This window comes from Platalea leucorodia (assembly GCF_965183815.1).
Source record: "Platalea leucorodia genome assembly, chromosome: 2".
Taxonomy (NCBI): Eukaryota; Metazoa; Chordata; class Aves; order Pelecaniformes; family Threskiornithidae; genus Platalea; species Platalea leucorodia.
In genome coordinates, this window is record NC_138824.1 from 102,850,606 (window position 1) to 102,994,784 (window position 144,179).

The 144,179-nt window shown below is 39.4% G+C and overlaps 4 protein-coding genes across 17 annotated transcripts; 2 read left to right on the plus strand and 2 right to left on the minus strand.

Annotated features, from left to right (window-relative positions):
• Window positions 1-582: 582 nt before the first annotated feature.
• USP16 (ubiquitin specific peptidase 16) lies at window positions 583-21,578 on the minus strand. 9 transcript variants are annotated; one of them, XM_082304360.1, is made up of 18 exons: window positions 21,479-21,578; window positions 19,379-19,477; window positions 16,642-16,820; window positions 15,887-15,990; window positions 13,342-13,445; window positions 11,505-11,683; window positions 10,420-10,512; window positions 9,614-9,744; window positions 9,155-9,242; window positions 8,169-8,247; window positions 7,203-7,294; window positions 6,326-6,382; window positions 4,534-4,701; window positions 3,243-3,918; window positions 2,594-2,688; window positions 1,302-1,388; window positions 839-995; window positions 583-724 (listed from the first exon to the last, which is right to left on the minus strand). In XM_082304360.1, exons 2-18 carry the CDS (start codon window positions 19,437-19,439, stop codon window positions 600-602), a joined length of 2,475 nt encoding a protein of 824 aa, XP_082160486.1. In that variant the 5' UTR covers window positions 19,440-19,477; window positions 21,479-21,578; the 3' UTR covers window positions 583-599. The 9 variants fall into 9 exon arrangements, with proteins under 9 accessions (XP_082160486.1, XP_082160483.1, XP_082160484.1 ...); XM_082304357.1 differs by having other exon boundaries at window positions 11,505-11,686; XM_082304358.1 differs by lacking the exon at window positions 21,479-21,578 and adding an exon at window positions 21,154-21,253 and having other exon boundaries at window positions 11,505-11,686.
• On the plus strand, window positions 21,336-24,570 carry RWDD2B (RWD domain containing 2B). 2 transcript variants are annotated; one of them, XM_082304373.1, is made up of 5 exons: window positions 21,336-21,433; window positions 21,769-21,987; window positions 22,085-22,152; window positions 22,863-23,228; window positions 23,938-24,570. In XM_082304373.1, the coding sequence occupies exons 2-5, from the start codon at window positions 21,781-21,783 to the stop codon at window positions 24,173-24,175; spliced, it is 879 nt and encodes a 292-aa protein (XP_082160499.1). In that variant the 5' UTR covers window positions 21,336-21,433; window positions 21,769-21,780; the 3' UTR covers window positions 24,176-24,570. The 2 variants fall into 2 exon arrangements, with proteins under 2 accessions (XP_082160499.1, XP_082160500.1); XM_082304374.1 differs by lacking the exon at window positions 21,336-21,433 and adding an exon at window positions 21,497-21,572.
• A 1,043-nt stretch (window positions 24,571-25,613) lies between these two features.
• On the plus strand, window positions 25,614-57,522 carry LTN1 (listerin E3 ubiquitin protein ligase 1). Of its 4 annotated transcripts, XM_082304829.1 has the most exons (31): window positions 25,614-25,711; window positions 27,236-27,439; window positions 27,777-27,875; window positions 28,282-28,512; window positions 29,288-29,340; window positions 29,785-29,965; window positions 30,649-30,822; window positions 31,928-32,118; window positions 33,422-33,569; window positions 33,946-34,731; window positions 35,234-35,275; window positions 36,293-36,485; window positions 38,874-39,113; window positions 40,090-40,243; window positions 40,527-40,677; window positions 41,412-41,613; window positions 42,576-42,735; window positions 42,909-43,013; window positions 43,273-43,415; window positions 45,864-45,999; window positions 46,919-47,063; window positions 48,931-49,144; window positions 49,433-49,670; window positions 50,560-50,634; window positions 51,553-51,739; window positions 52,190-52,361; window positions 53,522-53,742; window positions 54,351-54,545; window positions 55,301-55,377; window positions 56,150-56,273; window positions 57,450-57,522. In XM_082304829.1, the coding sequence occupies exons 1-30, from the start codon at window positions 25,670-25,672 to the stop codon at window positions 56,238-56,240; spliced, it is 5,250 nt and encodes a 1,749-aa protein (XP_082160955.1). In that variant the 5' UTR covers window positions 25,614-25,669; the 3' UTR covers window positions 56,241-56,273; window positions 57,450-57,522. The 4 variants fall into 4 exon arrangements, with proteins under 4 accessions (XP_082160955.1, XP_082160953.1, XP_082160954.1 ...); XM_082304827.1 differs by lacking the exon at window positions 57,450-57,522 and having other exon boundaries at window positions 55,210-55,377; window positions 56,150-56,749; XM_082304828.1 differs by lacking the exon at window positions 57,450-57,522 and having other exon boundaries at window positions 56,150-56,749.
• Window positions 57,523-58,568: 1,046 nt separating this feature from the next.
• On the minus strand, window positions 58,569-63,850 carry HEMK2 (HemK methyltransferase 2, ETF1 glutamine and histone H4 lysine). Of its 2 annotated transcripts, XM_082304831.1 has the most exons (6): window positions 63,677-63,850; window positions 62,607-62,696; window positions 61,884-61,974; window positions 60,888-60,971; window positions 60,067-60,208; window positions 58,569-59,036 (listed from the first exon to the last, which is right to left on the minus strand). In XM_082304831.1, exons 1-6 carry the CDS (start codon window positions 63,817-63,819, stop codon window positions 58,930-58,932), a joined length of 657 nt encoding a protein of 218 aa, XP_082160957.1. In that variant the 5' UTR covers window positions 63,820-63,850; the 3' UTR covers window positions 58,569-58,929. The 2 variants fall into 2 exon arrangements, with proteins under 2 accessions (XP_082160957.1, XP_082160958.1); XM_082304832.1 differs by lacking the exon at window positions 60,888-60,971.
• Window positions 63,851-144,179: the final 80,329 nt, after the last annotated feature.

The window sequence follows — 144,179 nt, forward strand, 5'->3', positions numbered from 1 at the left end:
TAAGCCGGAGTGCCCGTAGCAAAGAGGAGAGAGATCTGGGCTCTGAGCCTTGCCAAAACACCAGCATAAGGTTCCCATGCAAAAGAATTCCTAGAGAGGTTACAAACTGAGGGCTCCTCTGTTGGACAAACACCAACAGTGGAAAAAGAGCTGATGCTGAATTTGTCTCAGCTCTAAGATGTGTAGGAAGAAACAGCTTCTTATGCTTGGAACCCAGTCCTAAAATATACACAGAACAGATGATAGCCGACATAACCGTAGTTCAAAATTATAACTGGTCCCTGTAAAGTGAAAGAGTTGCTGACTAAGATGTATAGCACTTGCAGAAAACTAAAAGTAGCAGTTGCTTGTCTGTGCCAACTCCCAAATTACTCAATAGAAGCTCAAAGCTCTAATTCTGAAAAAAAGTTTTATTTAAAAGTAGTGAAAACACTGGAAAAGTATAAGTTAACCATTTGTCAGTGTGTCTAAGAAGCATAAAGTATATTCCTGCAGTTGTATACAGTAGCTCCAACACTTAACAACATGATTTGCAAGTCTCTGCCTTCTTTCAGACCACTTGAAGATGGCGGCGCATAGAAGAAGGCTTCTCAGATGAGTTACAGCAGTCGCTCATAGAACAGGAGATAGGCTTGCGAGCTCAGCACTTTCGATGTGGGCACAGCTTGTACGTGGGTATCGCTGATGTGGAACCACTGTCCTTTTACTGGTTCAGTTTCTAAAGCTGCCAAAGGAAGAATTTAGGACTAAAGGTTATTACAAAGAATTGAAGCAATCAATCAACCCTGTTACTGTTCTGCAGCAAGGAATAATTTGTAAAATATTTCTAATTACTTACCTTGAGGAGATTGTCCTCGAAGGACAAGATCGGAGAGATGGTTGTTCATACTTCTCATTTTCGCATAAGCAGTGTAGTGCCCAGACCTCATTGTTCCACTATGTTCAACAACTCCATAGAGAGAGTACAGTACTTTTGTATTCCCTTCAGCCACGTTCTATGGAAGCAAAAGTTTAGGTATGATGTCAGCCAGCTACTGGGTTTTAAACAAGGCTAGAATGTAAACGCTTCACTTCTGATTTGTTTGCTGACGAAAGGGAAGCTGGTCATTACGGATTCATGCGAGCACTACAGCCATGATCAGGGGAAGCACACTGACTCAAGCACAAGTTGCACTTCCTAAGTTATCCTGTATTATCACACAAAATAACTGAAGCTTGACAAGCGTTCTACAAAGACTCTGCTAAGCAGCTTAATTGTGAAAGCACATGGGAAAGGAGAATCTGACTGTTTTCCCACTTACTTTGCATTTAACTGTACAGAAAGGAGCCAAGTCTATCACTTCTGGAAACTTGATATGCCTGTTTACCTTCCGTAGATTAAATCCAGCCTTAAACAGACAAAGCAGAGGAAAACCCCATAATGTTAAAATGTAGCATATTAAAGCCATGCTTAGTTACTAACTGTTTCAGGTTAAAGTTTCAACAATAAAAAATTAGTTTTACATTACAGAAAATTGGGAAAAAGCATCTTTTTTTTTTTCCTCCAATGCCCAAGGTTTTCCAGCACTACCTCCTTGCCCCCACATGCTGCACTGGAGCACAAGTTACGACAACTCTTCAATTCACTCTTATGGTAACTTAATGGTACCAAAAGTGGAAACAGAATCAGCTCTAATCTACTTATGTAACTACGAGGACATCTGTTGCTTCTCAGATACTGTAGTATGCCTGAGGATCTGATTTTACATCGTCAAAACTGATGTAACTTCTACTCCCACCTTATTCAAATAATCTTCCAGTATCAAACTGGAAAAACAAAATGAGAAGATAACAAATGTTATTTCCTTAATCATGTTACAGTCTCTTGGAATAGGCTACACATGTCCATTTTCTCTGTGGAATTGCTTTTCATCTACTTAAAGTCACCTCCCTGATTTTTCAAGTATTTTGACCAAAATACTGAACAGCTTTAAATTTAGAAGATGCAATACTGTCTCCCATCCCCATTCCTTTCCTGTTTCTTTCTTGAAAAGCTAAAGCCCTAAATTAAAAATTTTCCTACAACTTGGAAAAAAAGTAAGCCATTTCACTTCAGTGTCTATTTTCCATTCATCCCTTTTCTTTTTTTTCTCTTTCCCTCAGTAAGGCTCGGAATGCTCTCTTTTCCAATTCTACTGACCTATTCGTTACATTCATTTAGTATGGGATCCTATTCTATCTGTTCTGAAACATAAGAGACCATGAACTTCTGTAGTAGCAGGAAACAATTAATGCTAAGATACTGCTTAATACAGTAAGCAATAACAATAGTGAGGGAATATATTGCAAATAAGCTCACAAAACAGTGTTTTCCAGGTAGCTAATGGAATATTCTTTCAGGAAAACACACCCCAAGTCCTCAAAGACCACAAAAAACCAACGCTGCACACCAATGCCTTCCAAACCTTGGGAAAAATCCTAAACCAAAACAATCTTACAGGAAATGAAAATATGCTAACATTAGTTTCAAGTTAAGCTAGTACTATGTGCATGTATACATATTAAACTGATACTGTGTACATACACATTTTTGTAGTATCAGCCTGCTACTTACCTGTTGAAACCTCTTTAAGTGAAGAGTTAAAATTGGAGGAGCAAGAGAGATTAGCATCTGCTTTTTGGCATTAGTATAAACATGCTTCTTTTCACCTGCAGAAAAGAAAAACCATCAATGATTAACATCTAAACAAATGTTACAGCAAGAACTTCTTTATTTTCACTGTTTCTTGCTCATTCTCTACAACTCTTATAATCAGAAATTGCAGGCGGCTTTTATTGGCCTTTTGAGCAAACACCAACATGATTTCCCTACCACTGTCAGAGCAGAACTTTCACATTTGAGGAAAGAAAAGTCAGTTGCTAAATAGCTACTCCCTACATTCATCCACGTAATGAATTTTTAGATTGAAATGCCCTTTCCCTCCCCTCAAAGCCAAACCCACTCTTCTTTGCTCACTCTTCTTTTTCAGTCCTGCAGTATTCTGTACCCAAGCTTGTGAGCCTACTGTTCCGGCTCAATTAAGAACTCACTTGTATTAATCTGTGTGACAGAGGCTCTCACAACCTACCCACTGAACACTAGTTCAACTTATCCAACTTAAAAGTTATGCAAATACCACTTTAGGGACATTCCCCCCCTTACCCACCCAAGCAGCAGAAAGGGACATATTTAAAGTTTTCTTTTAAAAGAAAATTTGTCATACTTTTTATGTTCTTCTTTGGTCCACAACGTCTTTGCGTACATACGTCACAGAGTAGTTTATTGGTCTCAGTAAGTTTTTCATTACGGGTAAATTGATATAAACAGTGATAGATTGAACCTTCTTCTGGGTTCAGATCTTCCCTGTTGGCAAGAGTACAAAAAGCTGTTTCTGGATCTTCAGTCAATACTTCACCCATCTTGACAGGAACAGTTTCAAGGTCATCTAAGATACTCATATCAGATTCAGCACTGGCACCCAAGTGTAGTTTTGAAAAGTCGGTAGCAAGCTCTTCCTCCTCGTCTTCATTTTCATCGTCCTTATCTTTCAAAGATAGGTCGTCAAGGCCATTGACAAACTTTATAGGAGAATCTAAGCCTTCCATAGGGAGATCCATGAGAGACTCATTTTCTACACACTCTTGTTCTGGCTTTCCTGTATTTTCATGCATGCTCTGAACTTCTGTACTGTTTCCCTGTATACTCAAGTCTTTTTGAGTTAAGCAGTGATCTTTGCAATCATTTGATGATTCCTCTTCTTGCTTCGTATCAGGAGTTTCAGAGTTAATTTCTGCCTCTGATTCTTGGTTATATTCGACATCTTTTTCTGACTGTTCAGTTGCACAGATATCTGTCAAGTGAAGCACCTTTCCTTGAAGTTTTTGCTGGCGGCGCTGGCTCTGCAAATTGGAATACATAGAACGTAAGAATACAAAAAAAAACCCAGAGCAAGTTTAAATTATATTTAGCATTCCTTACCATTTCTTTACCAAAATTTTTGTAGCATGGCATAGCTGCAAAGGGTGGGAAGGGAGGTAATAATCTATGATTTAATGATCAGAGATGATCAATTCAACCAATACTGAGTTTATCCTCACTCAGATATAGTTCCCACTGCTCCTTGTTACACAGTATCTTCAAAATACAACTAATGATTCCCTTTATATCTTCCCGATCCTTTCTCATGTCTGTATGCTGAAGTTTTGTGAATATTCTGGCAATCAATGACTGGAGCACAGCTGCCCGACACAAATTAATGCTACTTCAGACAGGCAACATAAATTCCACATTCCTCTGGATATTAGCTTATTCCTAGCACAGCACCTCTTAACAGAACACGTAACTTCTTAATAGCAAAGACGTAGATACAATTAGTCTTTTCAGTTGTGCATTTGAGCGAGGAGAAATTCTAAGCTGTCTCCTCCTCCACTGAAATGGAGGAAGCAAAGAGAAGTTGCTTTACCAGAAGTTGCAAGCACTTCATTAATAAAAGGGAAATACTTATCAAAACCAACCTTGGCTTGTTTTTTGGCCTGTTTCTTTGCTTTTTTCTGAAGGTGCTTACTTGTACCAGGGGGCTCGTCTCTCTGCTTAAGATAACAGTCATTGGTTTTATCCTCTTCATCTTCAGATTCCTTTTCTTTGTTTTTTTTAACGTTTCTCTCATTTGTGATTTTTACTTTCTACAAAAAGAAAAATCCACAAAACAACCACAGAAGTAGATATGTTACTGTCCTGAATAACAAAAATAGTATTCCAAAGAAAACTGTAGGGATGAGATGTTATCTGAGTTTTCAGCTCAAGATACAACATTTTAGTGACTATAACATACAACTAACTCATTTATGCCACCCTAATGTTTACAAAAGAGGTGCCTCACTCCAGAGGGAGTCCATGTGAAACTGACTTGCAGAATGGAACAGTATGAAAAAGTAAGACTATCAAGGGCCAAATTCTGAACCTGTAAAGGGGCAACATTACCTTGGGCTCTAACAGATGTAAATCTCATTAAATTCACTGAAGAGTAACATTTTACACAAGCAGAGACATCTTCAGTTGAACTGCCTGCCACAGAATTTGTTTGCTTCTGTTAAAATGAAATTTGTTTGTTGCAGAAGACATGTGATCCCTTTGGCTGAGGGGGTTTCATTTCGATATTTACTCATTAGCTTTTATGTGAGCAGTGCTACATAATAAATCTGAAATATTACATATACAGATTATCTATATGAAACACAAAGCAAATCAAGTATTTTGAGTGTCTAGAGATCGATCAAATCAATCAGTATTGATCAACTAAGTATTCACGTACTATCCTACCAATGTTTCTTAACTTTATTCAGTAACCTGAATATTATGAGAAGTATTCTTGGACTCAGTGCAGAAAAATGGATAAAGTAAAAAAAACCCAAACCACCAAAGCATTCAAGCACCCACTAGGCACCCATCACTGTCATGCAATTTAGTTCAGTTTTACAACCGTGAAGATGAATTGGGAAACATTGTTCTTTGCAACTCAGTCTTCTACAATAGTGAGACAACATTGGAACATACTAGATCGTTCCCTAAGCCAATCTCTACATCAGAAACTGGCAAAGCAGCAAGATCACCAACAGACTATCTGTGATTTTCCAGAGTCAATTTATGAGCCCCTTCGGCTGGGGCTGCACGGCTAGAAGGCGCGTCCCCTGGGTGGTGGATAGGGGATCCCTCTCTGGAGGGTGCACCGGATAAAATTGAAGAAGGTGCCGCGAACCAACGCAGCCTAAGGGAAGGCCACCCTGACAGGAAAACCACTGGCCCTCCAAGTCATGGGGGTTGGGCAGGAGGCCAACTACCTCCTCCCGGGGGAAAAAAAAAAAGAAAAAAAAAAAAAGAAAAAAAAAGTTGCAGAAACGACGAGCATCAACTCGGAGATGGAGAAAATCGGTAACGAAGCGAGGAGGAGGAGATGGAACTGGATCGGTCATGTTTTGAGGAAAAAACCAACAGAAGACTGCGCTGTGGCCCTCGGGACTCCAGAGCACGCAGCCGCAGACCGATCGAAGTGGAAGAACGATGTTCGTGCCTTGTGTGCCTCCTGGCACTGAGAGAATTCAGATCAGATAATTTATGAGCCGCAACTTAGAAGAACAACTCTCATGAAAATCTTATTCTCTGTCTTTCTGGGCAAATTTATAATTTTAACTTTCAAAAGAAACATTTAGAAAGATGCATAAATTCATTCCCTAATGATTATATAACAAAGGTGTTTTCATATGAGCAAACAAAAACTAAGCCAAAAAGCAAGCATGTACAATTTCTTACCTGATCATCTAGCACAGGAAGCGACAAATCAAGGAAAGGCTCATGGACCAAGGATACCTTTAAATGAATATTTAAGAGCCCAATTTAATTTTGCTTGGAAGTGGCTGGCTTACTGTCAATAGGCTTATTTGCATGTAGCCTTGTTCGCATTCAATGCATGCTTTCACTTGTGCGTACAAACATAAAACACAGCTAATCTACCTTCACAAACAGCTATCCATGACCAAAATCTAGCAGTCATATTACCACAGAAATAAGCAAGAAATACTTTTACAAATTTCAGTTTTCTAGCGGCCTAGAATGTGAGAACCCAATTTGGGGCCTATGAGATTGATATCTGCAATCTGTCATGACGTTCACCTAGCCCACTCACCAATACCCTGTATTACTTCATTCTCAGGATGCACTATCCCAATAGTGCCTTCTTGCTTAGCTGTCCTCCTGGCAATCCCACAGTCGTTCCAGTGTGGGAAAGGGAGAGACCTAATCATCTGATGAAAAAGGAAAGGGCCCTGGCAGCATACTGCTGGTAGCAGAACAATTCATCCACTCTACAATTTGTACCACTGGAAGGTGTTTACCAGGAATCCGAGAGTGAATTCTTCTGGCAGAGGCAGCTTGCTGTTGCCGACCTCTTTTTCTGGAAGTCTTTTGAAAGGGACTGAAAGATTAGCTTCGTAACATAAGTGAAGAAAGACTCCAGCCAAACCATGCCCCTCTTTGACTAGCTGCATGCTTTTCAGCTCAACTCTTAGAACTGTATTAACTGAAGCAAACCTCTCCAATTCACTTATTCCTACATATAATTACTTTGGGGTTCTCCTGCAGATTACATAAAATTATACTCCAGGCTATTCAAAGCAAGCAGTTTACTTACAGTTCTGCATTCTTCACACATAATTGTACTGGTTAATTCTCCGCCAAAGATTCGATCTACAAAACTTTGTATTCCCTTTTTCTTTTCATATTCTGAGAATTGACAAGGTATATAATAAAGTTAATAATATTACATATAATATACTAGCAACCAATTTAGTTATGACATACCAAATACAAAAAAGAGAATACAGTATGCAAGATGTATGATGGAACATGTTAGCCTGTTCTAGTTTCCTCAGGAAGTACAGCAAGATTCTTAAATTACGATCCTTTCATGTACCAAAGGAATGGGGACAAAATCACATTTGCAGAAGACAGTCTGACTGAACCAACACCTTTACCACTTTCTCAACTCAAATTTTCCCTATTTTCTCAGAAGTACCGCATCCCAGTAAGAGTTCCTGTTTTCTCTCAGGATTACTGCCTGAACCTAAAAAACAAGCACCAACTTTTGTCTGTATAGGTGCCATACAAACAAAACCAATTTCCTCAAGTTATATTTTCAGTGTAGCACATAGTCTGAATTTAAACTTTCTCTTCATCTTCTAACCTAAGTCATGTCGAAAAGTTTGAAAACTCTTCTGTTCACTGTTTGGTTTTTTTTTTATACCACTGTTAAGTAACAATGGACTATTAGGACTGAATAAATTATTACATTCATGTGCTAATATTTTAATTTCTTACACAATATTTGAATATTAAATACTACCTAAACATATTTTAATGTCTATAGAATCAACTCTCTCTCACACTGTTAAGAAGGAAACACCACCAAGTTCAGTAAGGCATTTAAACAGACTAACACTATTGAGCCTTATATTCTAGATACACACATATTCAAGAGATGACATAAAGTTGTACAATTAAACATGTATCTTTTAGCTGATACTATTAGTGTTACTTTGTGTACTTCAATGAAACAGAAGATTTTAAATTATCACAACAGCAGTAACATCTATTTTACCTTTAATTTTCTTTTTAAGTTCTTCTTCATTTTGTTTGTTAGAGTCAGTCAGCGCCTTCAGTATTCCAACACTTACTTGCTGAAATTTTCAAAACAAATACACACTGTAAAATTTCCTAAACTAATTCAGTTAAAGAGTTCATTTTACAAAATGTTTCAGATGGAGGAAAAAGTTTAATAATCACCAATTAAGAAAATCAATACAAATAACACAACTGCCTGTAGAGACACAAAATAGTTCCTGTGGATATTAAAACACATAATCAACCAAGAAACAAGCCTGCAACCATAACATTGCAATTAGACTGATTTTCTTACATACTAAGAACGAAATACTTTCGCAAATTAAAACTGGCAACCCCCCCCCCCCAAAAAAAACCCAAACCAAACCAAAACATGGAATTTCCACAAGTGAATTTCCAGGCATTTCAGAAATTAAGACAAAAGGACATTCTTTAGGGTGACTACACATACTCCAAACCCACTTTTTCTGCAGAAGTTCTGGACAAGTCAATTTATTTCTGAAGGACAACAGACATTTATATTAGAAGTGTTGAATTAACAAAAGACCTTTAGAGCAAGCAAAACTGAACCTTTCTACTTGATTTTATTAGAAGAGCATAGAGAATAACCAGTACACTGCTTTCCAAAAAGGCAGAAATTATCATTACCTTAGAAACCTAGATAATGTGTGCAATATATGTAAGAGATATAGGCCACAAACTTACTTCTTTCTTTGAATTGTTTTGTTAAATGAAAACAGTAATACCCGTGGCTGCTCCTTCATAACTCCACTGCTTAGAGGCTGCCCAGTTATACAGCTCTGCTGCTCATCTGCTTCAAGTAAGTGCTATGGGCAGCACAAACCACTCTACAGAGCTTGACTTATCTCCAAAAGAACGTTCTTTTGCCCGTCAGCACAGGAGAAAGCCTTGGTCTGGGGTATGAAGAAGAAAGGTATGCACGAGTATGAAATAAGCACTCACTTGGATTTCTTCTGCTCTCATTCCATCCAGTAAGTAACGAAGCAATTCATGACTGTCTTGCTGCTGATAACCTTTAAATCGTATTGCTCTGTTAAATAAAACAATAATTGTCAAGTTTAACTGAACTTGGAGATAGACAAAGTAAAAACAATTCATACCAGACACAAGAGGACAAAGTTTCAAGCACGTATGTATATAAAAGCAACAAGTGTCTACATAAGGCATTTTCTAAAAATATGAAGCTAGCTAATCAGAATATGTCACTGAATATCTTTCATTTTACTTCTACTCATTTTTATTTTGCTCTTTATCATTTTCTTTCAAAACTTGTAAGTATTATACAAATTTTATATGCTGTGATGTGAGCTGAAGGAATAAAAGGGAGAAAACTGACCTTCTTTTTAAACAACTAACAAACTTTTCATACTCACTATGACGTGCAATTGTACAGATACTCACTTTTTACAAACCTGAGCAAAAAGTTCCTTAGGAGTGACTACCCCTTTTTTTGTCTCTTGCATTTCTGTCAGGAACTGATACATGGCTAATGTCAAAGGACCTGGCTGATCTAGTTTTATCAGCTGAGGTTCCTGTTTTAAACAAAAGCAACAAAATTGTTTTGCCTTAATTTGGTGACAGATTCTTCTGGAGTAAGTTTTTCCTTACCTAAACACTTCAGATCTTGAAAACATTATTACAAAATAGAATACACAAAATTCCAAAGTGGCAGTAAATTAATCTGACAAAAACAATCAACACATGGTTTCTCACGAGATGATACCAAAACACTGGGCTAAGAATCATTAATTATTTATTGCTTAGTTGCAACTCCAGATTTCTTGCTTTTATTAGGAAAAAAATACAGTTTCTTAAAACGCACAACCCTTCTTTCCCATCCAAATCCCTAACTGTAATGACAGGTGTGTTATTTAAGTTAGCGCTGCAGACATCCTCTAGTTTCCTATTTTGCATTTAGACAAGTGACACTATAGCAAAAGTTACGCGCTTTCATCCTTTAAGTAACTTAATCATAATGCAAGCACTCCAGAGTATTGAATCACTGATCTTTCACTTTGAATGAGAGACCTCCGCTGACTTCAGAAGCAGCTTTATGGAAGTCAATAGTGCAGTTCCCACTGATTTTACATCTTAATCTTGTTAGTATTTAGCTGAACCAGCTTTAAAATCCAGAGATGAATATTGCCTCTTTCTTTAACAGATTGGAAGGGTGGGGAGAAACACGGTGGAGGTAAAAGCATATATACCATGGATAACTCGGGTGACTCAATTTTAACTGTTGCACCAGGCATTTTAGCTTCTTTAAGCAGCTCCCTCAGGACTGGAGTTTGTGATAAATTCTGCAGAACATAAAAGGAAGAAAAACATTGGTAACCGGGGAACAAGAGGAAGGGCAACAGAGTTCCACTGGTCGTGGAATTTGTAGCAACCAGATTAGCAGCAATTTATTTTTCTCAAGCACAGAACTAGAGTGGTAACCACCACTCTGGAAATTCTAACAGCGTTTAACAGTTAAAGGTACATTCCGTAGAGCTAATGAGACTTCCAAGTGTCCTCTCCACATATTACTTTAGATTGCAGAAACCCTAAATGTACTATTCTTCTACAGACTGATCTTTTGACAGTCTATTTACCAGTGTCTGTTTCTAAAATCAAAAGGTAAAATGCAGTGTGCATATTTGCTTGGTTTAAAACATGTTTTTTAAAAAAAAAAAAAAAAAAATCAAACTTTTACTAAAACCTGCAAGTACAGTGGGAATTTTGTTTGAGTAAAGCTTCAGCACCAAGAGCCAAAGAGCACAAGGTTGCATGAAAGGGCAAGTTTATTCTATTCAAACACTTCTTAGCTGAGCAAGACACACAAGACGGCAATACAATATGCTCATCCTGTTAGTATTTACTTTTATTTGATTTCCTGTTGCTGAGAAAGACATTTTTGTTCAGTAAACACCCACGGTCTTTGGGTATTAATCTCTTGTATTCTACAAGGTCAGCAAAGGTGATGTGCCAGACTATTTTTTTTTTTTACTAAACTAGGAAGTTGGCATGCTTAATCTATATCAGTGAAAGATGCTGTCCCTCAAAGACAGGGCAGTTTGTTATAACTTCCCTCAGAGCAAGTCTGAACCTGCAGCTCCATTTCTTTTTATTTCTCTGGGCCAATGCGCTGTTTTTAGAATGAACCCATCATTCTTGGTAGATAAAAAAACACATTCTAATTGTGTTATTGTACAATACTGGGGATGAGGTTGTTGTGGGTTGTTTTTTTTTTTTTTTTTTTTTTTTCTCTTGCAATTCAAATTTTTTTTAAAAGCAGCAGTAACTACCATACCTGCATCACTGCGTTAAAGAAACACGTATTCCCCAAGTTACTAAGTCCTTTCACAGTCACTTCCAAGTTAGTACTTGAATGCGAATTCTCTTCTTTAAGTGAGACTTCTTTTTCTTGCTCATTTTTGCTGTCTTTTTCTACTTTTTTATTTCCGAATTCTTTGTTCTCTTGTTGTTTTTCTACTGAAAAAAAAAAAAAAACATACCACATATTAACCAAGTAACAGAGAATGGGCTAGGAAAATGTTATTACAGGCAGCAGCAATCTACACTGTTTAAAACTTAAACATATGATAATTAATTCAGTAATTGTATAAACGTAACACTACTGTTTTAGGTTCTTAAAGTGTTTAGGTAACAGGAGTTAAAAAAGAAACAAACGAAACCAACAAACAAACAACAACAACAAAATCAAAAAAACCCTGAAATGCCATTTCAGATCAGCAGACAATTTAAACATGCCACTTGGCCTACAAGCCATTCATGGCAACAATCTCTTGAACTCTACATGTGTTATGTGAAATTTCATTCCTGTTGCAAAATCACCTACGTTAGGGCTTTATACACATCCAGCAAGATGGCATCTGAGATAATATCCCTTTTGACATGGCATATTGTCTGAAATGAAATGCACAGGCCTCCCACTGTCAAAGCATTCTCATGTTCATTTCATGAACCTGAACAGATGAAACTGCAAGGTTTATATTTTTCAAGACACATTAAAGATATTTTCCCCAAAATTACTTTGGTGTATAGCTCAAAATTTCAATGACCTGTTTAATAAAACAATAAGGGAATTACAGGTAATTTTCAGAATAACACCCACACTGGTTCTGCCAGTTTGGCAGTCTACTATCGATAAGGTTTCTCATAAATAGGGCTGCGAGCCAAGATTAACTGTAAAGTAATGCCAGCTCAGAGAAAGCATGGAAACCAGGCAATATAAGAAACAGATGGATGGACAAGAACAGATGGAACACCTGAAACAGACAACTGCACCCAGATATTCATCCGTTTTCCAGTTCAAACCTGAGAAGAAAATTCTGGCAACCAATGTGAAGTTCAAATATTAGACGTAGAGAAATTACGTGTCTGGGAAGACTGACCAAAACCACTCAAAGATTCTGGTCCTTGTGGGAAAATCTCAGCTGCTTCCTGAACAAATACTCAGAGACAGCCACGTGGCACTGCTGGATGGTTGTGAGTTACTTTCTGAGTATGATTTCACCCAAGTGTAGGACAGCATTGGAATTTTTGATAGTCATGAATTATAGCATTTATTTTGATATGCAAAGTCTTCCAAGTTTTCTAGTGGAAATGCCTTGTACAAAACCTGTTTTGCCATTGTACAAACTGGAGTGTTTTAAATACCCATGTTTGCAGATAGACTGCAGGCTGAACACGCAATTTTAGAGAGTTCTGAATGCACTGCAGCTACCTATACTAAATGTACAGACCTAGCAGACAAATCCTCTTGTATACTCCTTCCATTAGGAAATGCGCTGCAACAGCTGGAGACTTAGTCATTCCAGCTGATACATTCACAAATACCTACAAAACTACTTTTAAAAAAATCAGATCAAATTATCCTTAAGCAATGACAATTTTCCTTCAGATCTCAAGACAGACTGAGCAATACTGATGAATAAACACAGAACTTCTAAATACTGAAAGTCAATTCCTTACTCACAGAACAATCAAACATCATATTTAAAAAAAAAAGTCACAGTAAAATTGCATTTGTTTCCTTCTATTCCTATATTTCTGGTCTGTAAAAGTACTGTCTCCTACTTTTAAGGGACTTTCTGATTTACTGTATGTACATAATAGTTACTTACCTGTACGTGATGAGTCAGTACAAACTTGTTTTCTAACATAATCCACGGTCTGACCCAATCGGGTTGAAGTATTATATAGGACTTCGTTATCGCATATGTAGCACCTGTCTCGCCCCCCCAAAAGAAAAACAATTAATCCTATTTTTTGTTATTGTTTAAAAAACCTAAACTATTTATTTGTTTGATGCAGTTCATTACACGAAGTTATAAAATTACAAGATCTATTTTAAGATTTAGAAGTCTTAGAGAACAGTTCAATCAATTTCTGATCAAGAAAATAACAAGGTTAAAAATTATCTTTACTAAATTATTTCAGTGACCGGAGGTTGCAATTTACAAATATAAATTAGACCCTTAAAATATCTGCTTAGAAACCTAGTCTGCAAGAAAAATAAATGCAGGGAAAATTTTGCCAAAATCAAGAAACTACGATATCAGGCCCTAAAGGAAAGGACTTAAGAATGTTATGGCATGTAAAAATATTCTGAGTATTCTAGCCAAGCAAGTACTTCATTATATTTAAATTGGATAAGGAAAAAAAATCAGTGTCCTCCATTAGTCCTGCACGCTTTTATTTGCTCTTCCGTTGCGGATATAAATCTATTTGTCTCTTTATGAGCAAAGAAGCCTTTCGTTATGCCACTAATCTGTTTTAAACAAAATTGTGAGAGAAGCTGCAGTGACAAAGGCTCGAGTAAAATTCTGCCAGAACACATACAGCTGAAGGAGAGTTGTATGTACCGATTTCGTAGTTCTGCCCAATCAGCTCTTTGAAGAGGTGACAAAAGGTATTGAAGGGAATGCAAATACTTCTGCACTTTGAAACATACCAATTACAGTTCTTAGGCACAAATGCATTTAGCAGATTTCAGGATTACCATAAATCAGACTCTATTTTCTGATACTAAAAGCAGTAGAAGTCTGCAGCAAAGTGCTTCCCTAAATCTCTAGCATCCCTGGAATTAGCTGCAATTTTCACATTTCTTCATGTCTCATTGAAAAAACTGGCTCAGCCTTTGGATCCCTGAGTGTGTATTTACTGTCTGTTTGGTTAATTATAAAAATAGGCATTCTCACTCCTGGAATAACAAATGAGAGTTACTTCCATGGGCAATTTTTAACATCATAACTTTTCATCCATCAAAAATTTTGATCAAAGCCTTGAAGGAATCAAGGGATTGGAAAGTATTTTTTTCAACAATGGCTGTTTGACCAGTGGAGCAAAAACATTAAGTAGATCCAACTGGTAAGTCATACCAGTACTGAAAATACATACAATAACACTTGTTGTAACCCCAGAACAGCAGAACTTAATGAATTACTAGAACTCTCCTCTTTCTCTCCATGTTCAAAACCTTTTCTTTTAACCAATCACAGGTACTGCTCAAGTCCAATTTCAACCACATATGCATGCACAGTATAGAGAGATTTATTCATTCATTCACAGCATTAATAAACTCCGATCAAAAAAGCTTTTGGCTTTTGCTTTTATGTACTAAGTCCACTGTGAAATACAGTTCTTGATTGTGGGTTTGAGTTATAACAATAATTTATACCCAATATATCAATCTCTGAATAATTTCTTGTGCAAGTTTGTATAACCAAGAAATTCTAGGAGGAAGCAAAATATCTTGCTTAGACAACTTCACCTCATTCACAAGTATTTTGTTAAAAACTATAGAAGTTTTACGGCAGAGAAAATAAAGCCCTTTAAAATAACAGTTTTAAAACTTATTTAAATTCACAAAAATCAGTTCACTAGTTCATTAGTAGTGTATGTTATTAATGTCCATTTCCATTCCAGAGTTCAATAAAAATTCTGATCATTGCATATAAGAGTGCTAAATATGACCAAGTAAAGAGATGTTATCTAAAATTACCATAATGACAAATAGTAAGTTTAAAAAAGGTTATAGAGCAAAATGAAAACTCTTTATGTAAGGCACAGTATTTCTGTATGGTACAGTTTGGAAAATTAAGATTCCCCCTTATATAGTAACGTGCTATTCCTTTTAAGGATATTCCTTTCAGAAGAATTCCTTTTAAGAGAAGGAAATACTATCAGAGAGATGGAATTTGTATTGATTGATCCAGTAGCATCTTTTAATTCTACAGTTCTGCTTCTTAACTATACATATGGTATTAAGAAGTCATATTTATTGGGAAAATAGAAGTCAGTAAGTTTGTCACTAACTGTGCATCAGAAAGTAGTTTCTCCCAAGGCTGAAAATTAAGATTTAGAGCTACATAACACCACATGTTTCTACATGTCAGTATTACGACCATGTAAAAGCAGTAAAATATGAAGTCAACAGAATTTACTAGTTGGTCAATTTCAACTTCAATTATGAAAGTTTTCTAGTTACAAATTTTACAATTTATTCAGCAAATCTCAGCAAAGACTGCTGGGAATTCTGTGTGTGGAAATGCTTTATAAATTTCTAGAGATAAGTCCTAGAAATCATAAAGAAAAGAAAACACAAATTATATCCCAGCCGCTGTTGCACTCTAGCTATGTCTTATAACTGTTGCCTGACAAACTCACCACACACTCCAGTTGTCCAAACTGAGAACCAAACAATGGGGATCTGATCTCGGCGTTGTATAATGCTTTAAAGCATGCTGTTCTTGAGAATTTCTGCCACAGCCCTATAATGTTGATAACCAGAAGTGTCACAAAATCCAGTTGACTATCAATGAAACATACATAAAGTCAGACCATAAACAAAGGATTAAAACGAAAACTGATTAATTATGTTAGACTAATTAGGATGACCAGAGGGGTCTCTATTTCAAGACACTTATTTCTGCAGAGAGAGAAGTAACTTACTGGGTGAAGAATAACTATCAAGTTGCTCAGGGACCAAACATCTAATTTACAAATTCCAGTTTGAACAGCTCGAAGAAGGAAACAGAACAAAACAAAAAACCTCTTCAGCATGCATAATTCTAACTTTAATAAACTAAAGTTAGCACAAGATCTTATTGTAAAAATCACAAATTAGGAGCATTAACAGAAATTTTTTTTCTTAGCAAAATAATTTGGACTTTATAGCAAAGTCCTCAAGATGGTGTTTTAGCCTTAAGTCTGCTAAATGCCTTTGTGCCAAGCTTTTAAGTATCTCATTTTCAATTCAGAGCAGACATTTTTCATCACACTAAAGTATATCAAATCATTTATATAGCACCCCATTTAAAATAAAAAAAAAGAGAGAATATAAGAGTTTAATTAGAAGCTCCCTTTTTCCACTATATTATGAGGCACTGAAAGATATTAACTAACAACAAAACAAGATATACCCTATGGCCACATTTTAGACATAACCATATGGAAGGGCTTTCGTCAGTCTCCTCCTCAGATTTCTCTTGTGTCTTGTTGTCCGCCTTGCAGTCCTGACAAACATGCCATTCCACATTCAGCAGTGCCTTTTTCAGATGACCTTGTTCCAGTCCTTTACGAATATGCTTGCACACAGGTTCTACAAAATAAAAAGCACAAGAAGGATGTAGGTACCATAACAAATGCAAATGTCTCTAAGCTTCAAAGACACAGACAGCAATCCAGAAGCTAGGATAGCCTTTCTAGAGTTGAAGAAACATTGACAACTTAGCAGACGTATCAGAAAGAAACCCTTTGTGACCCCCACTCACAATCAGGGGATATTGTTGCTGCATCCTAAACTACTGCGTTACTTTAAAAAAAAAAAAAAAAAAAAAAAAAAAAAAAAAAAAAGCATCACTCAAATCTACATCTAGTCAGAGGAGCTGACAAAACCTTTTGATACAGACCTACCTACGTGCCAGGCTGTGGGCTTCTATTATTGTGGCGTTATGATTCCCACACCTCCCAGGGAGCAGCCACAGCCCACTGCCACAGTTCCCAGTCACCAAAGCAGCACCTGGCTGGCCTATAAAAGTGGAGATTATGGAGGTTATACTTCCAGCTGAGCTGCCTCAGTGAAATTATGCAGACTATAGTAAAAAAAAAGAATGGCAGAGTCATTCTACCTATACCATTGTCACTTTGCACTACAACACTACACCCTACTTGGAGCTACACCTTCTGGGCCTGGTGTGAACTCCATCTATTTAACCAAACTCCGCTAAGAATGGTTACACCGAGAACAGGCACCTGTCGCTAACAGCTACTATCAGGAGTTTTAATTATCTTATTTCTTTTTTGTTTAATTTTTAAGGTTGTTGCTGTCTGTAAGCCCAAGTCATGTACAGAGAAATTGCAATTGACAGACAATATATATGGAAACTGATTCAAGTTCTTCCAAATAAAAAATGAGGAACATATTTTAATTTCCTTTTTATTCTTTTTTTTTTTTTACAGTGTAGGTTTTAAGACATTTAGCATCATTAGCCTACAATTCTTCACTATTTGCAGTTACACGTTTAAATTTGGAAATACAGTCAAATATCTGACAGCACAAAGAGTTACCTCGAAAGTCAAAAAGCACAGAGTAAACAAAAACATGCTAAAGGAAAAATGCTGTATGTACTCAATATGTTAGAAAAAAATCACATTTTTATGAAACTATTATTGAGAAGAATTACATAGCCGTTTACAAAATTCAACTGTCTTAAGTTGTTTGCTACAGAGGTATTTTTATTGCTCAGATAGCATAACAGCTCTCAATCTATCTTTGTTGAGGACCATATGCAAGATTACAGCCTTAAGACAGCAAACTTTTCTTGGCATGAGCTGGAACTCGTGAAAAGTTTTGTACCTACAGTTCTGTTTCTGTCCAAGATTATAGGATTTTACCACGGTACAAATGCTAGCCAATATGAACCGATTACAGATGTTTAGATGCATTCTTTAAGCCTTTTTAAAAAACACAAGGTTAATCTACCACTTAAAAATTTTATTTTTTAAACAAACCTTTTGTATATTGGCCACTACTATACAGTGGAATTATTCACAATGATCAGTCTTAGCCTACATCTGTGGCTTTACAGGACTTTGTCAGGGTAAGCTAGCCTATTTTTAGCCAAAGAAGTGAGATGCCATCAGCAATTGCACCATAACTGAATTTTTTTTTTGCTGGAAAAAAATGAGGAACAGTCATAGCAGACATTGATCTTGACTCCAGAGGGGAGGGAAAAAAAAGGGACATAAGAAGCTAAAAAGCCATAGGAGACAGAAGCTACCACAAGACCAGGACAACCAGGAAACGAAAGTAGAGTAGACTTGAATTTAAAATAAACAGGCCATCACACTGAGCCGCTTGGCTAAAACTCTAAGGGCTCTCTCTCCCAGCTAAATTAGCACGGCTCAACTTGTTTCCCCCAGTTGGGATCACCAAAAAAAATGGGCAAGACACAATCTGTGACCTCGTAGACAAGATGGTAGAAGAGAACGCTACACAGCACAAGCAAAACCAAGAGCTAGAATAACCAGGGTAAACAAAATAACAAATAAAATTTCAACAGAGGGGCAAGATCCAGGTAGAAGGATAACATTAACAATTTGGGATTTTCTCTAAAGGAACAGAAGGCAAGGAAGAGAAAGGTTTAAATAAAAAAACACTATGACTAGACAGCTGAGCTGTCCAGGGCCAGTACTAAGTTAGTTGCTAGTGTAAAGAGAAATGGTTTCACAGAAATATTTTACTCACAATCTTCTTTGCTGAAGCGAGAATCTTCTGCAACAAAATCTTCATTAGGAAAATGCTACTTCAACATATCGTGACAAGCTTAGCAGCTGACTCTACAAACCCGTCATATTCTGAGGAACTTTACACAATTCAATACAATCTGTGTACCAGTAAAGAACAGTGTCTCTGAGTTTCTTGAAAATCAGAAAATAATCCTGGTTTTCAATACAGGATTATTATTTTCTAGCATAGTTAGAAAAGTAGCAACACTAAGGTTTCTTGGTAGACTTCAATTATACAAACCCACACTTTGTAAATGAGACTTCAAAGCCAGTGACTAGTGTAAAGGTCTTCTAATATTAATGAGTTTTCAAGCCCTCTTTGAGGTTAAAACAAACATTAGGACCACAGACTTCTCTGAGGAAACATACCCAGCGTATCCAGAGAGTCATCAGACGGTGCAGTTTTGCCTTTGATCCGTTTCTTTCCCATATTTGCAGTCTGTAATTTTTCTTACATGGAACAGTGACCTAGCAAAGAGAAACAGTAAATTAGAAACTAGGTTTTGGTTTTACTTGTTCATTGCTAAACAATAAACTATTTCTATGGCCAAGATGCCCCTTGAGGTGAATTAACTTGTTTCAATTTGACATTTTCAAAAGAAAACAAATTAATTATACTTTAACATGAAACAATTGTAACTGGTGTAGAGGCAAGATCACAGTGTGAATTATAAAAACTAAATGATTTAAAACCTTAAATAAAAACCATTGCACAAAAGAACACGATGGGAAACTTTAGTATCAAAAATCCTATAAGCCTTTAGGACTTGTACTTTAACTAATAACACAGGGATTTTAGGAAAAAGAATTGGGTTTGTCCCAATTAAATCTTCAAGTTTTTTTGCAATTACAATCTTTCCATCGGCTTTACTGCAAATTTCTTGTACTTTTGATGAAGTCTGACACAGGCAAATACTCTAACATGTTTGAAAATATATAGACAAAGGGAGTTCTGATTTTTCAGTTTCTTCATTGAGGGAGATTTATCATCATCTTCCCAACATATCAAGCAAATAATTCAGATGGGGTCTGCTATTTGGTATGCCCATAAACCCTTCTAGACAAGGGTGATCTACCACTACAGAGTCCTAAGCCAAGTGCTTGCCTTCAAAAAGTTGGCTACTGCACATATGGTAGGACACTTCTAGGACAACTTCTAGGGTTGGCCTAACCCTGCTGTCCACCCTTCACGTAAACATGTTACTAGCACACCACTAAATCTGACTGGTAAGATCCATCCTCTCAAACCCATTTCTTAGCTCGTACCCAGCAGCACACCAGCCACAGAGAACAGCTGCCTGCTTGGAGCTGTCACAGCCGAAACACGAAGCCAGCCCAAGAGAATCAGAGAGAAACTAAGCCTCTGAAGAGTTTAGGCATGATCCCACTGAGGACTTTTTGTACAAAAAACCTTTCCAAAGCATGCTTTCAGGACAGATGACGCCGTTGTTAAATGACAGGTAGGCAGCCACCTCATCAGGAGTACAATTATCAACTTTTGCAATGGAGCATCCAGTTTGTTCAGAAAAAGAAATGCCAGTTCATCCAACAAACTCCCTCTATGGCACATTTTTCGGCAAAAAGCTACAACGTTTGATCCTATATGAACAACTAAATCATTAAAATCCTTTCCGAATTGACCTTGCTCCCGCCAGGAAGGCGGGACAGCGCGAACACATGTAGCTGTTAATTTAACTCTCGCTGTGTTTGGCCAGACTCGCCTGACAGGCTCTTCACCAGCCTTTTCCACCCAACAGCCCACACGAGGAAAAGCTAAAGCAATAAAACGACGTTTTTGGGGGGTTTTGGGGTTTTTTGGGGGTTTTTTTGTTTGTTTGTTTGTTTGTTTTTTCCCCAGTAAGAAAGAGCGGTCTGCAAATGGCCAAAACTGCACCTGCGTCGGACAGAGACCCGGGAAAAACGCCCACAGAGGCACACGCCGGGGAAACCACCGGGGCGCGGCGGGCGCCTGCCCCGGGCCGCAGGCCGGGCCCCAGAGGCTCCCCGCCGGGCACCTGTCGCCAGCGCGGAGCCGACACTCCCCCTCCCGAAGGCAGCGGCGGGGAGCAGCTGCGCCCGGGGACTGGGCGCTCGGCTGGGCGCCCGTCCCGTCCCCCCGCCGCCCCCCGGGCCGCCCCACTCACCCCGTCCCGCGGGCCGGGCCGGGCCGGGCCGGGCCAAGCCGGGCCGCGCCGCCCACGTGTGCCGCGGCCCCGCCGCGCACACTCGCCCCGCCGCCGCCGCCGCGCACCCCACGCCGCTGCACCGCCCCGCCTGCTTCCGATTGGTCCGCGCCCGCCTCCCGCGCCTTCACTGACAGGCGCCGCAGCCAATAGGGAAAGCCGACTCTCGCGGCCGGAGCGGAGGTTGCGGAGCGCCGGAGGAGCGAGTCCCGCGGCTCGGGGAAGGACGGCGGCCGCGGTGGTAGGAGCGCAACGGCAGGACCGGGGGGCGGCTTCCGTCCCTCACCTGCCGGTGCCGCGGGGCGAACGATTTGGTGGCGCATGGCTCCGTCTCGGGGCAGCCCGACAACTTCACCTCATCCCCGGGCGGTTGGGCGACGGTCAGCGGCTGCCATGCGCGCTTCCGGCGCGCTGCATTGTGGGGCCGTGAGGACACGGGGGGGGGGGGGCGCGGTGAGGGGGCCGGGGCCGGGGCCGCGCATGCGCGGGCGCCTGACGCGTGTACGTGGGGGTGGTTGATGAGCTTAGTCACATATTCAAGCCCTGTGTTTCTTCTCTAATTTCTTCTTTGCTTAGGAAACAGCAGACATGACTAACCGAGAAGAGGCCGAGGTACAAATTTCGGAATTAGACTTACTCGCCAGCATGTTTCCTTACGAGGAAGAGTTCACCGTGACTGACCAGCTGGCTGTAGCAGAACTAAAACACTATGTTGAAAATGAGTCTGCAGAGATGCCGTCTTCAAAAGTTCAGTTTATACTGAATGTAAAGCCAGAGGTCTCTAATGCCTCTATGGTATTGTAACCACCTTTTTTTTAATTTTTATTTTTATTTTGTGGGATTTTAGGGCTTACGTGAACTGAACATATGCTCATTTTTTTTTTTTTTTTAGGTGGAATTCTCTATGGCCTGTGCCTTACCACTTAAATATCCAACTGTTCTACCAGAAATTACTGTGAGGTATGGCATTAAAAGTACAGCTAATAAAAACACATAGAAGCTATGGTGTACTACATAAATACAGTTACAATAGGAAAAAGCAGTCCCTTTTTGATGGTTTACTGTCACATTAAGCCAGATGGACAACAATGTGGAAGAAAAACAAATCTCCAGGGTTTTGATTTCTTTGGTGTCCTCAGCAAATAAGTGAGAAAAATGGGAAAAGCGTGGAGGAGTCCCATCTTCTGTACAGAGGGGTTACATGTAGATACTGTTCATAGGCCTGATGCTCAAGAAGAGAGACTGTTGTCCATTTTGACAAGGCTTAACACTAACTAAAGGAGTGAAAAGTTAGTTAATGGTCTTATTCTTCCCTTGCCAAAATGCTGTTACTCCCAGGCTTCTGTTATTTTTTATTGGAACATTTATGTTTAAAGCAGCAGCCTGCATATTACAGGAAATTAGTTCAGCCACCATACTTACTTTTCAAGTACCTTTTCCTTGATTTTAATTTACAGATTGGTAGTACTATATGCAAACTCAAGAATTAGCACACCAGTTAAATACTAACTGAGAGCTTTTCATAGCTAATATGACTTCAGTATCAATAGCAAGTGTATACCATCTAAATATGGCCTGATTTTTTTTGGCAGCTTGAAGTAAAACTGTTTGAAAAACATGCTAAATTGTAAACCTATTACAACTGCATTTGTATTTTTCTTTTCCTTTAGGTCATCATTATTAAGTCGCTCTCAGCAGATTCACCTGAATTCTGATCTAAAAACGTATTTGATGCAAAACTGCAGTGGTGAGCCCTGCATGTTGAGTGCAAGGGAATGGGTTAAAGACCACGCCGCTGCTTACGTTGACAAAGAGCTTTCGTCTTCCTCAGTGACAACGTCAAATGCCATGCAGTCAGAAGACATCACATTCACTCGATTGTGGATCTATAGTCATCACATTTACAACAAGCAAAAAAGAAAGAATATTATTGACTGGGCCAAGGAGCTCTCTCTGTCAGGGTTTTGCATGCCGGGGAAACCAGGTGTTGTTTGTGTAGAAGGTCTACAAAGTAGTTGTGAAGAGTTCTGGTCAAGGTTAGTTTTCCTTTGTGCTTAAATGCCATTAGTAGTTAGAACATTACATGTTTCATGGTGTATATGTGGCAACAAGGTGGGAAATCCAACCGCCTTCCAACCTATAAAAGTCTGCAAAGTATTTGTGTTTATCATACTGTATTTACAGCTCTGAATATCCACTGTACTGTTGGTTACAGCAATCAAAGCTACGAGTACTGCATGGTGCACGTTTATTTCTGTTTTACCTTCCTCTGTATTTCAGTTGTATAGTGATGGACTGCAGTACCCCAGTCGTGTTAGATATGTATGCTGTTATATCGCTTTACATTTGTGTTTTATTCTGCTCCCATCATTTATATTTCTGGGTGATGCAGGCTAAATGAACATCGTTGTTTGATTATAACAGCTAAGAGAGTAGGAGAATATGAGAATTCTTAGCACAGGCAAGGCAGAAGTGAACACTGAAATTGAAACCACATCTTCATCAATTATTTTGTGAGGAATAACATTAAGGTTTTTGAATCCTGGGGAGATATAAAGAAACAAGCTCCTACTTATAGGAGTGTTTTTGTGTGAGTAGTGTTTCTATGACCAGCTAGGGAACCATTATTTCCGTCAACATATATGTACAAATGGAATTTATTGACTTCTGTGAAAATAGCTATTTCATAGTATTTTCTAAAACAGCCTTTATTTTATAGATTCATATTTCTCCAATTGCTTTCAGAGTAAGAAGATTAACGTGGAAAAGAATTCTCATTCGGCACAGAGAAGATGTTTCTTTGGAAGGTGGGGGACATGCTGAGATTCAGAAACAAAGGAAGTTCTCCACTCTGGAAGAAAAATGCTTTGATGCACATGGTGCCAGAGGAAATCATATGGATTTGGGGCAGCTATATCATTTTTTAGAAGAAAAAGGATGTGCTGACATTTTTCAAATGTACTTTGGGGTTGAAGGGCATTGAAGGGGTTGAAGATCACCACAGGCCCAAGTGGGGATCTTTGGAAGTTAATCCTCGTCACAGATTCCTTAGCTGTTCTGCAACAGTTGATCAGAGAGGGAATTAATGATTTGTGGTTTATATGATGAATCCAGTTTTCAATGAAAACAAATATTCAGTGAAATCCTGAATAATGAAAATGACTAAATGAATGCTTTATTACACTTTCTGGTTTTAAGGACATTCAGGGCACATACCTAATTACAATGAAAGAAAGTATGTTCGATGACCTACTGGGCAGTTAGAGAATTATAGATGAATGAATAGATGGAATTATGGTGAATGTGTACATGAATAAGAAGGGACAAAAATGAAGTGTGTATATCTATCTCAGGAGAGGAAATGTGATGTTTACATTATTTGTTACTGTTTACATACACTACATGAAGACTTTTTTTGTAACAATCTTTTCTTCTACTTTCTACCTGAAAGCAGATTAAGCCATGAGATTAATGTTTTATATTTAAAAAAAAATAAAAAAAAATGAGGGAGCAAGTTCACAAAAGCCTTCTTGATGCTAACAGGATGAGCTAGGACACCTACTGTAAGGTGTAAGAATTTTCCATAGGTGAAATTGTGTGTGTGGGTAAGAGAGATACTGTGGTGGCTCCACGACATCTGAGGCTGAGGAGTCCAGGCTGTTTACTTGTGGAAAAGCAGAAGCTTGCCAAGGATCGGGCTGTCTTACAGCACCCTCCAAACCAGTAAAACAATCCTTACCCTGCTGAGTCCCCAAGTCTGCAGTCCACTAATTTGAAGTGCATTATGCTGCGGATGTTTTTGAGCCTGGTTTCAACAAAGTTGTGTCAATGAAAATGACTACATGAATGCTGATTTGTTTCTTTGCTTATGGATTCTGTATCTAAATGACGCACACGTCATAAAAAGCGGACATTCGTTGCTTCTGATGTTGATTAATTATTTCTGCGTGGATCCCGTCGAATTCCTAACGTTCAGATCTCTGGCATGGACTGGGACACCCTTTGCAGCGATACTTGGCGGTGATTCCATTCGACAAGCGCAGATTTGCCTCTATTTGACACTTTGCCGAATCGTCAGTCCTTGTAAGCGTACCAGGCGGCCGCAGCTTAATGACGGACCCGGGATACACTTGAAGCCTCCGCGCGTTTGAGGTCCATCGATGGGTACAAAGCTTAAGGCCATTTCAACGAGATGACATCGTCACGTCTCACGACAACGCGTTGGCGATTACTACAACTGCTTGCCGTTCTCCTGTCGGCACCGGCTCGCCCGCTACAGACGCGCGGCGAGGAGGCGACCCCCGCCGCCTGCCCTTACCGCCAGCGGGCCCGGCAAGGCCGCCGCACCCACGCGCCTCCGCGGCTTGATGTGGGCGCCGCGCGCCTGGCCCCGCCCCCCGGAAGCGCCGCGCTCCCCCGCCTCCGCCGCGCGGCCCCTCGTTCCCGCCCGCCGCCCAGCGCCGCCGCCGCCGCCGCCATGGGGGGCAAGAACAAGCAGCGAACCAAGGGCAACCTGCGGGTGAGGGGGGACCGCCGCGCCCCGCCCCGCCCGTGGGCCCTGGGTACCGCGCCGCCGCCGCCCGTGGCTCCGGCGGGCCCTTCCCGCCCCGCCCCAGCGGGGCCGGCAGGCGGCCTGGCCGGGGAGGGCGGCGGGGCCCAGGCGGGCAGGTGAAGGCCGCCCTTCCCGGTGCCTTGGGAAGAGGGCTGTAGGCCGCCGAAGCCCGTCCCCCGCTGGGAGGCGGCGCTGCCGCCTTCGGGCCCGCTTGCAGTAGCCGGGGCCGGGGCCTCCGCCGGGCTTCAGGGGCGACTCCGGGCGCGGGCCTGTGCTTTGGGGGAGCGCGGCTGCAGCTGCCTGTGGCGTTTGTACGCGTTCTCCGGAGAGGGGCGGGGGTAGGGGTCTGTAACTGCAAAATTAGCGTGGGTGTGAGTTCAGGAAGGTACCGGTGGGTACATTTAGCGTGTTTTTCTGTGGAGAGGCTTAGGGTACGCCTGCCGTGGTGCCTCTGTCTTGCCACCGGGCCTGAAGTGGTGTGAGGTCTGTCATATGTGGCACTCGCTCAGGGTGCAAAAGCTGTGGGTGAAGCGTTGCGTTCACGTTATGTAATTCCTACAAATCTTCTCCCTCTCATGTGTTTAGAGAAGACTAGGAAACACAAAGAAGCATGTCCTTGTTGTTGAGATTTCACATGCAGAAAAAATGACTTAATCTGTAGATAGAGTAGTCAGGTAAAATGTGGCTTATGTACCTCAAGAAAATCAGAAAAGTACGATCAACTTCAGCAAATTGTCATTACTTAAAAAAAACCAAAACCAAACCAACAAACTCACAAAGCTGCAACTGTAATTAGGAAATAAAAGGTATTTGGACTATAAGGTATCACAGAGAACATTTAAGCATCAGTTGGTTTTGGGACAGTCTTTTTGAACAAGTGTGGCTGACATAAACATGAGCCACTGATACAATGAGCAAGGTGTTGACTTCACTGGGGCAAACTAGAAAAGGTGCTGAACTCCAAAACGCTCACTGTCATATATACCCTTTTGCTCCATTCCTCTAAATCCTTCTTGGCCCCATTGTTGCTGGTAGCATCCTTTGTTTCGTGTGTGTTCTCATTTTTCCTAATGATACGAAGAGCATTCCTTGGGAGCTGAATTGGTCCATATGCAGTAACATGAGAAGAACTAGTAAAAAAACAGGCGTGGTGAAGGAGGGTAAATGATTTCTTAATAAATTGTTCACTTAGAGTAAGACTTTCCTGTTATACTTTTTTGTATGTGTATAAAAACAACATAATTTTCCGTAAGTATTCATGGATTGAAATCACTATGAGAGAAGGGAATGCTGATTCTAAAGAGAAGAATAATTTTCTAGGTCAAACTTCTATGTTTAAATCATAGGTGGCCTTTTTTTGTGAGACTTTGTTTTAAATAGAAGGTTAATTATACAATATAAATAGGATTATTATTTCAAATGCATGCTGCATGCAAAATAAAATAAAATGACTGAAATAGATAACTGACTTCTGCCCCTGTTTTTTGTTAGCCTTCTAGCAGTGGCCGAGCTGCAGAGCTCCTCGCCAAAGAACGTGGAACAGTGCCTGGGTTTATTGGCTTTGGAACATCTCAGAGTGATCTAGGATATGTTCCTGCAGTTCAAGGAGCAGAGGAAATAGACAGCCTTGTGGATGCTGATTTTCGAATGGTGTTGCGAAAACTTTCTAAAAGGGATATTACAACAAAATTAAAAGTAGGTATATCGTTTGTCCGCCATATTTTTTTATTTTTTATCAGAAAACAATACATTTTTCTTAAGGATGGGAGAAGAATATATCAAGGTAGCTAATATTAATTTCATGCTGGTAGATTTGCTAGAACTGCAATGTAGAAGGTATCTTGGAGGACTTATAAAAAGGTCCATCACACCGTGCTGATGGAGCATTCATAAAATTAACTCTATAGGTGCTCAATTGCAAGAAAAGAGTTGATTTTTGAAAAAGAGAGTTGCAATGTCTGGTAGAAGCTGGTAAATTACAGAACATATATATCTGACCTCTTAAATCATGCTCTTGATGTCTTGATTTTAGGCTATGCAAGAGTTTGGGACAATGTGCAAGGAAAGAGAAACGGAAGTTGTTAAAGGTGTTCTTCCTTACTGGCCAAGAATTTATTGTAAAATCTCACTAGTAAGTATTAAAGTATCTAAATTAAAAACTTCTCTGGATACTTACTGTGAAAACCTCTAAGGCAGTCTTTACTGATATATCTAACTGTTGGAATTACAGACTTGTTCTAGAAAAAACATAAAGTTGAAGGAAAGTAGTGTTCTTTATTGTGGAGATGTTTCAGTAATGGCAGTGAGTGGAATCTTGAACTGTTGACGCCTGGGCTGTACTTGCTGGATGGAGATAGCTGTTTGTTAGACCTTTATGTTAAAAAGATGACAAGATATTTCTTCTCATGAAAAGTTCTTTTATGTGGATTCCGGAACGGCTAAAGAGAATGTACTGTTCAGTTAACATAATTGTAAATCTCTTTGCTCTAGGGGGTTAACTCTTTTTTTTTTTTCTTTTCTTATTTTTTCTTTATCAGGATCATGATCGCCGTGTGCGAGAAGCAACACAGCAGTCTTTTGAGCAGCTGATTCTTAAAGTAAAGAAACACTTAGCTCCTTACTTAAAAAGTATCATGGGATACTGGCTGATCGCTCAATGTGACACTTACTCCCCTGCTGCTTCTGCTGCAAAAATAGCTTTTGAAAAAGCTTTTCCTTCAAGCAAACAACCTGAAGCCTTAGCATTCTGTAAAGATGAAATTCTTAATGTGAGTTTATACTTAAGTATTTCTTTAAGGCTTTGTGTTGAGTATATGTCAACTTTTACTACAAGTTTAAAACTCATCCTGCCCCATCTGTTCTTCATGGTTAAATTTCGTTCTCACCTGAAACTTTGCTCCTGCTAATGGGAAGAGAAGACTGAGGCAAAGACACACCCTCTATTTTTTTCATTTGCGGTTAGAATGACTGGAACCAGAGGAATGAATATGAAGTGAATTTTCTTGCATGCATTTCTATGTAATGATGCTCAGTCATCACGTAATGTTGCTGACAGATGGAATAATGATGCTGGAGTAGTTTAGCTGCAGTGGTAGAGGATTAAAGAATGCTGAGCAGTGTTTCAGAGAGCCTCTACAAGTTTAGTTCTGACCAAGGTTAATGCTCTTCTGCCAGTCATATATGAAACTGAATTGACTGAATTTAAAAAGGTGAAATTTTGCATTGCTGGCCCATCATATACAAACTTAACCATTTTGTTTTGTCTCAGTTTGGCTTCTTTTTGCCAGAAGCCTGTTGTCATAGGACTGCAACTTACAAAGTATTATGAAGTCTTGATTCAAACAGTACCACAGCTACTATGTTCAGCAGGAGTCAATTAAATCATGTTCTTGTTTGCTAGCATGTCTAAAATGTGTTTAAAAGACTTAACTCAGAGGTTGTGAAGTTTTATTGTGAGCTGTTTCTGAATAATGTATAGACTATATTATTAACATATAAATATTAGATTTGCATGTGTATAGATGTATTTTTTTTTTCCCCTAGGTACTTCAAGATCACCTTCTGAAAGAAACACCTGATACACTCAGTGATCCCCAGTATGTTAGCCTGGTTTAATGCATATGGTTTAAGCTTGGTCTGTATTGGGTTCTGTGTTCCTGGAGGTAGTGGACTTCAGTTGTGTTTCAAGAGACAGAACAGTTATTTGGGTCCAGATCCCAGCAATTTTCTTTGGGACTAAAGTGTAAATGCATTTGAAAGTGTTATCAGTTGTCTAATTCTTGTTCCAGCTCTTTTAGGAGTAGCATTTTTGAATAGCTGGAAGATGAGACGACTTGAAACTCTTTTTCTAACACTTTATAATGTAATCTGGTAGCATTAGAACCTATGGAAAGTTTACATATTTACATTGCTGGCATCTGAAATCAAAAGAAGAACACAGAAAAACTGAAGACAGTTTAGTTTAGACAGTTTAGAAGATCTTGAGAAGCCTATTGATGTATTGATGGTTCATTTTAATTTGTTTTGTTTTGTTTTCTGAGAACTGTACCAGAGGAAGAAAGGGAAGCCAAATTTTTCCGGATTCTGACCTGTTCCTTGTTAGCTTTAAAAAAGTTGCTTAGCATGTTGCCAAAGAAAGAGATGCATTCATTGGAGGAAAAGTTAATGTCAGTTCTGTCCCAAAACAAATTTTGGAAATACGGCAAACACAGCATACCACAGGTGACTTTTATTTCTTTTTTTATTTTGGTTGGGTTTAGTTAAAGATAATACACTAAACCTAAGCAAGTATTAATTACTTGTATTCTACAAGAATGAACTTTGTACTTCACTGAATTATGTTTGAAACAGCCTTCAAATTTCTAGGCCTTAAATAGACAATATTGCTCTAAAATTTGCCCAGTAGGCTAATTTCTTATTTCCGTGTCACCATCATCTACTTCTTGGCAATCTGCCGTCATTTCAAATTCATGTAAAAGGTACAAACTGTGTCAGCTTACTGTGTGTGTTCTTAGTGCTTTTGGATTTCCATTTTTTTAAACCATTTTATTCGTCTTTGGTCTGCGAAGATGAACAGTGCATTGAGTGATGAATTGATTCTGGTAGTATTTTGTTAAAAAGTTTTAAGGTGCTTTTGGGAAAATGTGCTTTCTGAGAAGTATATTAAAATAAAATTTTTGGTAAGCATTTTATCACTAAACAAATTACTTGAAAATATTAAACGGGCTTACCAAATATTTTCTTTATTTTTCTTTATCTTTAATAGTATTTAAACCTTTGCTATTGTGATGAAATACAGGGACCGCATGTTATAAGTTATGGTGACTTTAAAAGGAATGTTATGACATGTAGTGACAAAGTGTTGTCATTTGACTAAAATTCTGTTTTTCCGTGGCCTGTGTCAGGTTCGCTCAGCTTTCTTTGAGCTGGCTTCTGCTTTTTGCCAGTACTTGCCTGAGCTGGTGAAAACTGAAGCATCAAGAGTTTGTCCTGCTGTTCTTCTCAGCATTGATGACAGTGATGTGGTGGTATGTCCTGCTCTTTGGGAAGCTGTACTTTATGCTATTGCCACTATTGAGGTAAGGTGGGAAACCTAAGGGGCAGATATTTTACTCGAATTTAACTTTTCACCAAGTGCCGTTGTTCTCTCTAGAATTAGGAAGAACAGCTTGACTGGGTTTTCTTTATGATTAATAACATGAACTTATCAATGCTATATGCTCCTTCTTCCTCCTTAGGGTTTCAGTGTAACTTTCAAATATATTGTGTGCAGCATGTCTGAAAATCAGAGTTGTTCTATAAGTTTTAATTAAATTAACCTGAATTCCTTTGATTAAAAATAGTTACTAATAAGCAAAATAATACTTAAAACCTTTTTCTTGGTTAAAAACCGTTAGAAAAATGACCTGCAGTGCATTTTTGCTTTGTTTGTTTCCCCTTCCAATTTAATGCTTGGTTCTGTAACTTTTTTCTTTTTTTTTTTTTTTTTTTTTTTTTCTTTCCTAAACTTTAAGTGAAATACCAGCTTTGAATTTATTAGCAGGATGAGTGGTGTTGCCATAGACTGGGATGCTTTGAGGGTTTAATGCTGTAGATTTCTTTTATAACTGCTGGTATAAACTTTGGGAATTTATGGGAAAAAATTTATGGGAAAAAAATTGTCTTTTTTCAGCTTGCTATAAATGTAGGTATCTGGAACTATGATAGATCAGGTGACAAAAAGCTTTGGGGTGTGGAGGGAAAGTGCCAAGGTATTTTGTAACCATCAGAAGATTTTTGAGGGGAGTTTTGAAGTTAGTGCTGCTTCTAAAGTTAGGATTTTGAAATCATTGCTTATTCTCGATAATAAGAACTCAGAATTAAATACTAGACCAGTTACAATAATGATTTTTATGAAGCGTCCTTAAAACATTATTAAAGAGAAGCCTTTAATTGCAGTTTGTTAACAAGGAAGGTCCATTGATTTGAAAACAATACAGAAACAGTTTTATCATGTTAACTTCTTAAATTCACAAGCTGAAATATGGAGAAAGTGATTTTTAAAAATACTGGCAAGTGAATTTATATTTTACAATAACTTGTTTCAGCTACAACATAGGGAGGTAGATTAAATGTCTAGCTCGGGAGTTCTTCCTAGGGAACATATTCTCATTTAATTGACAATAAGCGTATTTCCTTCTGTAGGACTGTTGGAGTCATGTAAATGCCAAAAAGGGAGTTCTACCAAAGCTATGGGCAGTGCTTCGAGAAGGTGGACGAGGATTGGCTACCGTTATATACCCAAATCTCTTGCCGTTCATTAGCAAGGTACCTCCTGGCATTGCAGAGCCAAAGCTGGAATATTTCAGAACTTTTTTCAGCTCTATAATTCAAGGGTATGAACCACAATTTTTTTTTTTTTTTTTTCTTAAAGCAGTCTCTCTTACATTTGGAAATAGGAGAACTAATCTTCTTTAAGCATTTAAAGATAAGTAACATATCATTTGGCTGAGGATATTTAAATATGCATTGATTGTTTATTTGAGAAAAGTCGGTCTTAACTCTGATATTTGAAAATCTTATTTTTAAAATACTGTTAAATATCTGAAACTAGAGTCAGTCCTTTGTGGCTGTCTCTGTCTTCTTAAACTTTCAGCTTTCTTTTTCATTTTATTACATCTTCCTTACCTAAAGCATTCTTATCTTTCCTTGTTAAAGCTTCGTGTTTATCCCATGGTAAGTTTTAAAATGGGAAACTAATTTAAAATTAAAAGTGGCTTTGAAGATATCAGGCTTTTCTCACCAGTGTGTAATTATTACAGAGTTTATTGGGGATTAGCATTGTGATTGTGAAATTTCCTATATGCCGGAACTTTAATTCTTGTGATACAGATTTTTAAAGGATTGAAACTGCTATCATTTTTTACCTTTAAAATAAATCAAACCCAGCTTCCTATCAAATCTAATTTAAATAGATGCATGTGCATTTTGTGCTCAAAAGCATATATAAGTTATTTTATGAAAGACTAAAATGTAACTTATAACAAAAATCAATTCTCAATTGATGTTGGCGTTGCCATTAGCAGAGCTCTTGGAGAAGAGACTTATGTATGGGTTGGTTTTGAAAAGTGTATGGAATTTTGTTCCAAGTAGTAAAATGGTTGTAATATTCATACGGTAATTTGTGTGGTCTAATGTTCATTAAAAAGCAAACACATCACAGTTGTTTGGACTCAAACTGGCTATGGTGAAACTGTCTTTTGGTGGCTTTTTGTTTTAGTTTTTTTTCTTTTTTTCTTTAATGTCAGAAAGTGACACCTTCTAAACCTCTGTGGTATGTGTAGAAAATTGCAAAGGAGTTTTGACAAACAGCTGAAACAGTACACAGTATGCTTGACTGGAAATGTTTCCTCTATTTACATAGCTGTTTTTTTTTTTTTTTTAATGAATGCTAAAAGTGGATGGAAAATAATATAAGTTATATTAAATGCCTGGATTTATTGTTTTGACTCTTTAAAATGTCCTATGGAATTTGTTTTGATCTGACTCTTATCAGTGGTTCTATGATTCTATATTCTCTTATTGGTGTTGTCTGGATGAGAACAACATAACCAAGGTTACATTCATTACATACATGCTGAGTTTCTCAGAAGCATGGATGACTGAGCGTGCCCTCCCTCTGATGTTGCCTTTCAATAGGTTGTCAAGTGAGCGAGCGATAGCCAGCCCTTCAGAAAGTTCAGCGATTATAACTGCATTTATGGAATGTCTGCGCTTTGCCATACTACAGAAGATAGATGAAGAAGATGACCAAAGACAAATTCATCAAATGCTTATATATGACCAGGTAGAAATACTTAATATTGTTGTGTGTACATTTGATAATTCAAAGTTAAAGAAAAACATAAGTTTCTGTGAGGATTTACTTCTCTGTTGAAAGTTTCACTAGATTTTATGGGAAAAAAAAAATCTTACTTAATTTAGTCAATTTTTTCCTTCCTATAGAATCATTCCTCTTACTGTGCACTTTAAATTATATTTAAAAAAAACAAACAACATCCCACCCTGTATATTTTTATTAAGTGTTTAAGCATGAGTAATTCTGATGCTTTCGGAATTGCTTCTGGAATGTTTTTCAAAATTATAGAATTTCCTGGTATTATAAAGAATAAAATGATCATCTAGTTGGATCACTGTTCTTTAATAATTTTTTTTCTTTATAGCTAATTCCTCTTACCAATGCTGTACTTAAGGAGCCCAGGTTGCAAAATGGACCATTATTTTATCAAATAGCAGAAATGCTGAGCTCCTGGGAAGCTAAAGCAGAACTCTCCAATGATGATGGCACAAATGAAGTCTTCCAGAAACTGTTGTCAAATTTTTGGGACCATCTTTTAAAAATGTGTGTACTTCATGTTGATACATTGGATGCTGATGAGAAATCATTGTTTGCCATATCTGGTATGCTAGAAATTCTTCAGAATCCAAAGAGTGCTACAAAACCAAACAACAGAAAGTCTCTAAAAATCAGATTTACAGATGAGGATGAATCTGAAAGAAACACAGAGAATGGAAAGCTCATGGAAGTGAGAAATAGTGACTCTGAAATACAGGCAGACTTGCAGCACAGTTCACTCCTAAGGAAAGAGCCTTTAGAGAATTTAGTCTGCAACCTTGCTGAACTGAGTCTTGTGTATGTCAATGAACAGATGTCAGAACAGCATTTGAAATTTCTCTCTGCCCTGCTCAACTCTTTTTCTTCAAACAGAGTTTTTCAGGTACTTTTAGAGCAGGGAAATGATGCAAGCTCTGCTCAAGCTGAATCCCAAAATGAAATTAAAGTTCATCATGAAAGTCCATCTGTACAGTTTCTGTATATGAATTTAATAACTTGGCTGAAAGAAGACTGGAGGAAAGACACCCATTTTCTGGTTGATATTTTGTACAGTGTGCTTAATTGTTGCAACAGTAATGAGGAAAGGAAAATCGTTCTTGATGATTTAACGAAGGTATGGCTTGTACATTTTGTTATTAGTTTTTATCAAAGTGACTACTATGTGGGCTGTGGTTGGTTAATCATTTTATTTTGGGGCTGTGGAATGGAAGATCTACATGAACTTGGATAACTTCAGCGTAAGGAAGGTAGATTTAGGAAAGGTTGACATCACAGTGTTGACGTGAAAGATTGATATATGTCTCTTTCTATATGGTATAAATCATTAAAAAAAAGTAACATCAGAATTTCTCTGTTCTTGCTTCTTTATACAGTGTGCTTTTCTACTTGTCATCGGTGGCCTTTCTTATAAATACAGTCCCTTATTGATCTGTGTGGTAGAGAAAGACTTGGAATCCAAAAATAATATAATCAATAACTTTGTTACTGAAAGTTAGCAACTTCTGCGTATCCCTTGCAGAAAATAAAATTGTAAAACAAACAGTGAGACTGGTATAAATGCTTCCTATTCAGCAAAAAATTTGTTAAATATTGTGGAATTTTGTTTTTCTTTTCAGATGGATCTGAAATGGATTATTTTTCTCCAGATAATTCAAAAGGTACCTCTTAAGACTTTTTTGTTCTTGTTCCACATAGTTTTGAATATTTCTCTGGTGTTACAGTTACATATGTTTGAATGACATTTTTTTTTTTCCCCCCTTCATTTAAGTAGTGATAATTTCCATAGTTTGAAAATCTTGTAGTAATAGTTTGAGTGTTGTTTATTTGAACTGCATTTAAATGTGGGGACAGTCTTAGAAATGAAGTGATGATACTGAAACAAAAACATCTTTGTCCCTTCTGTTTTTGGTTAGTTTGCTCTTTGAGCCAGGGGGATTCCTGATTTGTTTCTCATCATCCCTTCTAAGCTAGAGAGAATGGAGTTGGGTATTAGACCAGTAATTTAAATGATCATTTGTATCATCACCCTTACGTCATGCTTACAAGCAAAAGATAGTATACCATTTTTTCACATGGGATGTTGAGAGCCTGACATTTAAGTGATTGCCTGGGATGAAATGTGAAGTGTCTTACAAATTTTTAGACAAGAACTCATAGCACTTGATTTACAATCCAGTGCGTTGACCATAATATCGTTCCTCACAGATACTGTGTATTTTAGGAATCAACTTATAATGGCTTATCACCAAAATAATATTTTTCTGATTTGTGACCTTCCATTTCTTTTTAGAGAAGTTCAGATGCTGTAAATAGATTTTATGTTGTAAATAGATTTAATTTCAGCCAACCTGGTCATCCAAAAGTTATCTTTCTAACTCCAGTGTAGGCATTCCCTGGGCTCTATAGTTGGAGAAAAGGAAAAAGAAGAGCTTCCAGAAGGTGACTTGTTTCACTCTAAAACAGAGGTCTGACCTAGCCATAACTTGCTGTCTCTGACTAAAAAGAAAGCTGGAGGGGGATTGTTGCAGGTGTAAACACCTAAAGACTTACTGTTTATGGCAGATGATATGATTCCCACTCTGTGTGTGCAGGTTTAACATATTAATCTTATGCTTAGTTAGTAATAAAAGTTAATACCCTCAAAAGATTATTAGAATTATTTTTTTGTGATTCAGGCATGCACAAGCACAACAAAACTTTCCTTGGTCTCTGACTGGCTGAAAGGAGATACACTTGGAGAAAGACTTGTAATGCTGGCAGATGATCTGTGTCACCTGGGTTTAAAACCTACAGCAGCCTCATCAGAATCATCTTCTTCAGAAAGGTGGACTCTCCTGAGCTTAGTGTTGTCGCAGGATGTTAAAAATGGTAAGCATATTTATTGCTTGGAGTTTGTAAAGTGTAAATACTGCCCTTATGCTTTGTAGAAGGTTGAAAGGAATTTGAGATCTTCCAGAATATTTAATTTGTAACATTTAGGTTTTCTTCTGGGTTTTTTTTGCGTGCTTTTTTTTTTTACCATGTCCAGTTTAATTAACCATGTCCAGCTTAATTTCGTAAACACTAACTTGCGGCAGTGATGTTGCAATTTTTTTTGTCTGTGTTGCAAGACAAAAGTCAATGGTTAAAGAACGGATTCAGATTTGTGAGTCTGGAAGACTCAAGGAAATTTTAAGTAAGTTTGATTTATTAGTTGATGTGCTGTACAATAATATTAATTTTTAAACCATACTATCTGAAATTTACCTTCAGAACTAGAATATCAAAAATCAATGGTTATGGACCCATGCGTGCATTGGTACAGGACCTCTTGAGTTGCTTTGAGCCATTTTCAGTTAGATTCATGTATTTTAAAAACTGTGCATGTGCACTTACGCTTTGTATGTAATCTTTTTTATTAATAACATCCTATTTCATTTCTTCCTTGCGTTTTGTGGTATCTGTGATATAGACTTCTAGTGGAGTTCAATTTCCTTGATGTTTTCCATGTAAACTTGTCATTTGTGTTTTGTTAAGCTCAGCATTTGCTTTGATCCCTGAGGTAACATCAGTTTGAATGCTGGGCACATTTGTGGTGCTTTCAGGTTTCAAAGATGCACACAAGTTGACTGCAGTGGGTGTTCGTAGTGCATCCTGAAGGTCTTGTGAGATTGTTATTTCTGTTACTGGAACTTTTGATGTAGAGGAGCATCAGGAAAACCTGTTCCCTCTCTGCAGAGAGAGTTCAGCAAACTTGCTTTGTTGAATCAGTGGTGTCCTAGGGCTGATTGTCCAGTGACTTTGCTTTTTTGCTCTGGAGCTGGAGGTGTTGCTGAGCTCAGGTATTCATTTTGTGCTGGGTGCTGTGTGACCTGCTTTTAATGCGCGTCGGATGAGGTTTAAGAGACCTTCAGAAACTATGGTTCTTCTTGACTTAGTGATTTAGGCCGAAATAGAGTATGTGGGCTTTCAAAAAGATTTTTGATGAGATCTCTCATCCAAGTTTCTCAAGGGAAACTGTCACAGAGTAAATGGGAGGGCCCTTCATGGATCGGTAACCTATCAGATGATAGGAATTAAAGGGGAAAAAGGATAAATACTGAAAGGATGATACTTGAGAGTAATCAAAGCTGAAACTTCAGGGAGCTGTAGCAGTGTGTTGTGATACTGAATGATTAACTAGTATAATTACAAATTAATTTCAAAACCAATAAATATCAAAAGTATACATGGGAAGAACACAATTGTAACCGTATCTGTTCAATGATAGACTCTGAGCTGTTAAAACTCAGAAAACAGATCTTCAGTCATTGCGATGGTTCCCGGTACGTGGCAGGTTGGTGCTCAGCAGTAAAAAAGGAATACAGGTTATTAGGAGCTGCTGTGTAAAGAACAGATGACAAATGAAAATTTTTATACCATTGGTGTGTCAATATCTTGAATACTGCCTGTAGTTTTGGTCACTGCAATATTCTGGTTCACCTATATGCTTTTGAAAAAAGGTGTGGTAGAATTAGTGTGTGCCCAAAGAAAGACGATAGGGGTGGTTAGGGAAATGCAGTGGCCTCTGCTTGTAGAAGCAATAAAACAGACTAGAATTTTTCAGCTTGCAATGAAAGTGAGTGGGGATGGGGTTGTGGTAAAGACCCATAAAATCATAATTTGTATGGAAAAAGCAAATAGGAAGAAATTTTTCTTTGTTTCTTTAAATGGAGGAGTCTGAGGTTGCTTACAGATGTTTAGATATCAGGCTTGAGGAAAGAGAAAAGTATATGTCTTCATACAGTTCATAATTAAATAATGGAACTCATTGCCACAGGACACTGTGGCGTTTGAGGATAAGTGGGATTAGCCTACTTCAATCCAGTGAGAAAGAGACTAAGCAGATTCATGGAAGATTGGTCTGATTGGGTTAATTATATGCAATGGTCCAGGTGTGATCTCCAGCTCACAATTGATTACCAGGAGCTAGAAAAGTGTAAAAGGGGAAGGGATCACTCTGCACTTGCTCTATTTTATATATCTTTTGTCTAAGCTGCTCCAGCTGGTTTAGGGAAAGGATACTTGGCAACGTGAAACTTTGGCTAGGTGATCCTAGATGGCTGTGGAATAAGAAAGAGAGTTTAGGTATACATTAGACTGAAACTACTTTGCACTTCATTTTGCATTCAAAATTAGGAAATAAAAAACCAAATCAGGACACAGTAATATGATGCCTTTGAATTATCATGTTTATCAAGTAACCAAAGCATGCTGTCCTTTTGCTCTCCCCAATAGAATCTTTGATCGGTGAAACTTTTGTTGAAAGCATTGTTGATAAACTTCAAGCAGCTCTGTCTAAAGCTAAAGATCTTTCTGAAGCTGGAAATACTGGACCGTCAGTATCTTTCATCTGCGATGTAGCCTCAAGCTTTTTCAGCTCAGTTAAGGGGTGTTTACTGATGCCATCCTCAGAAGACTTGCTGCTCACCATCTTCCAATTGTGTGCTCAGAGGCAGGATGCTACGCACTTAACAGGTAATTTGGAAAAATAACTTCAGCCAAACTTTTGTAGTTGATTACATCTAAATTCTTCTTTTTCATGAAACAGATTCAAGTATATAATAAAATATTGAGTTCGCAGACACAGGCTTGCAGCTGTAACTGAAATGAAAATTTGTGCTTTAATTTACAATGCCAGTAGTTACTACTAAATACAAGTCCTGTACATCTTCACAAGGATTTTAAACTTGTTTCATGTTAGTATCCCTGTGCTTCAGCTATCTCTGAGGCTGTGATATTCCACACTTTCTGGAGTGTTACATAAGTTATTTAAGGTCTATGAAGTACAAAGATTAACCATTTTTTTGTTCATTCTGCAATGTGAGGTTCCTATGAAAAAAATATGTGCAATCAATTCATTAAAGATACATAAGTTTATTCTGAAACAATTTATATTGGTCAAGTTGCTCTGACAAATTGTGACCCATTTCTCTCTCCACCAGTGCCTCATTTTCAGACTGAGATCCTGATTTATAGTCTTTGAATGCAGAATTTGAGTGATAAATTGGTGTATGCATTTACTGACATAGATACAAAGGAGGAAACATTATAGTGTTGTTGTAGTGTTGTCCTACTTCACTTCTAACCTGAAAACCACTGCTACTTTGCAAATGAGTATTGATGTTATGAATGTTCAGTATTTCAGTATTTTAAAAAAGTCGACGGTTTTGAAGACCATATGAACGTATGTAGTAGAAAACAGGAACATCACTCTTATTTTCAAATGAAATATTACTTGTGTGTCAGAGTTAATTTAAAATTGCTCTACAAGAAGCGTGTATATTTGCCCTTGATAGTTATTGCCTGTAACCACATAGAAAAGATAATTCTTTCCTGCTCTAGGACCTTTAGACACATGATTGTTGCTGTATGCTGTGGGCTGTAATTTGAGTTTACGTGTTCATGGTGGTTTTGCTTGCCTGTTTGTTGTTTTTTCTTTTCCATACAATAGATTTACTTGTAAGTAAATTAAAACACACTTGGATGTCTGGTGTAAATTCACTTGTGCATCAACTTCGGAGTATGCAGAAACAGAGTACCTTTTTGCATAAATCTGCACTGTGGGTCAAGAATCAAATTCAGTCTTCCTCTTTGGATGCTAAAAGGTAATTGTGATGTACATGTCCATTTCATAATATGTTGTTCTCCAGAGCAAGCTAAGATCAGTGCTATGCTATTCTTTATTTAATTGGCATCTGTGTTACTGAGAGTTTTTTCAGACTGTCAGAGGTGAGAAGTGTGGCGTGGACCATTAACTTAAAATGTAGTTGGTATAGCATGTATATAGCATTGATACAATGTATATAACATTGTATCAATGTAAAATAAAGCAGCTTGCTTTTAGTGGGTAGTGCCAAACTTCTTTGCAGTGTTTTCTCCTTTTCTCAGCCTTCAGGTTTTGATCTCTGCAGTTAGTGATTTGCTGTCTAAGCTTATGGAAGCTGACGGACCGTCTGGATATCTTGTGGGAGCTTATGTTGAGCATGTCACGCCAAACAAAACTGAGTGGGGGAAATTGCATGAGTCTCTATCCACCGAGGTATGAAAATGATGATGGACTTGAATGTGGTAGTCAATCTTATCTCAAGTCTCTGTCCTTTAGGGTGATAAGGATTCTTTATTTTGACATAGCACTGCAGTTACAAATATGTTTATGTCTGTGTAAAGGTTCTTTTCAACCTCTGTCCATGACAGCGGACAAAATTTGTATGTTCATGGACCCGTCCAGTACTACTGGAGAAAGTTAAAAATCTGTGAAATTACCCTTTTCTGCATGGAACACCAGCAACTTACTTTACAATTCAGGAATTTTGTCTGACAGAATATACATCATGAAGATGTTCTTGTCTTTAAGTTAATTCTTTTGTAAGATTCATTTTGTGAAACACACCAATACCTGCAGAGGAACATGATATGCTGACCATCAACAAAATGCTGACATACATAGAGTGGAGAGTGGGGAAGGACATGGATTTCCTGTCCAAACATCAGTCTTCAGTAACCCTAGTATTTCTTGTAAACTATCTAGAGTTCTAAAGATACCTATTTATTTCTGAGGCAGCAATGCAGTTTCACGTTACTGCTGTACATTTAGGTTTTTTTTAATATGCTGGAGTGGGTCATCCTCACCATTGTGCTTTTGGTGTTAATTTGTATCTTTCACGGTTATTTTTTAATAATTATGAATTTTCAAGGTTAAACAGATCATAGCTCTTCTATGCATCATTAAAATGTCAATTATTTGTTCATACTCTTTTTATGCACATATTACAGTGGATGCACAAACCTCTTTTGGAAGGAAGGCTCAGTATGAATTGTGAACCTTTGGGACCATCTGCCAGGCTGTGTGGCATAACTAAACTTCCAGGCCATCTGTGTACTTCAGCCTTATTAAGCAAAATGGTGCTACTTGTATTGGAAAATGGTATAGTCCATGGAAATGATGATGCTGAAAGGAAGAAAATGGACAATATAAGTAAGTTACAAAGGTAAAACTTAAAGGAATTTGATTTTATAGTAGCTGTGAATTAACGTGAATTGATAATTAGAAAGTAATAGTTAAAGTTTGGCATATAGGTAGGAGAAATCATCCTTTTACCTTTTGTTGTTTTTTTTTTTTCTCTTTCGTTCTCCTTTAAAAGTATAAGTACGCACAAGCATAGTGTTTATATTTCTAGGAACTTTTGTGATTATATACATACTGTCTCAACAGAACTTTGAATTTGGAGAAGTTTGAATTAATGATGAACTTCAGAGTCATTCATTGCCAAAACACATCATGCGTTGGTGTGAGTGGGCAACAGGAACCGTATCCATGCCATCAGATAAATGCCTTGAGTGTTTAGCCATAATGTAAAGATATTTTGAGGCAGCAATTTTTCTTAATTCCACCAGGTGGAATCTTGTTTCTTTTTATTTATAGAATGCTCAAATTAGAGCCAGCATTATCAGATTAACAATTCTATCTCCAAAAGTCTCACCATGGTGAGAAGTGTAATTGTTCAGTGTGGGTCTTTGTAAGCTAATGAAGAAACCACGTGCTAACTATTAGCATCACGTTTGTTTTTTTTCTGGACTTATATCTTAATTGCCTTATCTGCAAGAAATATATAAATTTAAAAAAAAAAAAAAAAAAAAAGAGAGAAAGAATAGAGAGGAGTTAAAGTTCTTCTCACAGTTGATTTGCTTTAAAATTTCCTGAACATCTAGAATAGATTATTGTAGCCTTTTCTTCTCTTGTATTTTATGATGCAATGGCAAATATCTAGTTCATGCTCTGATGCACCTGAGACTGCATGTAAATGTCATCTTTTTAATGCATTAAAAACATACTTAAAAAGACCAACAAAACACAACAAAACCTTGACCTGAAACTTTTTGCTTATGCACTGAATGTATTCAGCAGTTGTTTGTAAACAGCAACCTTTGTTTAATTAGTTGCAGAGCTATTGTACTCGTTACAGTGGATTGAAGAATTGGAGAATCCTCCTTATCTGCTTGTGGAGTATCTTCAAATGTTAGAAGAAATGCACATCACGTATGAGAAGTTCAGTACACTTAGTAATACAGCTAGCCTTCAGCAAACAATATTTGATAGGTATGTAAGTACAAGTAAACCAACCCTTAACTCTCTCTTCATATTTTGCATTGTATAGAGTATTAAGTGCCACCATATTTCCTTACGTGTATTGATCCAGACTTCATCCAAATGCTTTTGTTGTGAACTGTGCATCTCTGTATATTAATCAGGATCTTTCTTCTTCTTTGAAGATCGGAGGAACATGGAAGACTCTGGTCCTTAACCATGGCTAAAGTGATTCATGCGGAAAACACTGTATCCTGTGAGATGAAACAACTTTTTAAGACAACAGAAGGGTACCTTAATACTGCTGTCTATAATCTTTTAGTTTATTGCAAATGTTGATAACGTTAAATGATACCGATTCTGATGAAAGACAACTGAAGACTGAAAATTTGGTAATATATGTGTATGGTATATAGGACTGAGACTCGGTTTAGTGTGTGGGATTAGTTACATCATAGGATATTAGATCACTATTAACCAATTGACATTTTGTTTACCAGTTAAATTTTCGGGTTTGTTTCATTCTTGATGTTTTGCTTGTATGAATAGGTTTCTGCCATTAACAGAGGGCAGGTTGCATACTCTTCAGTGTCTATCACCTTTTTTAATTGAGGAAGAAAAGAAAGAACTTGTCTTCCACTGTGTGGCCAAACTTATGACGTGCACACAGACAGAGCTTTCCAGCACTGATGGTGAGTATGTTCTTACCTTAGTCCACTTCATTAGAATTTAAGAACATTGCTTTGTAATAATGTTTGCTTTTAGATAAAACATGTTAACTATAATAATATTGTTTTTCCTAGAAAGAAATGTCTTCTCAGTTTGCATATTTCTTCTAGACTGGTGTAGTAGTTTTCTGCCTTATTAAGGAAGTACAAGCTATACTGCCTGGTACAAAATTAGAACTAAAGGATTTAGGCTGATATTGTTAAAAGAATTTTGATATTGCCGTACTTCTTGTTTGGTCTGTCTGATTTAAACACATCTGTTAATATCAAAGTTTTCAATTAGTCATTTAGGCTTTACACAGCATGCAAAAATATTACTGTTGTCAACTGGTGTCACGGTTTAACCTCAGCCAGCAACTAAGCACCACACAGCCACTCGCTCACTCCCCCCACAGTGGGATGAGGGAGAGAATTGGAAGGGTAAAAGTGAGAAAACTCATGGGTTGAGATAAGAACAGTTTAATAATTGAAGTAAAATAAAATAGAATAGTAGTAACAGTAGTAGTAATAATAATATAATATACAAAGCAAGTGATACACTATATACAATTGCTCACCACCTGCTTACCAATGCCCAGCTTGTCCCTGAGCAGCGATCGCTGCCCCCCCCGGCCAACTCCCCCAGTTGATATACTGAACATGATGTCATATGGTACGGAATAGCCCTTGGGCCAGTCTGGGTCAGCTGTCCTGGCTGTGCCCCCTCCCAGCTTCTTGTGCACTGGGCCCAGCATGGGAAGCTGAAAAGTCCTTGACCAGTGTAAGCACTGCTTAGCAACCACTAAAACATCAGCGTGCTATCAACATTATTCTCATCCTAAATCCAAAACACAGCACTATACCAGCTACTAGGAAGAAAATCAACTCTATCCCAGCTGAAACCAGGACAACTGGTAGTGTCATTAGATGCTTTAGCAAGAACCCTTTCACTGTTTATGTATAACTTTTGAGTAGTTCTTCCAGTGCATGGTGTGTAGTGTGCTGAGTCAGAACTGCTGTACATACGCTTTCAGCAGCTTTTGAAAAACTACTTAGAGGTGATTGAGGTGTGTTATAATATTGCTTTGAATATCCTTTAGAAAACCTTTATATTTTCACAAACTTGTTGCTTTTCAAGGAGATTCTTGGGAAATGCTCACACATAGTCATTCTACAGGTTTGTATTAGATGTCATTTAAAAGAACTTTCTCTTCTTTCTCAGTACTGCTTTTGTGCTTTCTTGTACATACTGTTATTGAGCAGTCTATATAAAAACTTGAAAGTTGATTTTGTATTTTTTAAGAGGACTGTGCTTACTTAAATTGAAAAAATTATCTTTGGTGACTTTAAACTGTGGACATCTGTCCTGTGGCAGTGTCCTCAGGTTTTCAGATGAGTTCTTCAAATGGATGGCCTCAAAGTGTGAAAATTTCCAGTGTTAGTGTCATGTAGCAACTGAGAGGAATCTTGAGTCTTTCTACTGTAGTACTTTCCCTAACTCTTACTCTTCGGACTTAGTTAAGCTTTCCTGGCTTTCTGAGTGAACTGGTGAACCAACCAAATGTGGCTGTGAAACTTTAAACAGAAATGGGAAAAAGAATCCTCACTCTTCCCCTGCTGTGGAGTGTTCTTGTTTGTAACACTGGTCTGCATTTTCCTTTCTGCTGCTTCCCGTTTTCCTAGGGATTCCTGAGCAGACAATATATACCCAAATTTTCCCATTAAGCGTGATGTAGGTTGTGGGCTTACCATTCAACTTCTAATTTTTTTTCAGATCAGGAAAGTGCTGGTAAAGTTCTTGTAAATCATTGCACTGGTGCTTAAGTGAAATGGGTTTTGGTTTGTTTGTTTTTGCTGTGCATAAATGGTACCTTGATTAACTCAGTTCTTTGTCATCGTGCTTGTAAGAAATGTTCTTGTTCTCCAAGAAATCTAGATACATGCAGTTTTCCTTAAAAATGGAGAACAGTACTAATGCAACAGTAGTATTGCACTCCGAAAGTAAAAATTAACACTCTTACAATTATATTGGAATTCACAACTCACAGTTACATTTACTTAATTATCTCTCCAAATTATTGCTTAGCATACTACATTTTTAGTAGCACAAATAGATTTAAATCTTAGCAGGTGTTTTTCCTTTTTGTTAATTGCATAAACCAACAATTAATCTTATAGGAGTTTTTGGTTGGTTTGAGGTTTTTGTTTTTGGTTTTGTTTTTTTAAGTTTGTGTTGGATATAGTATTTTTGAATTAACGATGGTATCTCTGGATTAAGTGTTCAAAGAAGAAAGCTTAGGTATTAGCCAAACTATCTTACGATATTAATGTTAAGTTCAAATAAAATGATCTAGTCAATTGACACACATTCTAATGTTTGTTTTGTCTTGATAATTAAGACCTATTGAGTATGATACTTTTATTACATTACAGGAGCATTTGGGTGTCTTTCCATTTTGAACTCCTGCTTGAATGATAGAAGTATTGATTGTGATCACCTACTACCTGGAATACTAAAAATCATAATGTCTTGGAAAAACGATAATGAGGACAGCTTTCTCTTTAGCTGGTGGGTGCAACTTTGAGATAGTTTGACTTTTTTTTTTCTAAAACAAGAGTTTAAAAATACAGTGTGGTTATTAACTCAAACAAAATCAACAAAATCAATTTGTAAGTTATAACCGCCATCCAGTGCTCTAATATTACATATTTAAACCTTTGTAGAGCTGCGTCACTCAGTTTAATATACCTGTCTTTAAGTATCTAATAACTCATACTGAAGAAAATTTCCTGGGTGGTTGAAGGCTGGGAAACTAAGAGCTTTTTTAATGCACCTAGATGTCAACTGTTTTCAAAAGCATACAGAACTGACCAACTTTTGTAGGTGTTGCTGGATATTTAGTTCCAAATTCTGCTTGCTTATTTAGGTAGCAAAAAGAAAACTTGGATACAAAACTTAGGTGTCTGTTTTTAAAAAAAATTCTGGACCTGAAAATGTAACTTGGAAAGCTTCCAGCAAGGAGTGAAAATATACTGAGGTTCATTTGTCTTGAATAGAGTCAGAAAAATCCAGGCAACAAAGTCTTGAAATAATGTACGCTATTTGGAAACTTGAAGGCTTATATTTTCTTTTTTAAAATTAATAACTTAAATGATTGTTTTTCTTGCATTATTTAGTTAAAATCGCTAAATTTCATAGTTTATGTAAGTATATTACTTGAGTGAATATTTAAATTGTACAGTTTTAGAAATCTGTATAACATGCAAATGAGCAAGTAACTCTGATAGACTATTTTGTACCTGTTGAGTGACTTATTTAGACTTGGCAGCTAATGTAGTATTCTAACTTTGAAAGACAGAGTATCAAAAGCACACAGGGCAGAGCCTAGTACAAGACTAATTTGTCCTAAGAGGAGTGAAGGCAAGAATACAAATACTCGTGTCTACAACATGAAGATATGTAAGCTTTAGTTGTATTTTTATTGCAGCAATCTGAAAGAAGCAAGTGCTCAGTTGCTTGGTTTCAACATAGAGATGATCCGTTACCTTCCCTTGTTGCTGGAGTATTCCACAGCTCCTTTGGCCGATAACGAATGGGACTTTATCATGTGCTCCATGCTGGCTTGGTTAGAGGTAATATGAAAGAGGCTATTACTAACCATTGCATTGCAGCTTTTAACAGGATCCTCCTGATGCCCTCTGAACCTACTGGACTGATGCAGGGGAGGGGGTTTTAAAAAAACAGACTATGAAATAACTAAATTTTTATAATCTTACTGGGCTGTCTGATCGACATTTCGTCCTAAGTGTTTGAAAGCGGTATGTTAAAAGTTCACCGATCTATTTACAAAGTGGAAAGTTGGGTATCAGGATGACACAGTAAAACATTGTAGAAGCTGTGCCACGTAGCAATTAAATTGAACAAAGATGCATGAGGATTGCCACGCGGAATGGAAATCAGAGTGCTCCTAACAGTTCTTACTTAGAGTTTAGAAAACAACGGTCTTAACAGTTTTAACTTTGTTTCGTCTAATGTGTGTGTTAACTTTCTAGTACTTTAGAGTAATGATCGATATTAACAGCTGGGTACTCAGCACTTCAAAGATAACTTATTTTAAAAAGAGTCTCAATCGAAATACGGAACTAAGAAAATAAACTTTACCTACCACATGAGTGCTAATGTTCCATCTCCAGTTTTAATGTACTTACCTTTTTAGATTACTCTCTGGATATGGCAGGCACATAGTTATCTCAGCTTATCAAATATTTGACACAATGGTAAAAAGAATTGCACAAAATCCTTTTTTCATTGAACTTTGACAAAGGTCATGTGTGGCTTAAAAGCACAAGCAATACTGTATCTTCTGTTTCTTTTTGTATATGGAGATGAAATTACCTCCCCCTTGAAGTAATATGATGTTTAGTAATGGCATTGGTAATTGAAGAATAATTTTGAAATGTGTCTGCTGTGGGTCTGTATGTTGAAAAATAATATCCCTTTAAGACCAAAGTCTAACATGACATATAAAAATTAACTGAATGAAAAGCAGTATCTTCATTTCAATATCTAAATGATCACATGAAATATCAAAATTATATTCTAATGCTGTTAGAAAATAGGTCAGAGTGAACAGCTGACTACTTCTTTATTAATCAAATAAAGATGAAGAATCTCTCACCCTCTACCTTTTTTTTTTTTTTTTTTTATATAATTATATCACCCTTTGTCACTACACACTTATAAGGGCAGGCTGGAAACGTCCACGTAGCCTTTCTTGGTCTCAGGATTAATCTTCTTGCCTATGCTGTATGTCCCTCAAAACTGTATTTTTTTTTTTTTTTATTTAAAAAAAAAACTCAACCAAACAAACAGCAAACTTGTATGAAAAACTTGTTGCATAGATTAAATGGTTGGGAATATTTTTATTATTTAATGATATTCCTTTTTTGGGAAAACTAATAAGAATAAAAATAAAAAGAAGGAGCTACGTTGGGGGTGAGGAAATAGTCTCCTGATTGCCACTTCAATACTTTCCAGTTTACAATAGTGTATTGCCAATGTCCTTCTGCAATTTGGAAATACAAGCATGATATTGGTATGGCTTTTGTGTTTGGGTGAGAAAAGTGAAAGCACTTCGCATACCGGTTTTGGCTCACTTGGCTGCACAAGTGCTCCAGATAAGCTACAGCTGTGTACATTTCTATTTGAATCCATGTGGTGGCAGTTTCTTGCTGTCATTATAAAGAAGGTCATATAAGGGAAGCAATCCAGGATTCTAAATGTTGATGAGACTTGAAAATAATTTTCAGCAAGTCTTACTAAAATTCAGATTATATTTTTAAACTTTTTTCTTTTTTCCCCCAAATAATTTTGAAATGGTCTTTTCAATTGAGTCTTCTTTGAAATTACACTTTCTGGTATAGATAGGGAATGTGAAACAGTTTTTTTAAAGCAAATTTATAGTTAAGAAATCTTCCTTTTTTTTTTTTTTCCTCCTAGACAACAAGTGAAAACCATTCGCTTTATCATGTCCCGCTTGTGCGGATTTTTGCTTGTGTCAGTTGTGACTTGGCATCTGCCCTTAGCGCTTACTTTGAAGCTGCAGCTCCTGAAGCTACTGAAAACCTTCCTGTGAACTTGATCAGTGAATGGAAAGAATTCTTTTCTGAAGGAATTCACAATTTGCTGTTACCTTTGTTGGTGAAAGTCACAGGCAAGTATATGGCAAGGAGGGTAGTAGTGATACCTGCCAGGCTATTCTGAAATAGAACTTGATGGGCTGCATTTTTGAATTTATAGGAATATTATGTCAACATAGCTTATAAAAACTCACTTTTTTGAACACTTATATGCTCATTAGTAAAGTAATTGCACTTAACATTGTGACTTTTAAGATTAGGTGGATTCTGATAAGCAGAGTCTGAGTTGTTTCTAGTAATGCTTGTTTATGATGTCATCCATATGTTCTGTATCATAGCTTGTCTTTCTCTATTTTAAATAGGAGAAACCAAAAATGCATCTGAAGGCTCCTTTCAGAACTCTGTGTTAACGTCTTTGGGTGAAGCTCTAACATACATCTCAACGGACCAGTTGTTAAACCATAAACTGCCAGCGAAGTTTGTTGCAGGCCAGAAAACAAATCTTCCAGATAAACTCCAGACTCTACTAAATACGTTATCTCCATTGTTGCTTTTCCGGGCTAGACCTGTACAGATATCTGTCTACCATATGTTGTATAAGTAAGAATCAACAAATTTCTTCCTTCCCTCACCCCCCCCCCCCTTTTTTTTTCTTTTTTTTTTTTTAAATGTGCTGTAGAACATGCACTTACAGATGTGTTTAGCAAAGTCATGTTCCATTATGGGAGAAAATCCATAACTGGGAAATTTGTGTTCTGTATTGGAGGACGTTATATAAAGCTATGAATGCTAAATTTAATTATAAAAGTAGACTAAATATATACTGAGAAATTTTACTGCAGTACTTGAAGATAGTTTTATTTTCTGTACCATAGTTACATAGATATTAGTATCATAACTATAAAGCTATTTATTTTTAGCCTCTATTTTAACACCCAGTGAATCCTAAAATGTAAACTGAAATATTCCAGGTTTAATCTGGGTCTGACACTATCATTAAATAGTGTGACCTTTTTATTTTCACTAGTTTAGATAAGAAAATTAAGAAAGCGAATAAGAATGTGTAGTATTCTTGTGAACTTTTTGGGTATCTCTGATACCAAAACAGAGAACACAGAATTTGAAAAATAGCATGTGCATTTGACTGCTCAAAATGCAGATTGTGAGACAGACGGATTAAGCGTAAGAAGCTACCATTATCTTTCACTTATACTGAGGCATAAAGTTGCAACAACTTCATTCTGAGAAGTTTATTTTAGCATGACTCAGGAAGCGTAAAAGGTCTGGAAAAGAACCGAGCAAAGCTACCTGCTCGTTGGCTGTCATTCAGGAACCAACTTTGCAATGGTGACATGTCTCTTAAAGATTCTGTGTTATTAAGGAATAATTGCCATTATCATTAGTGTTGACACTGATAAGCAAAGAACCTATGCATCACATATGTTAAAATAGTTAAAATTAAATCCAATTTCCTTCCATATTTCTATAGATTAATGCCTGAATTGCCTAAATTTGATGATGAAGATCTCAAATCTTATGGTGATGAAGAGGAGGAATCAGCATTGTGTGTATTTTTCATCATGTTTTTTTACAACTGTTTTCCATATCTTTAAAATTTGTTACAAGAGTTGAGATTTGCAGCAGAGTAGTTGTCTTTCAGGAGATGTTAAAAGAAAAAAAAAATGACATCACTATGACAATAGGTTCACAAATATTGAAAATATTCAATATAATTGGTTAAGTCTGCCTTTGTGCTAAAACTGGCAACAATATTTGCAATTGTTTTCTAGGTACGGTTACTAAAGTAAGTGCAACGTATATGCTCTATATTGTAAAATCTTGACAGACTTTTACTGGACTGCTGTATTCAGTATGTATCTAGCCGCACAAGTAACTTCAGTTTCTTGAACCTCCAAAATTGACCTGGGTGTTTTATACAGCTTGAATCTGATAAAGTCAACAGTTTGAAGAGGGAATACGGTAACTGATTTAAAAAAAAAAAAATTACCTCAGCCCAATGGTTAATACCTTTTTTTACTATGGAGCTGTAAAAGGCTTTTTAATCCAATGCCAAAGCCCAAACCCAACACGTTCGGTGGTTAGGAGATCCGGTGTTCGGTTGCTCCTTTGTTGGTGTGACTTGACAAAGAAAGCAAGCAAACCAGCTGTCTGTGATGTAGGTTAAATCATCTCAGCCATAGACCACTTTCAGATTAAGGCATCAACATTCAGTGTATATTCATCTTGCAAGAAGGTAAAAACACCAACTGTCCATTTCAGGGGAGAAAAAAAAAAAAAAAAAAAATCTTAAAACCTAGGACTAATGTGTGAATCTGAAAGAGTATTTTCCTGTAATAAAAGGCCCCTTTTTATGTGCATACCTGGCTTTATTAACAGGTTTCTAGGAAAGCTGTGAATATAAATTCAGTTAATGCTCTGGTCAAGATTTGTGTTTATTATGCCTGATAACATTTTTCCATAGATCACCTCCAGCAGCTCTTATGTCTGTCCTGGCCACTCAAGAACTCTTGCTAGAAAACATCCTGGAATGCATTCCGGTTGGAGAATTTGCAGTTATTCAGCCCCTGAGCGATGAGTTCTGCCTTGTTCTAGGATATCTTCTCACTTGGAAGTTAACATTAGCTTTCTTCAAAGCAGCTTCTTCTCAGGTATATTTTCAGAGTCTTTTCCTTTGAGCTCATTTTCTTAATGTGCTTATTTGGTTTGAATCTTGAAGTTTCATCCAGCCTTTTTATTCTTTTAATTATGTATCTTCCTACCTCTGTTTTTTGTGGAATTAGCGGAATTCTGAAAGCATCAATAGACTTAGATTTCTGCACTGCAGTAGTTAAGGATTGCAATATTAGAGTAATAAAGAATTAAGATGCATTAATAGATGATTCCTTCTGGCATTTTCAAACAAGCTTACTACATTTTTATCATTTTCTATTCAGTCAAAATGGTGGAGAGAACTAAGTCATTCTTCTAAACACTTGTTCTGAATCACAGTGTTGCTTTTCCTCCCTACAGTAACATACTTGTATTATTTACAGAGTAAGCTATATTTGTTAAGTCTCATCTGCATTTTGTGTGTGTGTTTGTTTTTTTAACACTCTCAGCTGCGAGTTCTCTACTCACAATACCTTAGAAGAACTAAAAGCTTGAATAAACTACTTTATCACTTGTTCAGGCTTATGCCTGAAAACCCTGTCTTTTCTGGGCCGACTTTAGAAGTTCCGAATAAGGACACAAAAACCTTCTTTACTGAAGAGCTTCATTTAGATGTCAAAGGTTAGTAAAAATTGTATTTTTGCATTTGAGAGAGTTTTGATATTGCTGAAGTTTAAATATGCTTTCCTGCTTAAAAATACATATTTAGAATATCTAACCTATAAAATAGATACACACACAGACAAATACGTATGTATGTTTAAAAATCTTTGGCTAACACTCCGCATTTGAAGCTTAACCAAAGTTGAAATGTTTATCAGAAAAATCAAGGAAAAAAAAAAACAAAACCAAAAACCAAACACAAAACAGAAAATGCTTAGATTATTCACTTAGGGCAGAAATAATACATTGCTGCTATCTGAATCGTGAATATATGCAAAGACTCCAAAATACTACAAATGTGTGATCTATTCTGGGACTTCTCCATTGCTTCTAGATATTTTTTTATGCTAAATAGAAGGGAAAAAATAGAAATTCCATTTTAATACATAAATAAAAACAAATTAAAAATATATTTTAATATATATTTTTGAAATGTCTGAGACATTAAATTATGTGATGTTTTTGTCACACTGTTCAGAAGAGTCAGTTAATCAACCATGAGAGAAGATACACTGTTTTTTTTAGTTGAGAAACATGAAAAAGAGAATTAGAAAGTTACTTCATTGAAACTGTTGTTTTATGTACCTGTATAGATGTACATAAAGATACTGAGTTTTCATGTCTTAATTTTTTGCTTGAACATCACTGTATGTTGCAGAACAATCTATCTGGATGACAGTAAGAAGGAATTACTAACATGACATCCTAAGAGAAGTATTTCCCTTATCTCTTAATGCTCTTCCGTAGAGCACTGCAAACCTCAAATGTGCTCCAAACGTCTTACTGTTTGTTCACTCCAAAGTGAGCATTTTTTCATTTCTAGAATATAAAATTGATTTCTGGTAGTCCACTTAGAGTTCATCTTGAAATTAATTCTCAAATTCATCTCGAATGAATTCCCAGTTGTGAAGTGTTAGTCTAAGAAACAAAGAAACCAGACTGATGGAGAAAGGCAGAGTCAAACAAGCACTTACAGTAGCAAATATAGAAGGAGCATGTACATGAAATTCCAATTACCACAGTTATGTTGGTATCAAAATTTTTGTATGTGGTGTGGAGGAACCAACTTTTGTGACTAACGCATTAGAGTATTTCAACATCCTTTCTTTCCCTCCCAGGGACAGGAGTCCTGTCATCCCAGATTCCGCACTTGGCCTGCTCTGTGTACCACATAACATTGAAAGACTTGCCAGCCATGGTCAGGCTTTGGTGGAATAGCTGTGAGAAACGTGTCTTCAATGTTGTAGATAAATTTACAAGCAAATATGTCAGCAGCGTGCTTTCTTCACAGGAAATATCTTCTGTTCAGACTAGCACGCAGTTATTTAATGGCATGACGGTTAGTAAGACTTTTTGTCCTTTTTTTGATTTACTTCAGCTTTTTGCAAGCATTTTAAGAAATGTTACTTCGCAGAACCAGACTACATTACAGTGTTTTATATGATTGCATTTTCGTTGTTCTAAATGACTGATGAAAACATAATTTAGCTTGCTTTCGATATATTAAGTTGATGTTTATTAATATTCTGTTTGGAAAAAAATAGAAAGGAATGGGTTTTATAATGTTGGAGAAGTTGAGGAGGTAAGTGGAAGATACTGCTGTCAATATACTACTTTTTGGCTTATTAAAAAATGTAATCAATCAGTAGATTGAAAAATGGCTGGTAATTTCTTTTTGGTTTGCCAATATATGAGTGGATATTTATTTTCTTTAAGAAAAGTGTTTTCCTGGTCTAAGAAAATTATTTAGTGTGTGTAGTAAAGTATTTATGGTTTTTTATATATATATATAAATATATATATATAAAAATATATATTATAGATTATATATAAATATATATATTATATATATAATATATATTTTATATATATATATATATATATAAGAAGACTAGAGATGGTGCATATCTCTCTGGAGTTTTTTAATATGTGCGTTTTTTTTCACAGGTAAAAGCTCGGTCTGCGGCACGGGAAGTCATTGCTACCTATTCAGTTGATGATATATTTATTGAACTTATAATACAGCTTCCATCAAATTACCCACTGGGATCCATAACAGTTGAGAGTGGAAAAAGGGTTGGCGTGGCTGTACAGCAATGGCGCAATTGGATGCTACAGTTAAGCACATATCTTACACATCAGGTGAGTTTAGAGAAAGCCCATAGTTTTGAAAACTTAAGAGTCCCAATAACAGAAAAATATTCCTAGTAATATAATATTATTTAGATCTGTATAATGGATGTCATCAGTAGATCTTAAAGGACTTGATAGAATTGGTCAGTCTTACCATCTGCTTCTCTCCAGATGCTGAAACAGAGAGGTAAAATTATCTGCCTAATAAGTCCTATTAAATCCATAGCCAAAGTTGAATATTTAGATCTCTTAAGACATGGGCCAGTGTTTACCCTATGTGGCAATGCCATCTCAACTATAATTTGAAAAACAAACAAACAAACCCCCCCCCAAAACCCCCAAACCCAGTACATTAAATTTTCTAAAAGATTGGGGGTTGCTGAAGTTGCATTATCTGTGGTTAGAACGAAACAGAACAGTGACTGAAAACTCTGAAATCCCCTTTTAAGTGCTTCTAAGTGCATTCTTGTCATTGTGATGAATGCTTGCATTTCTATAGATTAGACTGTCATCTCTATTTCATGTGTTGGCTTTATAAATTATTCACTGCATATATTCATATAATTTCAGATTATAAAGCTTTCAGGCTTTGTTTTCTTCATGTGCTTATGAATAACAGTAAGAATAATCTGAAGGAATTCTACAGTATTAACAGCTCTTTTCCCTCTGTTAGAATGGAAGTATTATGGAAGGCTTATCTTTGTGGAAAAATAATGTGGATAAACGTTTTGAGGGCGTTGAAGATTGCATGATCTGTTTTTCAGTCATTCACGGTTCCAACTATTCTCTTCCCAAAAAAGCTTGCAGAACATGCAAGAAAAAGTTTCATTCAGCTTGCTTGGTAAGTACCTAAACTAAATTTTTTTAAATAGGCAAAATATCCATTTATAGTTTGAACCAGGAACTTCTATTGTAATACCATCAATTCTCCATTATGTTGTTGGAGTACCTGGGATTAACTGAATTCGTAAATTATTTGTATGGATTTTGTACTAAGCTGTAAGGGTGTGTAATGAGAGAGGGGTTGCTACACTTCACAGATAACAACTGTCCATTTTGTGTTCACCAAGACGTAAGCCATTACATCTACATAGGGTGTAGCAACAGCATCTTGTTGTTATCAGCTCAGATATGGGAACAGAAAAGGTTAAATTTAAATTTATGCAGCATGCTCTTTAGTAAACTATGCTGATCTGGATAATTAACATCTAACTATATCCAAGTCATCATAGGCCTTGGTTGTATGGTTACAGAGTATACTGGAGCAGGTTGGCATCTGTGTGGCCATACAATGGAGGAATTATTGCTGCTTTAAAAACGCTTTTTATTCTAAAATGAGACTGGATGAGAATTCGTTTTCATCAGGTTTTTTAGAACAAAACTTTAGTATTGTGTGTGTGTGTGTGTAATATGTGTATATACATATGTATATATACGTGCATACATACACAAGTGGAAAGGTTTTGGTTTTTTTACTGTTTTTTTTTTTTTAAGTATAGTTAATGTTTTGACAGTTATATTCATTGGCAAATAATGGTTATTACTGGTGATAAACCAGTGTTTCTGATATTCAGCTTGCATTCATATATTAAACAGTTGTGTTTCTCTTTCAGTACAAATGGTTCACATCCAGCAACAAATCCACTTGTCCACTCTGTCGAGAGACATTTTTCTGAAATAAAACGGTCTTTCTTCTTTCTGTGAGCTCAGTAATAAATGAAGAGGACACAATAAACTGTATGTTGAAAGAAGCTAACTTGGAATAATGTCAGTTACTTTAAATTCTTGACTAGTGGGATATGACACACATTTACCTCTGGACTGTTTTTTGCAAGTTTGAAGATTCTTCTTTGATATAGAGAAATATATAAGAATAATTTATTTTAATTTGTATATTTTTAAGGTATTGAGATATGTTAAAAATTCAGAAATAATGCAGTTATGTCTGAAAAGTGGTGTTTAAGCCACAGCATAGTTGATTAAAACCTCTTATGTTAGGTATATTCTAACATGGTGTTATGCACTTAACCCAGATCATGCCTCTTAATACAACAGGTGAATTTAACATAGGTGGTATAAAGGCTTGATTTTTGATTATAGTGCGTTCATAATAGGTCCTCCTATGGGGAAAAAAGAATGTTGTTGCTGTTAGACATTAAGGCATGGAACTGGAGTGATAACCTTCTGTTAAAGCATAAAATTTAAACATAGCATGCTCTAAATTAACATGTTTATAAACTCAGCTTTCACCTTTAACAGTCTCATTTTTCCAAAAAACCTCAGCCATCCAGCACCCTAAAAATGTGAAAACTCGGAAGCCCAAGTAAGTAGAGAGAGTACAATCATTCCTGCATGACAACGAAAAACTCTCTTTATTGACAATTGGCTTTTAAAGAGAAGGCATACACACTGATCAATTCTTGTTTTCATTATTTCAGTTAATGTCTTCATTGGCTGGCAAATTAATTCTCACTGAATGTACACTGTACTTCCACCATCCCATAATAATGACTCTAAGTGAACATGACAGATGTATCAGAATTTAATATTGTTTTCAACTATACATTTTTTTCATGCTTTTTTTTTAACAGCAGTAGCAAACTAATATATTCTAACTTGGATGGTGTTTGTGGTGGATTTCTTTGAAAAGTCAATAAAAGGGGAGGAATAAATGACTTTTGTCAATCTCTGTAGTCTCTGGATTGCTGTCTCTTCCTCTGTGCGATAAACTTTCAGAAATTAATAGTATAAATTTTTAGATGCCAAGCTTATAGCATACTCAGTCGGCTGTACCTCAACAGCTGGTTTGTTTTTTTTAGATCCTGTATGTTTTCTCAAAGTTGGTCCCTTCTGAGGTGACACCTCTAGAAATGATTTTTAGCTGTTGATAACTTAAGTCTATATTTTTAACAGGTAACAAACACTGGGCTTCCAGAAGAGAAATTTCCTGACGTTTTTTGAGAGACAGCAAATGGAAAAGATTTAAAACTAGTATTGAAAAGGTCTAACTGAAAACAGTCTTAGTCTTCTAAGCTGGGGAATGGTGACTCTTAGGAGGTAAACTGCACACTTCCTGCTATCCAGTCCTTTTGTGTTTTCTTCAGGATGGCATAAGGAACAACTTTTATGCCAGACCACCTTAAGCTGATATTTGACCTGTATCAGTCAAGAGGAGCTTCTCACATTCCATAGTGGTAAAATACCTCAAGTGGTCTAGCTAGGTTTGCAGTCATCTGTTTCTGCAAACAGTACCCACCCTACGTGTTATTCTGCCTGTCCAAAACCTCCTTTTTTTCAGTCTCCTACAGAAGTTTTTTGGGTGGTCAGATCAAACGTGGAAGAACTTTTAATGTTTGTACAAGCTTAGTTCTGAACTAACTTACTTCTTTGTAAGTTTAGTTCTGAAGTCTTAAATGGAATAGTCTTTTCAGTGCCTCAGCATCCTACAAAAAAAAACCCTCGGACCTTAGTCCCCATGAAAGAGCTAGCTAATGGATCATCATAACATCACTTCAAGTTTCTGTTGATGCAAACCCTTAAAGGTCAGTTTCTTTGAAAGCATTCTCCCAGACAGGGCTAGTGGTGCTCCATACCTGAACAGTCTCCACCTTTGCACTGCACGTGAGCAAACACCTTCCTCATAGGACTGCGCCCACTGCACAGCACAGGTCTCGTAATGCCGCGGGGACAACGCTGTATCAGAACTTCTGTGGGCACTGGGAGGGGGATGAAGCTGCAGAGGGAAGCTCTTCATCAGGGTCTGGTGGTCAGGAAATAGCTTCCTTTCTTGGACAGTGATTTTGAGGGAGGACTTTTATTCTACTTCTCTACTGACAGCCTTCGTCCCAGCTCTCGAGATACACTTACTACATCTTTCTGTTCAGAAGTACACTGTTTCCTTACTATAGAAAGAAACTCAGTAATTGCACCTTAGACCTGTAAGAGGGCCTGATACTACATCAAAACGAGTAACACTGATTCCAAATATTCATTTAAATCCAGCATAGGTATAGACTAGCTATTAAAACAGGAGGAATTATATCAAGTACTTTATTTTAATAAGCCACAACGACAAATATACAAATACCTATTTATAGAGGAAAAAGTCTTAAATGCTTAAGTGCAAATGCAACAAGGTAGGGTATTTCACAGTTCACCCACAACTGTCCTGCGGATAGCCAGAGGACAGCTGTACCTCTGACAACAGATAATAGCTGGCTGGCATCCAGAATAAAAATAAATATGGAGTCTTGATCAGTTTCACTGCAGTAATCAGGAAGTGACGGTATACCTTAAGAGGGTGAAACTCTTGGTTTAAAAATCGATTTGACAACTTCAGTACTCTGTGCTCAACTTCCTGTATGCCTAGCGTCTGGAAGGTTAAGAGCAGTTATCAAGACTTCCTGAATTTGAGGATAGTAAGCATCTCTTGTCCTGCTTGCCTGGAAAGTACTCGCGTGCCTTCTAAGCCATGTTTCTTCATTGTTTCCAGAATTTCATCTGTAATTGAAAGTGCAGTGTTACAACCAAGTTTATACAGAAATCAGATAAGAGGCAGTGCTAAAGTATCTACCAAACAAAGATTATAAACCGTGTCACCTTACTCTTTCAGATGGTAATTTTTACGCAAAGTAGTCTTCACCAAGAACGAATAAAGTTCACAATTTACTAACTGAAGTTCTGTATTTTGGTATTATTAATAGCAATGAACAATTCAATTATGAAGCTAATTGGTAGAAGAAACTGAAATTCGTAGCACCTTCTCCCGAAAGCTGCCTAATCAGTCAGGCGTGAAAGAATAATCTTTCTTCTTGAAAGCACTTGGTAACATATAACATTAAGCATTAGACTGGAAGGAGCAAGTCTGAATCTTTTCTCTACACACGTCAAAATGAAAGACCTCACATTTCCAACTAAAGGCTTTTGCCTTTTGAGTGTACAATGCCATTCTCTTTCATGAAAAAGGGTTGGCCTGGCTTTGTTACTTAGTTCAGAGGATTTACAGTTGCCTTTCAGACTTGGAACTGAAGTCTTGCAGAGCTCCTGTGCTCAGGACCTACATATTACCATTTTCCAAACTAGCCTAGAGAGTTCTTAGTTTTGGTAAATTTGCTTATATTTTTGGTCTAGCTCACCATACGCTGGATGCACAAGGCACGAATTCAGAAAAAGGATTCCAAGGGGCATCAGGTTATGTAAAAGTCCCTCTATAGACGAGACACCCACAGAAACTTGAAAGATGAGAAGTACAAGAGTCCACAGAGATGCCGCAGTTCGTATGAAGCATGCAGATACGCTCTAGCTGTCTGTAGCATTTCTAAAAAATGAGCTAGAACACCTATATGAATTTCAATATGTGCTGTCAATCTTCAATTAGTTGCTATCACCACGTTAGATTCAACTGATGTTACGTGCTACTTCTTGCTTACTGAAGTCTGATAAGCTACAGAATATTGTTGTGATCAACATTTTGATTAATACAGTGTTAAATCTGGTTTGGCACATTTAAGGGTCCAAGGAAAGGGATCACCTGGATTATTTTCTTTAATTGTGACCAAGTAAAATAATCCTCCCGGTGCAAGTAGGTCTGGTACTAATGGAAAAACTCTATCCATTACTTCTCTGCCCTTTTTGCCACCAGCCCAGGATGCCTCTATTCCGTGGCTTGCCACCTAGGAAGAATGAAAGCAAAGATTGTCTTAATACAGAATGATAGAAATGTCAGTGGTACTTATAAGAGAAACATCACTGTAGTCTCTACCTTTAGGTGTCTGCCATTAGAAATCTGACAACTTTGATTCTGCAGATTAGTTTATGCAGCAAAATGACTTCCTGCACGACGATCATACTACTTCTGTTTCAAGTTCTATTCTTAAACTGAATTAAGAGAGCTACATTTTGTAACATGCTTTGTATGTATTTTCTCATAATGTTTTATGAGCTTGTTTGGCAAATGGAAGGTGGCCAGTAAACCCTTCAAGTGTTCCTGGGTCCAATTCTGAGAGTCAGAGTCTACGGAAGCAGAGGATATTTATTTTGCAGGGAACAAATGCATTTTCCACTGAAAGTCTTCTGTAAGAATACCTTAGCATGCCTAACAGAAGCCTTACATGGTTTATACTTGATGGAGAAACTTGGTATTAAGCAGCAGCAGCTAGCAATCCTTATTCCCGTGCAGTCTTTATAGGCAGCTCTAGTAAATCATTTTCACTAAAACAGTGCTGGTCCTGCAACATCCTTTACTATTTCAAAAAAAACCCTGCAGTTTTCATACCAGAGCTTACTTGATTTGCCATCTCTCCTCTGACAGTAGAAATACCATTTGTATTGTGTATTTCAAATTTTTCCTACCTCTTCAGAAGGTGTCACCACGTACGGTGGATTAAAAAGCAGTAGATCAACCTTCCCATTTAATCTTGGACACAGTCCTTTCACCTATAGATGATGATTCTTTTGTTATTTTTTTTTTTTGAAACGCAAAGAATGCAAACATTTTGTAAAGATACAGTTACATAGTGCTGGATATTCCAAGCATTTCAGCCTGACTCTGGAACACCAAACTTCACTTTCTATGTGCAAGAGAAGCATCAAGAAGAGGTACCTGTGCATAGCAGAACAATTTCAATAGTCTTAAGACTATTATGTATGGGTGGGATGTAGAAGAGCAAGAGACACATATGCAGACACAAACGCAGAACTTTATTCTTGCTCAGTTCAGAATTTAAGTTAGATATATAAGAGAATTTTGAATTTATCATCGGTTAATATGTTACCCAAAATGACCAGTCTGTGACAACTGCAGTTCAGTTCTCAAGTATGAGCAGTTCACCCATTTTAGATCACATTTATTGTTGCCTATGTATCTTCATCATCTTTTATAAACATATATATATTCAGAGTATTTAAAACAAATACCTTGCTAAAGAGATGAGAAACTTAAGCTTTTCTCCATATTAAATTTAGTAAGAAACCAAAAGTAACAACATACACAGTTCCTGATTAAATCAGAAAGAACTGAGAACCAAGAACTGCGTAGCACTAGAGGAAGGGCTATGGTAATGTCAGGTCACTGCAGAGTTCCTTGTGCAGCATTTTCCAAACTATAGCTACATAATTTATTTTTTAAATTAATTCAATTAATTTTTAAAGCTCAAATTTGAATTTAAGAGCTTGAGTGGTTTGTTTTTCCCTTCTTTCAGAAACACATTGCCATTTTGTTGTTTTCTTTTTTTCACCCGTGCTTATTAGGAGAATGTTTGTTCTAGACTTGATGGTTACTTTTCAGTATCTCTAATAAGTATTAAAAAATTACAAAAACTATAAAGAAGATATTATCATCTATCTTACCAAGTCAGTAATGACTGGCTGAAGGTGAACGTTGTTAAGCAGAGCTGTCTCCAGTGTACAGTAAGCTGCCACCGGGTTGATATCTGTACATCTAAAAGCAAAATATTACAAAGCGTAAGTTACTGGCTACTGTATCTGGAAGTTTAAACCTGTGAACCACGTGCTAATTTATGTACTCTCAATGAAAATATCCTTTCCAGCATCCTTTACTTTGCAAGTAAAGAGCAAAAAATAGCCAGTAAAATACACACAATGTATCAGCAGCTAAACCACTCAACACTACGCTGGCAGTTTTAATGACTGAAGGCTGAAGTATAGGACTTCCTTTTCAATGCTAGCTCTGCATAAATATATATGGATACAAGTCTCTCATAAAATCCAGTTACTGCCAACACCCAGGTAAGTAATGTTATGTCATCAGACCTCAGTAAGACTAGTCAGCAGCTAACATTTAGGATTCAACCCAGCGAACACAAGTGTAAGCTTCATAATTTGTCTAAGAAGTGGGAAAATGGAATTTAGTTGCACGACTACTTAATTGTTACAGAACCTGAAGTAAGTAGTTTAGGCTCTCTGCTTTGATTTCCGTATCCGTAGGATTGAGCCAATATTTCTTTGTGAAAAGAATAATTCTTAAAGTATGAAAATGAAAAGTATGTATGTGAGGGCTAAGTATTCTTTATTATTGCATGCAACAGCTGAAGTAAGTGCTGTTATACTTACATGTACAGTGCACTGGATCCGATAATGGAAGAAGCTAGAAATGTTGAAACCACACCAGATCCAGATCCTATTTCAAGGCAGATCTCCACTCTAAAGAGAGAAAACTCTAGATGACTTTTATTTGTAACATATAAGAGCACCTGCAACGGACGCAGAACTAGTCAAGGCAGTGTTACGAAACCTGCTGCCGAAGTGCCCTTCTCCCGAAGGGGCTGAAATACTTGCCGATCACAGGGCCCTCCAAGCCCGCGTTATGTCATCTGTTTCATAATGGCTACCAGGTCTGCTTGTGCCCATACAGACAATTCCTGGTCATCGGGAAGACTGGGAAACACGTATGTTTCCCCCATGCCTAACATTAAAGTTTCCATTAACTACACAGTGTCAACAGTACAGGCTACATTTCTGCAGCATTTATTACACACTTATTGCAGCAATATCGAACTCCAGCAGAAGTTAGGGAAGATCACCACGAAGCCACACAACGAAAGCAGGGCTCAAACGCAGAATACCTCAGGAGAGTTTCAGCTAGGTCTGGGCAAACAGCAGCGGCAGGCAATTTCAAAATAATCACGCCCAAGATTAACTCCTTGGGCGACTTCTACAGCGTTTGTGGCTCTGCTGACAGCTGCGGAGCTGACAGCCACTGGCGCTGGGCAGCGACCCAAGCAGCAGCTATGCAACTCCTGGAGCTTCTTCAGGGCCGAGAGGCGGGCGCGTTACCACATTCAGACGCCTGCTGCTGCCACCCAAGGGCGTGCCGGCCCTCCGCACAGCCGCTCGGGCCCTCGCCCTCCAACCTGCCGCCCTGCCGCCAACAGGCGGGGCCGAAGCCGCCCTGAGGAGAACGGCGGGCCCGGCACTGCCGCGCTCCCCTCAGCCCGCCCGCCCGCCCCAGGGGGCTGCTCCGGGGGGCACCGCCTCCCCCCGCCGCCCGCCAGGGCCTGAAACCCGCTTCGCAGCTCGGGGCCCTGCGCCCTCGGGACGAGCGGCCGCGGCGGGGCAGCTCCCCCCCTCCCCAGGCGGGGAACCCTTAGCGCCGCCCCCGCGGCCTCCGCCGCCGCGCCTACCGAGCCTCCCTGAGGCGGGCCGCGTCCCGCTCCAGCGCGTCCAGCAGCAGGAAGGTGTCCTCGGCCGGCTCGTACACGTCCCGGAAGGGCCCGTGCGGCCCCACGTGCCCGTACCGCGGGGTCGGGAGCGCGGGCGCCGCCATCCCCTCCCGCCGCCGGGGGCGCGTGCGCGGGCACGCCCCTCCGCCCCGGCCGGCGCGGCGGGCGAAGGGGGCGGGGCCACGGGCTCCGCGCGGCCGCGGGCAGGCGGGGGCGCGGCGGGGCACTCGCGCCGGCGACGCCGCCAATGGGAGGGCGCCGGCGTGGCCCCGCCCCTAGCGCGGGTCTAACGGCCGCTGGGCACGCGGCGCCCCCTGCGGCCTGGCTGTCAGTGAAGTTGCGGCGTTAGCTGCCGGTGAAAACAGCCGTTTTCGGTGAAATTCCAACGCCGGGTTTCATCGTGCTGGTTAATTCATCCACATTACAAATCTTCGCTTGTCAGGAAAGGTCGGGTTAGGTGAGCGTAGCGATCCCCACAGGAGGTGACCTGGCCGTCCCCCTTGATTTTTGAGCAGCTCATAGTTCATAAATGCAGCTAACTCATTTTGAAGCCAGGTTTATTCTGTTTATTTCTGTATCCACCGCAGGTCGGCTTTGCATAGGAATATAGGAAAACACAGAAAGGGAGTTCTTGCTTCTTGAGGGGCTCTCACCCTTTACCCTCTATTGCAAAGAACTGTGAAATGGATACTTTGTCCTGAAAGTTCATAGAACTTCATTCCACATACCCATGTGAGGAAAAAAAAAGATGCCATCAATATACTTAGTCCTTGCAGTAACAAGAAATTTGTTTGGATAAATTCTTAGAGAAAGGACTATGCCTGCACACTATGGACAAAAAAAAAGATCAGCAAACGCTGAATCTCCGTGACTCTTACAGCAGGGGACAATTCCATTCTCACTGCAGATGTGGTGACCGGTGTTACCTGACCCAAGTGCTGGACACCAGCTCACCAGCCAGGTATCTGGAAGACTGAGCTGAAAATTCAGTCTCAGTACAACCTGCCTTACAGCTGCCTTTAGCTGTGGCCCACCTTCGACGTTTCCAAGCAAAATCAACATGCTGCTCTTTAGCCTCAAAGCCAATGCCTTTTCAAGCAGCAAACAGGAATTACAGAGAATCATAATTAATATACCAAAAATACATGCAAATAATTATGATCAGCCAGTAGCAAGCAAGTGTCCTATATGTCCAGTCTTTTGGGGTTCAAAGATCCAAAGAGGAGATTTTAATTCAAGGATCACAGAAATGAAACCATCAAGCTTTATCTTTAAACAGTTTAGGTTCCTTGCTCCACTGTCTGGCATGTAAAGCAATTCTAGAAACTCAGAGGTTTAGAAAACTTCAGTTTCCAGAGTAAATTTATTCATGGACCTGATCTTGTACTAGTATTACCTTTAGTTTAAAAAGTTATTTTAATTTCTTCCCCCATATGAAATGTTGTCATAGCCCATCTCAACCTTCATTTCACCGACAAAATTAACCATTGTTGCCTCCTAATTTATGTCCTTATCGTGCTCTTTCCTGAACCTGTTCGGACAGCAGTTACTCTGTCTTTCAATGTGGTGTCTGCATACAGACTAAATGAGATCTTAGCCTGTGAGAAGATAGGAATGGTTTCCTTTACCGGAAATCCTGTGGCTGATGCAGAGTAGGATTATATCACTTTCGTGTCAAAATGGCGGGTTCCAACAGAGGTTAACAATGTCTGCTCTTCCTAAATTGCCTCCATCATCCGTGATCGGTTAGCAAGATAGGCTGCTTCAGGGGGCAGTAGGGAGCAGGAGCCTGGCTGGAGACAATACCTTTTTTTTAATGCAAAAGGGAACCCAGTAGATGTTCCTTCATTTCATCCATCTTCCCAATGATTTGCTTCTGTGCCAGAGGAACAAGTACTTGTAAAATATATTAAGCTTGCATGAAATTCCATTACTTTGGCAAAATGAAGTCATGTTAAGAGACAGAATTTTGCACCGTGTCCATATTAAGAAAATTAATTCTTTGGATATATATTTTTTTAATCTCTACAGGTGGTCGGGCTTTGGAGTGCAGTAGAAGAAATGACTTCACCATCTTCAGCTGTACTGGTTGTTATTTTTGGCTGTTTCATACTTCATGAAATCTAGTTAATTATTATTGGTTTTTTTAATACTTATAAGTCCTTCTGGGTGAATTTTATAAAACATTTATTTTTATTGCTTATATAACTACCTAAAATGTTTTTCTTGGTAGCCAACTCTACTGTTTTTGCCAAAACAGATTCTATTTCAATTTTGGGAAATTGTTGGAAAGATAGTATTCCTGTTTTCAGTGGTGCCTGTGCCATGTTATTAAACTAGGCTTTATGGAGATGAAAAATTGTTCTTGACAGGAATCATAACCATTTGTTTACAGTAACTAAGCTGTATGGCTCTATCCCATTTGGAATTCAGTGCCGTTCCTCTCATACAGCGATGCTTAACCCGTAACTTCCTAGCTGCCTGTCAGCCCTCTGAGGTCTCCACCGTAAACTCCTCAAACGTGTCATGGCTGTGTCTGGCCCTCTGCATCCCGGAAGAGATGTAGGCCTGTGCTGGACCCACGAATGCTCCTGTTTTGGTGCATCTGAGGAAGTGGAGCCACCAAGATCACTGCAAGGACAGAACTGCAAAGAGAGGTCTGGAAGAAATCTCTTTACCTATGTAGTCCCGCAGGCAACCACATCATATAATCTCTTTCTTAAACTGAGCAAGTATCTTCCTAAAAGTAGTGAGGCTTCTTGCCATCAATATTTCTAATGAAAAGCTATTTTAACACTTAGTGCTCTAATGATTAGGAACCTTGTAGTTCCCAGCCTAAACGTGGTGATGATAGGTTTTATACTCACTTCTTCTGGCAAGTATGTAAGCTTAAGCGGTTCTTTTCATAGTTTTTGCTTGATGGATTTGTAGACAAAGGAAGGCTCTCATCAGCCTTTGTGTTGCCTGACTAAGTAAGACGTGTTCTTAAAAGTTTCCTGTCATAAGACATTCTTTTCATTTCTCTTACCACTCTTTTAGACTTTCCGCGTATGGATTCAAGTCTGACTTCACCCTGAATGTGACTTGTATGAAATACTCCAGGTAACGCCTTACTGGTGCTTTGCAGAATTTACTGGCTTCATTATCTCTCCTGGAACTTTCCTGGTACATCCCAGGATCATGTTTGCATTTTCCTCACAAAAGTGGTTTTCTTACCATTTTGTGATCAGCTGTTTTTCCTCAGTTTTTCCTCAATGGTTTCCAAATAACTGAGTATAAAGTGAGAATTCTGTAGCTTTTTATTGTTTTTACTAGTCCACTTCTCATGCCTGCTGCTCATGTTCTGGTCATTTTGCCCTGCACGATGTCTCCTGACTTCATGTTGTCATCAGAGTGATGTCAAGGATATTGATAAAAGCACTAAGTAAAGCGAGCCCCAAGACTGATCTTTCAGGAAGTCGGCATTAGTGACTTACTTTTAACCTGATACTATTCCTTTTCAGTATGATGTATGACTCTCTAACTTTTATTCAGTTTCTTGTTCACCTCTTGTTTCCTTTGCCAATTCCATTAACTCCAGCTTAGTTCATACTTGTCCACATAACATCACATCAAAAGCTGCATGGGAGTCTCAGTAGATTCACTGTGCTTCATTTTTCTTCTTTAAAAATGGAGACAGACACTGCAGTAACGTAGCAAGAGGTACTGCCTTTGCCATCATGGCCAAGATCATCATCCGCCTGTTGTTTTTAATCGTTATCCCAGCTTAATAGTACAGAGGTCCTGCTGCTTTCCTTCTTGTCTTTTTGAACACACATGCAAAACTTTTTGCTCTGTGTTTTAATACCTTCATTAAGTCTATTTCCAATTGATTTTAACAATTCTTATTTTACATATTGTATTTTCTAACTTCTAAGACATAATGTTTTATGGATCAGTCTTTTTTTCTATTACTTTTTGATGCTCTGCATATTCATAATGTCTTGCTTGAGATGGTTATTTAACCAGTTAGGTTTGAAGCCTGTTCCTGCACGCGTTCATTCCCATGTTTCCACCTTTAACCACGATCAACTATTTTCATCCCCTTTTGACCTGAATTAAGACCTCTTTCACATTCACATCCTGAAATCCCTTCCATAGTTTGATTTATTTCATTCAATTTTTCTCTTAATTATCAAACCTTGTCATTTTAGAATAGTGAGTTATAGTTACAGACCTACTTTTGGTTATCCTTTGTTTAATTATATTAAATTATTCCATGATCAGTCATGTAAAGTTATTTTCCTTGACATCCTTGAAGTGACATACTTGTTACTTAGCAAAGTCAAAAGTAGTACCATCTTTTTACTGCTTCCCTGACTATTAAGTGAAGAACTATGCTACTGTTGATGTGAAGAACACTTGGAGGTTACTTATTTCTAGTCTTTGGATAAATAACTTATTTTTCCAGGTGTCACATTTCCCAATTACATTTCCCTTTCTAATCATATTACTGAGTTCCCTAACCATACCAAAAGCCAAGCCTTGGAGTTTATACTCCAATAAAATTTTTCGGCTCCCTGTTCTCCATAGATACTGTCGGATGAGTCTGCTGGTTTTTACACAGTGTTCTTCCTTTTGTATTTCTATGGTGAATAGATTGAATCTTTTTTCACTTCCTTGCTTCCGTACTGACTGATGAAAATTCTTGCCCTTACATCATGACATCATTGCTTCAATATATCATGGCATGCTAATACTTAATCACAGCTGTGGAGCTTTTAGACCTGCTAAGGAAAGGTCCAGGGATGACATATTAGAGAGTAAGAATGATGGATACTTCTTTATAGCCCTTCCTGAAAAGATCCCAGAGTGCATGCTAAATTTTACGAACCAGTTACAAACTGTTCTATTGAAGGAATTACATCACTCATCATTGAAATGCAGCTACCTCAGGGAGAAGGCAAGGAACTTTTTAATAGTGTACAAAAGTATTTCAACACTTCAGGAGAGAAAATGAATAATACCATAATCAACTGAGCAGAAAGAGAATATTTAGGTTAGTAGTCATATATAGTTGTTTTAGCTGGATGTAGGCCAGAAACCTAGGAAAAACCTACTGCTAATGCAAAAAAATGGAATTGGGATTTTTAAGTCACAAATGATCAAGTCCTTTTGTTTACGTTTACATCTTAACACACAACACCTCAAGCAGCAGAGTCATAGCAGAGCTTTCTTTTATAGCTGGGTTACCAACATTGCCTCCTTCAGTGGGGAGGAATGATGCCTGATTTCCCCAAGAACCTGCAACAATGTGCCTGCAGGCAGATTGCCTCCTTCAGCTATTTTCAGGGCATTTCTGCTTTTTCTTGCCATTTTGAACTGTTAGTTTTTAGAAGTAAATAAGGCTAAAAAAAGTTTCATTGCATTGGTTTCTGACAAACAAACTAGAAAGACAAGAGATTCCCTTACTTCCTGCCTGCCCATATACTGAAGAGAAGTCTCTATCATGGCTGCAGGTTTTGAGTGTGCTTTCTTATTTTGTCTCCAAAGACTTTGAATAGATAATTCAGAGAGAAAGAGAGAAAACAGGAAGATGATGTGCAGTCACAAGGCAATATTCCTTCTGGACAATTATAGAAGATCAGGAGTCCTTTTTAGAAAGGTTAAAAATAATGTATATTACTCTAATCACCGCATTAGTTTGTCAGCATCACTTGTGACAGTCTAAAATGTATTTGTATTCCTTGTACATTTTAGCTAGAACCATCACCTACAGGAAGATGTAAGGGGTTGATTTATAATCTCTTACAAATAGCAAAATTGCAGTGCAGTCAGGCTCGGTAGGATTATGGCAAGGAATTTACCAAAGAAATAGCTGTTTTGAATGTATGCATACATAATACAGAGACTTTTGTTGTTTTTTAATTACATTATTAATGAAATGTATGTATCTGCAGGGAGCAATGTGACACACGAGAAAAACACACTCTCTAGAAGGGCATTTCTCCCAAGGCTGGATACAATAGAAAAAAATCTTCTAGGATACGTGTTCAGCAAACACATTCTAAAAAGGATGAAAAATCTCTCCTGTTTCAGAACTCAGGCTGAACTGACATTTCCATTACATGAATAATGGATAATTTCTATATGTGCCAGTCCACTGGAACTGGAGTGAAACAGAACTTACTGAACAGCTAAGCAGAAGTGACTGAATAAATTAAAAAGTTATCCCAAGAGGGACATTTTTTCCTGCATCTCCTTAAGAAAGCTCTTTGGTTGTTAAATCTTTCTCTCCTCATTTGATAGAACATTAAAGTCTATAAGCTAGCCAGAGATAACACCTTTCTTTTTGGCTTAGGGAAGGTTGAACAAGGAAATCGAAGAATATGTGCTCAGTTTCCAGGATAAAAACAGGTTGACAAATGCCTCAAATTATCTAAAATAGTTCTGAAATTGTACAGGACTGTATAGAGAAGCAACAATGCTACAGTCAGTTGGTTATTTAAATTAGTCAGTATTAGAGAAAACTATAATAAATACCAATCTTTTGTCTTACCGTAGGCATCTGAGTAGGTATAAATACAGCAGATTAATTTTTTTTAAATTTAAAACTATTTTAACTTATTATAACTTTATTGACTTTAGCAGAGTCATAGCTACGCTAGTGTTCATAAACAGAAGACAGAAAAACTGGACAGAACAATTATAATTGCCTATATACATTTCAGAGTAAACTTGTTGTCACTCTTCAGAAAATTGATCACTGTCATGGAAAATCAGTGAAAATCTATTTAATAAATGCAACAGATGATAGCATAGCAATAGCTTAGGTTAGAATAGGAGAGAAAATAAAATTGGAAATGTTATAATGCTATTACATATGTTGGTGTTGACGTATATAAGCACACATGTATTTATAATGGCATTATATAAAAATGGTATTGTATATATGTAATATATGTTACCTGATGATGCATATATATTTTTATATACATATATAACCATATTTATTGTGTATTGGTTTTGTAAAGAAGCACATAAATGGGTGATGGAAAGCTGTTGAAGCCAGGGGAAGACTCTGACTTTCTGGAGAATAGATTAGATGCTAGAGAAGGGAAGAGTAAGAATAAAATGTGACTGAAGCTCTTAAAGCAGTGAATGCTGAAAACTAGATTGTATGAACTGAAGAAGCTGAAACTTTAAGTGAATTCTCAGGAACCTATAAAACTTAAAGGCAAGAAATATATTTTTTTCACAGTATATAATTAAGTAATAGAATTAATTGTCAAAATATGTAAATGAAGCCAACAGTTTGAAGCAATTTATTTAAGGAACAGGCAATAAAAGACACTAACCCTTTTGCTTCAAATAAAAAGCAGCTGCCCACAAATGGGCATTTAGAGTAAGATTTATTAAATGGCCAGGTTATTCAAACATTGTGCACTTAGTTTTAATTCTGATGGGGTTACTCTACATTAAGAGTGACTGCTGAGAGTTGTTAGTAGAAAAAATGTCATTTTCTGTTGACTCGCTGAAGGAGGTTACACCAGGAGTACCAGGAGAAACTCACTAAACAAAGTGATTCAGTTTGAACTGGGTCGTCTTTAAGGACTGTTCGCTAAGAACAACCAAACATCATGAGAAAGTTTGAGCTGATTTTTTTTTATCTTACAATTTCTATTAAAAGGCCTCCAGTTATAGGATCAAAGAGTCACTCAGGTGGGAAGGGGCTTCGGGAGGTCTTTTGTCCAACCCCCTGCCCAAAGCAGGGCCGTTGCTGGGATGAGACAAGGCGGCTCAGGGCTTGCTCAGGCAGGTCTTGAAAGCTCCGAAGATGGAGCCTGCCGAACCTCACTGGTTCCACTGCCTGACTGTCCTCAGGGCGAGAATCTTTTTCTTTATATCCAGCCTGAACCTCTCTTGTTTCAACTTGTGTCCATTGCTTCTTGTCCTTCCACCAGAGAACTGGTCTTCCCGGTTGTCATCTGAAAACTTGCTTGGGAGTCCTTTATTATCCAACATGCTTGTAAAAATGCCAGGGAAACACCCACCCACCTGTAGAAGATTTTGTGTACCGTGTTCTGGCTGACACTGCCAATACTGGTTACACTGACGTCGATACTCGATTAGGCAGGCTGTGGTTCTTGCATTTCTAAATGTTATCTCTCTCTTTCTCTTTTTGTTTGGATATATTGTGAATATTTTGGCAGCATCTTCTTGTCTGTACTATTTCCCGGACAATTTTAATGTGTTCATATAGTCAGTAAAGTGTGACTATTAAGAAACTAAACAAATCTGCATGCAATTATGTTTTTTGTGGCAGTTTTCCCTGTGTGTATTTTACTATGAAAATCTAATAAAGAGATATTAAAATGGATTTTCATTTCAAAACAACCTTGAAATGTCTTTCATAATGACATTTGATATGCCATTACAGTCATGCTTCAAAAGCGGGGGGGTTAGGCAGCTGTCTACCAAAACACTGGATGTTGATGTAGCAAGCTTAGTAGGTACTGGATAGAATATGTCATCAGACACCTCAGAGGAAAGATTTTCTTGAGGGTTATATACATAAAGCATCTTGACAGACTTAGGAAAAAGACACTAATGTTATGCAAAATATATGCTGTCTATAGCTGTATATATTGCAGATGATTGATGAGTATACATTGTAAAAGTTCAGGACATAGGTATTCACGTAAGGCTTTTTTAGTAGAATCATTTCTGAAATCATACATTGTTCAGTCAAAAAAAGAATAGCAAAATTTGGCCCATAATGAAGGACTTACTTACTTTGTCACAGTACAAGACAGTCAAGATAAGACTGCCACCAAAACAGTCTAACTTAATGCAAAGGACTACAGATGGGAGTCCACGTTTGCTATGGCTTTCCATAGCAACAAACATTTGCTAGCACTTAGTAAATAAGGAAGCGATCCTGTATTACATGGGTTATGCAGGTTTTCAAATAACTTTACATCAAGACTTTTCTTTAAATATATTTCTTAGTTTTTTTAAGGAAAAGCAGAAGGAGAAGATACAAAAAAGCATGACTGAAAGAAGAAACTGACTATATTGTGGGAAGGAGCCTGAAGACTAGCTTCTTTCTGGCTGAGTTTTAGCCTGATCTGCAATCAGAATGTGAGATTTGGGGAACATTTTTTTTTTTTTTTTGGCTTGTAAGGCTACATAATGTAACATTTTCATTGGACTACGCTCAAATTGAGTCTTTGTCCAGCAACAACAACCTCCTTAAGCTGTCCGTTTTTCATATGCACACCTGTTAATATATTTTAAAGGAAATACTAAAAATACGTTACAAGTAGAGACGTAGCATATGTCAGTAAGAATAAATGAGGTGATTTAGAATTGTATTAAAATCTTCAGGGTGCCTGGTTGGTGAGCCATGCTCTAAAGCGTTGCAGATTGACCTCAGCTGGAAACAGGGTATAGCCTAGCAAGTAAAATTGCTGCAATGGATCCTTGTCACTCCTGCTCTCTTTGTGTAGCACATTACACTCTCACTTTGGTCTCTTAGGTGTGGAGCTAAAGTTTGTAAGAAATGTTGGAAAATATTTTGTGATCTGTGGTAAGTTGCGTCAAACATAGTCAAAGCTCTGTAGATCTGCGTCCATTGCACAGCTGCATGCAAACTTGGAGGACGGAACTCAGAGATCCATTTGGTCCCTTTTAGCAGCAAATCCCCAGCTGGGAGCAAAGAGGGAAATAAAAGAGTGAAGATTTAAAGCTGCAAAGGCCGAGAAGTTGAGGAGGAACTCATAGGGACAAATTTCCTAGCAAGAAAAACGTGATAAAACAAAAGGCAAGGTGTGTCCACCTTGACACAAAGAAAATGTTACTTGTTTTAGAAAGATCGACATATTTCTTGTATTGTATAAGCTAAATTGCAATTTGTTTTCCTTTTGCTGAGTCTGTACGTGTTTTCTTCCACTGTCACCTGTATCAATGGTAAATTGGAATGTGCCAGAAGAGTTGGGGGACATCTGATCTCCTGGGGCACCTTTGGTGCCTAGCCACAAGGACTGGCAGCACCTGTTTTTTTGGAGACTTATTTCAGGAAAGCGTGGGGGGGATCTGCCCTCATGAAGCATGCCGCTGAGCTGATGGCTGGGTCCTTCCTAATCAGGGAGAATCTAAAGTCTTTTAAGCCCAGCACGTGTGTACTGACACAGAAATAGGATGAATAGCTACAGCAAGGATTAATTGGCAGTGTTAATTTAAATACTAGATGACCATAAATGCAAATGTGAATATCAGTTAGATATCACAATTGCCATTTTATTTGCCTTCTAAAGGGAGTACTGCTTTCTAAAGGGAGTAAATGCTCCCTAAATTCTAGACACCCTCTAGTTATCCATAATACTCTCACTTTACGAACAACAGTTTTTTGAAACATCACTTTCAAAACTCTAGTAACTTGAACAGATGTTCAGTCAAACAATATTTTATAAGAGATGTCAGTAAGCTCTAGGACATAAAATTTGGGATGGAAATCAAGACTTGTAAATAGATACATAAACAAGGCCACTAGTTAATAGGTCCACAGCAATTGCACATGGAAGAAAAATGTTATAAATCCTTTCTGCCTGTCATAGTCCAGTACATACGTTAAAGAAAGCAAAACTAATCAAACACTGAAAGGTGGGCTGGTGGTCTGATTAGCTAATGTAATTCTCCCAAATAAAATTATTTTTTTAAAAATACATTAGATGTTACAATTGAACCTATCAAATAAAAATTCATATGACCATGTTTTTTTCATTTCCAGCTTAAAATAACAATACTGACCTTGGCACGAGGTAAATTCTTGAGATTAATGACCAGCTCGGGTTAATGATCCTTGGCTGTGCTGCTGACCTTCATCTCCTCCCAGCCGGTCATTAATCCTCAGGAAATGTACTGCACCTTGGTTGTTATTACTTACATCGCCCACATAGAAACCTCAGGAGCTGTGGCAAATATGTAAGTGGTGCTTTGCATTGAGAACTCTTACAACAGAAAACAAAGCACAAACAGCTTGGAAACCTCAAAAAATCAGAAAGGCAAATCATAAGACTTTGATCAAAGTATTAGTAACAGCCTTCATTGTGCACTGTTCTCTCTCTATGAGTCTTGGAGCGATTATTGAAGAATATTACAGAATACAAAAAATGTAGCGTTTGGCATTGACTATCTGGTTCAGGCATTTCTGAAACAGCTATCAACTTTGGATTTAAATGCCAAATACAATATTTTGCCTTGATGTAATTCTTCAAAGTGTCGTTCATTCTCCTTTCACTGGAAATGGTGCAAATCAGAACAATGCCATTATGAAGGTATAAAATCCGTGGGGAGGTTTTTGCTCATCAATTATTTTTCCCTACCCACCTGTCACATAGTTAACTCTCGCACTTAGCTACAGCTTATAGATGGAGGTTACGAGGCAGAGAGAAGATGTGATTTGCCTAAGATCTTACACATAGCCACGTATGGAGTTATAATTAGAAGATGAGATTTTTCTAGTTAATGCTGATGTTAGTGCTCATTCCTGAAGACCATTTTTCCTTCTCCATCTGTGCTAAGGATGTGATGTTTATACACTTGATGACGGTGTATAAACCGGAGTTGCCTTTCCTTGCACTGAGAACTTCATCAGTTCCAGATATAGAAGCAAACAGGAAGAAAAATATGTGATGTGATACTCTTTTCTACCGCTGTTTGAACTGGCAGTTCTGGAAAAACAAAGAAACAACACAAAACCCGTGACTGAAATCAGACATAAATACTTCATGGTGTCAAAGGTCTTACTGTTAAATTTGGATCTAACTAAACTTCCTTTTCCCTCCAAAAATGAACAAACAAGAAACCAGGAGTTTGAGTAGAAAGGCAGCCTAGAATACTTTAGCCGTGTAAGTTAACGTCTGTAGCATTTATTTAAGCAGACACTTTTCTTTGCAAATTAATGGCTTTAAAGGCCAAAGAGGCTAATTATTATAGTGCAGACCACCCTCCTGTAGAACAGAAGCTATATAACCTCCAACAGGGTGTATGGGACATCCTTTATAAAAGTACCCATTTGATTTGCAGACCAGCTCCTGCCCCGCGTGTGGTCCTTGGGCAGAAGCACAGCACACAGCAGCGCGCCCTCAGGAGGGGCGTGGGAACGAAGTGGGTCATTTCTCGGATGAAACTCGGCGCCGGCAGTGTACAAAGTGCATGAGTTTACACCTTTCTTTGCAGAAGTCCAGCTCGGTGTCTTGGGCACACATGAGCGGGCCGAAGGCCCTGCAAGCACAGCGTGGGTGAGGCCAGGGCGCTGCTCCCACGGGGCTGCCCCCATGGTGGTGGCAAAGCCCGCTCTGCCCTGCCCTGGGATACGCTGGGGGAAAGAGAACAGGTAACAGGCCCTAGCCTGCATTCCTCCTCTCGAAACCCATCACGAATAGATAGCCGCATGCAACACCTCTTATTTAATGATAAATTTGAAATTTATCCTGCTGCTAATGTCACAATAAGATGTCATACCTGGGCAAGGTGCTTATTCTCCATCCGTCCGTGAGCATCTCCAGCACTCCATAGCAGGAGGAGTGGTAAAAAACAAATTCCCCCGTCATCAGCAGGCTGAATAATGTCAGCCCGGCTCCGCACCATGCTAGTAGCAGTCAGAGGCCAGGCTCGGCATGGTTTGCCTCACTGTGGAGCCCCTGTTCCACCTGGGATGCTGGCGAGCTCCCTGCAGGTCTTCTGAAGCTGGCCGCTCTTCACTCAGAAGCAATGGGACACCCATGAGAACAGGGAAAAAAAAAAAACCAAACAAACCCCCAGAACCCCATTGTGTTCTTAACCCTTAGTCATTACTGGCATGTTTGTAAATGGTTTTGCTAAGGAGACAAGGTCTTATTTAATTTAAAATTGAATAGCATCCTCCATCTTCTTCCATTCTTTGTGACTTTCTCATTTCAGTTTTCTACCAACTTAGGCCCTACATTGCTTACCAGCAGTGTTCTGGCTGAGAAAAATGGCATGAGAAGCTGTGGAATTGCTGTATTTTAACCCACTAGGAAGATAACCAGTGAAAGATGTAAGGCATTTTTTTTCCCATAAACAATTAATCACAATGTCTTCCCAGCATTCCCAGGTCTGCCAGTCTGAGAGGCAAAAAACCCCAGGAACAGAAATAAAACAGCTACTAAATGTTCCATTTCCAGTGTAATTTCTGGCTCTGTGCAGACGCGGACAGAGCAAGCAAAGGAGTGGTTTTCCCAAGAGAAGAAAAAACATCAAAACGCATTTACTTTATAAGGACTGTTGTTATGGCAAAAGCACTTTTTAATGAGAAGGGAGAAGAGTCATCTTTCTTCACACACTATATATAACTTTATAAACCCTGCCTTTGAACTACTTTCATGCAACATAAGCTGCATCCAAAAGTCCGTGAAACTCTTTAAAAAGCTAACAACATTTTATTGAAAGTTTCCCTACTACATTTTCATAATACAAAAGTACAAACAATGTGACTTTTCATAGAATCATCATAGAATCATAGAATTTTCTCTAGGTCTAATAGGATTTTACTGAGATAAAATGAGAAGAAGCTCAGATGTTAGTCAAAAGTCTAGTTTTAGTGCAAACGTAGTATCTTGCAACGGAGGGGAAGAAGGAAGAGAATGGGTCAGGAACCAACAGGGATTTTATCTTTTGAAGCCCCATGGTCTGATGAGGTAAAGATAGAAATCTTCAGTCAGCAGCAAGATGTTCAGAAAAACAGCTGAATTCAGCTAAGGACTTGTTTTCTGGGGACAGCGGTGGATGCTGGAGGTGGCAGTTGGTTGCCATAACGAGGGACAAGAGGCTGAAGATGTGCAGGGATCAGCCAACCTGGCTGCTGGGAAAAGAAGAAGAGTGAGTGGATGAATAATGAAGGAAGGAATAGGCACTCTCCGTCTCAAATAACCAGCAACACCGTTTTAATGTACCGAGCAGCTTGATGTATTTCTTGGATTACCATCTAAGATGCAGATTTTTACTTATTTTCAGGGAGACTGAAAGAACTTAATAAGAAAATGTGCAAGTAACAGAACTTCATTGTTTTCGCCAATCCATAACATGAACTGAAATGGTTTTTTCTCCATATCTCTTTTGACCTTATGACACTTCACTAACATGAAGCTTATCTGAAAATTCTTTTTTTCAAATACTTTTTTCTAATGTCACACTGACATTGGAATATGAGCGATATTTTTAGAAATGTCAGCAATACAGGTAATAAACATCAATGATTTAATTAAAAGTAAAAAATTATGCATGGCTCACCACTCTTTCAGCCCTTTTCCAGCTCTGTCTCAGTATCCCATACCTGAAGCAAACATCATCATATTATTGATTAACAGCAGCTAGCTTGAAAAGACTTCTAGAAATGGAGAGCTATTCAGACAAACAGACAATGAAATATACAGTTTTGGTATCTCAACAGGGATTTTTTTCTTTCCACCTGGCAGAAAAGGAATATATTAAGAAAGAACTCAGGTTACTAAATATAAATGACTTGCGTACATTTAGTACCGACAGAAGTAGCTTAGTGCCAACTGAGATTTTCCAAAGCCCCTGCAAATCCTTGCTTAAAGGATTGTTATGCATAATTATGTATTAATGGCAGCAATTTGATGATTTTCATTTAGAAACACGTTGAAGGAAGAAGATGCAGAAGACGGAATAACTGTCTTTTTAATGGATTAACAAGGGGATTGAATTAAAATTGCCTAGGCGAATTTAAGTTTTATATTCCTTAACTTTTGAATGCCTCACTTTACAACCATCATTTTATTTTAGTGTAGTTAAAATGTGTAATGCGCATGTAAAGGAAGAAGAAGAAGATGCACTAAATCAATATACTCTAAAATCACCAAAAACCTGCCATAAAAGTAATGGATATCTTGGCAATAAAAGCAGTTTGTCTGGAGATCTTCATGTTGATATTTTTCTTCATTGTTAATGGTAACGTTTAACAGTCCCTGACAGCCTGCTCCAAACAGTACAGATAAGTTTCATACTATCATCTTGCTTCACATGTTCTGCTGTGAGGAATTCACAGAAAGAGAAAATAAAAGTATCATAGGAAACAAGATTCAAAGGAATAAAAGAGAATCTCACCTGACATTTGTGCGTTAAGGCTGCATCTACGCTACCAATTTATTCTTGAGCTGTAGAGGGGTTTTTAAATGAACTGCTTGCGTTGGTTTTACCACACATTGATCCAATATATGGAGCGGTCATGGTATGTGTGAATGGGCATCACTTTAGAGGAAACCAGACTGGAAACTCCTCATCAGCTGCATGCCAGGCCTTGATGGGGATTCTGTGAGTCGGGGTGTAGGCTGCATCCTTCTGGGAGATCCTCCAGGATCTCTGCTCCCTGCCACTCACATCCACCACTGTCCTGTGCCAGTGCTCCTGGTAGGTGTGCAGCTTTTTGTATGTTTTGTACCCTTCACATGCAAAGCTGATGGAGTGGGAGGGAGTGCTTAAGGATTATGGAGGAGTTGGGACCTTTGGCTCGTAGCTCCGGAGAAGGAATCTGTATGGTAAGTCTGGCTCCAGTCCCTCTGGAGATGCGGGCTGCAGGAGAGCCTTTCTGCATGGCCGCTGCGTACATCAAAGACAGCCCATCTGTCAGCCACCCAGCATGGGCGCCCAGCTCCTTCCTGGGGGACTGAGCCCATACAGCCCCCCTAGACATCTCTACACAGATGCTGCTTAGGGTCTCCTTCTCACACCGAACATGGTGGGTGATGGCCAGGGGAACAGTGCCATGCCCAGCAGGACCACAGTGCAGATCCTATCCCTGTCCCCAGTCACATGAGAGGCAAGCTTGGGCTGAAGGGTTTCTGAGTATTCAGTAGTTATTGCCTGAGGAGGAGCAGCCAGTCGTGGTAACTCTCTTCTCCCCCTCCTCCACATTCCCACCAGCACAAGTGACATGGCTGCCCGCCTTTGGTGCCACAAGCAGCAGGGGTGCAGGCCTGCCCCTGCATGTCCTCTGCCATGGAGAGCCGGCACGGCACTGAGCTTGCCCCTTGGCGGGATTGCTTCCCTTCCCTCTCTCAGCAGGCGCCCCACAGATGGGATCTGCCAGGGGGGATCTTCCCAGCCAGCGGGGTGGGTAGAGAAGAGCTGCTGCCTTCGCTGATGGGCCGTTGCTGCCCGTGGAGCACTGAGTCTGGCCACGCTGTCTCCTCCACCGCGGTGGTGGGATGGGTGTGCAGGCGCTGCAGTTAGCTGTGTGTCGGCATGTGGGGAGGCAGCCTGTGGTGTTCACTGCCACCCCTGTAGCACATAAGACCATACCTCTTTCTGGATGGCGGTAGCATGGCACAGCTACCTGGTGAGATGCCCCTGGCCTTGCTTGAAGGCACTGTCAACTCCCTGGATCAAATCCCCGTCTCCAGCTGTGGACAAGAGCAAATGCCTGGACAAGAGCATAAGAACAGGGCAGATATGTAGGGATATTCCTAATACACTGCCTTGTCTTCCCGTACAAGGGATGGAAGGAAGTGTTTTATTTTCTGACCAACTCCTCTTACCCAAAGTTACCTGCCAAAGGCCTGAGCAGCACCCATCCAGAATAGGTACCCCAGGCTTCCCCTCCTGATGGTGGGAGAGCCGGTCCATCACCACTGTGGCAGAGGGAAGGACAGTTTTGGGCTCTCTCTGGATGACCACCTGCAAATTTGGGTGCACAGGAGCCATGGAGTGTGGAGGGAGTAGTGAGGGAGGGCTACACATACCGCTGAGCAGATTCAAAGCTACATGGAGCTGTAGAGTTAGGGCCTGTACAGGGGTCTTCTCTGGTGAGCACATAGAAAAAATGCTTAAATCTACCATTACGCCCACTTCCATCCACCTGAGGGGATTAGGCAGTCCATCCCTCCGTCCAAGGCAGGATCAACAGCACTGTGGTCATTCCTGACAGATACCTATGTGGTGTGTAAAGATATCCATGATGCAGGCTTCATAGTTTTTTAGGCAATCATCTTCTACACGTCTGCATTTTCCTTAAAATTAGAAAGGACTTCTCAAAATGCCTATCCTGAACAGCTTTCATTTCAGTTCAAGCCTGTGACTCCTTGTTGTTTCCACCAAAGACACAGAGAAAAAAGATTACTCCTTGCAGTAACCTGCAGTGAAAGATTGTTATCGTGTCTGTCACTTAGGGTACCTGCCTTTGAGTTGTCTGCTCAGTGTGTGTATATGTGCATACAATGATGTCTTTTAAGGCATAATCTCTGAAAAAGCGTTCCACTGGAGGAGTACGTGTTGAAATCTACAGCAAGGGCTGTACAAAAGTTCCTTCCCAAATAAAACTATTATTTAGTGCTTAATTATTTGCTACCAATTTGAATAGATGCTGCAGTTAAATATGGTCACACCCGATTCACAACATATGTGCCAGAACAAGAGGAAAACAATTAGTCCTTCTGTTCTATTCACATCACATTTACTGTGGAGAAACAGTTTCTTTCTTCATGCAGGAAGATTTTTTAAACGGTTTCTTTTTCTCTCTAGCCGTGCCAACATTCCTTTCACATTAGAAAACTTGAACAGATTTAAGCCCTCATTCAAAGCACGGTTTATAGTACAAACATGCTACAGTTGTCAACACACAATGCACAAACACACGGGGGCAAAAATAGACCGAGCGGAGCGGCTGCTAGCCCGTATTGCTAAACTGCTTGTGGGAGGGGGGGAATGAAACTATTTTTTACAAACAGCCAGCCAAACTCTTCGAAGTCTCAGCAAGTCTATATTTGGAGTAATTATATGACTATGTTACATCTTGGCTAATTACGACAGTCGTGTTAAATAATGAAATTATTCAGCCATTTCCCTTTGTGTGAGAAATGGCCCCAGATGGTTACCCTCATCCATTTCATACCAGTGTAGTGCAGCAGCACTACTTATTAAGAGCATATGGGGAAATATTTTAAGTGCAGTGGAACAAGCTTTATACTGCAGTTCATTTTAAAGAAATAAACAAACTGCAGTAATTCCTCAAATTTTTTATTCCACAAATGTTCTGTAAAATTCTTGCTATATCCGGGCTCTTACAACATAATTTTAAAAGCTGGCAAAGGAAATAAGTGTTATAAAAGCAAATCACTATTCTGTAGGATTCATGACATAAGAAGTGGTAAAACTAGTGTTGTCTATAAGATTTAAGATATATACGCCACAACAAAAAAGTTCAATCATCTCTTTAAAATACAATTTACCTCAGCACACTTTTGCTTCATCTGCTTGGATTCCACAGATTAGCTTTATAACACAACCAAGGAGACAAGACTTATTGAAATTCCACCTGTCCCCAGTGGTATGTACCCAGAAATGATGCCAAGTCTAGCATGATGTCAAAATGAATTCACTCACACGAGCAGAATTAGCCTAACTGCAAGCATTTGATATTGTCCAGAACTCTTCGAAAAGGGAGAAAAGCTAAACTGGGCTGAATCTTGATTAGGGAAAATATTATGCAAAAACGAAGTGCTACGATTTCTGCTGAATATTCATCTCTGAAAATTATTTTGTTAGCCTTCTCATTTAGCGCTTAGGTGTACTGGGGCACTGTTATGCAAAGGGATGACAGCAGTATATCCACAAGGCTATCTTGTTGCATCCTAATTGAACAATACAATAAACTCCAAGCGCTTATGCACGTCTTTAGAGAGAATATTCATGGAAGAGCTGAAGCCTTACCTTCAAAAATGACAGAATAAAACCAGAATCAAATAGATGTATTGCAGTGCCAGTCCCAAGCTTGTTTTCTAAGAGAACAAAAATCTCTTTTTTTACTTGTTTGCAGGTGGCCATACATATATTAGTTTTTAAGCTCTTTTTGAGTTTTTGTGTAGGCTGTTTTTTACATAGCATGACTGAAATAGGAACCATTTGGAACAGGGTCCTGGGTTAGATTTGTCAAGATTCTCTAGATTTAGCCTTAAAAAAAAAGAGTAGGTTATCTACAAGTAAACTGGCAGAGAGGGGCGTTTGAAATTGAGTGGGGTTTTTTTAAGAAACATTTGGAACTTAGTGTCTTGAAAAGTATCATTTCCTGTAAGTGGACATCTATCTCCAAGAGGTGGCCCATAAAGTCTTCTGCCGATTCAGGATGCTGGGCCCCTCTTTTAAATGTTGGCATCCTCTTCCTCTTCTACAGTTGCTGCTCAGTAATGTTGGCTGGCAGTTCCCACCAGTCCCCTTCAGAAAGGAGCTCAGGCTCTGCAAACTTAGCAAGCCATCCCCTAAAGTCCCTGGCGGGGTGAAACCAGCCTCCCCTGGAAAGACATCACACTGTGCGGGTGAGGGGACACTGAAGGAACAGATTACAAGGGAAATGCAGGTGTAATTGGGGAAAATTGCTTTGTGTGTGTGTATGTGAGAGATCTTGCAGAGGAAATGTCAAGAGCAGAGGTGGAAATATATCAGGATGAAATTGAAGGGAGTTATGAGGTACAGCAGAAAACTTGAACAGATTTTGAAGAGGATACAGCTTCTCTTTTACCTAACAACAATCATTTGGTGACTGTGGGAACAGCAAGGGTGTTAACCATTAGCACAAGTGCCTACAGTACACTTTTTTGTGGCAATGGTTCCTGGTAATAGTGGAGAAATAGGTAACTAACTCATGGAAAGGCTAGAAATAATATGATGTACGCAAGTCTTTTGCAAGGCACAAAAGATTGTCAACACTAAATGATTTAATGGATGATTTCTGTAGCCTATTGTTTTGCATTCAATTGCCGAGTCATCTGTTTTAGTGTCCATGAGGTTTGTTAAGGTCAGAGCTTCTTTCTGGTGTCACGTTGCAACTGAAACGCTTAATGTAATAGTTAACATGCAGCTCATGAATGGATATTTTTCCCCTGAAAGAGATATTTAGGTGAGGATACTCAGGATTATCGTGGGCAGATTTATCAAGAGGTTACAGGATGAAAAAAAAAGAAAAAAAAAAAAAAAAAACAACCAAGGAAAAGCTCCAGTATTCCCTGGCAGATAAATCTGTGATGGCTAAATGTATCTGATGGTTGTAGTAGCATTTTGCTAAACAATGTTTAGAGTTCCTTTAGTGCATATTTTGGCAGGACACTGTTGTTCCCTAAGAACGTAAAATTCATATGCCTAAATATTGGAAACATATTGCAATTAAAATTACTGCTTTATTAATAGGTGTTTGTGAGCTATGTGATACCCCACTCCAGCAAAATTAGAAATGGCTAAGAAACAGCCATACCTGATGAACTGAAACAGGACCTAGAAATTCAACATAAGTACAATCTATTACAAAGTGGGGAAAGCATCTGTATGCTAAGAGTGTAAACATGGAAATATATTGGATTTTGAACTGAAGCTCAAAGAATCTTTATTTCTAAAAATACTGAAATCTACATAATTTCCTTTGCCACGTTATACATGAGATCATCCTTTAAAAGTCCATAGGAAGGCACTGATGAGACTGAAGGTTCAGAGGGACCTGTCTTCTAAGATTTAGCATTCCTAACACAATGCCATTAGACAGGCAGTAGAAGGTGCTCTTGTAACAGCAAACAATGGTCCTTGATTTGACCAGTTAGAGCTCAAAATCATCCTGTCCCTCATGTAGCCCAGCATCCTGTTATTTCAAAAGCCATGGAGCCAACTGATTGCACAACCTAATTGTTTTATAATCAAGCAAGGCCAGCTTTAGTTACATAGAAGTGTATAGAGAGAGCTATACTTTTCAAAGTCTCAGTTGATCTCTTTGGTATCTCCAAAGATTTCTAAATTGTATAAATAGTTCCTATTGTTGCTAGGATTGCATGTGGGTTTATGTATGAAGAATGGTGTGAGGGAATAAGGAAATAAAGGTCAGTATCACACATGTACTTCATGCAATACTAGTGTTGGCATAGCCACTGTGGTCTCAGTACCCGAGAGGCAAGTTTTGTAGGATTTCCTCACTATTGCCTGGGATAACAAGTTATTGGATAATAATTTTCCAAAAGTTTATTCCAGGTCTCAACCTCACCTTTCCATAAGACTTAACCACTGGCCCAGCCGTTCTCCTTAAACACTACCCAATGTCCTGATAAGATCTGCCTCTAAAATACAACCACTACTGGCTTTTCCACCTTGCCTTGACTCTCCCAAAAGTTCAAGCCTCCCATAAATTCTTCAACAGAATACTTTTGTGATGTGGGAACTTACCCTGTTGCTTTTGCTTACTTTCTCAAGTCCTCTATCTCTGGCAGCTGTCTTGTCCCACACCCCTGGAAGTTCTGACAGATCTGATGGTGCAGAATGTTTCTTTTAAATAGAATAGAAAAGCTAATTTTTACTATGTATGTTTTTTCTGTGTGTCTATTAGGATAGATGAGTGTGAAATAACTTTTACTGTTTCAGTGTCAGCTGCTTGGAAATCTGCGCCCACAGTCTTCAAGAACTGGATATGTTTTTTTTCAGTTATTGGTGATGGAGAAAAACTCAACCATTTTTTCAGTTGTTTTAACACCCTATCTGGTATCTGAGAGCATGTTTGTATCTGAGTATTGCTGCAGTTCTACAAGAGAGCCGGCGCTTTCCAAGCCCTTTTACGTCCCTAGGTAAAATTAAGTGTGCAATTGTAGAAAAGAGCTTGCGACTGAACAGTTGTTGAAGGTTTCTGGTTCCAATGGTTGGGACGTGGATCTCAGCACTTGGAGAATGAGGTTCGTGGAAGAGAAACAGATAAGTAACACATGTTAAGTTAGCCGGAACATTTAAAAAAAAAAAGTTAACATTTTCTTTGGACATTAATGGATGAATTTCAATTCATCCCTCCAAGATCTAAAACAACTTACAGCTGTTACTTTCTGGAGGAAGACGCCATCCAGTATTTTGATTCTGACTATGCACTGGAAATGCCTGCGTATTTTCACTCGCATCTTAGTATCAGTATAACAATACTACTATCATTATTCTCTGAATAAGTCCCTTTTATAAGTTTTTATAGTTCGTGATGCTTCCCTGTGTGAAGAAAGTACAGTGCCTTTTCGTTAGGCTTCAGTCTGCCAGCAGGTTTTAGTGTCATTTTAATACATATGAAACTCACGCTAAAATGAAAACTCATCCTTCTAGTTATGTAACAGTAAGTTAGAAAATACTGGTAAACACAATTTTATGGGCTTAATAGGTAGTGAAAAAAACCCTGATTATTAGGACTAAGGTGTATCAGTTTGGGTGACTATATTTCTATTCACCTACCTAGATAAATGCAGTCCCATTTTCAGGGGTGTTTGAGCATCCATAAGGAGGTGGAGCAGCAAGGGGTCAGTCAGAGTATAAACCTGACCATTTTATGGTGAGTGCAGATTGCCTATGAAAACTTTGGCAGCTACATTTCATTTTCAGTCCAAGGTGCTTATTTGCATGCAATTAATTAGGAACAGTTTGGTTAAAAGATTGTTTACACAAATTTTTAACTAACACCAGTGTCTGCCTGCAGAATGAAGCTAGCCTTTCCCATTAAATGTGCTTAAAAAGGTAGAATAATCTACCTACCATGTTCTAACAATCTTGAACAGTCTCCTAAATTTCTTGTAATATGAGTGCTAGTGAGATTACATTAACAATGTAATCCTATATTGGCTTGTTATCTTGTTCTGTTGTAAATTAAGACACTTGAATGCTATAGACTTGAAAATGGGCCACCAAAGAGAGTCACACAATTAGCAGCACAGATGCGTCAAAGCAGTTTGGAAAAACCTGAATGAGGAGATGGGCAATAGGTAAATTTTATCATGTGTACCGAAATCCCAGACTCTGAGCTGGTGGCCGCTGCCAGCTGGAGCAGTGTTGTACCAGGGCCTTGCATCATACATGCTGCAGTGTTGAATCTGGGCTGGCAATCTGTGGTAGACCTTCAGTCTCTCACCCAGGCTGCATGTGACTGTTACTGCCTGTATTTCCACTTACTTACCTTGCTTGCTTTCGTTTTTGTCTCTTATTGAACGTGAATGAAGTAGTACAGCTTTCTTTTCTTGCAACTTCAAAGCAGTCTTACAGACCTTGCAAAAGTGAGAGAAGAGTTACTGAAGAAGCAATTCTTGGTCTATTTTTTCCTGACATTTAAAGGTACATATTCTTAGAATAATGAAAATAATTTCAGCTTGTGCTACATTACACTTTTTAAACTGATGCTCTTTCCCATTTGAGTAGCACCATTGCAGAATTTATTTCAAGGTCCCTTATTTGATCGGGAATAGTCTTGCCTTGCCTCAGCTGTCCTTTACAGCTGAGATCAAAGTATCTTGGGTATCTTCTACAACTGTATCTCCTGTAGTTCCTGATTAATTACAATATTAGTAGCAAGATAAATCAAAAGGATATATGCTTAGAGAAGCCCCAGACATTGCAGATATTAATTAATACATAAGAACTTGTTAATGATATTTTAGAAGTAAAAAGTACACTGATGTTTTGAAGTCAAGATTTCAAAAAAATAATCAGCAATTTTGGTGCTGCAGTTTCCACGTGTTATCAACTAGAGACAGTTTAAATAGAGAATATTTTCAGGAAGTGTCTAATAAACACTCTTGAAAGTGTCACAGTTTGTCCACCCAAAATTAATATAATGTTAAAATCTGATTTAAGTAATGGAATCATATCTAGATGTAGTGAGAAAGCACCAATACACTTCTATAATCCTTTATGATTGTCTGAGGGATTTAATTTTAAATAATAAATGTAACTATCTACAATTAAATGAAAAATATTAACTTGGTTTTTTTGTATTGACACTATTTCATTTGAAAAGGGGATCTTTTTTAGGTAATGAAAAAAGTATCCTGAGGGGTACTGCATGGTAAAACATTTAAGGCATACTTCCTTTTTATGCCGGGGAACTTGGAACAGAAATTCTAAGCATACGAAGTACTTCCATTTCCTCAAGCGCTTACACAGTCTTTGTTAATAAAGTACTTGTCCTCTCCCAGTCTGTGGTGTGTAGGAGTTACCCCTGTGCCGATAAGGTGGGGAAGGACCACTGCCCAATTAGACCAATAGGGAAATTCGGGGCCAAAGAGATGAACGGCCTTAGTTCAGGTTGCTGAAGGTGTCTGTGACAGAGCAGGGAACCAAAATCACTTCAGATCACAGATCAACACATAATTAGGGAGATGTACTTACTCTCTGAATTCACTTAAGTTTGTCTCTTGTTTTCAGCTTCCTATGCGCTCTCACTGCATAACTCTCACATAACAAAAGCAAACATCAGAAGAAAATATCAAACCCATACTTTTATATGCAAGAATATTTTAACAGTCGAGAAAAGTTTACCTACCTTCTTACATTTGTAAAACAACCGAATTTTTATCCTACTTAGGAATAAAGTAAAAATCTAACCTCAAACCTGTGAGAATATATACTGAAAAGCTTAGCCCATAAGGTGAGTACTATGAAACATTCTGATGCAGAATGCGCAAGACATTGCCAATGCCAAATGCAGCATCAGTTACATTTAAAAAGTAAATCTATACTGATTTTTACATTATAGCTACAAGATGAAACTAAGCATTTGCTAAACAACTTTGAGCTAAACCATCCATTGCTAGCAAGTAGAAGATAATCACCTTTTCTTCAATTATATAGTTTCAGGAAATACTGCCAGCTGTGTTGTCAAAGCATTGAATAGTGCTGTGCTAGAAGCCATGTAATTAAGTACACAAAAGGATCAGATTATAGCTTGTTAAAACGATTACTTTTTCACACCTGAGACTATTGCTCTTTGAATTAACAGGAAGAATAGGAGAGCCTGGTTTCAGGCACTGCTTTAAGTCCTATGTTTGCAACAGTATTTTATTTTAAACACTGAAAATTCAGCTCATCTAAATTAAATAAGATTCTCTATTTGGATGTTCAAAACAATTTGTTAAAAAAGCATTCAACATTTTTAGCTCATCAGTGCTGATCCACCTAATTACCTGTCCAAATATCCTCAGTCTAAAGCCTGTTCTCTATCCTTTTATTTGTAGTTTTTATCTCCTATAACCAGCTTACACAAGGATCCATGTAGTCTATTCCCTTTGTTGATAGTGATGTATTACAATGTTGGTTCTCCATGTGATGTTCACTTTGAACACTGCCTGTGAGCTGTAACAAGGAAATGCGTTGAAATGCATAACAGTACTGTGGAGATGCTTTTGCAGTAACCCAATTCTATCTCCCATAAGCTGCAAAAAAGTTGAACAAAGCACCAGCTCTGTTGTCAATTTGGTGTGGCAACAAAAATGTCTTTTTTGGGATTGTAAAAAACCCTGCCATGTTGGAAAAGGTATGGCTCCACCACCACAGCTAAGGGGGAGGCCAGTGACATGGCAGTTAAACATGAGAAAGAGGCTTTCAGAAAACCCGAGGGTTTAATATGTCTTGGGAGAAAAAAATTGCCAGCCAAACAGCATGCCCACTCCGGTTTGCGAGGGGCTGAGAGCATCCACTTCTTTTAATACACATGCTTTCATCCCCGTCCAGTGCTGTTGTGTTTATTGCCATCCACACAAAGCCGCTTGCAGATGAATCAATGGAAATGGCAGTGGCTTTGGGGTCCAGTCGTACTTTGTGGTTTTGAGGGAGGAAGGAAGAGCGAGTCTGTTTGTTTGCATTTATGTTCTAAATGTGATTATTTACAGCCCACTGCAGTTGTGCTCATTAGCAATGGTATGCATTACAGACTGAAAAGCTGGGCCAACAAGTTTCCATAAAAAAATTTAAATAAAAAGAAGAAAAAAGGAAATTTAGAATTACGTGATCGCATATCTAGTCAGTTGTTTCTTAACTGAAGCAGAGATCAGTGCATTGCAAGGCACAGAATTTCAGATTCAACAGGTAGTTCCCTAAATGAACTACCTTGTTCTTCTGCACAATATACAGACATTATCCCTTTAATAGTTTTGGCCTTTAAGATGGCACAGTAACCCACACATCCTCAAATAATACCACCAGATATCCTCAGATGCTTTGTTTGGCAGAACATTTGAACAGAGAAAATACGACAGGTAAAACAATAAGTTCACCTGGAGAATCATTACTTTCTCCTAAAAGGCAACCCCACTTGTTACAGGTATAGTCACTGCACTAACATCTTCTGGTGGTTGAAGTTATGTTTGTGCTTAAAGTAGCTTGAGTTTATGCAAAGGATGCACTGCAATACGAACAGGGCGTTGGCCTCTGCTGCTTTAGACACTGGACCAGTAGGGACCAGTGCATCCCCATGCTCACAGCACAGTTTCCATTTGCTTTTTCCCATGCGTACTCTTTGCACAATTCACTCCTTAAATGGATCTCACATTCCACCAGCCATCTCTCTCCCCGCAACAGATATCCGTCAGAGGACAGATCATCATGAAGGGAAAATAGCCAGCGTGGTTTTTTTCTTAGATGGATTTTTGGCAAACGGGCAGACAGTTTAGAGCACAAATGTTATGAAGCGGAGTTGCCAAGTCACAAGGCATTTCCCTTTTCCTGGTCAGCTTGCTCCTCTCAACCCTGTCTGATACAGAGGTTTTGGTGCAGCTACCTCATGATGTCTGCGTCCTCTGGAGCCACGTCACTCAGACTGTCATCTTTGCCGTGTTGCAGCTGATAGGTTTTGCTTGTGCTTCCAGCATCCTCCTCCTATTTTGGAAAATTACTTTTTATCATCCTGGTATCCCGGTGACCAGTGTAGTTCTGGCGCTTTCAGTCTGCAACCTGTTCTAGCACCAGCACAAGGGAAAGGAGGGAGCACCAGACAGAGGAGTTTAAGGAAGATTCATTAGCCTTTGCAAGCCAAATGCAATGTTTCTTATGAACAGACGTAACTAATAGCACCGGTCAGAAGCAGACAAGAGTCAGGAGAACGCAGGTATTATGTAAGCTGCACACACATTTACGTCACAGTCGGATCCTGATCTCCAACACCCCCTTTGACCTCATATTCAACTTTATTTTGAATACACCTGCCAGCCATCTTCCGTTGGGCAGTGTTTTTGCAGTGTGCAGGGTGACCTCTGAGGACATTGATGACATAATTAAGATATCTCAAAAACTGGTCAAGCTTTAAACCTCCATATCTGGAAGCACTATATGTATGCTTGAAAGTCTTCTGATGTCTTGCAGAAATCCAGGTTCTCTGTATCCCATCCCTATTTTCCAAATCTTGCTTTAAAGTGAACAGAACAGGAGGAAGTTTATTTTGTGCTGAACATGGGTATAAGCCTAGTTCAGGACTTTGTAATTAGTTAGCTTATTTCGCAGAACGCTGCATATGGCATGCAGCAAGTGATTGCAAAATGAGTAATAAATTAACCTGTAAAAAATATGAAACTTTGGCTCATGACAGATTTCCAAACAAAAGTGTTGGACGTTGGATGTTATTTTGATTTTTAACACCTGCAAGCACATGGAGATCTATTTCTCCACCACGCTCCTAGCCTGAAGCCACAGATGTATTTTGCTCATATTGCAAACAAACAGGCTTATCTGGAGTTTAGGGTTTAACTTCTGATTAAGCTTTCAGGTGCTAATGCAACAACAACAATTATTTTAAGATGGGTGGTTGTACCTATTCCAGTTATGCTGTGCTGCTTCAGCAGATTTTTAATTCTCATGTGTGCATTTATTTTGTAGTTTATCTTGGCATTACAAGAAACATTCTTCAGGAATCTCTTGAAATCCCAGCAGTCTTCTCCTATATATGTCTTTTACATACATTCTTATAGGAAAGAGTTTCTGACAGGCTGTAAGAAGTCTGATAATTTTATTTCTGACCTGGACATTAAAGGTTGTGCAAGTGTGCTGTGAGAGACTCTTCCTTATTTTCCTATTCCTTTTTACCCAAACAGTTGGCTCAATCAGCTTGCAGAAGGCATCGTGTAACTACTACATATAACATCTCAGTTTAGGACTCCCATGATATTGCATAGAGAGTGAATTAGTGAATTGATCTCCCTAAAATAATACCATAGATTTTTGTTTGCAATATATTAAAATATACTTATTATATTAATGTATTTTTGTTCTCCTCTTGCATTCAAACTATTCCCAGCAATTAGAGAAGAACATTGTAAATTCTCTTCTGATTTATGGAACCTTAAATAATTTTCTTCAGTGGAACTTATCCTGCTGGTTGTATGGTCAACACATGTTAAACACTTGCTCTGTAAAAGCACTGCTAAGCTCATTAAACTCAGAAGAAAACCCCAAGAATTTAAAAGAAGCTAAAGTAATAATGTAAGTTTAAAAAAAATTGAATGGCTTGCTTTGTCTTAAAAATGTGGTATTAAAACAGAATGGATAACTTAAAAACATCTACTTTTTGGTAGATTATGTTTCATTTTTTTAAAACCAGAGTTGTAGCTATCATAAATGAAAATCTGTAATGCATGCACACATTTAACTAAATACGATAAAGCCTGTAGAATCACGCTGCAATGGATGTGCAGACACCAGGGGAGTCAGGAGAGAATTAAGGCATTGCTCTGTTAGGGAGACGGCTTCCCTGTTAGTCTCTGCTTGAAAAGGGAGACCTGAGGGGGATCCCCTTCTTCCTCTTCTAATGTTTATCTTCAGGCTACTTCTGAGTCGCGGTGAAATCTAGCCCACGTTGAAGAGCCTAGCTCTGGCACTGTGGGACTCGGTAAGGGCTGCAAACGCCTGCCCAGAGGCTGCCCTGTGCCCTGTGCTGCGGCCAGCAGGCTCTCCAACCGCATCCTTCCAGGAGGAAGCCAACTGGGTTTGTCCCCATGGGCTCCTGTCGTACCTTTGCTACAGAGCGCGAATCTCAGGCTTGCCCTCTGGCTTCTCTGAGCTGCAGTGCTGTATTCTTGTGCTCTTTGCTTGGCTATGGTGAGAGAGAGGACAGTGGGGCAGAGGAACCCAACGCTGCCATGCCATGTCTTTGTATATGCAGGCACTCAAAAGTGTACCTGCTTTTTCGGGGCCATTTGGGAAATATAATTTGCAGTCTTCAGGTGCCCACTATGTGGCCGCAGGGGTGATAATCTGACAATATTTTGTTCTTCCTTTGAAACAAAGTCAGCAGAGATACTGGAACTGCTGCCAGGGAAACAACATGTAATCTGTAATAAATTATCATTAACTTTCACGGGAGAGACAAAAATGGCATCCCCCCCAGTCTCTGAAATCACATGAAATACAATACAGACAGTTAGGTTTGATATTTGGTTAGGTTTGATACGTATTTCTAGGTCACAAAACAGTGTATATTTAATAACAGCTCTAACTTCTGGCAGCTCGTAGTCTTTTATGGGAAAGAATTTGATAGTGTTACTTTAGTTCTTGGGGGGACGTGTGCTTACATCCGCACCTTTTCCTCGTGCCTTTGATCTATGTGGTGGTTTTGGAAGACTCCATGTTGGCTGAATAAGCAGTGAGTGCTGTGCCAGGACGTGCTCAGGATTTGGCTACTGGTGGGCAGCAGCGTAGGTACGAGGTCCTACCTCTAGTTACAGTGAGGGCTTCTTTCCCCAGGGGTCTCTGTCAGTACTGTGAATCTTAAATAGTAGCACAGTGAGGCAAGCTCAGCCCACGATGAGGATGCAGGCAATTCTGGGCATTCACCTCGACTCTGACGGCTCCATACAGCTGCCTTGCACATTATGGTTCTCATCTGCAAAATGAAAGTAGCACTGTCTTACCTTGCCCACTCCAAAGGGGATGTTGAAATAAAGTTTTTCCTCTTTGCTCTGTTGCTAGGATTTGTGCTTGTTATTTTAATTACTGCATTTAGTTAAAGTAGGGACATTCCTCTCTATGATCAGGCCTTTACTTAAAAGAAAAAAAAATATTTTCTTATCTTAAATTTTGTTTAAAAATGCCATTCAGATTTGTTAGCAGTTGATTGCTTATCCTGGAAAACAAGCTTCAAAAAGACATCCAAAGCAAATGCTTTTTTGCAACTCTTTAGACTGCGGATACAAAGTGAGTGACCCATAGCCTTTAACTAATATACACAATTCACTACTTAATGAATTGTGAATTTAATTGGCAGTGGTGTAAGAATTCCAGAAATAACTGAAGATTTAAATTCTTACAAAAATATGTTACCAAGTTGTCCTGCCTCAAATCTGCAAGAGGAATGCTTTTGTTTATACAGCCCTTAGAGTGATTCATCCACATATTTCTAAATACAGCTGATCTGGGTTTTTTGCTACAGGAGAAGGTTCTCTTCAGACCTCGATAAAGGCTAAACCACATCCATCTCCCTGCAGATGCACAGGAGGCAAATTACAGTCTCCTGAAGCAAGTAGAGAAGAACAACTGATGCTGTTCGTTGCAGGTGGAGTGTGAACTTGCCTCCATGACTGGGTACTGGAGTGGCCATACAACAGAGAGCTGGCCTTGTTCTAAGAGTTTCATACCATATTAGAGGGATTATACCTCAGTGTACAGTTCAGCCAGGCAACCTGAAAAGTCAGAAGCAAACATCGTTTGGGTTGCGCTGAATACAAAGTTCTTTGATTTGTTTTCCAGCTTGAAAAACCTCTGAAAGGGTTTTGTGGAAAATTCGACAGAATTGGAGCAACACGTTGCTGCCTGGACCACCTCTAACAGGAACCAAGGAAACAAAGGAGCCGGCTTGCAGAACTTGTGGAGGTGGGCTTGATGGCAGTGCTAGTGCCATCTCCCTTTTATCCAGGCATCTGATAATCAGGGCACACTCTGCCTCCTGGAGTTTGAACTTACTTCTGCAAGAGGTATCATGGGGAGACTCTACTCTAGACCATGCTGCTTGGGAAATTAGTTCCCTGGTCAACAAAGCTCAGCTGTCTCACAGTCCTTTTAAGTCACTAATACCTCACTAATGAAGGCCTCAACATCAATGGCTCTAATCTGCTGATCTGCTCCTCCTGTGCCGCTTTGCTTGCTGATGTCCGCAGTCCCACATACGTACCCTGTTCTTTAGACTGGACTACCCTTTCTTCTAATTCCCTTCTCCCCTCTGAGTACTTCTGCTCTGCTTCTACTTGGTTTAATCCTTGTCCTCCTTTGCTTTTGTCACCCAACCAAAACAAGGGAATGACAACCTGTGAATAGCAGATCATAAAGTCTCAACAGAAATGACACAGACTGGGATTTTCCAACATAAAGTGCTTCACTCCCATGTATTCAAACTCATCTAAAACACCTTTGCTTGTTCTTTTTTCAGCTATGTCTTCTGGGAAAGACTCTACTTGCATTTGTGTTTTTAAGTTATTACCTGTCCTGTCTTCGGAGAACTGCCTGCTCTTCTCATCGTTTGGATACTGCTCTTCTCTCTCTTTCTATCTGCATGTTGCACTGCATTCACTCCAACACTGTGTTAGCAGAGCTGCCTGTTTGCTGCAGTGAGTTGGAGTGGGCCACTTTGTAACAAGAGACAAAGTACAGTAGGGATGTGGTGAGAGTACAGACCCCTTAAGACATACTGAACATGCACCAGAGAAGCCTGAAACAGTGTTTTGCTCTTGTAGTTGCCCTGTGAGTGTGCTGCAGCTTCCCAGGCCCAGTGCCATAATGCAAGGTTCAGTGCAAAGAGGCACGGATGGTTTCAGGATTGATAAGTGAAACAAATTTGAAACCAGGATATATCTAGGTGGGTCTAGAATTTAGCAGTAGCTGCACAGGCAGGAATTTGTGCAGGGATACAAGGAAGCAGCTTATATTTCATATTTCTTATGAAAAAGGCAAAAAGTCCAAATCAACAAAATAAGCTCCCTAAAGCACTCCCTGTTATTTATAAAGGTCCTAAGAAATCAAGTTGCAAAATTAAGCACCTGAGTTAGGAAGTGCCAGTCATAAGATTTTATGGCCAACCTCAATGCCTCTGAATTATGATTCAGTTCTGCAAGTATTCTGGCCCACGTCTCATTTACAGTGCATGAAAGACTGCAAAGCAGTTCTATATTTGACTTATATGTACAAAAGAAGAGGATTTGGTTTTGCAGATTAGGTGTTCATCTGACATAGATTGAATAAAAACCATGTGCTGGTATCCTACAGAGGTAATAGTGTCTTAGACTTTGCCTGCAGTTTATTACAATGTCTTCTGCTGAAGAGAGGGTTTATTGCCCATCCCAACCTAGTAGCTTTTCTTTTTGTTGCACAGAGGGTCCAGTTCAGCGAACACATACTAACCACATGCAATAGCCTTTTGCTGAATTGGAGCCCTAGCAAATGATGCCTACCACAATATCTTTTCTTTAAGAAATAACTTCTGATGATGATTTTGATTTGGAGAGGTTTCAGTTTCACATTAAATAAAAGACATCTATAAACTTTGCTTACCCTTTCCATACACCATTGCCAATGTTCACTTTTAGTATCTTTTCACAACATTTAAGCTGCACATTTTTAAGGCAAAGCCTACCATCCTAAATACTCCCTCAGCAGCTGCAGCTAGCAGTTCTTACAGAACAGAGGTACCTAGCATTGCGCTTGGAAAACATGCTTTTACCGACCTACTGATGATGTCTAAAAAGCGATGTGGCAGGTCTTGTTGAAGGCCTCAAGGTTCAAATCAATGGAAGCAGGTATACGTACCAATAATTGTTTAGATATCCAATTATGTTTCCTATCAAATGGGTGAAGAGTCTCATCAGAGTGTCCTGTCTAATAGAAAGCAAAACAGATTACATGCCAGGATCAGCAGGTGAGTGAAACGTATCACATTGTTCCCATGAAACTGTGTCTTACAGGTGTCTGATGTTTCATCGTGAATAATAATATTAATGATTTTAGTACCATTTGTCACTATCTGCTTCTGCTTTCGTGGAGTTTATTAAAGTCAGATCAGCAAGGTAGGGTAGCAGAGAGGAAATTAAACCTTATGCTCACCTGTGCCAGACGCTGCCACCAGACAGAGCTGGTTTGCACCACTAACTGCAGAAAGGTGTTTTACTTTGCCAGAACAAAAGTGGTAGTCATGGCAGTAGCAATACTGTCAAGCCAAAGATGAAGCTTTCTCAGTTTTTCTGCCTCTTACAGACCCTAGAGTCTGGAGAAGAATATGGGAATAGAGCTCACACATATGGTACTTCTACCTAATATTTCCCCAGCCTCCAGCTTTCTGAATCATATGAGGTTTCTATATAATTAAGAAAACCCTTAACCTGTGCATTTTCTGTAGCTGCCCATTGGTTCATGTAAAATTGTAGCATCCACAGCATCTGCATCTCGTGGGAAGCAGATCTACAGTGTGACAAAACACATCCATTGGCTTGCTCAGAATTTGGATCCTATGAGGTTCATTTAATGCCCTATAGTTCTTATACTGGAAGAGAAAGCAACCCCTCCGTGTCATACCGTGGTTTTGTAGACCTCTATCATATTCACTTTCAGACGTCTCTTTTCCAAACGGAAGAGTCCCAGTTAACTATCATTTGTGGATGTACTGTTGGCTGCAGAAATTGGCATCCCTAACCTTTGCAAACCCACTAAGACTTGGTTGTCCCTAGGCTGCAGGAGATATCTCTTGCTTTCATTCACAAAACACTGTATTTAGCAGCTATGTTGGTATGTCTCTGTGCCTCTCAGTCGTCTGGAGCTCCTGGATCCAGCCCCAGTGCTGGAAGCAAAAAATAAAACCATATACACTTAATTTTTTATAGGTCACTTAAGCGGGCATAAATTATTCAGAGCTGAAATTTGTCCAGCACAGCAGACTTTAACAGATCTCGTCTCACAAAAAAATGTACCATAGGAATTTTTACTGATCTTAGGGACTCACAAACCTGCAACATCAGTATCCCACCTACTGGCATAATGCTTCCTAGGAGCGAGCTGAGACACTGAATCAGACCTAGTGAATCACCAACACCCAGGAACATCCTGAGGACTCCTAAGCTAAATGTTGACTGTGTTTGACCCTGCGTGGTTTGTTCAAGATGAAATCCTGATTTCGCATGGCTAGAGCAGATCAGTAACGTTCTTCATTAGTTACTGGCGCCTCCTCAAATTTGGAATCGTGCCTAGCTGTATCGAGTCCCCAGAACTATTTGTTCAAACTGGCAGAGGTTTTGTCTTTTTTAACCATTAATCACTAAATTGTGCAAAGTAAAGAACAGGAGACAGAGCGAGAGCAGCGTATAGCCACAGACATAATAAATAGTTTACCAAGAATATTAAATGAAGTCACATGTATAGTTCGCTAGTTATTTATCTTTAGTACACACCAGCTAAGAGTGGACTAAAGTACATTTGCTGACAAGATTTGTGTGCCATCAGGAAAACATTTTCTAGAATTACCGCAATAGTCCAGATATTATACTAAGAATAATGATGACAGTGCTAACATAGTACCTGAAGAACTTCTCTCAGTCAGAGGATGGTTTTAGGTGTGTGGATGGAAAAGATAACAAATTTTCCTTATCAGGAAAAATTTGAAAGCCAATTAAAATATTTTTTCTTTGCAAAGACTGTGATTTGGCAGTTGATTTTATAAATGTTCTTCAACTCAAGCAAAAATGTTTTCCATTAAAAAAAAACATTATTCTTTTGCTCTTCAGTTGCGTAAGACAAGCCTGAGACAACCATTTTATTGCCGAAGTCTGTTTAAATTTATCTTGTGACTAATTGGGCTTTGATTAAAGTACAATAAAACATTAAGTGTCTATAGGCTGAGTCCAATGATTACTTTTGCTTCTTCTCAAAAGATAGATGGCTTTTGAGCCTGTATGACCCAATATTTCAGGGTTCTTTAGTCTAAGGAACTACTGGTGCTGTAAGTACTTGCAGCAGTACTTACAGTTTGTGGTTACTTGCAGTGTGTAGCAATTTGTGGTTACTTGCAGAAGAAAACCACCACATAATGTACCATATTGCTGTGCCATCTTTATAAAAAAATACCATGATTTGATTAGCTTGTAGAAACAGCAAATCTTTACTTTCAGGACAGGAGCTGGGAATTCCATGTCTCCAAGTCTGTTTGGGAAGTATTTGAAATGTCTCTTGCTCTAAGCATCTGCCATAAGATCCTGTGACTAAGCCCCTAACTTAGTGTGATGGCAATTTATATTCTGCTTGCAATACCATAAGCTGAAGAGTGTGTATTTTAGTTTCCTACCATTTTCTACTATTGAGCATACAGAAAAAAAAATATCAACATACTTTGTATGTTAATACAAATAAATATTTATTTCTTCCACCCCTCCCCTGCCCTCACTGACATAAAACTGAAGTGCCCCTAATGGAGGAGCTGGCCTCAGGGTCAATACAGAATTGGGGATAATGCTTGTGCTTTCTCCTATTATTTTTATACCTTTTTTATTAACACTCTGGTTTATTTTTCTGACTTTCTCAGGTGTCTGCTGTTGTGCCAGTAGGAAGACGGTACATGACCCATTCAAATGCAGTTGTCACCATCTTGCTCACTGTTGCTTTCCATCTGTACTGGGTTTTCAGATGTGCTGCTGTCCTAAAAGCTCAGCCATGCAGAAAAAAATCTCTGGCCCAAAACCTGCAGCTGTGAAAGTGTAAATTTATCCCTTAGCATTGAAAGGACAAATTAAAAATTTACATGTGCAATCAGAATTTTTCTTTGTCCTTTCTCTGTTTCTTTACCAGAAAAAAAAAAAAAAAAAGTGAGTACAAAATACACGCTGAAAGGCCTTCTACACTACTGAGGTCATACTCTGAACAATAACACAGAAAATGCGGTGTGATATAGTTTCACATCTATGTAACAGCAGCTTTTATGGAATTTCGTTGAGTTTACAAGACATATTTGTCCACCTGCCAGCTCTGCAGGCTTCTGATCTTCTTGAAATCCAAGCTGCATTCTCCTTGACTTCTTCATTGTCACCATAACTTTCCACCAGCCAAACTGTGTCTTGCGTTGTATTTATGCAAGCACACGTTCTTCAGATTCTGTTTCTAGTTAATCTTTTTCATTCCCTGTCTTCCAGAGACTGTCTGGAGAGACAAGATTATGGCCTTGGATTTGGAACATATTGATACATGATGCAGAACAGAAAATTGTTAATTCATGATGCAGAACAGTAAAACACATTGATACATGATGCAGAGAAGAGTCTTACTCGTTCTTCCTTAATGGACGTGGCTTTGCAGTACTTAGAAGGGGTAGAAATAAGAATAAATATCTAATTCAGGAAGAAAAAAAGTATCGTGACTCTTAAAATCAGCAGAAATATATTAATTTTACAGATCTGCTTTCCAGAGCAGGAACTGACTCTTGTTATGTGCTAGAGTTGACATGTATAATTTAGAGGCTAAGGTAGGGTGGTCCATAGGATGGGTAGCATAGGACTCAAGAGCGTTCAAGTCTCTCCTTTGCTGTAATTTCATTTAAGCAATTCACTTAAACTCTTTGTGATTCACTTCCCTGCTTCTCAGAAATGTTATGAAAACAAACACAAGCAATATTTGTGGTACACGTCTTAAATGGATTGCAATAACTAGGCTTGCTAATCTTGTTGTATGCCTGTATAATGCCAAATAATCTTTATTCTGTTGAGTTTTCCAGAAAGACCTGTTAAAAGCATGATGATGATCATGCACAAATTGCAAAATTCATTAATACAGTGTTTTGAAGATGTTTGTCCTGGAACAGTTTTCTTCCAGCCAGCAGGTTAGTCTATGTGGGTATTGTGATTTTTCTTAAGCTGCAGGATGTCGCTTCTCAAAGCCCACAAATTATTCTGGGGCCATGTGTGCAGTAAGTTACACTTGGTGGTTCATTTAAAAGCAGGGGACATTGCATGGTATCTTAAATGGTGTGTTTCCTGAAACCTCAGGCTTTTGAATATGCCTCAGGGGTGATCAGTTTGTGTTGTTCAGTGTTGGGGGATGTTGCATGATTATTTCAGACAAGCCATATCACAGCAGTAAGACAGAAAGTTAAGAAGAGCAGTCTGTCTGGACTTAACACTGACTTTCACTAACGGTGCCATTAAACATTTGCAGAAGTTTTTTAGCACATGTGAAGGCGGATCCTGCACCTCATCCTTGAGGGACAAAACGTGTCCTTAGTGGCACAAATAGAGCAATATGTCAGGAAAATGGGGTATGGGATGTGCCTACACCCTGCTGACTGTCCTCTAAACTTTGCACTCTCTGTGTTTGAACACAACAAATGTGACGCAGTCCTACTCCTCGTTGATTGGCAATCTGAAATCTCTTGATACACCCAACATTTTTGTAGGCTTAGTTTACTTGTTGAAGTTATCCCTTGAAGGACTGTGATGAGGAGCAAAGAGCAGCGTGCAGCCTGTGGCATGTGCTGAGGTATCACTATGCAACATTAATGCATTCTCCCTTTTCCCTGCCTTGTAGCCTGGCTTTTCTGCTGATGCATGGACAGATCTCAGACCTTTCAGGAATGAAAAAAAAAAAAAAAAAAAAGAGAAGAAAAAGAGCATGAATCAGACATAACTCTGTCAGTAAGAGAGTACCAAATAATGCCTAAAGAATAACATTTCACACAACTTGCTGCTCTAGAAATGTCAGCAAATGGCCTGCACTAACCGACACCCATGTATTATCCACAAGATGACTCTGCTGGCTGTAAGGTGGTAGGGATGTCTCAGGACCACCAGGGATGAAGCTTCAGGCCTTTATCACCACAGGCTCCAGAAAGTTTTCATCAGCACAGTGAGAGCTGAAAGGCTGTCGGCAGCTTAGCTCAACAGCTTCCATAGAGTGCGACGTCTTCAGTTTGCATCCAGTGGTACAGGCTACTGACTGAAGGCTTCACATCCCAGCCCTTGACTGTTCAGCTGCTGTTTCCCAGAGCTGGTTCCCAACCAGTGCTGTCATGTTGACTAATGCTATATTAGTCTCTGACACTCTCCAGAGAGTCTCTAAGTTTTATCTACCTCCTGGCTTATACTGTGTTATACATGGACAAATTCTTTCAGATAAGAACCATTACTTATGCAACATCTACCCCTGCGGTGTCTTGCTTCATGGCTGAATTTCCTGGTAGCTGTGCTAAGGTGAAAAACAGCTCACCCATTTTTGATCTATTCCTTTCAGAGGTCAGCTCTGCTTTCATTGGAGGAGAGCCTGCAAAGATCATTGTCCTTCATGTGTACTTTCTCATCTGCTTTCATCTACTTTCATCTACTGAACCTGTCCTATGTCTATCTCATCACCTGTATGTCTTGTTCTTAATGCTTCTAAGCCTCTCTGAGAGGAGACATCCAGAATTTGACACATGCCTTTCCCCCTGTGCTTTCACAGAATTACAGAAAAGCTGAGATATTGGAAGTGACCTCTTGACATCATCTGTCTCTCTCTTGAAAGCAGGGCCTTAGGTTCAGTTATTCAGGGCCCTGTCAAGCCAAATCTGGAGTATTCCCAGTGAAGGAGATTCCACCACTTCTCTGAGCAGCCATTTCTAATGCTGAATTGTTCTCACAGTGAATATTTTTTTTTCTTATATCTGGATGGCATTTACCCTGCAGTGACTTGTGCCCATTGCCTCTTGTCCTGTTGCTGTGCATCCCTGTGAAGACAATACTTCTCTGTACCTCTGTCTACCTCTCTAAAACTACTTTTTGGGTGTTAGAAGACTGTGATTAGATTTCCCCATGGGACTTCTCTTGGCTGAAAAACTCAACTCCTTCAACCTTTCCTTCTGCATCAAGTTCTCCAGCACTCTAATCACAGGTGACTATCATCCACCAGCCTGTCTCGGGTTTTTCAATGTCTCTTTTGAGCAAAGAGAAAGCAAAACTGGGTGAAATAGTCCAGGTGTGGCCTGACAAGTGCCAAATAGAGAGAAATAATCACATCTCTTGGTTTGCTGGCTGTACTCTTGCTGATGCAGCCCAGGACACAGTTTGCTGCCTTTGCTGCCAGGGCAGACTGCTGGCCCATGCTCAGCTTGCTGTCTGCCCAGACCCCCAGGGCCTTTTCAGCAGAGCTACTCCCCAGCCAGCCAGTCCCCAGTCTGTACTGCTGCTTGGGATTATTCCATCCCAGCTGCAGGACTTTACATTTGTCTTCATTAAACCTCAAACATTTATTGTTTTAACCTCATATTAAACAGCAATCTTGTTCGCTCATTCTTCCAGCCTGTTGAGGTCTCTCTGTGTGGTGGCTCATCTCCTTCCAGCAAATATCTTTTCCCAGTTTGTTGTCATCCACAAACTTGGTGTGGGCATTCAGTCCCATTATCCAGATCATTGAAAAATATGTTGAATAGTATTGGACCCCATATCAGCCCCAAGGAATCCCATTTGTGACTGGCTCTTGGTTCGATTTTGAGTCATTAATTAACCATCACATTTTGAGCTTTTAGCTGGGTTTCCACTCATCTTATTTTGACCTGTTCTTTGGATTACAAGAGAGATCAATGGTGTCAGCGCAGATCTAGGGCCTGCAGAGTCCATCAGACAAGGCAGATTGAACTTTCATGTCCAAAAAGGTGACTGTGAAAAACAATGAATTTAGGGGATACACATCAGAGTGCTAGGGAAGAGGAACTAAAGCTGAATCAAGAAGATGGAGGGAGGAGGAGCAGTCCTGAAAGTAGGAGTTGGAAGCAGTATGTGGTTTTGGTCTTGAAGAAGGGCAAAAGTTGGCAATAGAGAGAAAAAGCTTTGCAGGTGTGAAGAGCTGAGTGTCTGTAAGTGGCTAGGTTCCTTCATAACAGAGAGAGAGGCCTTTGAGAGGCAGCAAACACAGAAGGAAAGCAGTGAGCCAATGAGAGTAAAAAAAAGAAAGAAAAAGGGTGAGAAGACTAGGGAAAGGAGGGAAAATGAACACTAAAGAGAGAAATGAAGGGGCTCAGTGTGTGAAACTGAAGGAGACAGGGCAGTACTGAGAGTCACCAAAATGAAGAGGACTGATGAAATGGAAAAAATAGTACACCCAAGCTGTAAACCTATGGTGTCGTTTGAGTATTCTACTGCTTTATCGTGGTGCAGTATTATCAGGCTAATTCTTGATGTTCAAAACTGTCATATAAACCCACATAACTCTCCTGAGTTGTTCTAAGAAAAGTTATAAATTTGCATTTTTTCTTGGTATTTCTAAAGATTTTATTTTGGCACCCACCTTTGTCTTGTTCCAATGACAAACAGAGCAGTTTGCCACATAAATGCACTCATTTATCATCAAAACCTCTTTTAGAGCCCCCTGTGTTTCCCATACTCTAATAAATGCTAAAATTTTCAGCTGGAGCCCATGGTACTGTTGGGATAAAACATAACAGGGTGTGACCATAGATTTTTGGCTTAATCTAGCTCTCACTGAAATTATTGGAAGATTTGCCATTGACGTCAATGGGAAAAGAATTGGGCCCATGATGGGAACTACAGTAGTAATAACAATGCATTTGACTTATATAGCCCTCTCTCTGCTTGCCAGAGGCCTTTGGGCACTGCACGTAAATGAATACAAAACAATAAAAGAGATTAAAATGTCTCTGATTCTTGCAGGATTAGAACAGACAAACAGTGAAAATCAAAGTATGCCTATATATGGGCCACTTCTTATGCAATGGTTCTAACTGTGTCATCACACAGTTTATGGCAGGTCGTCACGTACTTGATCTCCACAGAGCTGTTGTGGATTGATCCATGAAACCATCCCCTGCTTAGAATTTTCTTAGCATGCAAATAAGCACAAAAAATGGATATTGATAAAAGAGAATATTTTTAGGCTTGCAAATCAGCCAGAATCAGTCAAATTCTTGGCCCCAGCCATGTGCTGCTGAGTAGTGTCAGATGCTCACACATACACAAATTGACATTTACAAGGCACGCCGTGCCTAGTGCCAAGTTCAGAAATAAATTGCCTCTTTTGATAGGTTCACCAGAGCCTCCTAAGTACACCAGAGCCTCCTAAGATTCATTTATTGTTTGCTACTGGAGGGACTGGAATGCTGCTGGACACAGAATGAAAATCCATTCAGCGCAGCATAAGGGAAACTACATAAAGTGGAGTACAATAACTGTGAAGCTGGAGTTTCATAGGGTAACGTATTCGGCATGCTGCATGTGGAGGATTAGGTGCTTGGCTGTCATTAACGGCAATGTGGGCTGCGTAATTAACTCCATGTGTATGCTGCTGAAAACCTACTCCAATAAATACCAATGCCACTTACCTGGGGAGCGTAGAGGAGGCTGGGTCTGACCTCTGGAGCTTTGCTTGTAAAGGAAAAAAAGCCCTGAAAGGATTTCCTTCAGCTGCATGGGGGTGATGCTGACTGCTGGTGGATCTGCCCAAGAACACATAGTATTTTTGATGCTGGAGGAAGCTGAAGATCCTCATTTTGCCTCTTTGCTTGTCCAGAGCCAATGTGAGATTAAGTTCTGCAAGGCCATGTGAGGCAAAATCTGTACACATTGTAGTACAAGAAAGAGGATAGCCTCACCTGGTCAGATGATTCATTGTCCCTTAGGCTGACCGGTACAGCTCATGGTATCTCAAAGGAAACATGTAATTCACTTAGGCAATTGTGCAATACTGGACGATAATTAGACATGACAAGTATTAGACACAACAGCCATGAGCTTACTTCTCAGAGCCTGCAAAGCCTATCTAAACATCATGAAGCCCTGAGAGTCAGCGTTTGCCAAATTCAGATTTACCAGGCTTTGTCCTCTTCCTTGGACTGTTTTGCCTCCTGGAGAAGGTACAGGCACTGACTTTGCTGACGAGGCCAGTTCTCAATAGCATTGTCTTTTTGCAGATAATTATAGTATGGGTTTGGACAGTTAAAAATTGTGATCTCTACCACATGGTGCTGTAATATTTATCAAGGGAGCTGAAGAAGACAAAGCTTTACCACAAACTGGCCTAGTTAGGCAAAGATGGTGCCTGTGGTGAGAGGTCCTATTCCCTGTTACAATAACTGAAAACACTACAAGAGGAAGATGGGCAGAAGCCTTTTTCGTAGTCATCGTTCTGAAAAAGAGCTTGCGTGTCTGCCAGCTTGTCTGGTTTTTCAGATCTGGGGAAGGTCTTGAGGAGTTGTTGTTGTGTTGGTGCCACTAGCAGTAATCATGTTACTGTGATTGTGTCACCTAAGTGAGGGAAAGTTTCTAGGGGGAAGTATGGTCCTCTGTTGGGCTAGCTCATACATGTGGGAAAAACTGGACAAGCTTTGGGGCACACAAGCCCCTTTTGGCTCAGAAGGGTCTCAGCTAGGGTGCCTCATAGCTTGCCTGTTTATTCCGGTTTTCTCAGTTGTTGTTCTTATAAAAGGCATTGCCTCACCCTGAAAACCTTGCTGTGCTTACATCCATAGTTCCTAGCAGCTTCAATAATACTTCAAGAATATTTATCCCGTTTAAAACTGACCTATGCAGCTTCAAGCCCTAATATGAAGAGTTGTGTGTATGACTTGGTCTTGGCTTCAGCAGCGTCAGTGCTGACAGCTGTGGCTGGGGTGGCTGCTCTGGTTTTGAAGAAGTTTAGGCATCTTGATACATATGATACATACATCCCTAAACTTGGTTAATGTCTCAAGAATTTCTTGCAACCATAGTTAATGATGAGCTGATGCCGTCTGCAGTCATTTGATACCTCTGGATACGGTGAGCTGTGAAGGCCTGCGGGAAGGATTTGTGTAACCACGTACCTGTGTGCCAGCTGCTGTTATTGGAACCAAATGGTCCTGAAATTAGTTATTAATTACTTTGTCACTGTTCATAATTATTTTCTGTGGTTGTTACCAGCCGTGAAGTGTGTCAACCTGACAGACTGGAAGACTGAACGTTTCCCATCTACGCGGGCGTCTGTGTTGCAAATACTGCCCGCTGCCTAGCAACAACGACAGGCGAATCTCTCAGTCTTTAGATAATGCCTGTATTTTAAGGGCCTATTATCAAGACAAATAGGAAATAAGAAACAGAATGAGTTAGTCTTCTTCCCTCTATTAAACGTGGTTTTAAAGGCAGTGGGAAAACAAGTGCCTGACAGGTATAGTCCAGGTGCGGTGGAAATGGAGGGGCAGAGCTGGGAGAGCTCATGCAGACACGGTACTCCCTCACCCTCACAGCCCTCCACCTCTGCTTTTAAATATCGTGCTTTTAAATATTTGCCCCCTTTCAGGGCCAGAGGGTGGAATCACCTTGTGGAAAAAAAGAGGGAATATGTTGAGGGAGCATCTTTCCCACCCTTTGCCCTTCCTGTGAGAGGACTTTGGACATTTTAGAGTCAGAGTTTGTTTAAAGTGCAAAGAAGCTGAGAAATGGTTTAGGAGCAGCATGTCGGGGAGGATGGGAACAGCCTGAGGCTTGGAGATGTGAACTCCCACTCTTGCCTATTGGTGCCTTAGTAACTGTAACCAAATAGTTCCCAGTCCATTTTTATTAGCAGGGTTTATGTGTTTAGGGATAAATATTAAACTCTACAATTTGGTGTGAATGTCAGCGGTTGATGAAAAGCAGATCCCAGCTGGGACAGCAAGGACATTGCATCCAGGCTGTGTTTGAGGTACATGAGTGGAGCTGTGTGGGAGAGGCTCAGCTGAGTTTATTGCTCAAGGCCAGCTTGGGCTGCTGCTTCTCTGTAACTTCAGCCGAAGTCATTTGATCTACTTGGGCATGTGGCTCCATTCTGCCCTCAGAAATACCTCTCTTAGCATGGTGACATTAATTCCTCCCTTTCTATTCTCTCATGTTAAAAATAAAAAGGAAAAAAATCTGGCTTTTTTGGCAGAGCTTTCTGCTTGTGCCCCTTGTCATCAGGGGACTGCACCCACACCTAGCTTCCAGCTCCTGGGTGCGGGGGATGCCTGAGCATGTACAGTGCCCAGGGGCCAGGCTTACAAGGTCTTGCAAGTGCTGTTGGAACATCTGCCCCTTAGTTCAGGGCAGTCACCCAAGTGCCCTGGGTTAGGAGACAGGTCTTTCTCAGCTCCTTCTGCATCCTCAATGGCGAGAGAAGGAGATGACGACTCTGGATACTTCACAGCTTTAGGTATGCTCTTGCTTTTAATTGTTCTCTGGAGAAGCCTTTCCTAAAGTGCACGTTATTTATGGTATTAGCAGCTGTGAGCTATTCATAACAGGGAGACCCAGTTTTTCTCCATTTCTGTAAGAATTCACACTGCAGATATGAGGGGCATTCAGCACTGTGTCGAGTGTCAGTGCAGAGCTTTAACTCGACTCTGTGGCCCTGAGAGCTTCTTTTTTCTCCATGGAGCCATAAAATGCAAGGAGGAGAGGATGGCTGACTTTTCTGCTGGCAAGTTTTGTCTTCCTTGCTTTCCATTTTCACCCTGTTTTATTTAAACCCATCTTCTAACTCTTCCTTGCCCCTTGCCCTTGAAGAGATCTACTGGGCTTGACCTGTAATGATTGCTTGGAGTAAGCCTGCGCCATGAAGTGGATCATGGTGCAAAGATTGCAGAGTTCATCTTGAGCCCCCCTAACTGGAGAGGACATAGCTTCAAGCCCAGAACCAAGCAGCCGTGCAAGCTCAGTACTGTGCCTAGGCTCCCCAGCCCTGATGTCAGTAGGATTAGGAGGCTTCACGTGCTGCTGACTTGGCTGCCAGTAGCTTGAAGATCTGTGCCAGCTATCATGGCACAGTGTGGATGTGCCTTCGACTGTCCCTGCACATACTCTTTCATCTAGCCTTTGTCGTACAAATTCCCAGCAATCCTTCCTTGCCCTTTATCCAACATCATCCTTGATCTCCCCATTCTCTTTGCCTTACAGGCTGAAAAAGAGAAAACAGCTTATGTTCTTGGCAGTCAGGGTGGATTAAAACTGGTGTGAGGATGGTGTCTCATTAAGACTGGAGAAGTGATGATTAGTCAGATCTTCCAATTTTATTTGGGCCAAACTATATTCATATTCTTACATAAGCAGTTACCGCTGGTCACTAGATACTAATGTAAGGGCATCTGTCAGCTGTTCAAAAGGGGCCATTTTTGTGTTTCATAAACTTTCACCCTGACATTAAAAATGAAGAAAAGTAACAAGGACACACATTTACTAGTAATCTGTAAAATTTCCTGAATGCTGAGTCAATTTTACAATTTTTACTGTTAAACACTTTTTGAGTGACTGGCTTTAAATGCAGGTCTACCATTAGACTGACTTACAAATGGAGACAGGGCTAACAAGTACATGCAAAAGCAGAAACTGAAATGAGAGTTTATATATAAACTTCATGATTGCAACCACTAATACGCTGGGGGAGCCACATACTGTTCTGCTGAAAAAAAAGGTTATATCTTACCATGCTGTAACAATTTACAAGTTAATTCCCCCCAGGTGCATGTTTAAATGTCCTGCACAAGCCACAAGATGTCAGTCTGGCTACATGAAAATTCAACCACAGTCCTGCACACTGATTCGGTATGATTTTTAACTCTGATATGTCTGGTAACATAATCTCTTCATTTACCTCTACAATTTGTCCTCCACTTTTTCCCTTGTAGGCATAAATCTTTCTCTTTGCAGTGACTCCTTCACATAGGGCAATATATTGACAAAAGACAAAGAACAATGTCAAGGAGTATAATTTACCTCTTTTGAAAGTAGTTTTTAATACTGATGTGTCCTTGGTCTTTACGTCTTGACTACCTTTTTGCTATGCTAACACTTGCAAGGACACATACTGGCAGTAGGGATTAGTTGTACTATTACATACCATTTCTTTGAAGCAGTTTCTGCAGTAAGAGCATTATGTATTAGACAAGTCATGGGTCACTTTCTTTCCCTGTTTCCGTATTTGATCCCTGTGGTACAGTTTAAATTTCCACATGCATTCCCTAAGACCTTTGCTCCAGCAACTAAATGTATATTTTTTTGTGTCATTGGTATCTGTGGAACTACAAGTGCTCAGTTCAGGGTGCCCAACCTCATCAGCTATGGGACTGAATCCCAATTTTGGAATCCTTCTTGCTGATTTCCTTCATATGATGGTTCTTCTGGCCATGTGCCTGTGTGAGATATGCCTCTAGCTCAACCCCTGCCACCCAAGAGACTCCTGGGTCTAGTACTAAGCACTGTGATTTGACCAGGCACTTGGAGAAGTATTTGGCTCTTAGGATAAAGCTGACCAAGTAGCTACTCCTCATTTGCATCATGAGGGCTGTAGCTACAAGTGTCCAGAAGGCAGGATCTGGCCCATGGGCTCCTATTGAGACAGTGCTAAATCTTTCAGAACATGACAATCACCCTGAATAAATTTTTGATATTATGGATCTTTTCAGGCTCATTCTTTATTTCAGATCAAAGCCTACCAAATCCTTAACTAGCAATATTGAAACAATTTACTTTTTGAAAATTTGCTGTAGAGCAGGGCTTAGCACCAGAAGCGCGAGCACCAAGGGCAGTGCATGGGTGGATTTTACATACCAAGCAGCAGGGCAGAGGCAGGGCCAGGAGCTTGGTGCTGTGGCAGCTCAAGAAAGGCATCCGTGCAGGACAGCAGCTCACAGCTCCTCACCCTGCTGCCTTCTGAACACAGCGAGAGCCGAGAGCTGCTGCCTTACGCAGAAGTGAGATACTGCTGATAATGTGTGGCATTTTACCTTACTAACAGCCAGCATGCCCCTGAACTTCAAGTAGCATGCTTAATCTCTAATTTGGGAAAGGATAGCCTGCTCAGGCAGCCCTGTCCCCCAGCAGCTCAGTGTTCCCAGTGCTGCTGGGGCTTTCTGCACTCAGTGCCTTGCACTTCCTCAAGAGCAGCAGCCTGTTTTGCAGCATGCATGTACACCATGGTCAATACCTACTGACTGATGTGTCACCTCCTAGCAACAGAGGGACAAGATGAGCAAAACCAATGTCAAGGCACCCATTAGTCACTCAGCTTCTAGCAGGTCTGACTTACCCTTTGTTACACCAGATCTTAGAGGGGCTGTGGTAAATGGTGCAGTTGAGCTTCTCCCTTCAAGGCAGACTTGATGTTCTGAGGTGCCTTATTTGCTCTTTGACAGCCAGTGGATATTTTTAATTTATCTTATCACTGTAAAACAGTCAGTTCTTCCCACTTTTTCATGCCTATCTTCTCTTCTTAATCCAGGACCTTTTTCTTTGACTGGGAAAAGATCGTTATGATTATCCTATAACATTCCTGATCTAGCAGTGACTCTGTCCCTGCAAACACCATGCTAATTCTTTGCTTTACAGTCATCAACAGAGATATAAATTCATTTGAAAAGAACCAAAGGGATCAGTCACATGAACAAGTTACCACAGCTTACTAAATTACTGCATGTCGGAGGAGATGGGGTCTGTGGCCAGGAGGTATCACCTGGAGCATACCTGGGTTAAACTCATTGGTTTCAACAACCCCTAAGGGTTCTTGTTCTGCCTTGCAGACTGGGAGAAGTTTCATGGAGGATCATGGTCAGCTGTGGTTGCTCACCACTGGTGTGTGGTAGCTTGCTAAGCCACTGTACCTTGTTACATTCAGGCATGTGCCAGTTCCCTGCTTGGTAATAGCCCAGTGCTGTTTTAGCTGATCTGCTTCTGTAACCTGGAACAGAGACGGGCATCTCCACTGTAAGAGCATACTATAGCATGCTTTTAGAATCCAAGTAACTTTTGTGTACAAGAAAAAATGTTTATATGTCTCTGGCTGTAGATGTTAGGGGATATATTCTATTAAAACTCAATGTTAATGCTGTAACTATAATGACACATTAAAAAACAATTTCCATATGTAGCAAAGACATTCTGTGCAACTTCTAAAACACTCTGTCAGCATATGAAAAACTTTCTGGGATATCAAATGTGTTGTGCTTTGGGTCTGACCTTCAACTTCAGTTAGCAAAGACAGCAGAGAAGTGAAATAAAATAGGAAACAAAAAAAAAAAAGGCTGGAAAAAGAAAAATCATCATATTGAAAAAGATAAATATTTTGATTATTTTAATATGATAGTATTTGGGGAAAAAACCATCTGCTTGCCACTGAACGTGCCCAATGTTTACGGGGACCATGCAGTTGCTAAGATCGATGTGAGCCTGATGATTTAGAGATCCCACTATCACCAGGAGGCTGCAGATGGCAGTACAGGACTGTGGATGCCTGGATGTGAAACACCATCTCAGAAATTGCTCGGTTTTGATTCAGTTTGCCGTTTTGTAGTTAAGTTATTCACTCTTTGTTATTTATGATGAAACTTTGTATCAAGGCTTGCTCTTGTTTTGTGCTCACTCTGTTGACTGGATTGCAGGCAATTTGCCTTCCCATGACAGTCCTCCTTCTAAGCCTAGTCCAGCAAGTGTAACAAATGGTAACAGCTGAAAAGAGTGGTATAGTTTAGTAGCAGATGCAAAGACAAATTTACATTTTTTAATTAGTCTTTTGTGGTATCACTGATCCATATATTTGCATTTATTTCTGATGATTTTCATTCAATTTCTGTGGGGCTAATATACCATTGCTTTAACAGTACATGCTGGGAGACTTTGAAAAAAAGAGAGGGCAGGTGTGTGCCCAGGCTCTGACAAACCTCTAGATTTCCTCCTAAAAACCTCCTGAGATGTGGCTTAGCTGTTCAGAAGCTAAATCATTTCTTACAGGAATGACTGAAAACAAATCTAGGCCCTGATCTTGCAGACATTTGTTTTAGTAGCCTGACTTCAGCCGCTGCGTAGGATTAGTCACATGCAGAATGTATTTATGGAACTGATGTCTATGATGAAATATAAAAACCAGAAGGCCCTACTTCCAAATAATAAAATAAGATGCATAACATTTTTGCTACATAGAATAAATTAATTACAGAATTATAGTCAGTTTGGGATTTAAGAGACCTGGATTTGAATTCCAGTTCTTTCACAGACTTCCTTCTGTGACCTTTGAGCAGGGCAGTTCGCTTGAGCTGTAACAGAAAGCAAGGCTGTTGGAGAGAGGCTGCAGGAACTGCAGAAGTCTTGAAATACTTATTATTTGTTTCTAATGAGACTAGCAACAAGAGATAAATTCACTTTCTGTCCAAGAATCTGTGTGTATGCCTTCTGATGCTTTGCCACTGCAAGCAGGGAGAGAAATCATAGCTGCCATGTTTGACATAAGAGCATAAGAAGCTACAAGGGAGAATCCGCGCACCCTATAAAAGATTTTGTGCGTGAGCGTGCGCGTTTACCCCTCGGCCAGCACAGTTACATCATTAGTGCCGGGTGATCTCCATTTCCTGAGGTGCTTACTGCAAGTGCTTGGGAAGACCAGAAACGCGGTGTGCCGAGCCAAGTGTTTGACTATGCCTCCACCTCCAAGAAACTGCACAGTTTGTGACTGTAAATGGTGCTCGGAGAAGCCTCACTTTTGCTGGGCTGGAAGATTTTTGTGAAGTGAGAGCCAGTATTGTGTGGTTTGGAAGAAGCTCTTCTGAGATTAGCAGCAGATCAGTAGATTTCTCCTCTGCCTCTTACTGTTACAAGCAGAAGGAGGGACATCAGCCTGGGCTTTAGGAGAGCCAGGATTACGTCCCATGCTCTTCCACGTTCTCCTCTGTGACCCTGGGGCACGGGGCTGGAGCCTGGATGAAGCTCCAAGTGCCAGGGCATCCTGGGAGGAGGGCAGGGGAGGAAGAGAAAGCCCTCAGCAGGTCAGGTCTGCTGCAGGTGTTGCCGTTGTGCCTTCACCCACAGACCTCAAAGGTGCTTCTTGGCAGACCTCTGCACAGGTGAAGCAGGCAGGGCGGACGCTGGGGATGATTTACCCCCCTGCTGCAGATGGTCTCTGCTTTGCTCAGTCCAGAGCTGGTGCTGGGGTAGTTGTGCTGAGCAAGATGCGTCCCTCCCAATAGTCATATCTTCCCCCACAGCCTCTTGTCCCCTCCATCAGTGATGACCATCACCTCTGCTCTGCCAGGATAACTGATCTCTGAGTTGATTTCCTTGATCTTCAGTGCTGTAAACAGCAAGTCTTTGCCAGCCCTTACTGTTTTTCATGAACTGTGCGAGGGGGAGGTTGTACATGCAGTTATTCTGGCAGACCTAAGTGGGTGTCAGCCTTTGGCAAGGGGAGAAGGAGAGCAGCTGGGGACAGGAGCACAGCTACAGCCAGGGTGGGAGGTGTGGAAAAAGCCTCAGGCTAGCTTGTCAGAAGCAGGAGGCACCTAACAACCATTTGTGTTGGAGTCCCTGTGGGTCCAGGCCTTAACTTCTTCATGCCTCAGCTTCCTGTTGGTAAAGTGGAGATTAAGGTGTCTCCCCGCCTCACCCAGGGTGGGCTGGCCGCATTGATGTTAGCATTACCGAGGGAGTCAAATGGCACATGCATGTATCCTTAGACTGGAAATAGGTTGAAATGCGTGTCTGTCTAGTTATTTTAATCTAATTCCGAAGCCAAGTTAGAGTTAGAGTTACACTCAGTGCTGGGATAGCGCTGGAAAGCCTGTGCTGTGGGTGGATGGGTGTGCCTTTAAATTCACCCTGATCCACATGCGAGATAACAGAGAGAAGCAAAATGTTTGGGTAGACATGGTAAAAATGCAAATATTGACACCAGCTAAACATCTGAAAAAATGCCTGCTTGTGAGAAGATCCAAACTTCAAGGCTGTGAGTGCGAAGTGGCCTGTTTATCCACAGAGCAGGTCCTGCAGTTGAACAAGCTTCTCGCGCTTCCTCATCAATGTGCCATCACTTTGTCCTTCAGGGACCACTTCTGAGTGATGCCTAATCAGTGCCTGGCATGTGGCCACTAATTCATGGCACACAGATTTCTAAACAGCTACTAGATGGCTTTGGATTACTGCTGGCCATACCTGGATTCAGACCAACAACTGGGAGGGTTAAAAAGATCATGTTTTCCTTCCCGCTATTCAGGCAACTCAGTTTCCCAGGATTGCCATTTTAAAAGCTGGAAAAAGAAGCAAATGAGCTTTGAATCTTTGCACAGTGTCAGTTTTCCATTGTGGGGAAAGGACACCTTAATTACACCTGTACATTGGTGTGCTGTCTTCAGGCTTTCACAGGTTCGAAAACAGATGTACAGCTATGCTTACAGACTTACACAGCGTTTTTTCTTCTTTAAGAAACAGCTCATGAAATTGTGGTTGGCAAGATATAGGTGGTCTTTATGTAGGAGAGAGTTTACAGTAAAACTATACAGATGAGATTAGGAAAATTATCTTATATGTAAACTATATAGTACATGAAAGAAATAGACAGGTGAGGTACAAGCAGATTGTCCAAGCAATAAAGCACACCAAGAAAAATGCTAATCTGGACTGATTATGAGTTGCAGAGGCCTTTGATTGTCTAGAACACTGAAAACTCATTATAATTATCAACTGAAACTGGAAAGAAGCTATAAAATGTGCTTCATTCATTGGGGATGAAGTGGTCTTCTCTTCCCTCTGCCTGTACAGGTTTGAACTGAACACTTTTCCAGTTCCACCCATCTCTGGAAAATTTGGAGTATGCAAAACTACACTTCATTAAAACACCTCACCTAATCTCTGGAAGGGCACGTGCATAAGTGTCTTGTGTGTGGTTTAACTAGTGCCCTGTTCACTTTTCCCAAAACATTTTTTCCTTTTTGTGCCAGAAAGTTGCTTCATTTTCTATCAAAATTGTCACCGTAAGCTTTTTTTGAGTCTTTGATAGCCCTTAATGACTGATCTTCTTCCTTCTCAGTATGATACTACAGCAGCTTTAAAGACTCATTCAGCTGATATTTTGAAGAAGCTGGACTGATTTAACAGATTTTAGAAAAGAGGAATAAACTAACTGACCTGCTTGACCTGAGGCAGCTATTCCCACCACCTTAAGCAAGTGGATACGAGCTAGATGTGGACTCTGGTAGCTGATGGGAGGAATCAGGCAGAGTTTGCTGGGAGTTTGCGTTAGAATTGTTCTGTTCAGTCATGACATTCAAACATCATAATTCAAACAACAAAAACCTGTTAAATTAAGAACAGACAGCTCATACCGTGATGTCTCCAGTACCAATGCTGCTGTTACTCTGTATACTCAGTTAGAAGTAGCGAAATGGTTTTCCAGTGGTGATAACTTTATTAAACTTGTATCCTAAATCACTTTTAAATGAGAACAAGTGATTATGCTTTTATTTTGGAGTAGTCTGAAACTTTTATAGTGATTAAAATATGATCAGGAGCAATTCACAAAATTACAATGCTTAATCTGAGCTCTGTCATGAAGATTTGTAAAGGTCCTGAATATCAGCATATTTTATGATTCCAATAAGATTTTAGAATCACATCACCATCTGATGCAAATCAAGACACCTCCACTGGGATGCTTGTATTTTTCCACTGAGAATTTAATTATAATATAGTAAAATTCACCCTTGTCGAACTCTCTTCTGTGAGTTGCAGTTGTAGAACAACAGTATATTCACTCCCACACTCATGCAACATTTCACAACCGTAATTTCCTTTTTAATGACTGGAGCTGTCCTGCTAACAGTATTAAAGGCATCCTCAGACAATTAAAAACAACAACAGTAACTTCTGCAAGTACATAGTTATGTTAAGCTGGAAAAAGACCTGCTGCTTATACAACTTAACTAAAACAAATAACCAAATAACAGCTGCCATCCTCTTTGGCTCAGTTCTTTCAAACTTGGTTCTGCTTTCCTTTTGCCCTTCTTCAGCCACTACATTGCTCGCTGTAGTCACATGGATGTTTGTAGTGCCTAGTAGTATGGGCATCCACAGGGAGGCACAGGCTGCTTTTTGGCACATGTGTAAGTGTATATAGTACGTGGGAGTGATAAGTGTGCACTACCAGGTGAAAAAGTGGAGTATATAATACTACATGCTTTAGCTTTGAATTTCCTAGTTGCTGTGAGATACATCTGAATCATAATGTGAAATACTTTATTACTTTTGTTCAGAGGGTGTTTTTCAGTTGTGAGAACAATAAACTTAATTTCATAATGACACAGGAACAATGGATTAAAATTATCCAATGTTAACCAAGCTCTCTCTTACTCCAAACATACATGTGATCCACTTTCTTATTAAATTTTGTGCAAAGTTTTAAGTAGATTTTTTAGTTAACAGTAAAAAATAGGATCTTCAAGAACAAATTCCATCTGGAGCTGTAAATTAAAAACCTGTCTGAGAACTTTATGAACAGAAACCAAGTAGAAATGATAAAGAGAACTCACTAACGCTGCGTGAAATGTCACAGATAGTGACCACTTGCCCATGACCCCTTCTAAATCCATTTTTCAATGCACCATCACCTGTGGAGTCATCTCTAGGTACTACCATCATTCAAACTTAGCATACTATGTGGGCTGTCATCTCTTGTACAGCTTCGTTGGCATTCCTGCGCTGGAGTGGCAAGCAGGCAAGGGGAAGAAGGAAGCAAGGGCATGCGGTGCTCCCATGGGATGTGGCTGAAGACTGATGGTTCTAGGAGGAGGGCTTGGGGGGTCTTCATTTCTGTTCTGTTGGCAATGGCTTTAAGCACCCGTGACACAAAATCAATGATACTGCATCTGTGTGTATCTGTGGTGAAGCCTCTGATGCCTTGGGCTCTCTCACCTTATACTTCTCCATGGGACATTTGAAGGAGGGGTAAAGCATCAGAAAGAAATCCCCAGAGCCGTTGTCAGCGTTGTTTTCTGTACAGCTGGCAGAACCATTTATTATAAATAAGGGTATGGGAACATCTGCTCTGGGCCACTTCATTTGGTCAGTGGTCAATAATGGATGCATAAGGAAGAATAACAGGGAAGTACGCAGCAGTACTTCTAAAATACTCTTCAGCCTCCTCCCCTGACTAAACGTCTCTTTTTTCATGTTATTGCTTTTACCCATGCCCATGTCCATTCCTATTCAGACTCTCCTTCCTGTGCCAACCCAGAGTCAAAGGGAGGGCTCTCTGCAGGCGGCCACTGTTTTTTTCACCTGGGGAAAGGAGAATAGATACGCATAATATTTTTCAGTCAGACATTTTTGGGGATGAAAAATGGCTTTGCTTTGGAAATGTAAATGTTTTTATTTCTTTATTGCTTTTTAAACTCACAAGTTTTTTTTTGCTCAAAAGGCCCAAGCTCACCATATTTAAAAACACTCTGATCCAAATAAACCCCATTACCAAAACGGAAAATTTTTCTTCCCAGAATTTTCCATGACAAATATTTTTGGCTAATTTTTGCCAGTTCTTGTGGGGATTTCTCTGTGCGTCTTTCTGACCCTCTGAAAGCGCAGACACAGGTCCCCAGGCTCAGGGCTTCCATATCTGTGGCAGCGCGGTGCTTCCCAGTGTGCTTGCATTTCTACACGCACAGGCTGTGTGCACCTTGCATAAAAGTGAATCCTGGGTAGTGCTGGAGAAGGCAATTGTCTTCTGCCCCCTGGCCCCACATCTACAGCTGCCTGCATCGTAGCCTGGTGTCTTAGACCTCTCACCCGGGTCACCATTTGTTTCCTAGAGAAAGCTGTGGCTGTTGGCTGAACCCAGCAGGATCATTTCATTTCAAATCACTCCTTTGGATGAAGGTGCAGGCGGTGACTGTCAGGGAAGGTGATAAGCCCCCAAGTCCTCTAAGCTTTAAGCCATGCCTTTAGCAATGTTATGAGACATAACAGATCTGGTTTAGGAGCATAGTATTACTTATAACTACTGTCTTTATGAAAAAATCACTCCAGATTTAACCTGATAAGGTAAAAAGAGATCCTGATAAAACTGAGAGATTTTTGGGTTAAGGAATTAGATGACATCTGATCTTTAAATGTATTGCAGAAAAAATTCTTAACAAAAGCAACTCTTGTTAGACAAGCACAGCAGATGAACAACAAATACAAAAAGAAAAAAACCCAGCAAACTGCATCTGGTTTAAATACTGCTGAATAGTGTAGTGGTCAGAATAAATTAGCAAGCAAAAATTAAAATCTCATGTTGCCTAAAATATGATAAAATATATTTGGTGGTGTTCATTACTTGCTTTTGAAGCGGCATGACCAGTATGTTAATGCAATATGCTTTTTATATATTTCCTAGGCAGCAGTTTGCATTGGTTGAATTGCCCTTTCATGTTCTCTCCCGTTCTCATTTAATGTTAACTTCAAATAAATTAATAAAAGGGAAAAGCAGTAATATAAAGTAGAAGAGCTGGGGATTGCACTTCATGGGAGCCAGTTCAGCCCTAAGAGCTGTACAGTTATTTTTATCTGGAAGTGCTCCCAAGCTAGCAAGACTCGTGGAGGGACCTCTCAGCTGTGCTGCCTGGCTCGGATCAGCAATCGTGCAGGATTTCTGCATTATCACACCCTGCTGTGTAGTATGGACATCTTAATCCACACTTCTTAGCATGTGCTTCAACATGGGCTAAGGCTCATCAGTTTTCTCCAGAGCTGGAGAATCAGAGTGGGAGCCACCAACCACTGCAGACACAAGCCCAGGCCCGTCCCAGCTAACCCATGCAGCATACCCAGCTATTTCTTCCTCCCTGAGCAGCTGAAGATGGTGATCTGCTTTGATCTCAGGAGCTCAGGTTTGGAAGGAGCCAAATAAATCATGTACATAGCAATTAATGCTCTTATATTATCAGCTCCTCCCTCCGCTTCCTGCAGCATGCAGAACAGTTTGGGAGGTGCTGAGAGACGTGGAGGGCTGGCTCTGGGGGGTGAGGAGGGCATGTGCTGCTCCTGGCACCCCACAAGGTAGAAACAGCCAGATCCTGGAAACACAACCTGTGGGGCTGTAATCCCTTGGCAGGACCACGTCACCCTTGAAGATCAGGGAAATGCTGGTAAAATGCAGAGCAGAGAATTTCCTTTACACTGTCCATTCCGTTGGCCTCTTGTCCACATCAGCATGTGGAGACCCAGCCTCAAGGGGGACATAGAAGGGCAAGCTGATGCTGGAGGTACCAGCATTTACTCCCTTGGGGACTTATGGACACAAAAGCTGGTTCCCAGCAGGACGACGGGAATAGCTCTGGAGAAGTCGGCAGAGGGTCTTTTGGCTTGCCAGAGTAACACTCTGTGGACAACAGAGCAGCTTTAAAGAATGAAGAAAATTGCTTGGCGCATGGAGGGAAATGTATTATTTGTGACATATGTACTTCTCTGGTGCTTTCTGTGGGCCCATTCTCATTCTGAGGTAGCTCTTGTTAAGGGTAGGAATGTCGAGTTTGCTGTGGATGAAGTTATATGTGGTAAGGAACCTCCCAAGGCTATTTTCCTTTTAAATGCATGAATTTTAGGTAAGTCATTTTATATTCTTATCATGGGATGTGGGGACCATTAGCAACCCAGTTAAGTAAAGCAAAGTTCCCTCATTTCTGAAATGCCCAATTCAGTATGACTGTGACTGCTGAGCATACAAACTTGGTGGGGTCCTGGCTTGGAAATGCATTCAATACTTAATTTGCAGTTGATTTAGCAATTTCGTACAATGAGAGCAGGTTTTTTTTAAATCATTTTTATGGTGCTTTTTCACATAAATGGCCAGAAAAAATACTTCTGATAAGAAAGCAAGCACGATACACTCAATCATGCTGACTTTCAGCCTTTTTGGTTAAAAAAAAAAAGACATTTGCTGACGTCTCACATTGCCATATGACTATTTTCAATGTTTTCCATGACTTTTTTCCTGGACCTCGTTTGTTTTTAAGTGATGTATTTCCTAGCCAGGAATTTTAACTGTGCTCTCCATCCAGTCGAGGACTGCATTGTGAGATTCCGTCAGAGCGGCTTGAGCTCTCAGAGAGCTTCTTGGCCGGTGTGCAATTCAGGCACATATGGAGAAGATATCAGCTGGAGAGATTGTACAGGCCCTCAAAATTTTTTTCACTCAAGACCTGTTTGAAAACTCCCGTCAATTTTGTTTTTAAATATATTTATGGAAATGGTCTAAATCCTCTACATGTTGATTCAGTTTGCTCTCCAAGACCACAGCAGATCATTTACTGGTTAGTTACACTCCTTCAAATTGAGAAACCCGTAAAGAGTCAGTAAAACCTGGAAAACTAATTATTAGTTGCTTACAGCTTCCAAGGGTGAAACCTTGCTCTCAGGTCCTTACCACATACTGCTGACTTTAATTATAATTTATGTGGGTGTGTGGGTTTTTTTGTCAAGAACCCACGTTGCCTGATTTGGACAATCTTAGCTGGGGACTGATGTGGTCAAGTGCTTCTTTGCGTCAAGAAGATTTGAAGGAACTCCCATCTTGCAGCAGCACCCTGCTGCTCACTAGGACTGGGCACCCAAGGCATGAAAGCAGTAGAATTGGCCGGTTGGTGGATTTTTTTGCTCAGCATTTCAGTCACTCCCCGATGTTGAAAGGGCACCTTCTGGAACATGGTAGCATTGCACATGGGTGCAGCAGTGATTTGCATTGTGGGACCTAGGTAGACAAAGGAAATGGCGTGTTTTTCATGCTGGTGGTCATTTCTTTCAACTCAGTGTTCAGCCCCTATGAAGAGGAGGTATAGGTTCCTATCAGGTAGAAGCTCTCATGCCACACATTTAATAATATAGCTTTTGGATATACTCTGATGTGAGCAGGAAATATACCAGCAGAACATCTATATAACTGGCTCTCACCCAATGGTTAACACAAGGCTGCAGAGTAAAGGCAACCTTCAGTCAGCCTCCAATTACTTTCACACTTTACTATCAATCAGTTGCTGCATAAATCCAAGGTAGACAGTGATGAGATCTAGTCAGGAAATTTCTTCCAAATAATTGATTTTCCAGATATGCACGAGTAAATGGCTAAGATACTGTTAGTGTTTTGTCTAGGGAGTTAACACTGTTTTTGTAAAGAGTTCTCACAGGTTTGATCCAGCATCATTGAATTAGGAGGTACCTTGCAGTTTAAATTTAAACTAACCAGAATCAAGCTAAGTGGAAGAAATACTGAGTATTCTGATAAAAAATTATTTGATCTTCTTCCTCCTAATAAAGCTTTATTATCCCAGCCAGCAAATATTTTTATTATCCATAAAAAGAAAGTATCCCCTTGCAAAATAATCATTTCCTAAGCATGGTGGATGATGATGTTAGCACAGATATTAAGTAGGAGGCTGGAGCTCTCTTTTAAGCTATCTGAAATCACTCAAATAGATTTTTACTTTGAGCCAGGGAGAATTTAATATACAATGTAAGAAGCTTGTTAAACTTGCTATGTATTTTACATCCACTTGGGGAACACTTTAATTCCTGTCCAAAGATGCTGAAAACGCCTCACTCAGTAGTATAACTATTACCTGTTCCTTGTATTAAAAAATTCAGTCTCAGTATTAATTTATCAGTGGAACAAGATGTATAAAGATTTATGGGTGAAATTCCCGCCTTGCAAGGAGCCAGAGCTATCTCTAGGTGCTACTTAAATATTGCTTTACCTCTGCTTTGCAAAATCCAGTGGCTTTTAAATGGTGCATAGGCTTCTGACTGACCTTCTCCATATGGAAGTGTTTCATGGTGGGTGAAAGAAAAGGGACATCTGTCTTTGAAATTGGTTTCCAGCTTAGTGCATGCAAATCTAATCACCAGAAAGAAGGTTTAATCAAGAGAGAATTAAAACTAAGAAGAAATTGCCCACTCAAATAATAAAATTCAAAACCTGTGATTGCCAACTGTTCAGGAAATATGAAATCAGGATTTCTCTTTTACTCTAGATTCATAGTAATTTACTGCCTGGAGATGGAAATATTCACCTATTACTGTTTAAAATTAAATGAATGCCTGTTGATAATAAGAATTATAAGAGCATGCTTAGTCCTTACTGAGATTTCAAAAGCACCTTAAATATATGCGGTCCTTTCTGATCATTGACATGGTTTCTATCTCTGGAGCTAGCTGATTAAAGAGCAGAATAAAGATGGAAACTTCAGCAAAGTGATCAGGCAAATGATACATATGCCTCTTATTATGTACAAATATATTTGCATACATAAGCATTACTTTATCCTTTACAGCTGAACTCTATTTTCTGTTGTGAAGAGATTTAAAATCTTCAGTTATTGTAACCAATAGACATAACTGTAGAGTGAGATGCTTCCCCAAATGAGTAGAGAAAATGTGTAAGAACCTGGCTTTATGTTGTTAGTAACACATAAACATTATTTCTAACTTATTAATGTTCTATCATGCACATGAACGCACTCACCTTTACACAGCTGTAGTGCCTCATTGCCCGGTACCTCACTGACCAGGTGTCAGTCAAAAAGGAAGATTGCCCCAAATGCAAAATGGAATAATAAGAATAATTTCTAACATAATACGCAGTAGAATCAGCATCTTATCTGGCTACTTGATTTTAACATTTTATAAGCGAGGCAAACAACAGTTTTAGAAAAGGATTTGAAGAGTGATGGTGAGAGAGTTCATCATGTATTTTCACACATTTTCAGCTTTGAAGCTATATGCTCCTCCCAAGCATGAGTGAAAGCATGAAGCACTACCTTGAAACACTTTATTCTTATGTTTCAGCTCTTCTGGTTCTTTCATTTGTGACTTGTGTCTGTGCACATTCTTCAGGTATGTAGGTGAGTTTCTTAGCTTTATGTTAAAGAAGAACAAATACTCCTGAGTTCTTGAAGAAAAATCTGCAGTGAAGTGCAAACAGGAATCTTTTTCTACTGCAGGATATGAGTAACTTCTCTTCAATTAAATGGGAGTTATTTATGTGCAAGGCCTTGGGAGGTTTGCATAAGTAATAGATGCAATTAGACACAATTATAGAGAATTAATGAACAAAAATTACAAGGTGCTATATTCAATATATGCAGGGAGTTCAATTTATTATAATTAATGCACCATGTAGTTTTAAACTGTCTTTTGGAGGAACCTCTGGAAATACTATTTCTGAAGTGAAATGCAATTATAGGTACAGAATGTGAGAAATTAGTATTTATATTCCTATGTATTGTGGAAAAACATAGCTCAAAAAAGCTCTTTTATTAAATAAGCCAGGACTGTAAATGAAGGGGAGGATTGCACAATGCACAACTGCACATGATGGTTGAGAGATGAGATCATCAGAGCAGCTAGGAGTTAAGACATGTGGTTTGAATTAGGGGTACCTACTACTTTCTAGACGCTCAATGTATTTGATAGAAGATGTCTCAAAAGCATATAAGAACAGCTCCAAGAAGAGGAACGCCTTTAGAGATCTTAGACTTCACTGTTCTGTAGCCATAATGTCCTTTCTTTTTTCCTCCTTCTGTAGTATACCAATGTGGAAATCAAACAACTATATTACCATAGGAGTATTGTTCCCATCATCAAAAAATTTAAATGCTCTAGGTGTTAGGCATAACATGAGAATCTGAGCTGGATCTTAATGCATTGCAAGAGGTGATTAGGAGAATATTTGTTTCTTCAGAGAGGCAGTTATTGAAAAAACTGAATGGGTGAGTTTTGATATTCAATACTATTTAAGCATACAGGATTGTCAGACAGCTGAGCCTCTGAAAGAGGATAGAAAAGTCAGTGTATCTAATCACAGGTTCAAAAGTATAATAGCATTCCATGGCTGTTTAAAATAATATTTTTGTAACTGCATACCCTACTGGAGAAAGTACCATTTATAGTACTGATATTTTTTAGTCTTCTGTATATTTGCACTCAGAAATGCACAGGAAGGAGACTTCTTTGAATACCAAGAAGGGTAATTTTACCAGTTGTAACATGAATACAAATGGACAAAATATTCTTCTTCTTTGACTTCATTCAGTAATTTGTTTGGACCAGCAAAAAATAGATTAATGCTGATGTGAGCTTAAGGGTCTAAAAGTAACCAACCTACCTGCTGCTAACTAAGCAGAACCTTCTTTGACATAAACCCAAAGATTATTCTAACCTTCAGTGTCTGGAGCCAGCTTGGGTGTACTTGTATCGCAGTCCTGTTGTGGGGAGCAATGCCTGGTGGTGCCAGACCGCTTGTGTAGTCAGCAGGGCACTTTCATTCAACCTGCCTAACTGTTCCATGTGGTGCCTGGTTATGCATCGGCACCACGCTCAGGGATCTGGAAAAGCTTGTTACACTGGGTGCAATGTTGCAAGAAGGCATCAGTATGGGGTTGCACTGTGCCACATCTGTGCTGAGAAGTCTTCCTGGACCTGGAAATGACTAGGGGTACAATATAAATATCTGAACAAGGTCTGTAAGATCCACCCTGGATCTCAAAGCTAATATTTTCATTATCTGAGATATCTTTGACCCCTGTTTACATTGTGTAATGGAGTATAATGTTAGGATTGCGTAAACTCACATGTTTTCCTTGGAATTGGTGAGGATTTCATGAGGCCTATGGATTTGGTTACATCTCTCAGAGATATGTTACTGCAGAGAAATTCAGCCCTTAGTGTTTGAGCTCTTCTGCTTTGCAACCTATGAGAAATTCCAGTCAGCTGACGGTGTTTGTTTAATGGTAGCACAACACTTGATGTCAATTGGGCTTTAGATTATGCTGTAGGGATGCTCACTAGCTGGCCACATTTGAGCTATTTCTGCTTCTGTTGATGTTGATAACACAATTCCAATCAATTTCAATGAAGGCAAGGTGTGCCCATGCCAGTCTGCTCTTATCTTATATGCTTAGACTGAAAAAAAACCTGATTGCCATCATAAGAACATGAGAAAGAGCACTATAATTATAGCTCTAGCAGTGTTTCCACAAATGATACCACTGTCCTTTCTTCTGTCATGTTACAAAAATAACTTTGTCTCAATCAGTGCTGCTTCTTATGGTATAAGAGCTCATAGAAATCATTACAGTGCACACTTACTGTTTGGCTCTATAAATCTCCACTGAAAAGCTGTTAACATCATTGCTTGAAAAATATAATGCTTTTATTTATGCATTTATTTTTGCAGAAGAAGAAAAACATCCCTCAACTATTGAAAGGCTATGAAAGTTTCAAAAAGAAGCAAAAACAACTTCCCCAGATAAAACAACTGTAACATAGTAGGACATCTTTGATTGTCGTAAAGCATCTGGTTCTTCTAGGGAATATTTTGACAGCTTTAACAGTGAGCTGATTTTTGTTTTCAATAATATCACTCTTATTACATCTCCAAATGAAAAGAAAGTATAGCAGGACATCAGGTGCATAGGAAAGGTATAGGGGATGCCTACCAGACCGTGTGCATCCAGGTCCTGTGGAAGAGAGAGTACTAAACCAAAAGGTGATATTTCCCAGCTGTCTTGATCAGGTCAGTGGTAGAATAAGTCCTGAACTGATGACTATTTTTGCTAAGAAAAAGTTGCTTAATAGGCTGTACTGTGCTGTCAGGGAAGGAAAGCCTTCTATCAGATGAGAAACTAATTGAACATTTGACTCTTTCCATGCTACAGTGGAGCAGATACATGATTACTAGGTTTTGCTCTCTCAGAAATGTATCTCAGCTAGAGTTGGTCAGAAGCAGTTTTTTGCGAAACCTTTGCTCTGTGTGCTCTATTTAGGAAAGGGATTTAATTTCTCTTTTCAGTTGTGCCCAAGGACAAGACAAGACAACGGGCACAAACTGAAACAAAGGAGGCTTCATCTGAACATCAAGAAACACTTTTTTACTGTGAAGGTGACCAAGCACTGGCACAGGTTGCCCAGAGAGGCTGTGGATTCTCCATCCCTGGAGGTATTCACAAGCCATCTGGGCATGGTCCTGGGCAACTGGCTCTGGGTGGCCCTGCTTGAGCAGGGGGATTGGACCAGATGCCCTCCACAGGTCCCTTCCAACCTCAGCCATGCTGTGATTCTGTGATTCTATAATTCTCAATTTCTTTCTTGTTGCTGGGCTCACAGACTATTTGTAATGTTTGGATAACATTAGCTGTAAGCATTTTGAATAATCTAATGTAAAACAGTCGACACTGTCCCTGGGGTTTGTCACTCATTTTATGTTTTTTGGTATTTATTTCAGACGAGAAATCCTTTAGGTTGTATTCTCTTCATATGCTTTGTTCGGTGCTGGAAACTCTGCTAAGGTATACATCAAATAAAGAATTGGTAAAAGAATACCCAGGGAAAGCAGAAATGAGTGTCCATTATAGACCAGTCCAATGGTCAGTCAAATGCTCCTCCCAGGCACAGTGACTGCGTACACATGTGTGTAAGAAGAAAGTCTCTCTAATAGACCCTCCATATTGGAAGTCTCTATAGTAGAAAGGCAGAAATGGGTGGAAAAGAGGAACTCGGGGAGGACAGTGGAGCTGGCTCAGTTCACAGTGTGTTGTCTTTCATTGCTTGCTGGGGAGATTTTTTATAGTCTCTGACGCCACTCATTTCCTGCGGCTCAAAAATATTGTTATCTCAGGACTATGCAGTGCATGTTGGAAATAGAAGTACTCTGGATACCTCAAAGGAATGGTCTTTCTTGGTTCTCAAGCAATAATGCTGTGCGCTGTGAAGGGGTGCTCAAATTCTAAGTAAAACCTACCTGATTTAGATGCAAAACATCCTTTACATCAGCAATAAAACAAGACAAAGAAGCATATCCTCCTCCCCCAAAGTCTTTAACTATTGTCTGATATATTTAAAGAATTGAGTTGGAAAAATTAAACTTTTTTTTTTTAAGAATCGAGTCCACAACATCTGTGGTTCACACCTCCCTTTATTGCCTGTGGCTAAGGCAAACAGCATGACATATAAATGAACAGCAAGCCACACATTTCAGAAGAAAGAACACATATTTTTGTTTTCTCATAGAAAGAACAGAAATTTGAAGTAAGGAAGGGCTTTGGGACAATTGAAAACGGTGAGATAGTACACAGTGACAACAAAGAGTTGAATTGCTGGTACCACAGGAAAAATCAACTACAGTAACAGCTTGCAGTGGTGCATGCTGAAAAGCCTGTGTGCCATGCCTTACAAGGCATATGATATCTTTGGTGCCAATGTCATATTTCTCAGACCCACGTGCCATTTCAGGCGTCACAAATGCACTGACTGCAGCTCTGGTAGAAACAATTTGCGTTACGGCGTCAGTGAATATTCACAATGTAGTTGTTCAGTTGGTTTGAAGAAACAGACAAGGAAGAATGAGAAGAAAAGGAGAAGAGGAGAAAGAGAGAGAAAGATAAGAGGAGAGAGAGAAACAGGAAGGAAGGAAAGAAGGGAAGAAGGAAGAAAAAGAAAGAAAACAAGAAAGAGAGTAAGAAGAAGAAAGAGAAAAAGACAATTCTCCCCCTTATCCACCAAGATGAATGAAGGGCTAACAAAAGGGTTATTCAATGCTGTGCTGTAATACCTTATTTTAGTTTCTGATCTGAAATCCTTTGACGTCAATGAACTTCCATTGACTTTAATATGCTCCGGATCAAGCTTGTCATGTGGATCTCAGACTTACTGTCTGTGAATTAACATGAATCTTTGGATTAGTTTTCCAGAACAAACAAATAACTTTAAAAAGTAATTAGGCTGGTATTTTAACATTAGCAGGTTACAATGCACAGATCCCTAAGCAGATGTGTAGCACAGTGTTTTTGAATGGTGTATGATAAAGTAATTTTCTTAACAGTGTGTTTTCTATTGGGTTAACAGTATTTAGGTTAATGGAAAACATGCCTGTCTTGCAAAGTATTTCCACCAGAAATACTGGAGTCTGAACAAAAATCTTTTCCTATTCTGAAAACCATGTGGAGCTGCAGTATTTTGCTTCTTTCCCTTTCATGTATCTACCTATATAACTGAGTATATCCACATAATTGTAATATTTATATACAGTAGCTTAGAGTGTATATACATATATTAAAATGTAGACATACTTACCTTGTACATCTATAATAAATATCTCTAAAGCTCTAATGCCACATGTTATTCCAGAATTATGATTTCTTGATATATGTACACTTTTGAAAGTTCAATAAATTATTTTTAAAAAAAATATTATAACATTCTTCACTGTGGTATCAACCAATGTTTCTGTTCTAATTCATTGCTATATGCCAGTTCTGTACCTGTGCAATGGTAATGTGCACTGGTGGTTGACAATATACTGGTACTACTGAAATATCATGGACTCAAGTAAGAAACGCTACCGAAGTTGTTAGACATGGACACTTTCAGGACATTGTCTCCCCTGCCCTCATCCAGCAAATACCCCTTGGGCTCTTCAGTGGTTCCTGCAGGGCAGCGAGTCTCATCTTTAGGGTCTAGGACTGGATGAGGCAGTAGGTTGTACCAATGTAGGAGTCCCATGGGAGAGGGGTCCTAGGCAGAGAAGGAAGAGCAGGGTCCAGGATGCGCCATGCTGTCTCCATGTGAAACTCCCGGGACAAATCCCAGCCTGCAGAAATATCTGATCACCTGGCAGCAGAGGCAGCCAAACAGAGAAGACGACCCTTCCCTCACATACAGGTCCAGGACCCTCTGACCACTTAGAAAGTTTAATAGTGTCAAATACTTGGAAATATTGGAAATGGTTCAGATTACATCAGCTGTCAGTAATCTAAGCTTGACTGAGGTAGTTGTCATGTAGCAGAGAAATCAGATTAGTACACTAAAATAATTGGTGTGAACAGAAACTGCTAAGGAGTCTTAGTAGCACTGTATGGCACTGAAATGAAAATAAAATCTCCAATAAGAGCTGAAAGTGCTGTGCAGCTCCCCAACAGAAAGACCTGAATGCTTGTAAAGGAGCTAGCATATGTTTTCTGTTTAATTCTTTTTGTTCATTTGATGTTTTTTCTCTCTGTGATCTTTTATTAGAACTGATTCACAATTTGTTATTAAACTATTATTATCAATTAAAATATGTTCTTTCCCCCAAAATGATGAATTTAAATATTAAAAAAAAAATCTGAAGGGGGAATTTTTGTTTCAGACACTTTTATCCATATGTTAGTTTTGCTTTAGGGGAGAATTTTCTGATTCAGCAAAGTCATTAAAAACTTTAAAATCCCACTGCCACTCAAAGAGAGTTTATGTATAGTATTATTTTATGGAAACTGTGGGGGATGCATGTGATTGTGTGCATGTAAAGAGGATAAAGAATTTTTTTGTTAGCCTACTAGAACTAGTTTTATATGTATGATATTCTGTATTATATTTAAATGTGGAACTACCTATTTTAAACCATTTACTAAATTTGTCTGATCAGTGTTCCAAATACTGCCATTTCATGTGGCCATATCATATTATATTGCAATCTCTAAATTTTACACACTTGAAGATTCTGCCAAAGTATACAGTTTAGTACACAGAAATTAATGGTTGTGGAAAAATATATGTAGTAGTTAGCATATTGCATGTAATTTCTATGGATTTTATATTTGAATATGTTCGCAGAAGCAATTAGAGGGAGACCAAAATGACACCTATTGAGTAGAAATGAATTCCAAAGTCTCTGTGTTGTTATTACATGTTATTTATAAAACTCAACAAAACTTATAATACAGCACTTTGGAAAGGAGACTGGAAAAGCTCAGGAAAGAAGACAATAGAATATTGATTCTATTAAAGGTAACCAGTGTAAATCAGGTTTTCAGCTTCAGGAAAGAGCATGAGTAGGCATAGGGATCCATTTGTGGTTTTCTTTCTGAGGTTGTCTCCCAAGAGCAGAAAAAATGAGAAATGGATGTGACCTGCACTGTGTCTACTGATGCTGAATATTAGTCTATTGAAGACTAATAATTTTAGTGCCTTCAGGGAAGTTTCACGAGGCAGGACAGAGCTGTACTCACTGTCACTGGAAAGGTGATGCTAGTTGTCCTTTCGGTGTCCTGTCCCTCCCTGCTCATTCAGTCACTGCATCTCTGTCACCTCCCTCGAGCTCAGGAGAGGTGCACTGTAGCCCTCTATTTGCATCAACAAACTGGCAAAAAAATCGGGCAACCCCCTTCTCCTCCTCCCTCAAGCAAGACGCGGCGTTTAATGCGTTGTTCACCCAAGGGCCAAATGAGAGCCAAAGGCAGTGCAAGGGGAATGGGGCAGTGCAAGGGGAGATCAGGGCTGGGACGTCGGTGAGCTGGGAGATGGGATGTGCCCCCACTGGGACCTTGCACCTTCCCCTGTCCTTCCCCACCTTCCCCACCGAAATACTTGTGTTGCTCTTAACAGAGGTCAGCCACATTGCAAACCAAAGATTAAAAACTTAGCATGTTCAGAAGTTTTTCTTTTTCTAAGCTATCCATTTCTTTTCCTTTCTTGTCACTGAATCAGATGTAGATTTTATGTTCCTCAGAGCTCCTCTGTGTGCAGAAAATATTTATACCCATGTAGTATTAAATTAGTTCCATTAAAAGAGTGGACCAAAATACAGTAACATAGTTTTAGCCCTGTATTTGGGGGCAAAAAGCCTCTATCTAGTTCAGAATAGAAACAGGACTTGTCTATATGTTAGACATATTGTTATATCTTTTTCCTATTCTTCTTTGTTACACTCTGTTCAGGAAAACCATACTGAATGGCTGGAGGCCACTAAGACTCAGTCATGAGCCACATTCTTCTTTCTACGTATGTATGCAGTTTGCAGTGTATAATTAAAACAAATTATTATATTTTATTCAAGCAGAAGCTAAGCCATGTAGCAGTGTAACACTGACCCGTCAGAAAAGACTTGTGTTCTGAGGTTGTAAGGGGATAAGAGGTTGGTGTGCTTAAAACAAAGATGCATTTTGTCATTGCATGCTCTTGCACAAGTGCCAGTAACCACAATTGAAAACTCCTTGCTTGGATGATGTAGTAACACTGATCTGATCGTGTTATTCTGATATTTTCTCCTTACAGATGTCAATCACAGTCCTCTGTTTTCTGTGGCTTTTCTTCAGGAGAGCTTGACTCCTTGCTAAGCTCTATGGACCAGTGCTACCATCATTGTTGTGATGATCTTCTAAAGATACTTAAGGCTTGACTCAGTTGCCCTTTGAGACACTCTTGACTGGACCAGGGTCTAGATGCTGGACCCAGGAACAGAATTGAATCTTGTTGTTTTCATTACAGTTCCTAAACTTTTTCTTAATTTACAAAACCAGAGAAACCTAATCCATGCTCAAAGAAGATTAGATAATAGGGTCATGTATATCTCTCTATATAAAAAAAATTGTGTATATATGTTTGTGAATAAAAATAATAAATCTATACTTAAATATGTATGGGGTGTAAGATCTACTGCACTGGAATAATTTTAGCCCTAATCCAAACTACATTGAGGACAATAAACTACACTTCCCTAATAAAGAAGAAAATACAGAACTATTCAGAAGACAAAGTGGAATTAGTATCCTGTTGCTGCGACTAGCTACTAAAGCAAGTAATTCTGATATATATATTGCATAGAGTATTAATAAACTTCATTCTACTTCACTCTACTCTTTTTCCAAGATACTGTGCAATGGAAATGCCATGTGAAGGCAGCATTGGGATACTTTCTATCTGGAAGGAAGTGTACAATACATTTACTAATGTGTGAAAGAAAAAAGTCTCAGACTCAAGCCTGATTCCAGTCTCACACCAATTTCACAGCTGCAAAGAAGGACTCTTGACGTAGCTTAAGCTGACGTGAGAAGGCTATTCTAGGTGATGGATGCCTCTCGCATACCAGAAAGGTTTGATCTGAAGTAAACAAAACCACTTCCATGGGCTTTGGGTAAGGTCCTAAATAAGAAGCCTTTAATCTGTCTTCTAAAATATGCATTGTGGCCATCACAGACTGCAGTTATCACTGAAGTTCCATGTACTGCAGAACAGGGGGAGAGAGTAGCAAGAAGAGAAAAAAGCACAAAGCTGAGGTGCAGGTTTCATCTGGCTGGGCAGTAAAATTTCTTCATCGGACACTGAGGATACCTCACTTCAGTGCAATATGCTCAGTGTATCTTCATCTGGTTTATCAGCAGTGTTTGTATATATATAATTTCATACTTTATACTATTGTGGTGTATGTTTAGATGCCTAGAGAGAAAATTTCACATAAATTGTAAATGCGTGTTTGCTGCTATCACTTTACAAGAAAGTTCTGCATTTCATTTTCTGTAATGCCACTAGCAAAGGATCACTCAAACTGCCTAAAAACTGCTAAGAAATAAGTGAACGGGGAAATGAGAGGAACCAAGTGTGATGTGGTAAGGCAAGAAGAGAAGGCGTCAGGGAAACACCTGGCTTGTACAAGGGGCTTCTGTTTTTACTGGATTTTACATGGTAGAGAGGAGAGGGAGGAATAATTTTACACAAGAAGACAAAGAAGTGACAGAGCTTTATCTGGATGTGAAGGAAGAAAGAAGACAGAGAAGCCTAAAGCATAAGCAATATCTAAATATGAAAATCTGATTTTGAATAACTAAAGAAAATGTGGTGGGTTTTTTTTTATTCCAAAGTGTATGAAACAGATCTGTTTTCTTCTTTGTTTTATCTTACTCTAAATGGAGGGGTTTGTCTTTAAAATTTGAATCAGATATCTTTATAACCTTTTGACTGTGAAAAGAAGCATTTCACATTAAATGGAAAAATATGCCATAAAAAAGCATTTTCCATGAAAACTTTTTATCCAACATATTTGGTTTTGTTGTCTTTAAAATGGGATCAAAACTAGAAGCCAAAGTAAAAGGAGGAATTGTTGACTGCAACAGAAAAGTCAGTGGAGGGGGAAATTTGGAAAGATAGGTGAAATTTTGTACAGCAAGACAACACTATTGAAAATTGTGGTGTTACTTGGATGTAGCTGAAGTCTGAGTTTGTGTTTATGACTATAAATACAATGTCTGTGGCACAAAATGATTGCTCGTTATACTCTCAGAGAGACGACGATAAAAATATCTTATTTTTTCATACTGGAGAAACAATAGGAAATGAAGTCAGAACAAAAAGGTTCCTTAAAGGGCAGTTGCAGAGCGACCACCCACTTCCATGAGATCAGCCTTTGGCTCATGATCCTGCACCTCAACACACTGAATTTAAAATAATGCTGAGACATGAAGGAGACGTAGGAAACAAGGGCACAGATATGGCACTGGGCCAAAGTGGAAGGAGCGAGGTCTGAATGGCAGAGCTGAAAGAGGCAAAGTGTGGCCACAGGACCTATAATCTCTGTACTAAAATATACTCCTAGTGACCTGTATGTACAGATTTACAATGAGGAACTTAAAGGAAACAGTTGCCCACTTCTGTTGCATTTTGCTCACTCCATGGTGCCTGGCTCCTTTGGGATCCTGTGAAAAGCTTTTCTTTGTTTTGCAGCCCATGATCTTTCATAATGCTTTGTGCAATGTTTTAGTTTTGATTATGGTTACGTAAAGCATCCACGTAAAGCGTCACCTACTTTCGGTTCAAAATCTGTGAGAAAAGCAAATAAGCAGAGAAAAGGAAATGCAGGGAGTACAGAGTGTATCTAGAAAAACATTCATAAAGTTAAAACCAGGGAAATTTCTTAAACCGTCTCAAAACCACCAGGTTCCTTGGAAAGTACTCTTTTTCTATATTGACTTGACTGGAGGCCTGATGACTTTGGCAGTCTTTTGCCTGTAAAGGGAAGATGAGATCAAGGTGGTTTGATACACTCCAGCTCTCTCTGTAGCCTAATCACTCCATTTGCTATATTTAGATGCCAGCCTGTGCAGGTGTCCCTCCAAAAGTGTAATATATGCATCCTGAGCTTTGCTGTAGTTTCTCCATCACCATGTAGTGAACTTGTCCCAGAGGTTTCCTGGCTGATAGACTGTGCTAGAAGAGATGACAAGGTCAGTCAGGGAGCTGAGAGATATTAAAATCAGGATGATAGTTTTAAACTAAACTATACTGCCAGAGTACCTTTGAGACAGTTGAAACTTTATGGATTTTCAGCAGTAATTGTTACATGAATATTTTACGTGAGAGAATTCTGAACATTTAAAGGACAATTTACCTAGCATGACATGGTTGCAAAACTGTAGATTATGGAGTCAACTAGTAGCAGTGTAATTTTTCAAATGGCAGAAGATACTTCAGGAATTTCACCATAGCTGAAAATTGAATCAAAGTCAAACAGAAATGAGAGATAGCCTCTTTTAAACTGGGATTAAAATCTTCATTTGACTTTTATTGCCTGCCATTTTAGTGACACAGGATTTTAAAACTAAATAATGATTTTGAATGGGAAAGTAGAAATGCTGTAAAGGAATTATTTTCAAATTCCCTAAATCTGAATATCTACATACCATGCTTGGAAAATCAGATTAAATATCCCATATCGCTTATCACTATTCAAAAGCCGACACGATTTCCAACATAGAGCTGAAATGATGGGAATATCTTCTAAACTCAGAACATTAATAATTCCCCAAGTAAATCTGTGACTGATAAGACCTTATCATTGCACTCAAGATTTCAAATTGATTCCTACCTCACAAAATCTGGGTAAAAATCTTCCAGCAGTTACAGCAACATTCAAAATTTTCTGCACTTTCAAAATGTATCATAATTCAACTAAAATTTACTGTTAACATTTTTCTTCAGGCATTTTAGCCAATCATTGTTCTTCCTGTCTTCGGTCCTTCTGAGCTCAAGACCTTCTTCTGCTTTCTAAAAAGGTGTACTTCCTCTCTATCGTTATTTTATCATATTTTGTTTTGTGTTATGTTGTATTTTACTTTCCCAGTTAAGAAAGGTAGTTGGAGAAGAAGGCTTTATGTGCAAGCAATTATTATTTCATTGTCATTCTCACTGTCTCTACCTAAAAACTATTACTATTGGCTTGTTTATCAGGAGTAACTTTTTGGAGTGACAAGAATGTTGCAGTTCAGCACTAATGAATAAGCATAATCTGTGCCCATGCATCTCCACTGAAATCAGTAGGCTTTCAGGGTTGCTGAGATGAAGCTCAGGACCCAGATAATTTTAATTCCCATGTCAGACATATGGAACAAACCAGTGACTGTCAATACTTGGACACAGATGATAATAAAAATCCTATTTTTCTTATTTGTATTTTATGAACGCTAAGGAATGAGGTTTGATCCCATCACTGGTATTAAATAACAGTTTAAAGAAGGAATTAAACCTATTAAAAATTAATAACAACTTTCCTACTTATGCTCAATGACAGCAAAAAAAGTTCATCTAATCTGCAGTACATTTTCAATATGAAGACTATGTAATGTAACTTTAGGATTTAAGATTAAAAAAATGAAATAATAAAACTAGCAATCTATTGCTCCCCCAAGGGACCCTCCACTGCGCACCCTTGCTCACTGTCCCCACAGCTGCATCTCAGCTCCGGCTAGGGCTAGGGCCAGGGCCATGGCCATGGCCCATGCCTGGGCTGTGTGGTACCTACACTGTGCCCAGCCTCCCACCTCACTGGCTGCACTGCTCAGGGCCCACGGTGGTGCATGGTGATGGCCAGGCTGTGGCCAACCCCGTCCTGTCCTGGCTCACCTGTCTGGGCGCTGCAGGACGGGGCCTGACTGGGGAGGGAGGAACTGGCACCACCACTGCTCACTGGTGCTTTTCTGTATGAAATCACTCTACCTGCATATTGAGAGCTGACTTGTGTGACCACGTCAGGGACTGGCAAGCGTAAGTTGTTTAGCACAATTGCCAACCATCAAGTTCCAGTCAATGGAAAATTTTGAGAATGATTAATTTGGGTAGTACCTGCTATTAGGTGTCAGTAGTGCAGTGGTTTGTTCCCTTTCTAAAGGATTTTTTCTCCTTTCCAGGTGGTCAAAGCCCCAGTGGCCCAAACTGCATCCAGCCATATGGCACAAGTCATCCCTAATGTTATTAGCATTATTGGCGCATGTGTTAAAAAACTTATTTTGGGTAAGAGCTACGATCAGAGAAGAAGATGAAGAAGGATCAAAAGACCATTTCACTGTATTTTGGTTTGGGATCGTTTTACCTTCTTTAGTGCAACTGGGACAAATTCAGATAGCGTGCCTCTCCAAAGGAATTACACATGCTTATATTGGGTCTGAATTTGGCCTAATTGGCACTGGACATTTTCTTGGCGCTATCAGTAGACAGCACTTCTGGGAATCTAATTACAGTAGCAGAATGTCAGAGCTCCCAAAACTGAAACAGCATCTTTTAGGGCAATAATATTAGCCCAAAGTCTCATATTTATCCGTATAATTCATCTATGAAGAGGGAACAGCTTTAGCTATAAGGATGTGTTTAGCATTCTTGCAAAATGTTTCAAAAAAGTCTGGACCCCAAAAAGGCCAGTGTCTCACCTGGATAAACTAATCTCACACTGTCAACACCTTTGACTTCTACAGAGGTGATTCAGAAGAGGTGAATCCTACCCAGAATGGCACAGGTTAGCAAAGGGGAACTAGATATCTAACTCAAAAGTAGGTGTCTAGATACACTGTGTGATTTACACTGAGGTGCTAAGAGTCCTTTTTTTCCTTCAGGGGATACGCAAAACCTGACAGAACATGGTCCTGGGCAACCTGCTCTGGCTAATCCTACCTGAGCAGGGAGGTTGGACTAGAATCATAGAACAGAATCATAGAATTGTTAAGGTTGGAAAAGACCCATAGGATCATCAAGTCCAACCGTTAACCCAGCACTGCCAAGTCCACCACTAAACCACGTCCTCAAGCACCACATCTACTCATCTTTTAAATACCTCCAGGGATGGAGACTCAACCACTTCCCTGGGCAGCCTGTTCCAATGCTTGACCACCCTTTCGGTGAAGTTTTTCCTAATATCTAACCTAAACCTCCCCTGGCGTAGCTTGAGGCCGTTTCCTCTCGTCCTATCACTCGTTACTAGGGAGAACAGACCGACCCCCACCTCGCTACAACCTCCTTTCAGGTAGTCGTAGAGAGCAGTAAGGTCTCCCCTCAGCCTCCTCTTCTCCAGACTAAACAACCCCAGTTCCTTCAGCTGCTCCTTGTAAGACTAGACGATCTTAAGAGATGCCTTCCAGCCTCAGCCATTCTGTGATTCTGTGATACAAGGCTTTTGCTATGTAGTAGTGGTGAACTTCAGCCCAGAGACATAAAAGGTCAGTGACCCCCCATCATAGGATTAACTAGTGGAAGGGTTTCCCGTTGATTCACTGATGAAGGTAAATTTTGGAAAAAAAAAAAGCAGTTAAATTTAGTCAGCATTTCAGTACTTGTGAAACTTGCTGGATTCGTGGTAATCAAGTCTTTCTACATTAAGCAGATAGCATGAGAAGGGGTGCTAATACTCTTCCAGTGTGTGCCAGCTCTGTTCTGAATAGACAGACCCCTCTGTGAAGTGGTCAGCCTTCTGTCTGCTAAGGCGGCACCTCTGATGGTAGTCGGAGATGACAAATATCTGCCTCTTAGGAATGGGCCAAAGACTGGCCCATGGTATTTAAAAGAAGGGTAGACGTGGTGCTCGAGGACATGGTTTAGTGGTGGACTTGGCAGTGATAGGTTAACAGTTGGACTCGATGATCTTAAGGGTCTTTTCCAACAACCTTAATGATTCTATGATTCTATGATTCTATGACTGCAACTGGACGTCTGGGACTAAAAGCTTTCAGGGTAATTTCTAGGCCCTGCTGGAGCAAGTGACAAAATTCCCAAGGGGTTCAGTGGATCTGGGGTGTCCTCCTCAGCCATCATCAAGCTGTTTGTAATGTAACCGTAACTGGAAGCTACAGACAGAGACACTCTATGGGACAGAAGATGTCGTAATGTCTTCTGACTGGAGAATATTGATGCATTGGGCCAGGAGAAGCTTTGGGAGGAAAAATAGCAACTCTATTAAATAGGGACTTTCCCTTCTCTGCAGAGGGCAGCTGGCATGTAACTTGACTAAATTACCCTGGAAATGGGAAAGTACTGGTTTCCTGTTCCAGCCCCCTAGAACTTCAAAACTGTCTTTCTTCGCCTTTTGAATAACATAAACAATGAAGTGATAGATAATGATTTGTATCCTAGGCTTTCTCCTCTTGCCTTGACTTTTCATTTGGGCAGTCACAAAGTCCCTCTGTTTTGACATGAACAGATTGTTTCTTTCTCTGTTCCTGTCTCTTTCGCTCTACATTAAAAATGTGTCTTCCTGAAAATAGAAGCCTTTGCTTGCACATTGGCTGTGCTCTCTATATTTTGAATTGCTCATCCTTTAGCTCTTATTGGGGCTATTGGAGGTGCAATCAACAAATCACAGTATTTCCAGTAATTTTTCTTGCAGAGCTAATCTGAGAATAGTTCTTTCCAAACCTAATGTCTGGTACCTGCTACTGGATTATTTTCCCTTCCTTTATCACCTTGATAAGCAAATGATAACAAGGGTAAGAGCAGAAGGGTCCTGCAGCAAAATCAGCTTAAAAGTGAGCCATAGCACTCTCTGCTGACAGGCTGTGCAGAGATACACCATATGTGCAGTACTTCCTATGGCACATGGCATTTGGATAGAAACAAGAACTCTTAGAAGAGTGCTGGCATAATTGTCAGGACCAATTATATGAAACATGCTGAATTTCACTTCTCTGCCGGATAACTAAAACTGATAAACAAGTGTTTTTTCCTGTGTTTTCCATGTGTGTGTTAGCTACATTCAGAATTTGAAATAGATATTGCTATTCTTCAGCAGTACCTGCTAATTTAGCACAAATTGTCTCATTTAATCCTTTTCAGTCACCAGTTTTAAAATTGCATAAAAGAAGAATTTATGAGAGCACTGACAGGAATCTGTGTTAGATGGAGTCAGAGAGGATAATAAAGACTGTATCTATGGAAAAAAAAGGGCCATTCTGGGCAAAATTGCCAAACTTGACTCATTCTATGCACAAAAGGTTGGAAAAGATATGAAAATTCAAGCATGGAAAACAAAGAGAGGAAATGACTTTGCAGGACAGTAGCCAGTGAATTATTTAGTTCTTTGGAGGACTGAAATACAAAGCAACTTTAGTTATGTGACTTGGAGAAGACTGAGGCTCAATTTTCGGATGTAACTACCTAAACACATCATATGCACTTCAGTTTTTAATTTTTTTTTTAAGTCTTCTACTTTTTCCAGATATCTATAAATCTGGATATTTAATTAAGATGTATGATAGTACTGTGAAAAGATATGTTCTGATTAATATTCTGTTGTTTTTCATGTTCAGCTTTATATACGTCAATGCACTAAACAAAGGTCTTTTTGCATATGAGAGACAAGCAGATACATGGAAAAGCGTGACTTTTTTTTTTTTTTTCCAAAATTTGAAAGACAGTGACAGTAGCCTGACCATTAATGGGATGGAAAAGAAAAGAAAAAAGGCAAGAAAAAAAAAAGCTACAAAAGCAAGAGTGTTCTGGGACTCTCATGTTATCTCAAACTGAAATTCAGAGGGAAAAAGATAGTTTGAAGATTAGGTCCCTGAAAACAGCAAAGAAGGAAACAGAGGCCTTGTAAAGGCCATGACATTGTCTGACCCAGGGTAATACTCCATGTTTGCCATGGGGATAACTTAATGGGGATGACAGCAGGAGGCATCTGTGGCATCTTCAGTTGGACACCTTGGGGCAGAAGCTCAGAAAGAAAGAGCAAAACTAAATCCCAGGTGAGGCTTTAGTTGGGAAAGTGCTAAAGAAATCCAGAGACAGCAGTCAGGTCCTTGGTTCATATATGGCCACAGTTTAGTTAGAACATTTTGCTGTTGATGGCTGCTCTGGTTGCTTATCTCTGCATCCACCAGTGTCCCACAACTGCAAAATTAGGTTAGATTGCTCATGACATTATTCAACAAAATTTGGGTCCAGAGATAATACCCCTCTGCTTCCTTCCTGCATTAGATATTTCGAAGCCTTGAAAATATACTTTTATTTATGTTCTACTAGTGGGTAAAGATTGTGTGCATGTATATACATGTGTGTACACAGCTATTTTTTTCAGAAGCAGTTACCCCACTGGTGGTGGGTATCTTTGCTCCTGAATAATCTGTGGCTCTATCTCAGAAAATTCAAGACTGTTTTTCGTTGGACATGAAAGGGAAGAACCAGTAAAAGCCTTCTGGATTGCAATGTCAATGTTTGTGCCCGGCTCTCTGAGGGGACTGCAAGGCATGGTCAGGTACATAGGTGCCCCAAACTTGTTCAGCTTAGGGAAATTTAGGTGTTTCCATTGGCAGACCCAAACCTGAGAGTGGTGGGAGTAGATCTGCTTAGAAAGCCAACAGGAGACACTCAGCTCTTGTGTTTGCAGTCCCTCCCATTTGCTTCAGCAAGTAAACCAGGGAGATGGGCAGGTACTGGTGGTCAGTCAGGATGCAAAGCCCAAAGGGCGGGAGTCTCAACCTGGTAGTGAAAAGTGATTTCTTTTCAGAACAGAACAGTTATCTTTAAATGTGTGGCTGTGGAGTCAGCAAGGTTTACAACTTGCTACTCTTTAGAGAGGTGTCACCTGGCCAGAGGGGTGGTCTGGGGTTTGGGAGTCCTCAGCATGGGGGAGATCAGGTGTGCACCCAGCCTGACAGTGGATTTGCCCAAATCATGCTGCTGCACAGAAGGGAGCAAAAGAGCTGCTGACCCCTGGAGAGAAAGAACTCTTCTTCTGTGGGAAGTGGGGAAAGATGACTGATAGCAGCAGTGCTGGTGACATTTAAACCAAGACATTCCTGGAGAAAATACAGTGCCCCTCCCTGCTCAACACAGAAACTGTCGGGGATGATGTTTTTCTGTCACAGGATGGGAGTAACCCCCTTGGAAGTCAATTGAATGTTTTAGCAGAAAAATAAGGCCCAAGGCTATTATGCTCTTGATAAACCCTACACCAGAGAGAGCAGGAGGAGAGACCTGCTGTCTTAAATATTCCAGCACAGGATGGGAATAAATTTCCTTGACCTCCGGGGGAGTAACTCCCATCCTGATGCAAAAGAACTGGTTTTCAGGAAAAAAAACATAGGTTTTATTGAAATACTACACTGGTGTCCGACATCTTTCTAGAACAATGAAATGCTTATGGTGACTCACTTAACAGTTACTGTCTTACACGGACTCTCTCGTATGTATTTATACTTACTCACGCTTGGTTAAGTGCAAGGAGGGATTCTAACTTGCACGTAATGATACAATTCTGCACATTTTTCCCTGACCACATAAGGATGAGTTGTATGGAATGACAGGGTATTTGGAGAGAAAGAGTTTTGACAAAAGTCATGTTTGCAAGAGGGAGATATTTCATTCATCTGGGGGCACAGAAACACTGGGGTTTTTATGCTCTGCTTTATATTTGCTTCTATTGCTGTTTCAGCTTGTTTCTTCAGGTTTTTATTTTTATTCTGTGTGATTTTTTTAGTTAATTTTGAATAAAAGGACAAATATCTACCTATCCCTCAGAGGTCTGATGCATTTTCCAAAACAAAGTAACAGGCCGAGTCAGAGGATGTGACATTTTCATTTGTGCAAGCCAGGGTTTATTGATGCCACAGATAATTATTAATTAGGTGTTTCTAAAGCAAAACATGGAACAAACCTCTGGTGCTGGGATTGGCACATAGAAAAGTATGACTGGGAGTTTACGAAAATATAGAGGAAGTTCAGAGATATTCTGGACCAAGAAGAGGTTAGAATCTAAAAACATGTAGGAAGAATTGAGTGGACTAAGAATGATTATCTGCAAACATAGGAATATTTATCTTCTAACCTGGCAGCATATCAGTCAGATGATGCGAACTGGTTCCGCAAGAATGTGTAGCAATCCGAGGATTTTTGCAGAGTAACTGAAAGGGTAAAATGGGTTGTGTACAAACCACATAAATTGAAACAACATATATATAGAAATTTTATAAGACATATAGCTATTGAAACCCTTGATACTAGGATGAACTTCTTTCAACAAGGTCTTTACTGCCCCATTCAACAGCGGATTTTGGAGGGGGACAAATTTCATAAATTTATAACTATGTAAGATTGCCAGGCTCTGTATAAGCATCAGAAGCAAGTAGTAGTACTTAGCAAATGGGAACTGTATCTATCAACGTCACTTTAACTTTCCTTTAGCTTCTGAAATGTTTGCTAACAGGCTGCTGATTAATGTGATGTGCATTTAATTATGAGTGACTATTTCTAATCCTTGCAATAACTAATATTAACAGTACTGTTGACAAGGAGGGTGATTTACAGGCAGAGTGTGATGGTTTGGCTGAGCTTAGCATCAGGCTGTGGCAGTCAGAGAAAACCTGAATTTTGTTCTGCCCTGTCAACCTTTTGGTCTTGGGCTTGGTTGGCCATTGGCTTATTCCCTAAAATAAAATTGCCAGCTGTAAGGCTGCACCTTTACTGGCAGTGGCAGACTGATACCCGGAGAGGAGACCAGCTCAGAAGACTCCTGGGCAGGAAGGCAGCTCCTTCATTCTCCTTTGCCTGGGGCTGTCCTGGGAGTGGGGAAGGACCATCTCCTTGTTGCTGGAGTGGTTCCCATAGTAAAGGGCCTCCTCTCTTCACTTACACCAGGCTAGCAGTTGCTGAGCCCATCAGAAGTGACAGAGAACATCTGACTCTTCCAGTGAATCTTGCTTCATAAGGGGATCATTAGATCCTTCAATAAAAGAACTATAGACCTGAAGGACTCTTCTGTTCCTCTCAAGCACCAGTCTTTCCTGGGCACAATCCGTAGGGGAATACAGCTTCAGGACAAATTCAGAGCGGCATGCTATTCTCATGATCACTGTAATTTTCCAAGACACTAGCTGCTGAGCCAATTCATTTTGGAAAAGCTGTGGCTCAGTTATAAGTGGGAGAAAATATGTGAAAGAGCAACCTCCTTGGCATTTTTTTCTAGGCTGTGTCCATCTGCAAGTGACTAAATACCACTCGCTTCTACAACCATGACTTAGGTAGGTATTGGATAAACAAGTAGGTGGATCAGTTCTCATGTTGCTGTGTTTTAGCTCCCCGTTCTCCTCTGATTTCCTTGGCCAAGACACAACCTACCCCCTAAGTCAGTGGTGAGTACCACTGGGTGTCCTCTGGCTTCCTGCCAGCAGCCTGATCTGCAGCATGTATACATCAACCCAGCCAGACCCTTCAGTCTAATGATGATGATTCACCTCAGTTAAGGATCTGGTTTGTCTTTTTTGAATTATTTCTTGCTTCCCGCATTTTCAATTCATTTTAATTGAGTTTTCCCTGAGGTCACCAGCTCTGTGTTGGCTTCCTGTTATTCTCATTAACATTGCATTTGCCCAGGCTGAGAAATTCAGCCCTCACACATATTCAGCTCAAACTTGATAAAGGACTTTGTTACTTGGGTTAAGGAACCTGCTTATTAAAATCTCCTGTTATCTGAATGGTAATAGGACTCTTTCCTCCTTCTTTATCTTCCTCTTCTTTTTTAATTGGCATTTCACATGTATTTAGCATAGGTCACAAACACAATACTTCTTGGCCAGAGTCCAAGTGACAACACAGCAATAATTTAAATTGGTGGGCTCTTATTTCCAGCTGGTGAACATATATATTGAGGATGACTTTTTCTTATTTCTCCTTGTGAAATCTCTGTCAGTGTTCAGTCTCCGTGGAGGCAGGATACTATTTCAGTACGATCCAGTTTGATATTGCTGTGTTTCCAAGATGCTTACAGAGCCATGCTGCTGATCCCATGGGAGGACAGCAGTTCCTTATAATCCTGTTTAACGCTTTGCTATCATTCGTACCCAGTTATGTCACCTAATTAACATTAGACCGCTGCCATAAGGGCACTTTGTGTAGCTGCTGACTGAGAGAAAAGG

Excerpts from the sequence above, each read along its gene's own strand:
- USP16 (XM_082304357.1), bottom strand. The coding sequence starts at position 19,439 with ATGGGAAAGAAACGGATCAAAGGCAAAACTGCACCGTCTGATGACTCT. Across the intron at positions 11,687-13,341 it reads TACTGACTCATCACGTACAG|TAGAAAAACAACAAGAGAAC; the intron begins GTAAGTAACTAT and ends TTTTTTTTTCAG. Across the intron at positions 7,295-8,168 it reads ACTTAAAAAGAAAATTAAAG|AATATGAAAAGAAAAAGGGA; the intron begins GTAAAATAGATG and ends GTCAATTCTCAG.
- RWDD2B (XM_082304373.1), top strand. The coding sequence starts at position 21,781 with ATGACTAACCGAGAAGAGGCCGAGGTACAAATTTCGGAATTAGACTTA. Across the intron at positions 22,153-22,862 it reads CTACCAGAAATTACTGTGAG|GTCATCATTATTAAGTCGCT; the intron begins GTATGGCATTAA and ends CTTTTCCTTTAG. Across the intron at positions 23,229-23,937 it reads TGTGAAGAGTTCTGGTCAAG|AGTAAGAAGATTAACGTGGA; the intron begins GTTAGTTTTCCT and ends AATTGCTTTCAG.
- LTN1 (XM_082304827.1), top strand. The coding sequence starts at position 25,670 with ATGGGGGGCAAGAACAAGCAGCGAACCAAGGGCAACCTGCGG. Across the intron at positions 29,966-30,648 it reads GCAAACACAGCATACCACAG|GTTCGCTCAGCTTTCTTTGA; the intron begins GTGACTTTTATT and ends GGCCTGTGTCAG. Across the intron at positions 39,114-40,089 it reads GGATGCTACGCACTTAACAG|ATTTACTTGTAAGTAAATTA; the intron begins GTAATTTGGAAA and ends TCCATACAATAG.
- HEMK2 (XM_082304831.1), bottom strand. The coding sequence starts at position 63,819 with ATGGCGGCGCCCGCGCTCCCGACCCCGCGGTACGGGCACGTGGGGCCG. Across the intron at positions 62,697-63,676 it reads GCCCGCCTCAGGGAGGCTCG|AGTGGAGATCTGCCTTGAAA; the intron begins GTAGGCGCGGCG and ends TTCTCTCTTTAG. Across the intron at positions 61,975-62,606 it reads GGATCCAGTGCACTGTACAT|ATGTACAGATATCAACCCGG; the intron begins GTAAGTATAACA and ends TTTTGCTTTTAG.